At 41.3% G+C, this 144,179-nt stretch overlaps 1 protein-coding gene across 1 annotated transcript; it reads right to left on the bottom strand.

Annotated features, from left to right (window-relative positions):
- Window positions 1-52,450: 52,450 nt before the first annotated feature.
- Window positions 52,451-137,715, bottom strand: ACSL3 (acyl-CoA synthetase long chain family member 3). The gene is made up of 16 exons (XM_062192847.1): window positions 137,613-137,715; window positions 109,303-109,360; window positions 88,867-89,280; window positions 80,476-80,653; window positions 78,115-78,224; window positions 77,103-77,241; window positions 74,362-74,512; window positions 72,627-72,750; window positions 72,329-72,400; window positions 70,688-70,827; window positions 67,867-68,039; window positions 65,957-66,031; window positions 64,813-65,004; window positions 63,533-63,647; window positions 61,106-61,263; window positions 52,451-53,174 (listed from the first exon to the last, which is right to left on the bottom strand). Exons 3-16 carry the CDS (start codon window positions 89,242-89,244, stop codon window positions 53,017-53,019), a joined length of 2,163 nt encoding a protein of 720 aa, XP_062048831.1. The 5' UTR covers window positions 89,245-89,280; window positions 109,303-109,360; window positions 137,613-137,715; the 3' UTR covers window positions 52,451-53,016.
- Between the last annotated feature and the right edge of the window lie 6,464 nt (window positions 137,716-144,179).

The following is a 144,179-nucleotide window of genomic DNA, read 5'->3' as shown; positions in this document are numbered from 1 at the left end:
AATGCATACGTTGAGAGGCATCAGGCTATTGGCTCAAGCAGTTGAGTCCTTGCCACCCATAAGGGAGACCTGGATTGAGTTCCTAGCTCTTGCATCCAGTATGGTCCAGTCTCAGCTGTTGCAGGCATTTCAGGAATGAGTCAGCAGATGAGAGATCTCTCTCAGCCTATCTGTCTGTCTCTCTGTCTCTGTGTCTCTCTGGCTGTAAAATAAATGCATAAATAACTTTTTAAAAAGTGGATGGTATAAACATTCTGCTCAGTAAGACTAGGAATCACTGACGTCACAACATAAATAAAGTTAGTATATACTAACAAATGAGAATCCAGCCAGCCTCCCGACCTAAATCTCAGCTGCTGGTAGTATGAAGTACAACAAAACAGTCCTCACATGCCTGGGGCCTTCTGCTTTTCCTTATGAGCATGCCATCTGCAGGTTTAAAGATAGTAGGACTCATCTCAAGGAGGAGCCAGTTCTTTTCTGGCTGTTTCCTCCAAGACCCAGGAAATACATTGCTTCATTGTTCTTTTGCAGAATGAATGCTGGTTGCCAGGCCAAGAGCAAATCTCATGTCAACATCTCCAGACCAGCAATAGAATGGGTCTACATAAAGTCCAAAGAAAGAGTTGTCTTGCACCCAGAGTGAACCCTGAGAAATTCTCCTGACTGCCTTCACGCATAGAGCCCTCCTTCCGAGCCAGCCTTACACTATGAACCACAGACCCAGTCATCTACATATAAAGCCATCCAAGATGAACTGGGCTCTCCTGCAAATCATACCTCTAAAGCCTGGAAGGAAATTCTTAATTTTCATCTACTTGTAGCAACTTCAGAATAAAAAATGTGCTCCAACTGATCAAAATGAACTTTTGAAGGAAATACATGGACTAGGACAAGAAAGATTAGAACTGCTGCTATTCCCTGGAAACCACGAGGCAGATGATACTGACTGCAAAGCAAGAAAATCTTGCCATTTCTCTAGTTGCAGTGTGCTGCTGCCTGCCAGGAAGGGCCTCCTCCTCCCCACATGATGTCCACCTCCCTCAAGTTGACCTTACTCTCACCATGGAGAGCTATGATTTTCAGAGTTATAATTCTATCGCTTCTCAGCCCTTTGGCTAAGATTCAGTGTGGAATTATAATTCTAACCCAATATATAGATATGGGTGTGTGGTTTTTGCAAACCTAAAAGTGGGGTAAAGAAGAAAGCAAGACTATATTTTATTCGGTATTCCTAAAACTTTAAAATTCTGGAAAAATCTGTCTTCTAAAATGTATGTATGAATCATCTTTCAGAACTATATTTTCCTTGTATTTACTTTGACTTTATTTGCTTTTGAGACACATGTGTGAGGATGTTTCAAGAAAGCCTGCTATATGAGAACTGACTACTGAAAATGGAAGGTACAGGATGCTCAAAGAAAGAGGCGGACAAATCCAAGATCATACAGAGGCTTATGTCTGGAAGGCTTACCACAGAAGTGTGGTCTCCAACAGCCAGGAGACATCTGGATCTCCATGCTGTAAAGCAGGAGAGAAGGAGTTTTATAGACAAAGATGGTTCAAGGCTAACCAGAATGCACCTGGAATTTCTCAAGTGATATTAAAATTCACAGGAGACATTCCAAGTGTCAGATAAGAGAGGCAGGTTATCTCAGCTTTGTTTACCACATAGGGCTTTGGATGGCTGCAGTCATGTCAAGCTGAATATCTGGAAGTCCCTTTTCAAATGTTTATTATGTTCTCTCCATAGATAGAGAGATAAAAGAGATAGGTATAGATAGATGATAGAGATAATGACAAATATACATAAGAAAATGAATAGTTGAATCTTTTTCTAAAGATTTATTTGTTTATTTGAAAGGCAGAGAGTTAGAGAGAGAGAGAGAGAGAGAGAGAGAGAGAGTCTTCCATGTGCTGGTTCACTCTTCAAATGGCTGCAACAGCCAGAGCTGGGCCAATCCAAAGCCAGGAGCCAGGAGCTTCCTCCAGGTCTCCCACATGGGTACAGGGGCCCAAAGCCTTGGGCCATCTTTCACTGCTTTCCCAGTCCATAGAAGAGAGCTGGATCAGAAGTGGAGCATCTGGGACTTGTTCATATGTACCAATATGGGATGCCAACACTGCAGCTGGCAGCTTTACTCAACACACCACAGTGCCAGCCCCCATAGTTGAATCTTTAAAAAAAAATTTGAGCCCAAAATACAATGGCCTCAGGGTTTCCAAGAATTTGTTGCCACATAAGGACCTTTAGCAAGAATCTATCTCTGCATTTCTCAGGGGTAACCGCACAGGAATCAGAAACAACATACTGAGCCTGAGCAACTGAGCTCCTGGGTTCTCCCCACCCAATGTCTACTAGAAACGGGGTCCTCCTCCTCTGGGTCAGATCATCTAAAGGTTCTCGCTACTCAAAATGTGGTTCGTAGAACAGAAGCAGCAACCTCACTTGCACGCTTGTAAGAAATGCAGTCCCAGGCCCTTCCCAGAACTACCCAGCAGAATCCATACTTTTTTTTTTTTTTTGACATGCAGAGTTAGACAGTGAGAGAGATACAGAGACACAGAGAGAAAGGTCTTCCTTCCGTTGGTTCACCCACCAAATAGCCGCTACAGTCGGTGTGCTGGGCCCATCCAAAGCCAAGAGCCAGGTGCTTCCTCCTGGTCTCCCATGTGGGTGCAGGGCCCAAGCACTTGGACCATCCTCTACTGCCTTCCCATGCCACAGCAGAGAGCTAGACTGGAAGAGGAGAAACCGGGACAGAACTGTGCCCCAACCGGGACTAGAACCCAGAGTACTGGTGCCACAGGCGGAGGATTAGCCAAGTGAGCTGCGGTGCCAACTGAGCGTCTGTACTTTTTTAAGACTTCCAGAGTGATTCCTATGCACAGGAACATTTGAGAGATCCTGGTGTAGAATATACTATCCTACCTTCTCACTTCCACAGGAAGCACAGACCTGCGGGCCCGACATGCTCCTACTCACTACACACATAAACTAGACTTGGCAAATGCACTGTGAGTTTGTGAGTTTTCAGAATTGAGTGCTTTTTATAAATGTAATTAAATATTCCTCTTCTATTTCCATTGCTAGCTAACTTTTTTTTACCACTTACTGCCTACCACAGACTACGTTACGTTCTTAACAGATACTATCTTATGGAATCCTCTTAACGATCATGCGAGTAGGTTCTGTTACTACCTTCATTGTGCACAGTCATTAATTAGCTTGCTCAAGACCATACAGTTAGTAATGCACAATTCCCAGGCATAGGCACGTTTACTCCAGAGCCCTAGCTCTGATCCTCAACACCCATGCCACTGCTCCTATATGGGACAAAGGTAGGACCTTCATACACATCTGTATTCAGATGACCAAATTGTGGAATGACCAGCCAAAAAAGACGGTGATCAAAGTTCAAAGTTACAAGAAACCAGAGGCACCCATCAGTTTCAAAGAGAAGGCTATTGGTGCAATGTGGGGAGGGACATGCCCTCAGCCACACAGAAATGGCTCCAAGGATATGAGTAAGGTGGCCCGAGAGCCATGAAAAGCACTTTCACATTAAAACACTTTACTGAGAGCTGCTGTCCTCTTGGAAGGAGGAACTCAGATCCATTGGGATAAAACACACACACACACACACACACACAACGCTGTTTTCCCCCACCCCCATTTTGCACTAAGAGGAAGTTGGGCAGGGTCAAGTTCTTCACAGAGCAGGTAGAGGGTGAGGCAGGCAGAGGGACAAGGACTTGTGGTTGGAGCTCTATACAAGGGCAGCTGAAAAGACTGCAGCCACAGGAGCCAGAGACAGGCCTCCAGAGGAAGTGGTTTTCGGCCAGGCTTGTTAAGAGCAACAAAGGTTCTGGGAAAAACCCGGAGTGCCGTGGGAAGGTGGGTGACCCGGAAGTCATCACATGCATTTCTTGAGATCATAAGATGTCTACTCATGGTGACAGCTTCAAATGGGAACCCTGTTTAACAAGCTTCAGAATCTTACAAGCTCCATTTTAGTCCAAATGCAGCCTCACCCCCTTCAAGGTGATCTTACCACGTCTTCACCCTCCTGGGCTTCAAAGCACAGATGTCAAGCTTTCTAAACACACAAGTCTACCTTTAAGATTACAAGAAAAAGCAAGAACAGAAAGAAGTTAACAAAATTACGACACTTGGTCAATATGAGCTGCTTGTGTGAGTCACTGGGGTTGCATCAGTTCTGTGCCGTCCTCTGTGAAAAGCTAAATGTTTACACACAGGGCAAGAGGCTGAAGTGTCCTCCGCTGGACAAACAGGTGGCCCCTGGCTTCCTCAGTGGCCTCAGCGTCCCTGCAGAAACAGGACTTGAAAAGACGAGAGCTTTAGATGTAGTTCCATCTCAGATCCTCGGGTTCAAAGGTGTCGATGATGAAGTCAATGGAAAAAAACTTGCCCATTGCAAGGTTTTAATTTTATTTTATATGGGAAGTTCTCTTTAATCTTACAACAAAGAGATGTAAGTCTTCTAAAGATTCACTTAAATGAATATCAGAGCCACAGGACCAGAAATAAAAACAAGCGGCATTCAGGAAGCTACCACAGATTTATCATGTGTCTTCTCTTGTTTGGTCTTGTTTGTTTTGTTTTTTTCTCTCCCATTCTCATTTTGTTTGCAGGCCATTTTCATGTGTGATCTGTTTAGTAAAAGACCAAAGCAGCTAGGTTCTACAAACGAAGCTAAAAGCAGGTTCCTTTCCTCCAGCAGGATGTGCTCCACTCAGTGAACACACACTTGGCAGACGTAGGTGAGAATGAGGTGGGCTGTCTGGCCACCTCACCCTACCCTGAGGCATGTAGGGAAGCAGGTAAGTCTTAGGAAAAGAGCAAGGAAGACTGCCTCACTCACGCCTCCACACAGAGTCCAGGATATTCTTGGGAGCTGAGTTAGGATATGGATTAGATCTGGGCTGGAGATGTCCCCCGGAAGGCTTTGAATGCTGGAGAAGCCTCTTCAGCTATTCCCCAGGATAGCAATGTCTCATAAGGACCAGCTTTGCTCATCAGGGCAGTGTGGCAGTGGCTTCCAGTAGGGACACAAGCATGTACAGTAGCTGGAGAGTAGTTCTGTTGGGTCAGACTACCCCTTGGAGAGCCAGTAGGACACTCTTAATTTTTTGTCCAGTCTTCGTGAAGTATAATTGAAAAACAAAATTGTGTCCATTTAAGGAATATAAGAATGATGATTTGATGTGCATATGTATTGTCAAAGGATTACCACAATAAAGTGAACACATTTATGTGTGTACGACTGTGTGTGGTAAGGATGAACAAAATCAGTAGCTGGAAGAGATATCTGTACTCCCCTGTGTGTTGTAATGATACTCATCATGGTCAAGACATGGAAACATCCATTGGCAGATGAGTAGAAAAATTATGGTATGGAATATTACTCAGCCATAAAAAATTAAGGAATGCTGCCATTTGTGATGATGTGGATTAATGTAAGGAACATTTTTCTTATTGAAATAAGCCAGATAGAAAAAGAACAATACTTTGTGACCTCATTGATTTGTGAAATCTCAAAAGTTAAACAAGTAGCAATAGAGAATGGTGATAGCCAGGGTTGGGGATTGGAAGAAATGAGGAAATGTAGGTCAAAATTTACTGCTTTGAAAGAGTGAATCGGATGCAGAAGTTACAACAGATTAAGAGGTTACAACAGATTAAACTGCCTGTGCACAAACAACCCTCCAAACATCTCAAGTCTACTCACTAAAAAGCAATCACATTGTTTTGCTTAAAACATACCATTTGCTTCTAACTTCTTCACTACGACAAAATGATATCTTCTGGTTTCAGTTTTAAGGCCTAAAATCATCAGTGATTTATGGAGAAATCTGTCCCCAAGGAGGAAATCCTAATAACAAAGACCCAGACATGCAAGGGTGTGGGATCCAGTTCCCCAAGAGCAATTATCCATGCAGACACCTTGGGATAAAGCTAGACCTCCTTAGCACCATGAGGCCTGGCTTTCAGTGTGACTGTCCCACCAGGTGCAGTAAGTTGTTAGGCCAGTCTCTTACTCTCCCAGAAGCACAAGCTTCTTGTTTGTTCAACATCCAACAAGCACATCTTGAACCCTAAAGACTTTGTCCATGAAGTAAACTGAGATTGTTTGCACCCTATTTTGCTTCAAAAGACCATGTCTTAACACTAGAAAATTTCCAAAACCCTTTCATATGATCGTTATCATACTTTTCTTATTGCTTCACTTTTAAAATTGTCTAAATGGCAGAAAGCAATAGACTCAATGACACTTCTAATATGTGCATGTATATTTACCAGTCAGAAGAACACCAGGACAGATCACAAGAGTAGTAGTAGATACATATACATTCATACAGTATGAATGTCTGTGTGCACAGGCATGGCCAGTGACTCCTCACAGGAATTTAAAGGTCCCAGGAGCACAAGGCTCCATCTCTGCTCCACAGTGTCCAACCATTCAACAAACACCAGGACTCTGGACACTGTGATGTGGACATTGTCCTCTCGCAGAAAAACAACTTCCCCCAATGCTACAATACTATTGCAGTGAAAGGGTCATCTTGTTGGAAATTATTCTGGCTATACTTTAACCATTTCTATACTGTACTGGCTATACTTTAACCATCTCTGCCTGAGATAATCTCAAAAATCCTAATCCTCCCTAGAAATCCTCAAACCATCATGGTCAACACATTTGATGTTACAAAGGTTCTGTTATTCCCTTCTTCCCACTATTGCAGTTCTCATGCTCTTGAGACACTACTATCAGTTGAGAGTATCTGAAGCCACTTCAATTGAAAAGAACAAGCTACTGATAGACTTGGGTAGATTTCCAAGACATAATGTTGAGTGAAATAATTAAACACAAAAGAGTACACACTGGATGATTCCATTGATATGAAGTTCAAGAGTAAGCAGAGCTAACCTACGATGAGAAAGGTCAGAACGAAGGCTTCCCTTGTGGGGTACTGGCTGAGACAGTCATGCAGGGGCTCTTCTGGGGGCTGGAAATGCTCAAACCTTGATTTTAGTGTCAGTGATGCAGTATCCACAGAAGGAAAAACTCATCACCTATATCATTAAGAACTGTTTTAATGCAGGTTGAAGGGAAAGCAGTGGGGAATTAAATCATATAAATAGCTAAAACAGACAGGTGAGTTCAGAGAGAGAAGCAGAGAGTCTAGAAGCAAGCCCTGATGACTTCAGAACTTACTATTAGGGTGCAGCCACCAGCAAGGGAAACTGAGAAAGAGAATTCAGAGTAGAGGGAAGAAGTGGTATAGGAAGGGGCTGGAAGCCAGCTGAGGGTAGCTCTTAATGACTTGTAAATAAACGATGGACATAGGATGAATAGGGAAGTAAAACTGATATACACAGAAAAGCCACATGTTACAAGTTTTATTTTTTTTTGTATTTGAGCTTTTATTTAGTAAATATAAATTTCCAAAGTACAGTTGATGGATTACAATGGCTTTCCCCCCCATAACTTCCTTCCCACCTGCACCTCTCCCATCTCCCACTCCCTCTCCCATTCCATTCACATCAAGATTCATTTTCAATTCTCTTTATATATAGAAGATCGATTTAGTATATATTAAGTAAAGATTTCATCAGTTTGCACCCACACAGAACATAAAGTGTAAAATACTGTTTCAGTACTAGTTATAGCATTAATTCACATGGACAACACACTAAAGACAGAGATCCTACATGTGAAGTAAGTACACAGTGACTCCTGTTGTTGACTTAACAATTTGACACTCTTGTTTATGGCATCAGTAATCCCCCTAGGCTCTAGTCATGAGATGCCAAGGCTATGGAAGCCTTTTGAGTTTGCTGACTTCGATCTTACTCAGACAAGGTCATAGTCAAAGTGGAAGTTCTCTCCTCCTTTCAGAGAAAGGTACCTCCTTCTTTGAGGCCCATTCTTTCTACGGGGATCTCACTCGCAGAGATCTTTCATTAGGGTTTTGTTTTGGTATTTTTTTGGTGTTGCTTTTTGTGTGCTTTTTTTTTTCTTGCCAGAGTGTCTTGGCTTTCCATGCCTGAAATACTCTCATAGGCTCTTCAGCCAGATCCAAATGCCTTAAGGGCTGATTCTGAGGCCAGAGTGCTGTTTAGGACATCTGCCATTCTATGGGTCTGCTGTGTATCCTGCTTCCCATGTTGGATTGTTCTCTCCCTTTTTTATTCTATCAGTTAGTATTAGCAGACACTAGTCTTGTTTACGTGATTCCTTTGACTCTTACACCTATCACTATAATCAATTGTGATCTGAAATTGATCACTTGGACTAGTGAGATGGCATTGGTACATGCAAACTTGATGGGATTGTATTGGAATCCTCTGGCACATTTCTAACTCCACCATTTGGGGCAAGTCCAATTGAGGATGTCCCAAATTGTACATCTCCTCCCTCTCTTATTCCCACTCTTATATTTAACAGGGATCACTTTTCAGTTAAATTTAAACACTTAAGAATAATTGTGTGTTAATTAAAGAGTTCAACCAATAGTATTAAGTAGAACAAAAAAATGCTAAAAGGGATAAAGTATTAAATTGTACATCAACAGTCAGAACAAGGGCTGATAAAGTCAGTTTCTCATAGTGTCCATTTCACTTCAACAGGTTTCCGTTTTGGTGCTTGGTTAGTTGTCACTGATCAGGGAGAACATATGATATTTGTCCCTTTGGGACTGGCTTAATTCACTCAGCATAATGTTTTCCAGACTCCTCCATTTTATTGCAAATGACCAGATTTCATTGTTTTTGACTGCTGTATAGTATTCTATACAGTACATGTCCCATAATTTCTTTATCCAGTCTACTGTTGATGGGCATTTGGGTTGGTTCCAGGTCTTAGCTATTGTGAATTGAGCTGCAACAAACATTAATGTGCACATGGCTTTTTTATTAGCCAAATTAAGTTCCTTTGGGTAAATTCCAAGGAGTGGGATGGCTGGGTTGTATGGTAGGGTTATGTTCAGGTTTCTGAGGAATCTCCAGACTGACTTCCATAGTGGCTTAAACAGTTTGCATTCCCACCAACAGGGGGTTAGTGTCCCTTTTTCCCCACATCCTCTCCAGCATCTATTGTTGGTAGATTTCTGAATGTGAGCCATTCTCACCGGGGTGAGGTGAAACCTCATTGTGGTTTTGATTTGCATTTCCCTGATTACTAGTGATCCTGAACATTTTTTCATGTGTCTGTTGGCCATTTGGATTTCCTCTTTGGGAAAATGTCAGTTGAGGTCCTTGGCCCATCTCATAAGTGGGTTATTTGTTTTGATGTTGTTGAGTTTCTTGATCTCTTTGTAGATTCTGGTTATTAACCCTTTATCTGTTGCATAGTTGCAAATACTTTTTCCCATTCTGTCGGTTGCCTCTTCACTTTCCTGACTGTTTCTTTTGAAGTACAGAAACTTCTCAATTTGATGCAATCCCAAATGTTAATTTTGGCTTTAACTGCCTATGTTTCTGGGGTTTCTTCCAAGAAGTCTTTGCTGGTAACTATATCTTGCAGGGTTTCTCCAATGTTCTCTAATAATTTGATGGTGTCAGGTCATAGATATAAGTCTTCAATCCATGTTGAGTGGATTTTTGTGTAAGGTGTAAGGTAGGGGTCTTGCTTCAAGCTTCTGCAAGTGGAAATCCAATTTTCCCAGCACCATTTATTGAATAGACTGTCCTTATTCCAGGGATTGGTTTTGGAGCTTTGATCAAATATAAGTTGGCTGTAGATGTTTGGATTGATTTCTGGTGTTTCTATTCTGTTCCATTGGTCTATCCATCTGTTTCTGTACCGGTACCATGCTGTTTTGACTACAACTGCCCTGTAGTATGTCCTGAAATCTGGTATTGTGATGCCTCTGGCTTTGTTTTTGTTGTACAAGATTGCTTTAGCAATTTGAGGTCTCCTGTGTCTCCATATGAATTTCAGCATCATTTTTTCCAGATCTGAGAAGAATGCCTTTGGTATCTTGATTGGTATTGCACTGAATCTGTAAGTTGCTCTTGGGAGAATGGACATTTTGATGATATTGATTCTTCCAATCCATGAGCATGGCAGATTTTTCCCATTTTTTGGAATCCTCTTCTATTTCTTTCTTTAAGGTTTTGTAATTTTCATTGTAGAGATCTTTAATGTCCTTGGTTAAGTTTATTCCAAGGTATTTGATTGTTTCTGTGGCTATTGTGAATGGGATTGATCTTAGAAGTTCTTTCTCAGCCGTGGCATTGCCTGTGTATACAAAGGCTGTTGATTTTTTTTTTTAACTTTTATTTAATGAATATAAATTTCCAGTATACAGCTTATGGATTACAATGGCTTCCCCTTCCCATAATTTCCCTCCCACCCGAAACCCTCCCCTCTCCCGCTCCCTCTCCCCTTCCATTCACATTAAGATTCATTTTCAATTCTCTTTATATACAGAAGATCAATTTAGTATACATTAAGTAAAGATTTCAACAGTTTGCACCCACATAGAAACACAAAGTGAAACATACTGTTTGAGTACTAGTTATAGCATTAAATCAAAATGTACAGTACATTAAGGACAGAGATCCCACATCAGGAGCAAGCGCACAGTGGCTCCTGTTGTTGACCCAACAAATTGACACTCTAGTTTATGGCACCAGTAACCACCCTAGGCTGTCGTCATGAGTTGCCAAGGCTATGGAAGCCTTCCAAGTTCCCCGACTCTGATCATATTTAGACAAGGTCATAAAAGACAGGGTGAGGATAGTAACCAATGATCCTAAGAGTGGCATTTACCAGGTCTGAACAATTATACAGCATGAAGTGGGGAAGAGGACCATCAGTACACAGAGGTTGGGAGTAGAGCCATTGGTGGTAGAGTAGAGGTTATGATTACAAAGGAATGAGGCCCAAGTGCACTAGACAGGGTCTAGAACAAAGGACAGAGTCATTATTAGAGGAGCTAAGAAAGGTGCTGTCTAAGCTACAATTAAGTTTTCTGATTGAGAGGCAAATAGAACCTGATAGAAGGGGCTTGATAATAATCTGTTCAGCTTTAGGCCTTGTAAGTTAAGAGGCCCAGACCTATCTATCTCTTCCCATGGGGTATATCCTAAGGGAGGTGTGAACCTCCTAGGGGAAGGCACTCTGTTGACTTTCATTACTTGGCTGGCCTGGGAGGAGAGCTGGCCAGGTAAAGGCAGGTGGCATCTCTAACAAGAAATTTACAGTTCTGCCTGCAATGTTGCTGACCCTGCTTGGCCATACCCTCAGCTGCAGTGGTCACTTTGGAAGTTGGGCTGAGTGAAGGGCTTTTCAGCTTGGAGCCAATAAGATCTGTGGCTCTGACCTGGGCATCCTTCGACTCCAGGGCAGGTCCATTTTCAGTGATCCAACTCTTGGCAGAGCTGCCAGGGCTCTTCACAAGCTGACTTCTGCTGAAGCCCAGATTTACCACATTGAAAGCCACTGCAGTGGACTGGCCTGTTGAGTCTCCTTGAGGGCAGATCACCGTACAGATCAGCCATTAATAGGCCTGCCACCCATTGCTTCTGATGCCTAGCTTTCTTTTCCTCCTGGTTTGTGTTAAAGCAGACCAGACGATGCAAGTCAAGGGAGTGCCCATGCCCCATCTCGAATCTTCGGTGGCCTGAACTACAAGTCTATAGTCACAGGCATGTTCTGTAGTAGTTTTTCTAAGGTAGACAATGCCCATGAGGAAAATTATATTCTCACTTTAAAACTTTCTTTCCCTTTGGTCTGAAAGGGAGGTTTTTTTTTTTTTTCTACTTACTGTATACTTCGCTGATGGCGATGTGAATCTAGCTATGAGATTATTATTTAAGCTCTTATTTTGGCTATGCTATTACAGAAAAATGTTAGCCATCTCTTATAAGGTCTAAAGATTAAATTGTGCATCCTACAGATTCCTTCATAATAGAATTAGTTCCCTACCTTGAAGAGAATAGAGAAATGAAAGAACAAGTTGGGCTTAGAATAGAGAAATGAGGGAGCAAGTCCTAGATCACTTGCTGACAATAGCACTATTACATGAATACTTAGCAAACCGTTTCAACCCTTAGATAAGAACTTAATAAAACATTTACCAGAAGGTCCAATGCCTTCTATAAATTTTAAGAATCATGTATTTGAAAACACCTCTTAAATATCTAACATGGTATAGTTTGTTTAACCAGTAAACTTAAGCACAACCATTGTTACAAGGTGATTATTCAAGTCTTTGAAAATAAGCACATAGTTAAATAACCCATAGCTCTTAATAAAAATTCAGCTGTTTTTGAACAATTAGAATTTAACAGACATCAAGAGAACATAATAGATTACTTTAACACATTGCTCTAACAGTGCATCAGAGTTTAATTCTATGTCAAAGAGAAATTGAGCTTCCTGTGATCTTTTGCTGTGAGGTTTCCTTCCTTTACCTTCTTTCATATTGGTGACCATGTTTCTGTGTTTCTGTGTATAACACATCTTTAAGCATTTTTTGCAGGGCTGAATGAGTGGCAACAAATTCTTTCAGTTTCTGTTTGCTATGAAAAGTCTTAATTTCACCTTCATTCACAAATGAGAGCTTTGCAGGATATAATATTCTGGGCTGGCAGTTTTTCTCTCTTAGTACCTGGGCTATGTCTCGCCATTCCCTTCTAGCTTGTAGGGTTTCTGATGAGAAGTCTGCTGTGAGTCTAATTGGAGATCCTCTGAGAGTAATCTGACGATTCTCTCTTGCACCTTTTAGAATCTTTTCTTTATGTTTCACTGTGGTGAGTTTGATTATGACGTGTCGTGGTGAGGATCTCTTTTGGTCATGTTTATTAGGGGTTCTATAAGCTTCCTGTACTAAGATGCCTCTGTCCTTCTCCAAACCTGGGAAATTTTCTGCTAGTATCTCACTGAAAATGCCTTCTAATCCTTTCTCCCGCTCCATGCCTTCAGGAACTCCTAGAACCCGAATGTTAGATTTTTTAATAGTATCCTGTAGATTCCCGACAATATTTTTTAGATTTCTAATTTCTTCTTCTTTTCTTTGGTTTGCCTGTTTCCTTTCCTGTTCTCTGTCTTCTAAGTCTGATATTCTCTCTTCTGCTTCGCCCATTCTGTTTTTAAGGCTCTCTAATGTGTTTGTCATTTGATCTATTGAATTCTTCATTTCATTATGATTTCTCACCACTATCACCATTTCTTGTTCCACTAGTTGTTTCATTTCATTTTGATTCCTCCTTAATATTTCACTTTCACGAGAGAGGTTTTCTATCTTGTCCTTAAAGGATTTCTGTAGTTCAAGAATTTGTTTTTGAGAACTTCTTAATGTTCTTATCAATTTTTTGCTATCTGCTTCTTGCATTTCTTCTCTCTCATCATCTTCATAATCTTGAGTTGGGGTGTCTTTTTCATTTGGGGGCGTCATAGTGTCTTCCTTGTTCTTGTTACCTCGGTTTTTGCGTTTGTTGTTTGGCATGTTGGAGATATTTGGTTTCTTCACTGTGGTGTTTTTTTTTTTCTTGTTATACTATGACTCTAGATTAAGTGGACTGTCTGCTTTTGGTGGAGCCTTAGAGGCTTGAGATGGGTGTGGACTGAGAGCTGTGTTTGGTTCCTCAGGGTTGAGGGTGTGTCAAGATGACACTCCCAGGTTAGGTGTGGTAAATGTCTCTTTCTTTTGTTGATTCAAAAGGGAAGTAATTCCGCACAGCTGAATGTAATTGGAGGTAGTTAGCAGGCAAATGATATACCCACAGGAGCCAGAGATTGGAAGCTCTTTCCCAAGGACCACACAGGGAATCTCTGCTGCCCTCGGTGTGGGCTCCAATTCTCCTGCAGTCTCCCACTGGGTTGCCAAGTTAGATGCTAATCTCCAGTTATTTCACCCCTCCCCCCAGAGTCCGGTTTTTCTGCTAGGCTCAGGGCCGGTGCAGACCTGAGGTCGCCCTGCTTATGACGTATGTCCAAAATGGCGCCTGCTCTTTGTCTGCTCGCCCTTGAGGGGTGAGCGGAGAGAGAGAAACTTGTGTCCGTATCGGTCACTTTTTTTTTTTCCCTCTCTCTCTTCTAGTTAGCCTGGTGAACTTTTCCCCACGGAGTTTCAAGCCTCGTTCCCTCTAGCCTCCTCTTTCCGCTTGCCCGCTGGTGTCTCGGGCTATGGAGGTTCGGCTCACCTCGCGTTCCAGCGCTGGTGCGTTGAGTCTGCTGCTGGTGTCCCGAGCTTGGGCTCCCACGCTCTCCACGCAGGTCCACTGTGAATCACTAGTTCCGGAAGAGTTTCCTCTGCTGTTTCTTCCCCTACTCTTCCTTGACCCTGCAGTATCTCCACTTTTATTAACCTGTGTCTTGCTGAAGAATATAAATGTGCTCCCTTCCTATTCCGCCATCTTGGATTTTCTCGGCTGTTGATTTTTGTGCATTGATTTTATATCCTGCTACTTTGCCAAACTCTTCTATGAGTTCCAATAGTCTGTTGTTAGTAGAGTTCTTTGGATCCCCTAAATAAAGAACCATATCATCTGCAAAGAGGGATAGTTTGAGTTCTTCCTTCCCAATTTGTACCCCTTTAATTTCTTTTTCTTGCCTAATAGCTCTGGCTAAAACTTCCAGAACTATATTGAATAGCAGTGGTGAGAGTGGGCATCCCTGTCTGGTACCAGATCTCAGTGGAAATGCTTCCAACTTTTGCCCATTCAATAGGATGCTGGCTGTGGGGAAAGGATGGTTTCTTCAACAAATGGTGTTAGAAAAATTGGATCTACACATCTAAAGCATGAAACAAGACCCCCACCTTACACCTTAGACAAAAATCAATTCAAAATGGATCAAGAATCCAAATCTATGATCTGATATGATCAAATTTCTAGAGGATAACATTGGGGAAACTCTGCAAGACATTGGGATAGGCAAAGACTTCTTGGAAAAGACCCCAGAAGCACTGGCAATCAAATTCAAAATAGACAAATGGGATCACATTAAGCTGAAAAGCTTCTTCACTGCAAAGGAAACACTCAACAAAGTGAAGATGCAAACTATGAGACTGATAAAGGGTTAATGTCCAGATATTTAAAGAGCTCAAGAAACTCAACAACAAAACAAACAACAGAGTTAAGAAATGAGCAAAAGACTTGAACAGACATTTTTCAAAAGAGGAAATTCAAATGGGCAATAGACACATGAAAAAATGCTTAGGATCACTAGCCATCAGGGAAATGCAAATCAAAACCACAATGAGGTTTCACTTCACCCTAGTTAGGATGGCTTTCATACAGAAATAAACAAACAACAAATGCTAGTGAGGATGTGGGGGGGAAAGGTTCCCTAATTCACTGTTGGTGGGAATGGAAGACAGTATGGAGATAACTCAGAAAGCTGAAAATAGATATACCATATGATCCAGAAACCCCACCCCTGGGAATTTACCCAAGGGAAATGAAATCAGCATATTAAAGAGTTGTCTGTATTCCCATGTTCATTGCAGCTCAATTCACAGTAGCTAAGATATGGAATCAACCCTGATGTCCATCAACTGATGACTGAATAAAGAAATTATTATATGTGTATATAAGTATGTATGTATGCATATATATGTGTGTGTGTGTGTGTAATGGAATACTATTCAGCCATATAAAGGATGAAATCCTGTCTTTCGCAACAAAATGCATGCAACTGGAAACCGTTATAGTTAATGAAATAAGCCAATCCCAAAAAGACAAATTCCATGTTTTCTCTGACCTGTGGTAACTACTAGAGTACCAAAAATGTAATGTATAGGAGTGAAATTGACATTTTTGAGCTTTGATGATTGTTTACAGCCCTTGTCTTTACTGTTGAGGAACAGTGTTTTTTTCTTCTTACTATTTGTTGAACTCTTTACTTATGTAGGGTTAATCTTATGAGTATAAAGTAAACTGTAAGTATATCATTATAACAATTAAAAGAGGGAATAAGAGAGGAAGGAGAAGGAAGGGTAGGAGGGTGGGTGAGAAGGAGGGCATGGTGAGAAGTATCACTATGTTCTTAAATCTGTATACATGAAATACGTGAAATTTATTTACCTTAAATTTTTTAAAAAGGAAAAAAAAAAAACTTGCCAGATAAACATCAAGTCTCTATTCAAGGGAACTTGAATGTCATGTCCAGGCACTGCAGTCAGAATTCAGAGTGAACTGAGAAGCCATTTTCCAAGGTCCGTTAGAAACAGCCACCAATGGCCTGGAGAGGGAAGGCTCACCACCTAACCAAGACAATGGGGTGACCTTTAGGAGCACCAAGCCAAATAAGAAGAAAGGGCTGAGTGAAGCATCAGCAATGCTGAAAAAGACCTATCATTAAGTGAAACCACTCAAGTTTTTCAACATATGTTCACCTCTGGGGAAAAAATTAGAATCAGGTCGGGTTTGGGTTTAACCATGCATTAACTGCCAAGCTGGAGAAGAGTTTTCAAAGAAGGAAACTTCTGAAATGTATGTGAAGACAGTACTTTAAGAAAACATCTTTACCTTTGTTTATTTACTTCTTTTCAGCTTTATTTGAAAAGGCAGAGAGGCAGACAGAGGATTTCCATCCACTAGTTCACTCACCAGATGTTCACAATAATCAGGTCTGGGCCAGACCAAAGCCAGGAAACAGAAACTCAACCCAGGTCTCCCACGTGGGGGTGTCAGGGACCCAAATACTTGAGTCATGATCTGCTGCCTCCCAAGGTGCACATTAGCAGGAAGCTGTATCGGATGCAGAGCCAAACTAGGCACTCTGATACAGAACTCAGGCATCCCAAATGGGGTCTTAACTGCTGTGCCAAACATTGTTCCTGAAAATATCATTTCCTTCTCTTCATTTTTTTTCATTTCCATGAAAACTCTTTCTTAAAACATCTATTACATCCTTTCTTAAATTGCGGTGATTTAAATAGCTTTTTTGCCTCCCATATTAGATTGTAAACACCCTACTGGAGATTTTTATCTTGTCCACATTCACTCCTCAGAGGCAGCACATGGTGGGAACTCACTAAATGCAGTATGCATCAGTTGTGCCCAGGGCACGGACTGAGCCTCTGCCATCAGGCAAGACTTTGAAGGATGGGGTCCAACTGAACCGAAACACACCATCTTGAGCCTGAGGCAAAGCTGCTTTTCTGAGAGAGGAAAAAACAAATTGTTTAAAATTCAAGAAGACGTTTCAGAGAACAGAGACTGGATGAAGACAGCCCTTGTGGCAATAAATAGCAGACAGTGCAGGACGGAGACAGAGTTCTGAGCCGGAAGACAAGGTCGCCTTGCCCTTGGGTCTCAGTAGTGGAAATAACACTTACAGGAAAGCAGTAACTTTAAAGATAGTTAGAAGTTTCCTGAGTGATCATGAAATTGCTGGTGGCAGTATGAGGTTTTCAAAATACACAGAGCATGCCCGCAAAGAGCAACTCGGTTGGCAATTAGGACAGCAAGGGTCATAGAGCTCTTCCTCCCATCTTGAGCTGTGAGTCACAAGCCTTTCATTAAGAAGTCTGTGGCATGTTGGGGGCTTGATGTTACCGAATGGGCTAAATCCCTTCTTGATGATGGCTAATAATATTGGTGCATTCAGGATTTAATCTTCCACTTGGTTTCCTGGGGTTATCACATGATGAACAGTGAGATGGTTTATTTTATTATTTAATAGATCTTTTCTATAAGGATATGGGTAACTCAGTAAGGCAAGAGGAATCAAGAATTTCTCCTCTTGCATGCCCCCCTCCACTCTGCCCCATAAGAGCCATGAGGAAGCAAGCAGTCTTCATATACAGGTGCATGTTCTTGGCAAGACATGTCAGAACCCAGAAAAGCCAGACCCCATGTGGACCCATGTCCTTCTTGTGCAATAATCATACCAAACGCTCAGGTGTTTGTCCTGGTTTGACTCTTAAATCTGTCCCCTTATCAGCCTCAAGAAAACTTCTGAGCTCAGTTTTACTCACCTATAAAATGGTGATAATAACAGCATATACCTCATATGGTGTTGAGAAAATTAAACGAGATAAGGCATGTAAGAGGCCTCAGGTAATGTCTACTTCCCTATGAACTGCTAACAGAAATCAGCTAACATTAGGAATGCTTTTATTTGCCTCTGAAAGTGTCTTATGATTTAGCTCTCTTCCTGACAGAGCATGAACCACTCTGCAGTTGCTACACCATCCAGAGAAAGAAGGGATCCCTGCTGACGCAGGAGACCACAGAGGAGCTGGCCACATGTACAGGTGTCTGCCTTCCCGCTGAGAAGACAACTCTTTGATCAAGGCTAGTGAGGACCTGGCATCAAGCTGTTAAAATCCCACAGAGGAGATTTCCCTGAAATATCCCAGAGCATCGTAAGCTTCCGGTTCCAAAGCAAGCCGAGATCTTTGAAGAGTGGTGTCAATTAGTCTTGTTCTTTCCACCAAAGGAGAAGGATCTTATGGTGGGTGCTACAATGCTACTATAAAAACAGGGGTGATGAGAATTAATGGCAAAACTTGTCTTCAAACTGTACTTTATACTTTGTATGCCTGTGTGGGTACAAACTGTTGAAATCTCTACTTAGTATAGAGTTGGTCTTCTGTATATAAAGTCAATTTAAATGAATCTTAATGAAGAATGGAACGGGAGAGAGAATAGGAGGTGGGATGGAAATGGGGGTAAGGAGGGCAGGAATGGGGGGGAAGAACCACTATATTCCTAAAAGCTGTACATATAAAATTTGTATTCATTAAATAAAAACCTTCTAAAAAAGGGGAGGGGTGGAAGACACAGAACAGTCAACCCCTGGGTCTCCATGATTATTAATAACAAAGGGATGGAGCAGCAGTGACCATTTATTGGGAAACACGTGCCTTATTCCATTGCTGATGAGTAAAGTTATCCAGGTTTGCTTGCCAGGGACACTCTGAAGCAGATACTATGCGAGATGGACATTTCTTCCAGGCTAAGAGACCATAAAGAGGGAAGGCGTGAAGGGATGATCACTCCAAGGGAGTGGCAGGTGCACAATGATGACCACATCGGGGGAGTGGCAGGTGCACATCAATATCCAGAAACACCTTTGGCAAACAGAGTCTCAGTCACTGGTTCAGACCCTATCTCCAGAGTCATCTGCAAAGTAATCAGGAACTGGGTGATGGTGTTTACTCCCAAGGCAGAGTGGAAAAAAAGAGAAAGGGAGAAATTTGCCACATGCTCCACACACATCTGCTTAAGATAAAAAGTCAAAAATTTATTGTCCTCAACTACCTGTCTGCTCAAATATTACCAATTACATTTACATACTAAACTATTGACTACAAATATATATATATATATATATATACAATAGATATAGATGATAGATTGATGATAGATAGATAGATGATAGATAGATAGATAGATAGATAGATAGATAGATAGATATAAAACTCAGGTTCACCAGGTTACAAAACTTTGTCCTTGCATTACACTTGTAACCCTTTGATTTCCATGAAAATTGGACAAATGATTCACAAATGGCCATGTGCATCACAGGTCCAGAATCTCTAGGGGTGAGTCCTGCCTTTTTTAGCATCCTTGGTGGCTGTGATGGTCAACCAGCTTTAGGAGCCCCTGCAACAATCCATTACACCCAGTTTGTAGGGTTTGCATCTGAAAGTTAGTCACTGGTTAAGTTTTCTCCTTGAAACTCACCATAAGGGGGTTGCCCAGCAAGTTCCAAGAAGACAATGCGATGCCAGGAGCCAGTCCAATCTATTCATCCAGGATGTTCTGTTCTTTTACTCAGTCAAGTCCCTGCCTCCTTCCAAAGTCCTAATACTTTCCACTTTCACATCTCCCTCAAAGTGGAATGCAACTTACTTCTCACCCAAAGACTTTATCTATTGAAATTCTTTTATTTGCAACGTGAGTTTGTCCTCTGGACATATGGGCAAAAGTCCAGAACAAGAACCACTGGGGCCGGCGGTGTGGCTCACTTGGCTAATCCTCTGCCTGTGGCACCAGCATCCCATATGGGCGCCAGGTTCTAGTCCTGGTTGCTCCTCTTCCAGCCCAGCTCTCTGCTGTGGCCCGGGAAGGCAATGAAGGATGGCCCAAGTCCTTGGGCCCCTGTACCCGCATGGAAGACCAGGAAGAAGCACCTGGCTCCTGGCTTCAGATCGGTGCAGCACCTGCCATAGCAGCCATTTTGGGGGGTGAACCATTGGAAGGAAGACCTTTCTCTCTGTCTCTCTCACTGTCTATAACTCTACCTGTCAAATTTAAAAAAAAAAAAAAAAAAGAACCACCAAGGGGCCCGCGTGTGGTGCAGCAGGTTAAATTGCCACTTGCAATGCCTGCATCCCACTTTGGGGTGCTGGTTTGAGCTCCAAGCTGTTCCACTTCTGAACTAGATCCCTGCTAATGTGTCTGTCTAAGCAGCAAAAGATGGCCTGAGTACGTGGGCCCTGAGTTCCTGGCTACTGGCTTCAGCTTGGACCAGCCATGGCCATTGTGGCTATTTGAGGAGCAAACAGAGAATGGAAGCTCTTCCTCGCTGTCTCTGTAACTCTGTCTTTCAAATAAATAACGAATTTTATAAATCACAGAAGGAGTCAGCACTGTGACGTAACAGGTTAAGTCTGTCTGCAGTGCCAGCATCGCATACAGGCACTGACTTGATTCCTGGCTGCTCCACTTCTGATCCAGTTCTCTGCTTAAGGCCTGGGAAAGCATAGAATGATGGCCCAAGTGCTTGGGCCCCTGCATCCGCATGGGAGACCCAGAAGAAGCTCTTGGCTCCTGGCTCAGATCCACCCGGCTCTGGCTGTTGTGGCTATTGGGGAGTGAACCAGAGGATGGCAGACTCTCTCTTTCTCTCCGTCTCTCCGTCTATAATGCTGCCTCTCAAATAATTAAATAAATCTTTTTTTTTAAATCACAGAAAAGCAATTACTCCAACAAGTATTCAATAAAGCCTGCTAGTGGGCCGGCGCCACGGTTCACTAAGCTAATCCTCCACCTGAGGCACCGGCACACCGGGTTCTAGTCCCGGTTGGGGCGCCGGATTCTGTCCCTGTTTTTGCTCCTTTTCCAGGCCAGCTCTCTGCTGTGGCCCGGGAGTACAGTGGAGGATGGCCCAAGTCTTTGGGCCCTGCACCTGCATGGGAGACCAGGAGGAAGCACCTGGCTCCAGGCTTTGGACCAGCACAGCACGCCGGCTGTAGCAGCCATTTGGGGAGTGAACCAATGGAAAAGGAAGACCTTTCTCTCAGTCTCTCTCTCTCTCTGTCTAACTCTGCCTGTCAAAAAATAAATAAATAAATAAAGCCTCCCAGTGTAGCTGTTTGCAAAAGATGTCGAATTTCACCACCACTTGTGTTTGTGTGTGTGTGTGTGTGAGTGTGTTGAAAGGAAAGAGATTTTTAAATCAAATTTAAGGAAAGCAATAAATTCATTTTATATTCCAATGGGGAGAAAAGCAATCAGATCTTGTATCTGGAAACTTGGCGGAAGACAAGTTTCTTATATTCCACTTTGGAAAGCTGCCGGAGGCTGGGAGGTGGGAGAGGTGAGGAGGGCACAGGAGCAGTTTTTCTTCTTGAATTATGATTGGTCCGTGGTAGAACATGTGTTATCATGCCTCCATCTCCTTACCTTACATTCTAGAGGAAAAGCCACTTGCGCTCCAGTCTTCCTTTGTGGGGAGGATGGATGTCATGGAAACCATGTCCGTGCCTGAAGCAAGAGATCCTGGAGCTGATAGAACTGTTTCCATGGCCCCGAAAGGAAACCCTGGTCTCTACACTGACAACTGTGTCAGGAATCCGGGATGTTTCCCTGGCTGAGCTGCCCTCTGCACACCATTCCAGGTACCCTGTCAATGTCCCCCTGGCCTTTCCAGCCAACTGCAGGGTGCCGGCCGGTCCAGGAGAACTTCCTCCCCCAGAACTTGAGATCCCCAGTGCTGGGGTTAAGGCTGTGCCTCACGGTCAGCAAGCAAACAGGGGCTGCTAAAAATGCTGCGGTGTGCAGGATACGTCCTGACAACCACAGCGCAGCCAGCCCCAGTCATGGGCCAGGCTAAGGTGCAGAAACCAGTGGAGAGGGATCCGAGCGCTTGCCTGGGAGCAGCAGCAGACAACACAGCCGACCTCACGCTCCTGTGGCCTTCTCTTTCCCTGCTCCCAGGACACCTCACTCTTTGGGACTCACTGGTCTCCCCTCCTCGGTCCCCTGTGCTGGCCTCTCCTCACCTGTCCAACGTCTAAATGCTGGGATGCATCCAGGCTCAGTCCTGGGACTTCAGCTCTTGTCTCTCCATTCTCACTGCAGGCTATGCCTTTAAATACCATCTACAGACCTGCTCGCCCAAAGGCACATCTCAGCCTGCACCCTAACCCTGAGCTCCAGGTTCTTAGATCCACCTTTCCACGTGGATGCCCCGAACTCAGCATATCCAAAACTTTCCCCAAAAAACCTGCTCCTCCAGTTCATCCCAGTTAATGGCAACCCCATCTGCCCAGTTGCTTAGGGAAATAATCTTGGGGTCATCCTTGACCTTGCCCTCCCTCTTAAATAGTCACGCGATCTATCATCAAATCTACGAATGCAAAAGTGACTCAAAACGTGACCACAGTTCTCCATTCCAGCTGCTGTCGCAGTGGCTTCCAGCCACCCCCAACCTTCACCTGGAACATGGCAGACTTCTCCTGATATTTCCCCGCTCCTGCTTTTAGCTGCTTCTCAATACTGGAGCCAGCATGAACCTTACCAAGGAAGTCAGATCTCGCCACTCTTCTTTTCAGAACAGTGTTTTTCCATCAATGTCAAAGTAAACCCATAGTTTTATGGTGCCCTGTAAGTTTTACGTGATCCATCTGCTTCCAAACCCCTGCTCTGCCCTCAACCATGTCACTCTGCCTCACAGCGCCTGCCCGGCCTCCCTGACCTTGCACACGACCTCTTCCCTTCCATGTTGGCCTCCTGGACCTTCCTGGAGTCTGCCAGGCATCTTCCCACATCAGGACCTTAGCCAAGACTCCCCATGGTTCGCCCCACAATCCTTCAGGTCTCTGACACGCTGTTTTAAAGTCTCGCCTTCCACCTCCATTTGCAGGCTTTAATACTTTCCCCGTGGTGCGCCACCACCCGGCACACTACTGATTTCTCCTATGGAATCTGCCCCTGTGCTTCTCTCCACAGGGTGCAAGGTCTCAGCACTGGGACTTTCGGTATCACTTTCCCCCCAGCATCCAGACCAGTGGTGTCCGCAGGAAGTGCCCACTGTGATGAGTGACCCAATCCCCAGTTGGCTTCAAGTTCTCCAGAAACAGGAGGCGATTGCATAATATCTCGCTCAGTTCTCCTGCAGCTCCCTGTCGGACAATGACCTCCTGCACAGATTGCCCAGGCAACCACGCGGCTGAGTTTTGTACACATTTGTCATTTCATTTAGCTTACTGGGAATGCGATACATTTTTAATTGAATAGTCAATCAAAATGCTTAAAATCTCAAAGGTATAATCACCACAGTGAAGGCTTCATCCTGCCCGCAAAACCAGCTTACCAATTTACTGCACCAGGGATCTGGCAAAAGCAGCAAACCGTGAGAGGCGTTTTCAGCGAAGGACCAGCTGTGGGCGGCGTATCTGCACCATCTTGTGGACAACCTGGGAACTACACCCACTGAAAAGGGACGCCCTCCAGGGTCCCAGCAACTGCGTGAAACGCCTGTTTAAGACGTCTCATTCCCGCCCCAAAAGGAATCCCTTACAGCCTCTCCTCACCAGCCCTCGACTTTCCAAATGTCCCAAGTGCTTTTCAGGTAGCAGTGTTGTAGGTTGCTCATTCTCAAGGGGAGAACTGAAGGCTGCCTAAGGTCCTGATCCCCTAGCAGCAGCGTCCAGTTTGGCTCCCTACCCCAGGAAAGCCGAGGGGGAGGTTGGCCTTCCACACCGGAGGTGGCTGTTGTCCCAGCAGTGCTGTTTCAGGGCCACCCTGGGAGGCTGCCCTTCCCTGGCTTCAAACCCCAACGCCCACCAGCCTGTGGGGAGCTCCGAAAGGTGTCTTTTATCCCACATCAGAATTCAGGCTTTAGATTTAAATACACCTGGGAGAGGTAACAGCTGGATTTCTAGCCCTAATGACCCAGGGAGGTGTTGGAAGGAGAGGGCAGAGGAGAAAGGCGCCTGCTCACCTGAAATGGGAAGTGTAGGGGTGGACACAGGGGCAGACCTGCAACAAAGAAAGGCCATCGGCCTCCAGTCACCTGCACTCAGCTTGCCACACTGCCACACTGCACCTGCCCACGCACGATGTCCCTCCCTAACTCCATCCCACAGAGTTGCACTGAGGAGAGGTAAGGGCCAGGTCAAGCATTTGTGAAAAGTCTTCAATACAATAATTTTTAAAAAATTATTATTTATTACATATTATAATTATTAACAACTTACAAAGCAGTGCCATCACTCTCAAGACCTTCAGACTCCAGGACCTGCAGCCACCAGAGGCTGCCTGAGCATTGCGTGTAGGCTGAGAAGCATGATTTGTTTTTTTTCTACCTCTTCTTTTTTTTTTAAACTTTTATTTAGTAAATATAAATTTCCAAAGTACAGCTTATGGGTTACAATGGCTTTCCCCCCCATAACTTCCCTCCCACCCGCACTCCTCCCATCTCCCACTCCCTCTCCCATTCCATTCACATCAAGATTCATTTTCAATTCTCTTTGTATACAGAAGATCAATTTAGTATATATTAAGTAAAGACTTCATCAGTTTGCACCCACACAGAACATAAAGTGTAAAATACTGTTTCAGTACTAGTTATAGCATTACTTCACATTGGACAACACATTAAGGACAGAGATCCTACATGAGGAGTAAGTGCACAGTGACTCCTGTTGCTGACTTAACAATTTGACACTCTTGTTTATGGTGTCAGTAATCTCCCCAGGCTCTAGTCATGAGTTGCCAAGGCTATGGAAGCCTTTTGAGTTCGCTGACTGCTGACTTCCATCTTATTTAGACAAGGTCATAGTCAAAGTGGAAGTTCTCTCCTCCCTTCAGAGAAAGGTACTTTCTTCTTTGATGGCCCTTCTTTCTACTGGGATCTCACTCGCAGAGATCTTTCATTTAGGTCCTTTTTTTTTTTTTTTTTTTTTTTTTTTTTTTTTTTTTTTTTGCCAGGGTATCTTGGCTTTCCATGCCTAAAATACTCTCATGGGCTCTTCAGCCAGATCTGAATGCCTTAAGGGGTGATTCTGAGGCCAGAGTGCTGTTTAGGACACCTGCCATTCTATGGGTCTGCTGCGTATCCCAGAGAAGGATGATTTGTAATCAGCCCAAGAATTACTGGAAAGTACCAGGTGCTTCATAGAGATGGGAAGGTTCTGGATTCACTTTGGCCAGGATTAGGAGAACTGCTTACTTTTAGAAACCTATAAAGGAAATGAAAGTGTGGGAATCTAAAGTAAATTTCAGCTTTAGGTCAATACGTCTGAATTACCACCAGAAAGGGAAAGAGAATTAGCACTAATTGAAAGCCTGCTTATGGAAAGCACTGTCCAGTCACATCATGCACTCTTCTAACTTCAGTAGCTCCCCTCAGAGGCCCCCTCTGTGACCCGGGCCTGGCAGCTTTTCTCATTTGTAAATTGGTGTACCGATGCTGTGGAGAAGCGTGCCATGGTTCCTCAAAAAGATAAGCACAGGATTATCATATGGCCCAGCAATTTCACTTCTGGATATAGAATGAAAGAAAGAGAGCCAGAAGCTCAAAGGAATGATTTTACACTAATGTTCAGAAAGCATTGTTCACTCTTGACATGAATGGAAGGGGAGAGGCAGCGGGAAAGGGGAGGGTTGCAGGTGGGAGGGAAGTTATGGGGGGGTGGGGAAAGCCATTGTAATCCATAAGCTGTACTTTGGAAATTTATATTCATTAAATAAAAGTTTTTTTTAAAAAAAAGCATTGTTCACAATAACCATGACGTAGAAACTATCTAAATGCCTATCAGCAGGTTAATGAATAAATGTAAATTGTATACAACAGACCACCATTATGTTTTAAAAAAGGAATGAATTTCTAATACATGCCACAATATGGTTGGACCTTTTCTTACCTTTATGTATGTATTTATTTCATAAGAGGAGATACAGAGAGATACAGAGACAGAAAACGATCTCTCATCCACTAGTTCACTCCTTAAATGCCTACAATGCCCAGGGCTGGGCCAAGCTGAAGCTATGCAGAAAGAACCCAATTCGGATGTCTCACATGGGTGGCAGGAACCCAACTAACTAACGAGCCACCACTTGCTGGCCCCAAAGGGAGCGCATAACAGGAAGCTAGAGTCAGGGCTGGAGCCAGGATTCAAACCCAGCAACTCTGACGTGAGATTCTCATAACTGAGTATTCGGGGAGGGGAGTCTTACTGCTGCGCCCCACCCCTGGAGGAAGCTCGAAAACACTTGTGCTAAGTGAAACAAGCCAGATACAAAAAGACAATTGTTGATTTGGTGGAGGCACCTAGAATAGGCAAAATCAAAGAGACAAAAAGTAGAATGGAGCTTCTAAGAGCTATGGGGAGGGAGGGTTGGGAGCTGGTATTTAATGGGTATGGAGTTTCCAGTTGGGAAAGATGAAGACTGGGGAAGTGGATAATGGGAATGATTGAATAAGGCTATGAATGTACACAATACCACTGAATTATATACTTTAAAAGGATTTAAATGATAAATTGTAATGCTTTTACCACAAGAATAAATTGATAGATATAAAATGGTACTTACTATTCAAAGTCATTGTCATGTCTTTCTTAGTCACAAAGAACAAGGTTCCTTGTACCATGCTGCCTAATTCTAAGTGTTTTGAATTGTGTTCAGTCTTGCTATCCATGGCGGATTAGATTCAAGAACCCTCCCCACGGATACCAAAATCCACAAACGCTCACGTCCTTGATGGAAAACAGTGCAGTCTCTGCATACAACCTAAGTACCCACTGATGACATTTTACATCATCCCCAGATTACTTATAACACCTAACACAATGCAAATGCTATGCAAATGGTTATAGAGCATTGTGTAGATCATAATAGTGAGAAAACAGTCTGTGCATGCTGGTACAGATGCAACGTTTTCAACATTTTCAATCTACAATCAGCGATTTCATTGTTGCAGAAACCACAGATAACAAGATCTGACTGTAGGTGTCAAGTTTTACTGTTAAAAGAGGTATTGAAGCCGGCGTCGCGGCTCACTAGGCTAATCCTTCACCTGCGGCGCTGGCATACCGGGTTCTAGTCCTGGTCGGGGCGCCGGATTCTGTCCCGGTTGCTCCTCTTCCAGTCCAGCTCTCTGCTGTGGCCCGGGAGTGCAGTGGAGGATGGCCCAAGTGCTTGGGCCCTGCACCCCACGGGAGACCAGGAGAAGCACCTGGCTGCTGCCATCGGATCAGCGCGGTGCGCCGGCCGCGGCGGCCATTGGAGAGTGAACCAACGGCAAAGGAAGACCTTTTTCTCTGTCTCTCGGTCTCTCACTGTCCACTCTGCCTGTCAAAAAAAAAAAAAAAAAAGAGGTATTGAATAAATGTCGTGAACTAATTGGAGTAGTTGTATTGATTACGGAATCACAAAAAAGGGAAAACACGACAATGAATTTTTCCAAGCACACAGCCATACGGCAGGAAGGAATTCCACGCCTCGTCTTGACCTGATTCCATCCTGGAGTAGCCCCGGCAGGGCCGACAATTTCTCTTTTTCTGCAGTTCAACAAGAAAGGTCTCCTCAATCGGCTCTTTTTTTTTTTTTTTTTTTCTCATTTACAGTGTAAGAAACTGTTTTTCCTTCCATTTTAATTGAGGTACAGAAGAAAGCGCCACGCCTTAGATAAAGGGTAAGTTGTCCCTCATGGGGACGACAGAGGAGGCAGCCATTTAACAAGAAATGTGGCCTAGGGGACTGAAGGACCGCATCAGGCTGCTCCACCTGGTGGTTTGGTTTGGATGAGCAGAGATCACTAACCTGGTCTTCTTTGGAAAAGGAAAATGCCCCACGTATACTAGGGTAGGCAGGTTTGAGAGGGCGTGATGCATGCAAGTGTGCGCTTTCACATGTTTACGACCACGGGGAAGGAATGAAAGAATGCTCATTCAGTTCACTCAGAGAACTCTGCACATCACACAAGGAAATAACCCAGGAGACAACAGAAAGCAGGGGAAAAGGGATCGTAAAATGCCCAGGGTGTGTCTTTCTTTGGAAGGGAAGTCAGCCAGAGGATCACAACTTTGAAGACACAGTACAGAATATGAATCTCACAAAGGGCATTGGCTGTTTTCTCATCTCAGGCAAATCCTGGCAGAAGTGCACAGTAAAGACTAAAAATATTAAAAGGTTTAAAAGGGAGATCCCAATGGCTCTCCTGGTGTGGGACTCCACTCTAGGAGAAGTCACACTTGTGAGGACACTGAGATGTGAAACAAAGAGGAAAGTGATGGAACTTCAAGGACAAAGCTAACTCAGCTGATTAACATCAACCGGGCACCTGCTGCAGCAAAGACATGGGCCTAGTCTCCCCAAAATAAGCAAAGAATAAAACAGTATCTTCTCTTTTCTGAATACAATCCAGCTCTGCATGTGTTAAAAACCTAGCTCCATAAACAGAAAGCTATCCTGAACAGTTATCAAATTTTATAAAAAGTGAGAAATCCTGCTCTAAATGGAAAGTTGAATGTGTGGATTTAACTCGCTCTCACCTGACTTCCCATTAAAATGTTAGCAAGAAAATTTAAAGGGATATAAATTCCTAACAATAAATAAAATAAAGGGATAGAGGGGCTGTCCCTGGCTGAAAATTTAGCAAACAATTATAGGACAGAGGATGGATGCAAACAAGGTAAAATAAAGATCAAAAGACACCATAACCCTTCTGCACGGAAGGGAAGGCATTGCAGGAAAAAGCCCATCTACCTCGCCAAACCCTGATGAGGCTCAGCACCAAGAAACAGAATGAAAACAAAAGTAGTGAAAGGAGTTGAGAACTTCGGCTGCTTTTCCCCTGCTGAATTCCCTCCGAACACCTGGAAGCCACACATCTTGCCACCTTACTGTGCAGTCTATCATCATATTGTGTGCCTCAACACAAATCCGATGGCCTCACAGGAAGCATTTCTCCATTCTTGCATTTAAGATGTCTTCAATCTACCAGGGACAAAGCCAACTAGCTGACGGGCCCTGTCCATATGAACAGACATTTTATTGCTTCACAGGTTAACTTGACTGGACAACAAGGATGATCCATCATTTCAGAATACAGACATTTTTTAAATGACTCCAAGCAATATAAAGATAAATTTGGCTATAGAATGGAAAAAAGCTATAATTAGTAATTTTACCCATAAAACTAAAATAAGATGCTATGTCAAGAGGAAAAATTAGAGCCATCCCCCCAAGCAAAAAAAAAAAAAGAGCTATTGGGAATTTTTTAATGACTGCAAGCAGAGGGATATTTACTACAAGGACTGGAAAATAAATCCAGATGACTTCTCAAAAAATAAGAGAAAGAAAAGATGCTAGGAAAATTAAAAGACCAACCTATGGATACAATATCAGACCAACAGAACTTCTAAGGGAGAAAAATTGCAAAATAGTGGAGAAAGAAATTATCAGAGACATTAGTATAAGATAGTGAGAATCCAAAGGTGGCTCTGATCACTTTAGGGTTCCGGCATTAAGGAAACTCAGCACAATGGAGGGGAGTTTTCATCCCAGCCCTGAAGGATGTGCAGGATTCTGGCCAATGGGAATAAGCAGGAATTTCAGGCACAAAGCCCAGCAAGCAAAGTCTACCAGGGCATGGTTCACGTTCCTAGAAACTTCATAGACTCAGATTCAGCTACCATTTCCCTGGCAGAGGTATCTCCACACAGTGGTCTAATTCCCTCTATGCTGTATCCAACAGAATCCTCACAACCATTTACAAAGTTCATGTATGGATCAGGACATTGAGCCTGGAGACAGAAGTGATGTATCAGTGATCACAAAGGCGCTGGGTCCCAGAGCAGAATTCACTCCTATGATGTCCTCAGACTCTAAGTCCCTCCCTGTCTCAAATCTCCGTGGCTGAGTGTCTTCCTAAGGGAAAATAAGACGCAGTGACCAGACAGGAAAGTTGAAGCTAGATTCTCAGAGGCCTCCAGTACTTGGTCAAGGAGTTTTAACTGCATAATTAAAGCAATGAAAGCCATAATTGAAAAGTGAATGACCTGGTGAAGACTAAGCTGGCAGCTGTTGTTGACGTGGAAGTGGTTTGGAAAACAAAGGGACCTCTGAAGCTGTCACCACAGCTGGTGATAAAGAAAGAACTGGGTCAGCACCTGAGCGGTGGCGGTGGAATGAAAGAATGAGGAAGCCAAGTGTTTTTCGGTAGGGCTGGGGAGCAGGCAATAGCTCATCCACAGGTATCCTCCAACCATAGTACACAACTTGGAAAGGGGAAATGGACATCATGCCCCTCACCTTGGGTCCCTTTTCACTGTTTTTGTGTAGCCCCATGTTTCCTGTGCTTTTGTTTCCAGCAGCCAGCACCTGCAGCTCTTCTTCAGAGACTGACCCTGGGGCCCCTGGGCCGGGCTTGGGCACAGGTGCAAGGATCATAAACTGAGAATCCCTGTACTCCCCATCCCTGTAGGGCCTTAACCAACAATGGATGGGGACAGCAATATAATGCACATTCTAGCATCCTCTGCAGGACCTGGTGGAAACTTCCTTCTAGGGTGGACACTGTCTAGTTCACAGCCCACACTTGCCTTCTGTGCCTCTGTTTTTCCTCCTGCTCTCTCCTGGGGATCTGGGAGCATGTCTTCCATCTGTCACTTGCACAGGCATCCTCATCTCAAGGTCTGCATACAAGGATCTCAACCTCAGACCAGGGGAAAAGAGGGAACAGCAAGTGGGAAACAGGAGATACAGAAGGAATCGGAGGAGAGAGCAGCAATCAAGTCCCCTGTGTGTCACGAGGCAGAGCGTTTTTCCTTAGGGCCCACAGCAGCCACCGCAGGATGTGCCTCCAGCCATTGAGGCAGCTTCTTGATGAGACTCAAAATGGCGTGCTGCTCCCAACAGTCTGCAAATGTTCTTCCAGGCTGCAAGAGGTCTGGGAAGCCACCTTCCACACCACCATTCCCTGGGCTCCTCAGAAAAGATGGTACCATTGCTCCAAAAGTGACCTACCTTGAAAAGGTTTCCTGTCCAGGAGTTTAGAAAGCTGGAAGGAGGAAGTTTCAGAGTTCGGAAGGTAGCTAGACCTTGCTCCTACTGCGCTAGATGCAGCTCCTCCTTAGTCCCTAAAATACACTGGGGGAGGAAGGATGTTTCTTTTAAAAATCCCCTTGTGTCATGATTTAGCAAGGGAGACAAGCTCAGATGACATTCTGATCTAATTAAATTAGATCCCCAGGGGCAGGGATCAGACAGAAGTTCCTGGAGGTGTCCTATCTCAAAACCCAGCCACGGGATCCTGACCTTTAGAAAACACATCTTTGAACCATGGAGTGCTGAGCTAAGTAGCAGATCCCAGGGTTTCCTCGTTCCATGGGAAACAATATTCTCATCCCTGGTGAGCTCATTTTCTGATAAGCTTCATGAGTTCATCCGCTGTTGAGAAATTCTGCTAAACTCCTAGTGAGCTCTTTGGGAAGGCTGTGCTATTTTGTTAACATCTGTGTCATCATAATGAGCAATCTTAATAACCATTGGGCTGATCTGTATTTCCACGACATAACAATCAGAAAGCCCTTAGCTAAAGTGGATACTGCTTCATATTTAATCATAAAGTTGGGGATGGTGACATTTTCAACCGTTCACTAGTCAAACATGCATTGAGTTACACAGGCCAGGCACTGTGTAGATGCCGGAGACATAAAGGTGAGGCATGGCAGAAACAAATATGGCTGGGATCATGGCAACAGTAAGAGAGAAGAGTGTTACATTAAAAATTACAAACAGACCTTTCTCTCTGTCTCTCTCTCTCTCTCTCTCACTATCCACTCTGCCTGTCAAAAATAAAAAAAATAATAATAATAATAATAATAATAAAAGGCCGGCGCCGCGGCTCAATAGGCTAATCCTCCGCCTAGCGGCGCCAGCACACAAGGTTCTAGTCCCGGTCGGGGCGCCGGACTCTGTCCCGGTTGCCCCTCTTCCAGGCCAGCTCTCTGCTATGGCCCGGGAGTGCAGTGGAGGATGGCCCAAGTGCTTGGGCCCTGCACCCCATGGGAGACCAGGAGAAGCACCTGGCTCCTGGCTTCGGATCAGCGCAGTGCGCGGGCCGCAGCAGCCATTGGAGGGTGAACCAACGGCAAAGGAAGACCTTTCTCTCTGTCTCTCTCTCTCACTGTCCACTCTGCCTGTCAAAAATTAAAAAAAAAAAAAAATTACAAACAGGTGGTAAAGTTGTAACTGACAAGGGCTCCAAAGGAGTACCACATGGTGTAAGAGTGTAAGAAAATGATGGAATCAGAGGGCTTTGCAAAGACTTCCCTGAGGAAGTGACAAGCAAGCTGGATGTGGGGACCTCTAGAGCCAACAAAGTAGGCAAGGAAGAGTGGATGGGGTTCTGCAGAGTTCTCCGGTCCTACAGCTCAATGAAGAGCAGAGCCCAGACAGCCCACAGTGGCCACATTCCTGAGGTGTGGAGAGGAATGCTGGCAAGGTGAGTGGAGTCAGACGTCAAGGAAACACACCAAGGAATGAGGGAATGAATCATATTATGAACAAAATGCAAAGATTTCAATTTTCATCAAAATCCACTTCTTTTAATTCCATTTTCCATGAACTATTTTTATATTATTTATTTAATTGGGGGTGGGGAGAGAAATAGAGTTCCCATTTACTGATTAGCTCCCCTGATGCTCACCAGGTCTCCCACAAAGTGTTTTAGGGACCCAAATACTGGAGCCATCATTGGCTGCATCCCAGGCTGTGAATCAGTAGGAGGCTAGATCAGAAGCAGAAGCAAGACTCAGTTCCAGATACTCTAATTTGGGATGCAGGCATACCAGTTAGTGGATTAACCCACTGTACCACAATGCTCACCTCACCATTAACCTGTTTGAAGTCCCTTCATATAATCAAATAATTCCATGTCTAGGAAGATACCTAAGAGAAATGAAAACACAGCTACACACAAAAATGTGCATATACAAATGTTCATGGTAGCAGCCAACGTGACAGCCAAAAAGTGAAAATAGCCCAAATATCTATCGAGTGATTAATGGATAAACAAAATGTGATATAGTCATACAATCAAATACTATTGAGTCAATTAAAAATGAATGAGGGAAAAATAAAATGCTACAACATATATGAACTTCAAAAGTATACTAAGCGGAAAAAAGCCAGACACCAAAGACAGTAGACTGCATTTTATGGATGAAACACCCAGAACCAGCAGATCCATAGCGACAGAAATCAGGTCAACTCCCTGGGGCAGGAGTTATGGGTGAACTGGAGGTAGCTGTTAATGGGCAGAGGGTTTCTTGGGGGCTAACCAAAATCTTAAAATCAGATTGTGGTGGTGTTTGTACCTACTCAAATATCCTAAAATATGAATTTTCCACTTGAACTGAATTATGTGGTATGTGGATTATATCTCATGAAACAGTTTTGTTTTGTTTTTTTTTTTTGACAGGCAGAGTTAGTGAGAGAGAGACAAAGGTCTTCCTTCCGTTGGTTCACCCCTCAAATGGCCGCTACGGCCGGCGCATTGCGCCAATCCGAAGCCAGGAGCCAGGTGCTTCCTCCTGGTCTCCCATGCGGGTGCAGGGCCCACTGCCCTCCCGGGCCACAGCAGAGAGCTGGACTGGAAGAGGAGCAACTGGGACAGAATCCGGCACCCTAACTTGGACTAGAACCCGGGGTACTGGCACCGCAGGCGGAGGATTAGCCTAGTGAGCCACATCACCGGCGAAATATTTTTAAAGCATAATAAAATTTATTTTGGGGGCCGGCTCTGTGGCGTGGCATGTGAAGCCACCGCCTGCAGTGCCAGCATCCCAAATGGGCACCGGATCAAGTCCCAGCCGCTCCACTTCTGATCCAGCTCTCTGCTATGGCCTGAGAAAGCAGTAGAAGACGGCCCAAGTCCTTGGGCCCCTGTACCCACATGGGAGACCTAGGAGAAACTCCTGGCTCCTGGCTTCGGATCAACACAGCTCCAGCCATTGTGGCCAATTGGGGAGTGAACAAGCAGATGGAAGACCTCTCTCTATCTCTCTCTCTGCCTCTCCTTCTCTCTCTGTGTAACTGACTTTCAAGTAAATAAATAAATCTTAAAAAGAAATTAGTTTGGAAAAATCAGCCTGGCAGTAGCATGCAGAAAATAATTAGTGTGAAAACGAATGCTGAAAGCCCAGTAAAGAGGTTCCTCTCACCACCGAGGGGATTGTTGATCGCAGATCAGACCACAGGGGTGGTGGTGAAGGCACAGAGGAGAGAACCACTTGGGAGGCATTCAGAAGATGCCATATACAGGAGTCAGAGCCTGGTCAAGTACAGGTGTGGGCCAAGCAGGGGTCTAGCATGCGTCTCAGGCTAAAGATTGGTGAATGGCTGTACTCACCCAACAGCACAGAGCAGGAGGATCGAGCTTGTTAGCTTGGAGGTGCATGTGAGACTTCCTAGTGGAGTTGTTCGGCAGAGATACTGGGTTGGCTCTGTGAAAAGATTGCTGCGACAGAGTGTGTAGGCTCCCTGCATGTGTGGCAAGGAAGCTTTGGGCATGGGTGGATCGCCTGGGAAGGGAGGAGCAGGCTTAGGGCTGAGCCTGAAGAACTCTGCTTCAGGCTGGCTAGCGGACATCAAGTCCAAACAGGGGAAGCCAAAGAAAATCCAAGAAATATAAGAGCAAAGCTTGGGAAGGGCCCCAGAGAAAAGCTGTGCTTCAACAAGCGTGAGTCCCTGGCATCAAATAGGGCTGTGACATCAAGGAAGACAGAACGAAGCAGTGTGCGTGGATTTAGAGACAGCATCATTGGGGAAGGGGTGGGGGCGCGGCTTCTGCAAGAGCTGTTTCCTTAGAGTAGTGGGGTCAAAGGCCAGACTGTCAAGGGCTGCAGACAGAATTAAGGGTGAAGAAATGGAGGTCAGGTGTCTTGAGATGCAAAGTGTGGGGTAAGCACTCAAGTGCAAGTGACTGATCAAAATGCCCCAAGAAAATACCAATCAGGAGAGGGAAAGCAGAAAGGGGAAGAAGCCAACAGAGGTACAATCCCAGGTGAAGTCCCCTGGAAGGTTCATACCTACAGGGGAACTCGGGTGTGTCGTTACAGCTCAGAGTTGTCCCAACCTAAGGCAAGAGAGTGTGCCTTTCACACATTCCCCTTGTTAGTCATCCAATGCTAGGAACTTATAAAATTTACTGGGATTCCCTAGAGTAAACCTCAGGCCCTTCTGGAACTGAACAGAATAGAAGTGGAAGTAAAGCAGTTCCAATCACCCAAGGGCAGTCCTCGTGGAGCCACCAAGTTGGGCAAAGGCTTGCTAAGGGGAGGCAGGCACTCAAATCAAGCAGGCAGCCAAGGACCCGCATAGACAACCAGCACTGATCCACCAGGCTAGAAAGGTTTATTCTGAACAGTTAGACTCTGAAGGATAGGAGAAGATAGAATGGTAGCTGGAGGGGCCAAGGGATGGGTTTGATTTTATGGGAACAACTTGGGCATATTTAAAGTCAATGTCAATGGTCAAGGTGAGAGAGAAAGGTTGATTATTCAAGAGAAGAAAGGATAATTGATTATCGAAGATTTGGGGAAGCAGCAAAGGATGGGTGCAAAGCACACTTTATTGACCTTCCATCAAAACTTATAAAGGATACTCAAATACCAAGCTTATCCAAACGTCACAACAATCATAGGGGAAATATTGTAAGTGCAGACAATGCATGGCCTTTTATAAAAATGAACTGTTTCATCTAATCCTGATAACTCGGCGAGGCAGAATTGTATGACCACTACACAGATGAGAAATGGGTACTTTTAGAATTATGATTGACTGCATGTGATTGGAAATACCAAACGATAGTAACAAGTTTATTTTTTAATCTCATCTAAAAATGTCCAGGGACCAGCATTATAGCACAGATTATGTTGCTGCTTTCAACACTGGCACCCATGTTGGAGTGTCCGTTTGAATCCCAGCTGCTCTGCTTCTGATCCAGCTTTCTGTTAATACACCTGGGAAGGCAGCAGCAGACGGCCCAACCACTTTGCTGCTGCCACCCACATGGAAGATAGAGTTCCTGGCTCCTGGTTTTAGCCTGGCCCACCCCTGGCTGTTACAGCCATTTGGGGAGTGAACCAGTGGAAGGAAATCTCATTCTCATTGTGTGTGTGTGTGAGTGTGTGTGTCTTGCCCTGTCACTCTGCTTTTAAAATTAATAAGTAGATCTTTAAAAAAAAAATTCCGGTGGCTAGCAGTCTAGGCAGGTCAGGGGTGCCTTGATACCAGGAACGCAGGTTCATTCTGCGCTGCTAATGCAGAGGCATGGCTCTCGCTCTCAGAGACATCTGAGGCCTCAAATGGTATCTAGAGTTTCAACCATTACATCCAAACTCCAAGCGTAAAAAAGACAAGATAGAAAAGTTCCAAAGAACCACCTAACAGTTCCAGTTATTTCTCTTGTACGAAAACTTAGTCTCATTGCCACAACCAGGTGAAGTAAGATCCTGAATGCAGTCTTGCAGCAGAACATACTGCTGTCTGAATAAATTTCCCACCCCTTGAAGGAACAGGAAAGTGGGACAGGCAACCAGCACCCCGAGGCAATGAGTATTTTGTTGAAAGTTATCCATACTATCTCTACTACTATTCAACACTGTATATTTTTTTAAAGATTTATTTATTTATTTGAAAGTCAGAGTTACACAGAGAGAGGAGAGGCAGAGAGAGAGAGAGAGAGAGAGAGAGAGAGAGAGAGAGAGGTGTTCCATCCAATGGTTTACTCCCCAGGTGGCCACAACGGCCAGAGCTGTGCAGATCTGAAGCCAGGAGCCAGGAGTGTCTTCCCAGTCTCCCATGCAACACTGTGTATTTTAGGAAGTACAACTTTTTAGTCAATAAAACATCTTAGTACAGCTAGACAGAAGAAACAAGGTACAGTTATAAGAATTTCCAAAGCAGTAAAACTATTGCTATTTGCAGCTCACATGCTAAAACAACTGAAAAATCTTAAAAATCAATGATAAAACCAAACCAAAAGATTCAACGAGGAAGCAAGACATAAAATTAATGTAAAAATGGTGGAGAGATTTCTGTGATAAAGTATTTTGTGAGAGCAGGGACTCTACATTGCATTCCACATGGCTCAGTTCTAGGAACCCAAACCCTGGTGCCAGGATTTCAGTTCAGTACGAATCAATGAGATCTGCTTTGGCATATTTTGCAAACCAAAAATCAACAAAGGAGCCTAGGGAGCTTAGGGATATGTCCTGCTATCCTTGGACTCATCTCCTGGGGGAGGTGGAGGTGCGGTTCTCACCAGCAATTTGATGAGCCACAGGACTTGAGTCACTGAACCCTGGGGTAGGATCAGGGAAACAGCACCACGGCCTCTTAAGACAGAGCAGGCTGGGAAGCAGCAATTTCCCCAGATCAGGGGTGGGCAGAAAAGGCTACAAGTGGCAGCAAAGGGCATGCCAGCTCTCTTTTCTCCTCCACATCTCCCTTTTTCAGGTGAGAAGGACCCAAAGAAAGGCTTGGGTGGGAATCTAGCCAGGGCTACACTGAGTATCTGGGTCCCCATAGGGTTTCCTCTACCTGGAGCCGCTGGGGAAGTCACTGGTGAGAAGCTGTGGGTGTCTGAGTAAGGAACCAGCAGAAGTCATCCAGTTGAGAGACCAACTTTAGGGCTATTAGCACTGATGCCAGACTCCACTCAGGAATATGCACAAATGGAGATAAAAAAAGAAGGACCAGAGGACCCACAGTGAAATTATTAAAAGTCCAGGGCAGAGGCCGGCGCCGTGACTTAACAGGCTAATCCTCCACCTTGCGGCGCCGGCACACCGGGTTCTAGTCCCTTTTAGGGCACCAGATTCTGTCCCGGTTGCCCCTCTTCCAGGCCAGCTCTCTGCTATGGCCCGGGAAGGCAGTGGAGGATGGCCCAAGTCCTTGGGCCCTGCACCCGCATGGGAGACCAGGAGAAGCACCTGGCTCCTGGCTTCGGATCAGCGAGATGCGCCGGCCGTAGCGGCCATTGGAGGGTGAACCAACGGCAAAAAGGAAGACCTTTCTCTCTCTCTCTCTCTCTCACTGTCCACTCTGCCTGTCAAAAAAAAAAAGTCCAGGGCAGAAGGCAAAGGTAGCAAAAGAAGCCACAAAGTGTCAGTAAACAGGAATGGGGTTAGGACAATGTTCCAAAGCCGGATGATGGTGTTGCTTGCTTGACCCTAAATTTACTAAAAATATGACCAATGTTGTCCACAGCAGATGAAACTACCACTTGCAATGCCAACATCCCAGACCGGAGCACCAGTTCAAGTCTTGTGTACTCTGCTTCCTATCCAACTCCCTGCTAATGCATCTGGAATAGCAGCACAAGATGGTCTAAGAATTTGGGGCCCTGCCACCCATGTGGAAGACATAGATGGAGTTCCTGGCCCCAGCCTGGGCCAGATCTGGCTGTTTTGACATTTGGAGAATGAACGAGCGATGGAAGGAAGATTCTCTCTCTCTTTCTCTCACTCACATTGTGTGTGTGTGATTATACATACATATATATACATACATATACCTATTCATATATACACACATACTCTGCCTTTATTTTTAAAGATTTTTATTTACTTATTTGAGAGGTAGAGTTACAGATCTAGAGAGGGAGAGACAGAGAGAAAGGTCTTCCATCTGGATCACTACCCAAATGGCAGCAATGGCTGGAGCTGAGCCAGTTTGAAGCCAGGAACCAAGAGCCTCCTCTGGGTCTCCCACGCAGGTGCAGGGGCCCAAGCACTTGGGCCATCTTCTACTGCTTTCCCAGGCCATAGCAGAGAGCTGGATTGGAAGAGGAGCAGCTGGGACTTGAACTGGTGCCTAAATGGGATGCCAGCACTGCAGGCAGAGGCTTAACTTACTACATCAATCTTTAAAAATAAAATAAATTTCCTAGGGCCAACACCGTGGTGTGGAAGGTAAAGCCTCTGCCTGCAGTGTTGGCATCTCATATGGGCACAGGTTCAAGTCCTGACTGCTCCACATCTGATCCAGCTCCCTGCTAATGTGCCTGGGAAAGCAGCAAAGGACAGCCCAAGTACTTGGGCTCCTGTATCCGTGTGGTAGATCCAGAAGAAACTCCTGGATTCTGGCTTTGGCCTGACCTAGCCCTTACCATTGCAGCCATTTTGGGAGTAAATCAACAGATGCAAGATATCTCTCTCTCCCACTGCCTCTTTCTTCCTCTTCCTCTCCTTCTCTGTAACTCTTGCAAATAAATAATTTTTTTTAAAAAAATAAATTTACTAAAATTTTCTGAATTATATACTTTAAATGGGGAAATATTATAGTATGTTAATTATACTTCAGTAACATTGGTTTCTAAAAAAAAGTAAAAGATGAGTGGGAAAAAAAAAAAAAAAGAGTGGGCATTGTGTTGGTGGGTTAAGCTCCTACCTGGGAAGCCCATATCAGAGTGCTGGTCCCAACTGCTCTGCTTTCAACCCAGCTTCCTGCTAATGTACCTGAGAAGGCACTGGAAGATGTCTCAGATGTTTAGGCCTCTGCCACCCATGTGTTTAGACCCAGATTGAGTTCTGAGCTCCTGGTTTCATTCTGCAGCCCAGCTGTTGCAGTTATTTGGAGAGTGAACCAGTGAATGGAGGACCTTCTCTCTCTCTTGCTCTAGCTCTGTCATCTAAGTGGATGGAAAATGAGTATATAAACATTTTTTAAAAGTAAAAGAAAACCCTCGGGCAGAAAATTTAAGTGGGAACTATTACCTGAGTTTTACTATGCAAACCAAACTTGAAATAGCCAGGACTCTTGAAGTCTCAAGAACAGGACAATTATGTTGCCTGCTCTGTGCCAAAGTTAACAAAACTCTGTTCTAAGAATACAGCAGTCTGCACGCTGCACAAATCCAACGTGTTCATTATTCCTGGGTCCTACCAAAAGTACTGGCATGCAGCCAGCCATCAGCTGAGGGCTATTTTAGGTGTTCAGGGCAGATGGTCAGTGCCATGTGTGGACGGACACCAGGGTTGGTTCAAAGAAGCAAGGACTGAAGAAAAACAAGGTGGACAGCATACAGCAAGCCCCATGGGTCGGCAAGACACTAAGGCAGGGATGAGGGGTTTGGAGTTAGTCAATGAACTAGCTCAGGAAGGCCTGGCAGCATTTACCTGCAAGGGCCGAGCCTGAGAGAGCAGAGCCCACCAAACTGGCTTGCAGCATGCTTCTGGCTGCCTGGGTTCCAGCCCAGCTCTGCCACTCACTGAGCCACTGTGAGCCCCCACTTCCCAGGCCATTAAGAAGAGTATACACAACCCAGAGGACTAACCACTATGTGATCACAGCAAGCTACCGGGAACCTAAGAAGGGGTACACATGCACACATTTATGTGGCACTGTCATGAGAATTTACAGAACATGCATCAGATACATGGCAAACCGTCAGTGTAGACTGTTGAAATCCTTATTACAGAACTCACAAGAATGAGGACCGTGTCTGGCAGAGCAGGGCCCCTCAATGGGTTTTGCCAATCTTAGGTGAAGCCATCTTTCCGTATCTTTGAACAAATAGAAAAAAAGAGGAAGGAATTTAGAGACCAACAGGAAGCTGCCAAACATAAAATTTAAAAAGCAATTCTTGTTTGGGTATCATGGTTGAAAAACTGTCCTTTGTCAGATAAAATGCAGCTCTGGTCATCGTTCCATGTCATGGGCACACAGGTGCCAGGCAATGGCCTGTGTTCTTCATGCTCCACACGTGGGAGGATGGCTCTGCCTGCTACAGTACACTCCCACCGCTCTGTGGCTGTGGCACTTTGGGAACACAGGAACTGCAGGCAGACAGGCACGAAGTCCAGTGATTCACAGAGCAGGGGGTGGCAGTCAGAGAGAGCAACACGAGTTATCCCACACAGCCCCACGACTTCCTGTAAATGCGTGGAGGCAGGGAGGCGAATGCATAAACAGGCTGGCTTCGGATTTCACGTCCAATTCCTGCATGATCCCGTTTGATTCGTGGTACTAGCCTCATTTTTATTCTATTCACTATCAGTGTATTTCTGGGAAAGAGTAGAACAACTCCTCAAATGACTCAGAGGACATAAGAGATTACTCTCATTGAATAATCACAGAGGGAAGAAAGGGAAGAGGAGTGGGAGGGAAGTCAGGAGGGACGGAAGGTGGGGCATGGGGAAAGAAGGCAGGAGGAGGAAGGAGAGAGGGCGGTCAGATGTGACCAACAGACCTAATAACAGGGTCCACAAGGGCTCAGAGGGATGGGACACTACACACCACCTTTCCCCTTGCTTCCTGCATGTTGGCCTGTATTAAAGGCTACTTGGTGAAAATGATATTACAGTCAATACTCATTCCGAATCTCCTAAAACACAGACATGATGCTGGACTCGGAGGACGTGAACGGACCACTGAAACACCCACGTCCTCAGGACTGAAAACTAATGTGCATGATGCACACAACTTCTAAGGTTTGAGCCAGCCATTCCACTGCTAAGAGGCGGTCCTGTAGATAAGTTCCCAGTGTGGGCGAAGGCTGTGTGTGCTCACTGATTCCAACAGTAAACCTGGAGTAACCCAAATGCCCAGCAATGAGGAAACGGTTAAAGTTATCATAAAGCCTTTCAGAGGACTACTATCTACCTGGTCAAAACTGGCATAGAAGATGTCCCTGGTGTACTCTCAATGAAAAAGCAGATTGCAGCATCTATGTTATGGTCTAATTCTATACTAGTTTGCTAGGACTTCCATAACCAGCACCACAGACTGGGTAAGCTCAAGCAACATGAATCTACTTTCTTCTGGTTCTCCAGGCTGCAGGTGTGGGATCAAGGTGTTGGCAGGGTTGGTTTCTTCTCAGACCTCTCTCCTCTCTGTCCTAATCTCTTCCTATAAGGACAGCAGTCATATTGGATTGGAGCTCACCCTAATGCTTGCCTTTGAAGACCCTGTCTCCAAATACAGTCCAGTCTGAGCCATCAGGGGTTAGGACTTCTCCATATGAACCTGGGGGAAGGGGAGACACAATTCTGCCCCTCACATATTCTTCAAAAACCCTGCATGGGGGACTTTCAGATTTAGCCTATATTTATGAATCACTTGGAATTGCATAATATGTAATTTTTTACAAAACAAATATGGGATTTTTATAAATTTTGTGTGTCTAAAATCATTTCCAAATAAAAGTTTTTTTTAAAAAAATAAAGTACAGTAGCGTGGAGCCTCGGGCTCGGTCTGCCAAAGATATCAGGTGTAATCATCCCACAGGCAGGCTCAACACCGATGCCAGGAGCAGAACCAAGTAAGCCAGAAACAGCCACTGGAGAGCAAAGGAGAAGGAAACAGGAGAGGGCAAGTCCCTCGATTTCCCACCTCTGTGAGAGCTCTTTAGATCAGCAAATTACCTTCTTCTCTTTAATGGATGGCCTGAAGATGCAGCACCTGATACTGATTTTGATGACATTTTACATGGAAAGGAGGAGGGGAAAGACCATAGCGAATGCACTGGCCATGCATGAAGATTCTGGAAAAGAAGTGTTTGGGGACCAAGGTCCCATAGAACGCAGTTATGGAAAAATTCAAACAGAGCAATATAGCAGTAAGAAAAGCAAAACATGCTTAAGAACATGAAAACTGGGTTTCAGGAAGTATCCCTCTGGTTCAGACTGAGCCAAGGGCGGCACTGGCAGAATCAGCCCACTGGGTACAAGTACTGAGACATTTGCTGGAGTTACTACTGGAACTGGAGTTGTGATGATGGACGTGTGGAGATTCTAGAGGTTACCATGCAGAGTGGGGCTACCTGAGGACAAACCCAAAACAGAGGGCAAAGAACCATGGCAAAAAAGACCAGGTCCTCCTGACATTCACTGCAGCCCTGGATCACACCATACCTGAAGACCTCCCACCAGGGTTCTCAGTTCCATGAACCAATAGAATCTTATTTAGTGAAGTTTGAATTGGAACGTTCTGTCACCTGCAGCTCAAAGAGTTCTCATTGATATCAGAGTTAACAAAGAAACAGAGGCCTGGGCACCTGCAAAGGCTTCTAGAGGGTCATTCAGTCACAGTAAGGTCTCAAGAAATAGGGCACAACTGAAAAAAGCAATGAGAAAAGTAAGTATTTTGATGCAGCATTAAGGCACCACTTGGGGTGCCTATATCCCGTACCAGAGTGCCTGGACTGGAGACCTGGTTCCACTTCCCATTCCAGCTTTCTTCTAATGTGTACCCTGGGTGGAAGAAGATAATGACTCAAGCACTTGGATCCCTGCTGCCCATGTCGGAGACTTGGATGGAGTTCCCGGCTCCTGGCTTCAGTCTGGCTGTTGCAGGCATTTGGGAAGTGAACCAAGAGATGGGGGATCAGTCTCTGTCTCTATCGCTCTGCTTTGCAAATAAATAATTAAATTTCTAAAAGAACATGAAAATAAAGACATGTAAAGCATGAAAGCAATTATTAGAGAATTTTTTTTAAAGATTATTTATTTGAAAGGCAGAGTTAGAGAGAGGTCTTCCATCGCTGGTTCACTTCCCAAATGCCTGCAACAGCCAGAGCTGGAGAGATCCGAAGCCAGGAGCCAGGAGCTTCTTCCAGGTCTCCCACGCAGGCGCAGGGGCCATAGGTCTTGGGCCATCTTCTACTGCTTTCCCAGGCCATAGCAGAGAGCTGGATTGGAAGAGGAGCAGCCAGAACCAGAGTCCAGGTGGGATGCCGGCACTCTGCAGGGGGTGGCTTTACACACTATGCCACAGCACCAGCCCTTATCAGAGAGTTTTTAAAAAATGAAATACAGAAGCCGGACACAAATACCCTCATGTTATAAACACAGACAAAATAGAACAAGATTGAGCAAGAGTGTAGTTGAGGTTTCTATGTATATATAAATAATAATTCATATTTAAAAGTAAAAGGGTTCTGGTTACTTCACTGTTAGAACATGAAATTGTTCTCATATTATTAAGAATTTTACTAGAAAAAAAAGATAACACTTGTAATCCGTATTTTGAGACTATTCTTTATGTAAGCTTGTATTTTTACTGTAGGAGTAAGTAAAATCATTTTTAAGAATTTAAAAACAGGGGCTGATGCTGTGGTGTAGTGGGCTAAAGCCCCACCTGTGGCACCAGCATCCTGTATGCATTTGGAATTCGAGTCTCAGCTGTTGCTCTTCTGATCTGGCTCTCTGCTATGGCCTGGGAAAGCAGTAGAAGATGGCCTAAGTCCTCGGGCCCCTACACCCACGAGGGAGACCTGGAAGAAGCTCCTGGCTCCTGGCCACTGTGGCCATTTGGAGAGTGAACCAGCGGATGAAACACCTCTCAATCTGTGTCTCCCTCTCTTTGTCTTTAACTCAAAATAAATAAATAAATAAATAGCTAAAAATAAATAAATAAAATATTTTTAAAAAATAATTTAAAAACAAAAGTGTGAAAAGAAAAGCATCAATCCCAAGTCCTGCTGACACGCTAACACCTCCTCTTCCAGGCTTTTCTCTGTCAAACACATTGCATCACCTCAAAGAACCCACTGAATTCTGATTCCCAGCTTCCTCTCCCCAAATCATCCATCGCATGAAATAGTTCTCACAATAAAACAAGCTATCCAGATACTTTTTTTTTCTTGCCTAAATAATCAAGTGAATACTCTATAGTATACAGCTGTTATCTCACTCAAGGGTGCTTAAATTGTACCCGGTTGATTAAACAAGATCTTTTAGCCCTGTGCAAGTAATCTCAACCTGCATCTCTTGGGTATTTCCTGAAGGCAGATTCCCAGAAGCAGGACTGCGAACAGGGAACATTTTCAGCCCCTGGTGCACCTTACGCTCCCAAAGTGAGCTGTTGATTCATAGCCAAGTTTCACAATCAAACAAATCCTGCAGGCTACTCTTAACCATGGCAACAGAATGGCCAAAATGCTTTCCTTGTTTAATTTTCAGAGATCTTGTCCCAGCGCTCAGACAGCAATCAAACCCAGAGCACGGTCGGCAACAACAGCATCAGCACTGAAGCTGAGCCGGCAGATGTCATACAGGCAGGCGGAGCACCTGGCAAATACCGGACGGTGTCCTGGGCTCACAGGAGCAGAGCGGGAGTGTGGCCTCTCTGTGGGCTTGAGAGCCTGGTGGACCACGAGGCCCCTGAGCAAGACACAGTGACCTCCAAGGCAGCATTGGTTTGTTTGTTTGTTTGTTTTTGACAGGCAGAGTGGACAGTGAGAGAGAGACAGAGAGAAAGGTCTTCCTTTTGCTGTTGGTTCACCCTCCAATGGCCACTGCGGCCGGCACGCTGCGGCCGGCGCACCGCGCTGATCCCAAGGCAGGAGCCAGGTGCTTCTCCTGGTCTCCCATGGGGTGCAGGACCCAAGCACTTGGGCCATCCTCCTCTGCACTCCCTGGCACAGCAGAGAGTTGGCCTGGAAGAGGGGCAACCGGGACAGGATCCGGTGCCCCGACCGGGACTAGAACCCGGTGTGCCGGCGCCGCAAGGCGGAGGATTAGCCTATTGAGCTGCGGCGCCGGCCAAGCATTGGGTTTTTAGAGCTGAGAGTTCTGTACAACATACCTTCTCCCTCCCCTTTCTTTCCCATACAGCCAGAAGCCCCATACACCTAGGCCTCCTGTTTAAGCCATTCTTGGACTTCATTAATTATCATTAAGGAATATCAAAGTGAATAATTTGAAAATTCATGGCTCAGGGCAAACTCCTTAAAAGGAAAAAAGCCGATGATATTTTAAATACCAGTAGATATGAGGAAGACACTGTGATGCAACAGGTTGAGCCACTGCCCGGGACACTCCCATCCCACATTAGCATGCCTGGTACAAGTCCTGGCTACCCCATGTCTGATCCAGCTTCCTTCTGCTGCACTTGGGAGGCAGCAGATGATGACCCAAATACTTGGGTTTCTACCATCCACACGCGTGGGATGGAGTTCCTGGTCCAGGCCCAACTATTGCGGGCATTTGTGGAGTGAACCAGAGATGGAAGCACTCTCACTCACTGTCACTCTTCCAAGTAAATGAAAATATACACATTATAGATTAGATTGGAGATATACATATATATAAATATATAAACATATATAGATCTATATTATATGAGAGAGAGATGGGTTGGTGTTGTGGCACAACAGGTTAAGCTGCTGCTTGCAGCTCATATAGATGATAGTTCAGGTCCCAGTGGCTCCACTTCTGATCCAGCTCTTCAGCTCCCTGCTAATGCACCTGGGAAAGCAGTGGGAAATTGCTCAAGCCCTTGCTTCCCTGCCACTGATGTGGGAGACCCAGACGCTCCAGGCTCTTGGCTTTGACCTGCCCTAGCCCTGGCCATTGCAGCCATTTAAGGAGTGAACTAGCAGATGGAAGATCTATGTGTCCATCTGTCTGTTTCTAACTCTGCCCTTCAAATAAAACTATCTTTATTTAAAAAATGTATACATCAATGCATGTAAGCCACATAAGTAAAAGCTTTCTGATGTCCTCCATTCGTCAATAATTTATTTCAGAGTGCAAAAATGTGAGACCAAAAAGTGGGACCAGAAGTCTTCATCAGTATTAGAAAAACCATGTCAGAAATGCTAAGATCTTAAAGTTTTTAAGTCAGTATTATATATATTTATATATATATAAATATATATTATACTTATATATACACACATCCCAAGTTCTGCATATCCCACCAAGAAAGAAAATGCTGCTGTTCGCTCTCTGACTGTAAACTGCATCCCATGAGTCAGAGACAGCGGCAGCAGGAGTCAGGAGGGTGACATCCAGATGAGCAAGGGAGACAGTGGCAGGGGGACAAAAAAACCAATGAAATGTTCCTTGATCTTAAAGTTTTGATAAAATATCAAACCCCTAAGACTCCCTCCCCGATTCAACATGTGAAAGTTCATACAAGTTTTTTTTAAAAAACTACGAATGTGAGGAAAGTGGGGAAATATTTAGCCATAACATCCTTAACAGCAAAGAATCCACACTGAAGAAACTCTACAAGTAAGGACAATATGGAGCAATCTTCACCTGCAGCCTACCCTTGGCTAAACATAAAAGAACTCACAGGCAGAAGAACCCTCCTACGAAGGAGCATAGGATAAGAAAACCTACAGCTATAGCTCTTCCATCTCTCTGCAGAAGACACATGTCAGACAGGAAACCTGCAAATGCACTAAGCATGGAAAAACTTCCAGCGACAGGAACTACCAGAAAGAAACCGTGTTTCTTTAGACACAACTGGGAAGAAAAGGCTTCACACTGAGATCCCACCTTACTGGATAACAAAACCCCACACAGAATGGGACTCTTCACAAAGACCTGAGGACTAACCCAAAGAGGAATCAGAGTGGGAAAAGCTGCCTCTAAATGAATCCCACCAAAGGCAACGTTTCTCAAAGGTGTCAACAAATAAGGAGATTGATGGGGATTTTCTATCCAATGTGAATTAATGCTATAACTAGTAATGAAACAGTATTTTTACACTTTATGTTCTGTGTGGGTGCAAACTGATGAAATCTTTACTTAATATATACTAAATCGATCTTCTGTATATAAAGAGAATTGAAAATGAATCTTGATGTGAATGGAATGGGAGAGGGAGCGGGAGATGGGACGGGTGCAAGTGGGAAGGAAGTTATTGGGGGAGAAGCCAATTTAATCCATAAACTATACTTTGGAAATTTATATTTACTAAATAAAAGTTAAAAAAAAAAACTGAACTAGAAAAAAGGCATCCAAGTATCTATGTGTATTGTCATTATAACTTTTTTTTTTTTTTTTTGAGAAGCAAAGACAAATACAGAGTGGAGCTCCCATCTGCCTGTTCACTCCTCAAATGCCCACAATGGCTAGGGCTGAAAGGCGGCCCAAGCTGGAAGCTGGGAATTCAATCCAGGAATTCCACGTGGGTGACTGCAGTCATTATTGGAGTCATCACCATGGCCTCCCAGGGTCTGCCATTGGCAGGCAGCTGGAATTAGGAGCCATAGATAGATACTGAACCCAGGCATTCCACATGGAATGTGGGTGTCTTAACTGCTAGGCCAAACACCAACTTTAACACTTTAATGTACTCGGAAATAATTGCTAAACACTTGCTCTGGGGCCAGGCACCATGCTGTGGCACTGGGTTCAGTGCCACGTCTGAAATGGACAGGCATTGGCAAATTACAGGCCTGTATGCAGATTGATTAAAGAATCAGAGCACTTTTTTAAAAATCAGAAGATAAACAGATTTTTACAACTTAAACCAGGCTATTTATCTGCACATAGTCTGCTACTTTGGTATGCCTCATCATAAAACCTGTAGGTAGTGTGGTAGAAATCTTAAGCAATTAGTGTTAAAAAACAAAATCCAAGAAAATTTAATTAAGAGAAACAAGGCATAACCGTCTTAAGTTAATGCAAAAAACAAAACATATGTTAGTTGCCAGAGGCTCATATATAAATTGAGTGTTATAAGATTACACAGAAAGATGGACTGTTATTTTAAAGTTTTAGTATAAAGTCACACATACCCCACAGATCCTGGCTGGCAGTCCATGGAGGGAGGGGCTGGCTTCTGATCTACCATAGCACAGCACTCTTCCTCTCACAACCACAGGATTGAAACAAATTATTTTATTGCTCCCAATCTGCTTCTAGCCCATGAATTTCTTTTTGTTGTTATTGTTGTTTTTTTTTTCATTTATTAAACTTTTATTTAATGAATATAAATTTCCAAAGTACAGCTTATGGGTTACAATGGCTTCCCCTCTCCCATAACTTCCCTCCCGCCCACAACCCTCCCCTTTCCCGCTCCCTCTCCCCTTCCATTCACATCAAGATTCATTTTCAATTCTCTTTATATACAGAAGATCAGTTTAGTATATATTAGGTAAAGATTTCAACAGTTTGCCCCATATAGCAACATAAAGTGAAAAAACTACCATTGGAGTACTAATTACAGCATTAAATAACAATGTACAGCACATTAAAGACAGAGATCCTACATAATATTTTTTTAAAATTAATTAATTTTCTATGCCATTTCCAATTTAACACCAGGTTGTTTTTTTTCATTTCCAATTCTCTTTATATACAGAAGATCAATTCAGTATATAATTAACCTCATCAGTTTGTACCCACACAGAAACACAAAGTATAAAAATACTGTTTCAGTACTAGTTATAGCATCACTTCACATTAGACAACACATTAAGGACAGATCCCACATGGGGTGTAAGTACACAGTGACTCCTGTTGCTGACTTAACAATTTGACACTCTTGTTTATGGCGTCAGTAATCTCCCTAGGCTCTAGTCATGAGTTGCCAGGGCTATGGAAGCCTTTAGAGTTCGCTGACTTTGATCTTATTCCGATAGGGTCATAGTCAGAGTGGAAGTTCTCTCCTCCCTTCGGAGAAAGGTACCTCCTTCTTTGATGGCCCCGTTCTTTCCACTGGGATCTCACTCACAGAGATCTTTCATTTAGGTCTTTTTTTTTTTTTTTCCATGATATCTTGGCTTTCCATGCCTACTATACTCTCATGGGCTCTTCAGCCAGATCCGAATGCCTTGAGGGTCTAGCCCATGAATTTCAATGTCAAACTTTAATTTACCAACCTACTGAAGACTTCATGCTATGTGAATATTGTAAGTGTAGACAACATTTTGTAAACACTGGCTTTAAAACACTAACAGCATACCTTCTGTGCAGTTAAAACCAAGAAAGGAATGGAAAGGCCCACAGCTAGGGTTAGAGCAAAGCCAGAACACAAGAACACTAGGAAACAAAGTGGATCAGAACTTCCAGAATAAGACATTTCTCTTTGAATGGATTTTGAGGCCAGGAAAGAAAATCCCCCAAATTCCCTTTTCCAACAAGAATCTTGGGAATGTCAAAATCTTTAGTGTGGGAGAACTTCCGCTTTGAGAAAAAATATTTATTAAGAATTTTAATATCAGAAACTTTAATTTTTACATCTCTTTATTCTTCAAACTTCGGGTCAAGTTACAAATAAATAGTCCATACCATGTAGCCATGTAGCTTCTTTCTGATACACACTTCTTCAGGCAGAAAACAGCAATAACCCAGAACCCACTGGAAATAAGCTCACAGGAAACCACGAATTGTAAGCATAGAAAGGAGGCATTACACTGCAAGTGTGACCCAGTACACAGTGAAATGTGGACAGCCCTCTTACACATCACAGATATACACAATTCTTGCAGTAAAAGAAGGTACCCACATATTAGAGTGTTTTTTTTTTTTTTTAATTTTACAACTTGTATCCCAGGGACTAATTGTTTAAAAACTCTAAAATTTTGAGTCTTGTAGCAGCAAATAATTATCTCAAGTTACTCTATTTTTAAACATTGCCCCCAAAATTGCAAGTTTTACAGATCATGAATATAACTCTACTACTTAAAAAATAAAGTAGCATTTAGAAAGTAGATACTACTTTCAGTTTTGTTCTGTTCTTAGTTAAAAACTTAATGAAATTTCAGGTAAAATACATCAGCAAGGGTGAGTAAGAGTAGAGTAGAAGTGGCCACCAGTCTCCATGTATAAAATGCTTATGGTTCTGTAACAGGAAATGTTTAAGGAGTCTTCACATGGTTCATTTCTGGAAGATAACAGTTCTGTAGCACCTATATTCCATTCCCAAATATGTGTATTACATTTAGCAATTTACTGTGAAATTCCTTAAAATTTTCCTACCCAAATATTTTCTGGTATTTATTCCAGTATTTATTACAATTATAATGCTTGGAGTTTTTTTTAATTGACCAAATTATTATTTTTCAAGTCACTAAGGATGATTTGGATAAGAGAAAAATTTGTTTGAAAGTGATTCTATCTATTTAATCTCATGTTCTGCTGTGGCATTTCAAATCCAGCATCTGATATCTTGAGACTGAAAAAAATTATAAACATTACCACATGAGAAAACAAATGGAATCAGATGCAAACTAAACTAGCCTTACACTAGATGTTTCTGAAGACATAAACTACAAAATCCTCTGACACTGTTTCAAGTCACAACTACCAGTTATCTTTCCTTTGAAGCTTTGAGTCTTTTTCCTAAATACCTCTTTTTAAAAATAATTTGAAAGCAAACATTATTTTAAAGACAAAGCATCAAAACTAATTCTCTCACCCACTCTGATTTGACTTTCAGATCACAGCATTCTAACATAGAGAAGTTCCATTCGCTTTCTCTCAGCTGAACTTTTTGGCAGTTTTCCCCAACATAATTAAAATTCAAACAATGACAAAAACAAAAGAATTCAAGACATAATACAAATACACAGCAATACAAAAAAAACTGAAAACAAAACAAAACACTGAATTGAAACGTCCAGATACAGCACTTGTGATGTGACCAAAACTACACAGTCCTGGCTCTTCATGAGACTCCTGCTACCTTACTCTCATCTGTGCACATACACACATACACATACATAATGCTCATTTTTCTTTCTAAAGTAACTGAGAAAAAGCGACTAGTTTGGTATGAAAACTGTGGTTCCTACAATTCTTGAGTTCTGATTTGAACACATCTTAATCGGTGTAATATTACTCCTGAAATAACAACAAACAATACATATGGAAAGACTATGTATATACAAGCAATGTTTTATGAATCACAAATAACTTCTACATTGACATACAGCCTATCAATCTTATCTCCTTATAAAGTTAAATTCTCATGTATCTTAGTGAGAATGCTATTATCAAATGCATTCTAAATTATTTCATTTTCTAGTATGGACAAATTATGGCAGAAAGAGAGGATAACGTGCTTTTTAATAAACTACAACCACTGACCCTCTCACACAGACACCAGTGCAAAATATCAAAAAAAAATTGCAACTGTGAAATGAGACATGTGATTAATACCTAGACTAAAACTAGAATAAGAGTTTGGAATAGAATAATTTCCCATGAATAATTTGTTCATATACAGAGACAACTCAATATACATATGGTCAATGACATTAAAAAAAATCTATCCTTAAAAAAAAACATTCTACCCTGTCCTTCAGATTGCTCCCATTTAAGTTTGGACATTTTCCTAGTCTCAACAGTAAAGAGAAGACACTAATTTGATAGTAAGCTACTGGAGGCTAACAACTGATGCCACAGTTGCTGTATTAAATCATTTGCCATTACACCATGACTGTCCTGCAACTTCAACCAAACTTTTTTTTCTAATAAAAAATAAATATATAAAGAAGACACTGTCAGGCATATATTCACAAGCTCTCAATTTCTTAAAACATAAGTATGGGTATATTTATTTTTCTCAAATGCATACAAGACAATAATTACACAGCAACAAATCTTTTGTTCAACAATGATTTGATTCATAAGCATTTGAAATTTACATAATTTCACATCAATACCCTTGCATTTTTAAATACAGTTAAGTAAAAAACCCCAAATAACCAATTCTTATATTTCCTATTTATCCCTCTATACATCCAAACTTTAAAAAGTTACAAACTGAACATTATACAGAACATACAAATCATGTTTAAAAACTTGAGGTTTTAAAATCACCGTTTCCCCAATATGATTCAGAAAAATTCTCATACTGACAAGTACAGTCATAGGTGGTAAACTGGAGTAGGGAAAAACAAAGAAGAGACAGACACAAGTTTTCTGTCTTAATATTTTACTAATCCTGTCAGTTAGAAATGGTGATGTCATGAGAATAACAGTTTCAGTTTAATACGAGGAATGGAGTTTGTCTCACGGTTTGAGACATGCATTTCAAGTATTTTCCTATTTGATCTGAGCTCACCGTAGCAAACTGATGTCAAAAGAGAATAATTACTTTCTCCCATACATTCGCTCAATGTCCGCCTGGTAGTGTGTTTTAAGTTCCTTGCGTTTCAGCTTGAAGGCATCTGTCACCAGACCAGTTTCAGGGGTCCATGGTTCAGGACTCAAACGAATTTTTACTGGAATTTCAAACTTTTCCAAACTTGCTGAGGTGTTTAAAAGAGAAAAAAGGAAAAGCAAAGGAATTTTAAAATGTGCGATTAAAATTCTAAGCTAATAGAATAGCTTCCTCATTCTTTGAGTGTTCACCAAAATGCACAACCAACAAATGACCCATAAATCTCATGTCTAAGAAATCTGTCCCTCAAAAATACAAGTATAAATAAAAAATGGACACATGATAATTACTGTAGTGAAAAACTAATTACATATTCTCATGAACCGAAGGAGTTAAATAAATTGTGATTCAGCCATAAAATAGGATACAATTTTGTCATAAAATGAATTTCACTTATAGGTTAAAAAAAAGAAAAAATGGCAAGTGGCAGCATAGGCAGGGGAAACTTGCACCCAGATGTGTGGACAAGGATACCACTAGGGGCTGGTATCCAGAAGAAGGACATTTTCACATGTTCCTTTACATACATTTGTTTTCCTTGAATTGATTACAAAGAACACGATGACTTCAGATGCTAAAAAATAATAAAGCTTAGAGAGAATCTTGTCATTGAATCAGGATATTCACTATAAGCTATGAAGACAGAATGCTTGGTCACTATTACATTCCTAATACTGATACAGCAGATTGGTGACAGCTGATAAATGGAAGGAGGGAGGGAGGGAGAGGAAAAGACCACATCTGAGGGAGGTGAAGAAGGAGATGCAGTTTTAAAGTTTTAAAATGCAATTTTAAAATTAAAGAAACTTAATTTTAAAGAAAATTAAAGTCCTTAACATTGCTGACTTTTGTTTCATTCTTTCACAAGTATTTGAGAATTTATTATATGTATAGTATTTTAATAAACAGTCTTTAAAACATATAAAAATGAATAGGTACTATTTTCAAGTGTTCTGCAATCCAACGGGGGATTGGATGTTTCTAGCAAACATCAAACCATAATAATACATAAAACAGGTGTGAGGGAGCAGTGATGTCAGTAAAATGACAGAACAGACTTAGCCGTCGTCCCCTCACCCCCGCCCGAGACATGGACTGAACACTAATCCTGTGTATTCCTGTGTGAGGAACCTGAAACCAGCTGAGAGGCCCCTACACACCAGGCAAAAATGAAAACAGCAACAAAGCCTGACACAGAGAACACATGGCATTCACCTGCCAGAACCCATCCTTCTCACAGTGCAAAGCCACAGAGGATACCCCCAACTGCCAACTTGTTCCTGGAGGGGATGTGCATCTAGCATTCTGACTTTGGGTTCTGTCTTGCCTGAATCTAAGTGCTAACAGGTAGAAAGTGCCAGTTCTAGGGGTTGCCAAGAACAAAGGTAACCCCCAAGTACCAGAGGCTGCAGTATCACACAAAGACACAGGTGGAGCTCCTGAATAGAAACCAGCAAATCAGAGGGGATACACCTCAGGAAACAACTTGGGCCCGCTGGAAAATCTCTAGCAGAGCTGAATGAAGAAAATCCTCCCGGGACAAAACAAGACACAAAGACTGAGATCAGTAGCCAATTTTACAAATGCCAAAGTTCAAACAAAACATAGTAAGACATACCAAAATGAGAGAGAGAGGCACAAGGCCCATCAAAAAGACCAAACTAAATTTCCAGAAATCAAACTCAAAGAAAAATTGTGAATTATCAAATGAAGAATGCAAATAATAATAATAATAATAATACAGTAAGGACACTCAAGAAGAGAACACAGATGACCAAAAAAATCAGGAAAATAATTTATGAGACTATAAACGAAAAGATTAATAATAATGACCTAAAACCCACTAAGAAGTAGAACCAAGCACATTCTAGAAATGAGTAAAATAAACAAATTGAAAAATTCATTGGAGGATATCAACAAGAAATCTGATCAGAAAAAAATTAGCAAACTCAACAGAGGGCTTTTGAAATTACAAAGTAGAAGAGCAAAAAAAAGGAAAAAACAAAAAACATGAAAGGAACCTAAAAAATCTATGGGACATCATCACACGGAAAAACATACATTATGGGAATCACAGGAGGAAAAAAGGAGAAAGCGCCAGAGATCCTATTTAAAGAAATAATGGCTCCCAATTCCCTACATCTAAGAATAACGGGCACACAAATTCAAGAAGTTCAAAGAACTCCCTAGGATAAATCTAAAGAGAACTACACTCAGAAATATTACGATCAAAGTGTCAAAAACTACAAAGAATAAAACTACAAAAATAAAAAAGTGACTCATCACGTACAAGGGAGCTTTCATTAGAATATCGGACTTTTCAGGTGAAAGACTGAAGGCTAAAAAGGAATAGGATGTTATATTCCAAATACTAGAAGGAAAAAAAAAAAAACAAAAAACTGCCAACCAAGAAACTTATACCTGGCAGAGCTGTCCTTTAAAAGTGAAGGACAAGGGGGCTGTTGCTGTGGTGTAGCGGGTAAAGCTGCCACCTGCAGTGCCGGCATCCCATATGGGCGCCCAAGTCCCAGCTGCTCCAGTTCCAATCCAGCTCTCTGCTGTGGCCTGGGAAAGCAGTGGAAAATGGCCCAAGTGCTTCAGCCCTGCACCCACATGGAAGACCCGGAATAAACTCCTGGCTCCTGGCTTCAGATCGGCGCAGCTCCAACCATTGTGGCCATTTGGGGAATGAACCAGCAGATGGAAAACTTCTCTCTCTCTGCCTCTCCTTTTCTCTCTGTGTAACTCTGACTTTTAAGTAAATAAATAAATCTTTAAAAAAAAAATGAAGGAAAATGGTGCCAGCATTCTATCTTATTGGGTAAAGCCACTGCCACCTGTGATGCCAGCATCTCACATGGACACTGGTTTGTGTCCCAACAGCTCCACTTAAGATCCAGCTCCCTACTAATGCACCTAGAAGATGGTCCAAGTGCTTGGGCCCCTGTACCTACATGGGAGACCTAGATGAAGCTCCTGGCTCCTAGCTTCTGCCTGGCTCAGCCCTGGCTATTACAGCCACCTGGAGGGTGAACCAGCAGATGGAAGATCTCTCTCTCTCTCTCTAGCGCTTTTAAATAAATAAATAAATAAATCTATCTTAGAAAAATGAAGGAAAATTAAAATCTATCTTAGGAAAATGAAAGAAAATTAAAATTTTCCCTATAAGTAAAAGCTGAAATCATTCATAACCATTACATCTACTCTATGAGAAATGATGACAGTCCTTTAAGGACAAAAAATAGTAATACAAAAATCACATGAAAATATAAAATTCTGCAGCAAATACACAGAGAAATACAGAATTCTACAGGAGTGTATGTACATAAATCACTTGTAAATCCAGTACAAAAGTCCGTTCCACTCGTGTGTGAGGAGACAGTGAGGCAGAGACACAGAGAGAGCTCACACCTACTGGTTCAATCCCCAAATGCCTGTGATGGCAGGGGCTGGGCTAAGGCTAAAGTCAGGTGCCAGGAACTTCATTCAACTCTCCCACTTGAGCCATCACTACTGCCTCCCAGGGTCTGTCTGCACTGGAAGGAAGCAGGAGTCGGTAGCTGGAGCCAGCTACTCCAGTGTGGCATATAAACATCTTAGGAACAGGTTTGCTAGGCTAAATGCACTCCCCTAGCATAGAATTTCAAAAACAAAGCCATACAAAGTAATTATAAATCTAAGATGGTGGATACATAATTTAAAAGGAGGTGTCTGGTGTCATCAATAATATCAATGGAGGAGAAAGACGGAAAGGAGTATGATTTTTATATAAAATTATAGTTAAGCTATTAGATTTTATAACTAGCTTTTTATGTAATTGCACTGATAACCACAAAGAAAATATCTATGGAATACAGACAGATATGCAGAGGGGATCAAAACTGTCACTATACGCAAGAAAGTAAATAGGAAAAAATAAATATAACAACAGCAACAAGGCATGACAATACCCTTGGAAGAAGCCACATAATTCCATGACATAACAGGGGAGTTAGGACTTTGGGACCAGTAGGAGGGCTAAAGGAAAATGAGAGCTCATGAGGGCTGGGAAAGGAGCAGATGCGGAATAACAACAGAGAGGTGGTGAAAGAAACGTTATTATTCTTAGAGAGGCACACCAGGTCACACCAACCGGTCAACTGATCAGAGAGTGAGGATACAGGGGCAAATGCCATTAAGGGGAGCAGAAGCAGAGCACATAAGCAAACGCTGAGGGGATTTCCCTGGTGCATTTGAAGGTCACTAAGCCAGTCAGGGGAGGGCAAGAAGGTGAACTATTGACATAGACCAGCCTTATCACAATGGTACACCTGGTCACTTGGGTAGGGTACTACAGTCTGCAGGATGATGAGGAGACATTAGGAAAATGTGAAGTTGTAAAAAAATTTATAAAATAGTTGTAATGGAAAATTTGACCAATTGTTTTAAAAACCAAATTAACAGCAATCCTCCTCAAATTCTCCCAATTAGAGAGGAAATACCAAACTCATCCTATAAAGTCAGCCATATTCTGATATCAAAACCAGAAAAAAGTGTAAGAAAACTACAGACCTGATGAATATTGATGTAAAAATGCCCCTAAAATACTCTCAAAATCAAACTAAATAGTACATCAACACCAGGTGAGATTTACACTTGAAAGGCAAAGCAGCTTCAACATATGGAAAAATCAGTCACACCAAATTTAAAAAGGAAGTTGATTTAAAAAAATCATACGATCCTCTCAAAGCAGAAAAAGCATGACAAGATTCAGTACCTTTTCAAAATCAAAACACTCAATGAAGTAGAAATAAAAAAAATCGCTTCAAAAAAAGCAAAGGTATACATGAAAAGCCTACTGCAAACATCATATGCAATAGCAAAGGAATGAAAGCTTCCTCTCTAATATCAAAAACAAGACAAGGATCTTCCCACCTGCCACTGCTACTCAACATAATACTGGAAGTACTGGCCAGAGCAACCTGACAAGAAACAAATAAATGGGCATCCAAATTGTAAAGAAGTACAACTGATCTGTTTGCAGATCACATGATCCTAATATGTATAAAAATACAACAACAAAGATTTCAGCAAAGTTTAAGGATACAAAATCAACAAGCAAAAGTCAGTTGTATTTCTATATACTAACAATAACCATTGTGGGGGGAAAAAATTGGGGACAAACCTAACCAAAGAGGTGAACATATACACTGTAAACTAAAAAAGGCTTAAAGAAATTAAAGATACAAGCAATGGAAAGATATCTTGTACTGTTGTATTGGAAGAGTCAATATCTTTAAAATTTCCACACTAGAAGCTGGTGCTGTGGTGCAGCAGGTTATAGGCAGCAAAATTATTAAGGCCTGCAACACCAGCATTCCATATGGGCACCGGTTCGAATCCCAGCTGCTCCACTTCTGATCCAGCTCCTTGTTGGGAAAAGCAGCTGAAGATGGCCCAATGGGAAACCTGGTTGAAACTCTTGGCTCTTGGTTTTGGCTTGGCTCAGCCCCAATCGTTGCGGCTAATTGGGAAGTGAACCAGCAGATGAAAGATCTCTGTCTCCCTCTCTTTCCATAACTCCTTTCAAATAAGTAAATAAATCTTAAAAAAAAAATTTCCACACTACTGCCCAAAGCAACTGGCAGATTTGTCACAATCCTTACCAAAATTCTGATGGTATTTTGTGGAAGAAATAGACAAACAAATCTTCTAAAATTTATATGGAATCTCAAGGAACTATGAATGGCCAAAATTACTTCTTTTAATTCTGTCTTTCTATAAACCTGCTGAAATCCCCTTACACACACAACAGAGTAATATATAGGCTTTAAAAAGAAGGAAATCTTGTCACATGCTACAACATGGATGAACTGTGAGGGTATGACAAAGCAAGCCAGTCACTAAAGGACAAGTACTATGATCCACTCTTAATGAAATAATTCAAGTCAAATTACAGAAACAGAAAGTAGGAAGGTGACTGTCAAAAGCAAGAAAAAGGGAATCAGAGCCTAGCAGGCACAGTGCTTCAGTTTTGGAAGACCAAGTCCTAGAACTCTACAGCCACTAATATAAATAAACACTACTACACTTGTATACATCAAAATGGTTAGGGTGGTAAATTGAATGCTATGGTTTTGTTTTTTAATTACACTAAAAGAAAGGAAATGTACCAAATTAAAGGTATAAGTTGCCTCAGGAGCAAAAAAAGATACATTAACTTGAATTCATAAACAAAAACACTGAGGGTTTGAGCCTTCAAGATTAGGTGTCACCAGAGAGGTCTTCAAAGGCAGCAAAATCATTAAGGCAGGTAACAAAGAAGTGACTTACAAATGGAGTAGAGTCTGACACTATATTTCTTATTATTATTTCAAACTGCACAGCACAGTACTCTATGATGACTCAAAATTATCTTTTCTTTAAAAAAAAATTTATTTATTTATTTGAACGGCAGAGTTACAGAGAGGCAGAGGCAGAGAAAGAAGTCTTCCATTCACTGGTTCACTCTCTAAATGGCCGCAACGGCTGGAGCTGGGCCAATCCAAAGCCAGAAGCCAAGAGCTTCTTCTGGGTCTCCCACACAGGTGTAGGGGCCCAAGCACTTGGGCCATCTTCCACTGCTTTCCCAGGCCATAGCAGAGAGCTGGATAGGAAGTGGAGCAGCTGGGACTTGAATCAGTGTCCATATGGGATGCAGGCAGCAGCTTTACCAGCTACTCCACAGTGCCGGCCCAAAATTATCCTTTTTTGTGATAATATCATCTAAACCCATGCTTCAGGAAACTAAGCACAGCATAACCAGTTGGAGCTATGAGCACTCTAACAGTCATGAGTACTAACTATGTCAAAGATATGCTTGCGTTTATTGTGTTTTTCTTATTTTCTGATAGTCATAAGATGGATTAGTAACAGTAAACTTTGTATCACAGTACTTAGGTTATAGGCCATCGAAGGAAACAGAGTTAAAATCACCCAAGGAGTTTGTGTCTCTGGGGAAAGGGTGGTGTATTTTCAACTGTATACAAAATGACTGTTGTCAAAGCTGGGCAGAAGTCTAACTTTGGAACTGTCTGTATATGGAATTAACTATGATTAATGTGTGTAAATGTCATTTATAAGAAGTAGGCCAGTGAAGTCAATTTTATGTGTCCAGAAGTACAGGCTCCTACTTAAATACTAATGTAGATGTTGATGTGAAGGTATTTTGTACATACTAGCTAAACTTAGTGGGGCTGATTCAATCAATTGAAAGACCTTAAAGCAGAAAGAGGGTTTCCAAAGACAAATTCTGCACATGGGCAGGAGTTTCAGCTCTTATCTGAGGGTCTAGCCCTTCTGACAGTTTGCCCTGAAAATTTTGTATACTGCTATTCAGACCCCAGTCACTTAAGCCAATTTCTTGCAGTAACACTCTCTCGCTCTCTCTCTCCTCCCCCAACATACATACATACACACACACACATTTGTATCTTAAAATATATAACCTAATATATACTGATTGTGTATCTCTTGCATAATTCTTCCCAATATAGATATTACTTAATGAAACTACTTCCTTTTCACACCACATAGGAAATCTAACTTAAAATTAATTAAAAGGCTACATGTAAGACCTAAAACTAGGCAAATCTTAGAAGTTTTATGTCTTTGAGCTATGTCTTTGTGACTTGGATTAGGCAGAGGATTGTTAGATTGTACTTTAAAAGATTTAATATAAAGTTGACAAATGATCCATTAATTCCACTCCTAGGTATCCACCAAATAAACCAAAATCAGCAACTTGGGAATCTCTAGAGCATGTGCAAACACATGGAGACTGAACAACATGCCCCTGCATGGACAGTGGGTCACAGAAGAAAAAAAAAAAAACTTTCTGGAAGCAAATGAAGATAACAACACAACATATCAAACCTTATGGAATACAGCAAAAGCAGTGGTAAGAGGAGAGAGTTTATAGCAATAGGTGCCTACATAAAGAAATTAGAAAGGCACAAAATGAATGAGCTATCAATGCATCTCATGGATCCAGAAACTCACCTGAAATAGCAGCTTCAGAAAGCACTTTGAGTACTTCATTTTCCATTTCACAACTGTTACACAGCTCCTCCCAAGTCCCTTTAAGTCCTTTCTTTCGAGCTAATTCTGTTAGTTCCTTTTGATTTGGCACAACAAATCCAATGACATAAGAATGATAACTGAAATATAAAGGATAACTTAGTTAAACGAACAAAACAGCTGCAGTTACTAATTACACTGACATTTAGAAACTGTCTACCATTTTTTTTAAATGTACATACCATATTTACTATGGCGAACTTACTTCAAGCAATGGTATTCTTGCTTGAGTTTTAATAAGTTTCCAAGCTTTGAAAGAGTTCACTGCTAAATAAACTTTAATCTGACATCTCATGATAAATTTCAAGTGTTCCTAACTATTATAAATTGTGCCATACATACATCTTTAAGCAAAAACTATAAATATTAAAAATTGTGACACTTTTTTTTGGTTATCATGAGAATTTATGTTGAAAGATGAACTCTGAGCATACAAACACTTTTGTTGAAGATCATAAAACAGTAACCTGAAGAAACAAGATAGTTATGCTATCACATTAAAATCTAGAACTGTGGCATCACTAAGGTAAATACTAAATGGCTAATTAAAGGGTAGAATCATTTATAAATCAATTTAGTTCACCTTTTTAAAATTTGTTATTATTTATTTATTTTAGAGGCAGAGATAGAGACAGACAGAGAGCTCTCATATACTGGTTTACTCTCTAAATGCCCTCAACAGAAAGGGCCACAGCCTGGAACTGGGAACACAATGCAGGTCTCCCATGTGGGTAGCAGGAATCTAATCACTTGAGCTATCACCACTACCTCCCAGGGTGTGCACTGCCAAAAAGCTGGGGTCAAAAGTCACAGCTGGGAATAAAATCAAGGTATCTGATATGGAACATAGGCTTCTTAACCACCAGGCTAAACCCCTGCCCCAATGTAGTACGTCTTTAATTTGGGCCATACCGCAAAGTCTATTTCTAAATTGTTTTTTCTGACACTTGACTCAATTCTCCCGTAATAAATGTCAACTGCTATAGATGGGTTCCTAGGCTCATCCACAAAATGTCTGATTGTTCTCTCTCCCTCTCTATAACTCTTGACTTTCAAAATAAACAAATAAATCTTAAAAAAAAAAAAAAAAAAAAAAAAAAAGGAGGGAGGGTTTGGCACTGTAGCATATCAGGTAACTCAGCCACCTGTGAAGCTGGTGAGCCCAGCATCCCGTGTGGGTGCTGGTTCATGTCCTAGTTGTTCCACTTCCAATCCAGCTCCCTACTAATAGCCTGCGAAAAGCAGCAAAAGATGGCCCAAGTGTTTGGGTCCCTGACACCTACATGGGAGGCCTGGATGAAGACTCTGTCTTTGGCCTGGTTCAGAGGGCATCTGAGAAGTGAACCAGCAGATGGAAAGTCTCTCCCTCTCTCTCTGAATAATTAACCACTTGCAATACTTTTATAGAAAAATGTTATCACAGTTTCAATCTGATATTGCAACACATTTCTCTTAAACATAATTTTGGAATTTTTTAACTTAAAACTCTCTAGCCCCACTTTCTTTGTATCTCATGAGCTAGGAATGCTACATGGTAAGCTTTCACTTGACATGCTTTAAGGTGGGAGTTCCCAGACCTGCCCAGAAGCTAACCCGGCTCTAGCTGCGAGTAGAGCGATTCAGCACTGAACAGTGGACTGTTTGCTGATACTTCTTCATTTCCCTTTCCTCCAGAGTCATCCTGTGAAACATCCTTGTACAAAAGACCAGATAGCTGGGAGTACATTAAGGTATCAGGAAGGAGGATTTTATTTTCTTCCATTCCCTACCACACAGGACACCACAGTGAGATGAAAAATAGAAAAGACAAACAGGAAGATGAGGAGGGGAAAGCATTGCAAGGAGAGAAATCAGCTAATGAGGGGTTGTTCCCAGAGATAACAGGCAGGAAGGAAAGTTCCTATAAAAATTCTACAAAGAGGCCGGTGCCGTGGCTTAACAGGCTAATCCTCCGCCTTGCGGCGCTGGCACACCAGGTTCTAGTCCCAGTTGGGGCACCGGATTCTATCCCAGTTGCCCCTCTTCCAGGCCAGCTCTCTGCTATGGCCCGGGAAGGCAGTGGAGGATGGCCCAAGTGCTTGGGCCCTGCACCCGCATGGGAGACCAGGAGAAGCACCTGGCTCCTGCCTTCAGATCAGCGAGATGCGCCAGCCGCAGCGGCCACTGGAGGGTGAACCAATGGCAAAAAGGAAGACCTTTCTCTCTGTCTCTCTCTCTCTCTCACCATCCACTCTGTCAAAAAAAAAAAAAAACAAAAAAATTCTACAAAGAAGGTATAACATACACAGAAAATGCCTATAGCACACCAAATATTTTAAGTAAAAGTAGTAGGAATTCTACTTTTCTTACCTGTTTGCATATGCGCAAATGTTATCTATTAGTGGAAGATTCTTCAAAGCTGCCTCAACTTTTCCAAGGGAAACATATTCTCCTGCCTGGAGTTTTACAAGGTCCTTTTTACGATCTGTACAAAAAGCAAGGAGGGGGAAGCACCGAGGAGAATGACATTGATCAGACCTTTAATACAAATAAATACTTGCCATTCCCCAAATAATGTGTTATCAAATTACTTAATGTTTGTTACATTAGATATTAATGGCTATGCTAAAAGTAAAATATATATATATATATAAAATTGGGCTCTAATTTTTGTACGATTAAGTACAGCTCAGGCTGAGACTTAAGGGGAAAGTGGATAAAGCCTAGTAAAAATCACTAGCAAAGGCCAGAGACTATGTCAGCTCCAATTACTGTACAGCATAAAGCAGGAGGGAAACAAGTGAAGATGCAGGTAAATGGGTGAACAATGGTCATGTGACAGATACCCTGAACTGAGCTTCTAGGAGCCATTAAAACATGTGCAGAAGAAAGCAATCTGTAAGGTCAGTGTTGAGTAATGACACAGTGGCATGAGAAGGTGTTTTTAAGGGGATCCAAGAATGGAAATAAAGAGTAATTTTTTGCAATAGGATGCTAGACAGTGCAGGCCTGGCCTCCAATCCTGGTAAGAAGGGCAAAGAAAGTAATAAGAGTATGACTTTGAAGCACATTCCATAGGATCAATCAATGGGATGGAACAGGCATCAGGAACTGACTGCAGAGTCTGCCAGCTCCTCTCAGATTTCTAGTTAGAATGACTGGGACAGGAATACCATTAACTGGAAAAAACAAATTAACAGAGGAAGTAGGCACAGGTACTTTTTGTCCAATATGGGTCACAGTACTTGAGCTGCCGTGCTTTCCTTTGTTCTCTTGAGCAAGCCAAAGACACAGTGTACTGGAAGTCTCATCCAATAACCTCTAATGTCAAAGAATTCACAAAAACGAGTATTCCTTACACAAGGAGGAAAGAATGACCAACAGTTATCTCCTAATAATTCAAAGATCACTGCTATTATGAATTTTGGGAACTTCTAAATAGCAAGCTTCTAATTATCTATTTAAGCAAGGAAAGTAAAGTGCAGATCTATCAAAAACTTTCATATTCCAGGGATGATTCAATAGTCTATGCCAACATTACATAAAAATATACTCTGAAATTATTAAACAGCTTTCCTAAATATGCAGTATCTTTTATGCAAAACTATTTCATAAACAGTCATTAACCAAAAAACTACTAGATGGCTCACCAATTATCTTTAAACAACCATCAGGGTCAAATTCTCCAATATCTCCAGTACACAGCCACCTCTGTCCATTTTCATCTTCAAAGAAATCAGCCTTTGTTTTTGCTTCATTTTTATAGTATCCCATTGTCACATTTTGGCCACCAATAACAATTTCACCCCTTGGATGTGGTTTATCAGTATTAAAGTATCCACCTAATAAACAAAATAATTTAAGAATTCAGTATTTTTATCCCTATATGTAATGTGAAAATTTGAAACTACTGGTTTCAATGAATAGATAATATTCATCAATATGAAACTAGGCACAAAATTTCAGTTGCTTAACCACAGGCAAGTATGCTTTTAAGCCACTATTCAAAAAAGAAAAGAATACTATATTCTAAAATCCAGTATCACCCACCTACCATATAAAATAATTATAAACACTATACAGGTAAGCAGTTCTAAGATTCTGTAGAGTCTTAAATATCACACTAGCATAAAAATAAAAGTACTAAGTCATACATTTAATAAGAGAACAAGTCTATAAAATCCAATAATATATATTTATGATATATTCTTATAATTTCAGAAGGACAGCAAGTTTAAATTTATTGAACATTTCCATAAATTCTGCTAAAGACAGCTGAAAAATGACCTCTGTGCCTTAGGGTCATTCTTTGCAGAGAAGGTGCATCGCAATAAATCACAGAAAACTTTCACTAAATTTTAACGGGATCAACTAACGTTTTTTAAATGGTATATGCAATAAACATTTATAGAATTAGAGTGGAATCCTTCTGATAATTCTACACTGAAGCTCCTACAGAAAAAAGCATGAAAAAAAATCCCATTTGATGGAATAAATTTTATGATTTTGCCTCTACAAAATAAAAACATTATCCATTTAGCACATTACATAAGTTTATGCCATAATTCTTAGTTACATTTAATAAAATAAAAACAAATTCTTCAGAACCATCTTTGAAACATGGTAACTAAATGTATTACCAAAGCCCTAGATAGAATTATAACTATTTTACAAAGGACAAAAATAAGCTCTGGTAGTTGTTATTCTAAAATAAGGAAGAAAATGAAGCACAATTCTAATTTTCAACCTTAATGTTATAAAAATTAATGCTCTATGGTTAAAGTAGGATATTACCTTCCTCCCAGTTCTTTAATTTGATTTCACAGCAAACTAATGGTGCTCCTACTCTTCCAGTATTATAGTCCCACACTGAGAGACATAAGGAAAAAAAAAAGCATTTGAGAAGAGTAGTTAACAATTTCATTTTTCTAAATTACCAACATAATGATTTATTCCAAAGCTTAAATATCTTCAAAATCATAAACTGCAAACTGGTGAACCACAGGCTGCAGTCTGCACAGGCATACTGTTATATTGAGTTTTCCTAAAACCTGAATTAGCTATTACCATTTTTAAAAATCATGGATTTGGGGGCCAGCACTGTGGCGCAGCGGGTTAACACCCTGGCCTGAAGCGCCCGCATCCCATATGGGTGCTGGTTCGAGACCTAGCTGCTCCACTTCCCATCCAGCTCTCTGCTATGGCCTGGGAAAGCAGAAGATGGCTCAAGTGCTTGGGCCCCTGCACCCACGTGGGAGACCCGGAAGAAGCTCCTGGCTCCTGGTTTCAGCATAGCTCTGGCTGTTGCGGTCAATTGGGGAGTAAATCATCAGATGAAAGACCTCTCTCTCTTTGCCTCTCCTCTCTCTCTGTAACTCTTTCAAAGAAAATAAATAAATCTTTTTTAAAAAATCATGGAATTTCACAGATAAGTGTGGAATTTCCAGTGAGGACAGACCCACATTAAAGATATAGCAACAGTCAACAGCCTCAGTCCCCCTAGAATTTTTTCCCATCACATTTCCTCAAGTCAGGACCCACTGCATTCATTAAGTGGCTGCTCTGTACCCCTGGCTTAAAGACTAATGGACAAGCCGTTTACACTTTTCTGTTTCCTTATCAGGCCCCACAGCATTGCAGCACAAATAACTCTGGTCTTCCATGTGTCACTATTATAGTCTCCCTCACCTTACCTTATGATAGCAAGCCCTATCTGAAATTCCTACAGTATCTCAGAAGCAGGCCACAGAGTAAGACTGCTGGAATCTTCTGCTATCATGAATTACAACTATATTATGTTTGTTCTTTAAAGAGTATTCAAATATCAGAAATGAAAGGCTGATATTTAACACTTGAAAGACTTTGACTTATAATACAAACTGTTATTGATAACCCCATACTCAATCTAAATCTTAAATTTGCATGTTTTTAAGACTGCTTATTTCCTGCTAAATAAATCTAAAATTAGCTTCCAAATTATGTAAAGAGAACTCAACTGAAAGGCAAGAAAACACAGAATGTAAGAAAAACCTGGCATATGAATGGTAAACAGAAGCACTCAAGATAAACATGGAAAATGAGCAGTTAAAAAACTTAGTACCTATCAATATCTACGACATATAAAGTAGGAGCACAGTTCTCTAGCACTGGGAAGCAAAATAACTCTCTCCTATAAGGGACACATGAGGCACTATCTATGGGACTCATCTGGGAAACAACCACCATTTAGGCAGTGATTTCCTCCTCAATGCCTCATCATGATGAAGTCTGGTAATTATACTCACTAGACTCAAATCTGGTTCCTCTCCACACTTAGAAAGATCTCCATAGACATTTCTGAACTTGAGCACTCAACTAGACAAAAACACCTACATTTTTCTACAAGAAATCTAGTAACTGATTTTAGAAGATAAATATATACAACACAGTCAATGCTGGTCACAAAAGCTTCTTTCCAGAATGCTAAATACCTGAATAGTTTAATATGAAAAGCCTCTCTAGATGAATTATTGACTACAGATGCATCCAATACATTCTAAAAACTGGTATCAATAATACCACCTCGATTTTAACCACTCATCTACTAGACAAAAACCTCTACTACTCATCTCCAATATATTTGCAGAAAATAACCCATACCAAAAAAATACCTGGAGTTGTACTTAAGTCTCAGATGGACACTTCATTTCAGGAACAACACTAACCTTCTGTAATTGTTCCAGCGCCAGTAGATTCAGTAAGTCCATATCCCTGGCCAACAGGACAGCAAAAACAGATATTCATGAACCGCTGTGTAGCTGCAGAAAGTGGAGCACCACCACACAAAAGAAGTCGAATATTTCCTCCTAGCAAACTTCGAACTTTCCGGAAAACAAAGCTAAAAAAAGGAATTAATCAGAGTCACAGGATTTTAAAGCTGAAAGATTTCCAAATCATTTTCTAATCTCCCAATTATGATATGAGATTTTTTTAATTAAGTGACTTATCTAAAGTCACACAGCCAATTGGGGAGATTCTCTTGACCTGCTATTTAAATCTTAGCTCCTAATAGTTTAACAAGGTAAAGAATACATGACTTCCTCATAAGAAATTTTCAAGTAATATCTAAATTCAAAATCATAAGGAGGCTGGCACTATGGTAAAGCCACTGCATGTAGTACTGGCACCCCATATGGGCACCGGTTTGAGTCCTGGCTGCTCTGCTTCTGATCCAGCTCCCTCCTCATGTACCTGGGATAGAAACGGAAGACGGCCCAAGTGCTTGGGCCCCGGCAACCCATGTAGGAGACCTGAAAGTAGCTCCTGGTTCCTGATCAGCCCAGCTCCAGCCATGGCAGCCATCTGGGGAGTGAACCAGTGGATAGAAGATCTCTTTCTCTGTCTCTCCTTCTCTCTGTAACTCTGCCTTTCAAATAAATAAATCTTCAAAAGAATTATTATACAATTTAATTTTGTGTAATAATGGAAAATCCCTTAAATCATAGTAACTAGTTTTATATAATATATATTATTGTATTATATCTACATGAAATTAAAAGCAAATTAGGTTTTTGCTTACTTCATTAGAAATGTGCACATATTTATACAAAGCAACACAGCTCTTTTTTGTTGTTGAGAGAGATACGGTGTGTTCCCATTTGCTGGGTCACTCCCCAATGCCCGCAAGGTCCAGGACTGGGCGGTGTCAAAGCCAGGAACCAAGAATTCAACTTTTCCCACATGGGTGACAGATACCAACTACTTAAGCCATCACCACTGCCTCCCAGGGTGTGCATCAGCAGGAAGCTGACTTGGGAGTTGGGAGCTGAGTCAGGCATTGCGCCCAAGCATTCTGATACAGGATTAAGTGTCTAAATAGGTTAAATAACCACCTCCAGGGCTGGTTCTGTGGCATAATGGGCTAAGCCTCCACTGAGGTGCCGGCATCCCATATGGGCACCAGTTTGAGTCCTAGCCACTCCTCTTCCAATCCAGCTCTCTGCTATGGCCTGGTAAAGCAGTAGCAATGACTCAAGTGCTTGGGCCTCTGCATCCACATGAGAGACCCCGAAGTTGTTCCTAGCTCCTGGATTCAGATCAGCAAAAGCTCTGGCCGTTACCGCCATTTGGGGATTGAACCCACAGATGGAAGACTTGTCTCTTTGTCTCTCCCTTTCTTTGTCTATAACTCTATCTCTGAAATAAATAAATATTAAAAATAAATACCCACCTCCTAGCTATTTTTAATATTTCACTAATTGAAGTTTTATTGTTTAAAAGAAAACTGGTAAATCATCTATGAGGAATTAAAAAAAGAAAATAATTCATCATCTAATTGATATGTTTCTAATAATATTTTAATAAATTAAGATTACTCACTACTTCAATCCAAAAGGGGAAGAAGATTTAAAATAAATTTTTTAAATAACTTTGAAAAATCAAATTAACAAACTTTCCAAAGCAATGTATATATATCTTGCTAAAGAGATAATAAGGCAGGGTAAAAAGCTTATAGAGTTTTAAATAAAAAGAAGTACCTGAAAACTAATTTTGTCATAAAAATTTGAATGCCATACTTTAATTTCCAATTACTAAGCTATTTTATCATAAAATCATAAATCTATTTAACATAGATATCTGGGATAAATTGGTCATTTAAAATTTTGAATACAAAACATTTAATCATATTTAGTCTTCATTTTATATTCATACTGAAATTTTATACTGATGCCAATATAAATTTCAAATCAAAGAGAAATTTTCTCAAAATAAGTCCCTTAAGTGTCCACAGAAAATATAAGTACAACATTAAATACAGCAAAATTCTAAATGAAAAATATTTTCAAAAGATACTGCAGGTTTTTTTCAAGACTTATTTTTATTGATTTGAAAAGCAGAGTTAGAGAGAGAGAGAGAGAGAGAGGCACATCAGAAAGAGAAATCTTCCATTCGCTGGTTCATTATCCAAATGACCTCAACTGCAAGGCTGGACCAGGCTGAAGCCTGCAGTTAGGAGCCTGGAGCTTCTTCAGGTCTCCTGTATGGGTCCTGGAACCTAAATACTTCGGTCGTTCTCAACTGCTTTTCCAGGCACATTAGCAGGGAGCTGAATGGGAAGTGGTGCAGCTAGAACTCAAACTGATGCCCCTATGAGATATTAACGTTGCAGGCAGTGGTTTAACCTACTATATCACAACACCAGCTCTTACAGGTTATTTTTAAATACCTCATATTCTTTTTTTATTATATCTTTTATGTTTTATTGATTTTATTTATCTGTAGACAGAGTTACAGAGAGAAGTAGAGACAGAGAGAGAGGTCTTCCATCCACTGGTTCACTCCCCAGATGGCTGCTACAGCCGGAGCTGCGCCAGTAATAAGCCAGCACCCATATAGGATGCCAACACTGCAGGAAGTGGATTAACCTGCTTCGTTACAATGCTGCCCTCCCCCAATATTACTTATCTCTATCTCAATTAACTGGTTAATTAACGTGAATTAAATGATTAAATTATCAAGAGGAAAAAAAGGAGGGTCCTTATTTACCTGTCACACAGTGGGGTACTACGTCCTTTTGAAATTTGTTCCATTTTGTAATTATAGGCCAGAATAAACAGATTGCGTTGAAAACTACTCATTTCATTCACTTTATTCATGACATTTTTGTAGATCCGATCCATAATTTCCTGCATATATAAAAATGAACATATAGTACATAAACACATATGTATATAAATATATTTGTAGGCATAAACATATTTTATGTATAATTGTTTATATTTTATAAATGTATATTTATAACATAATACATATATAAATATACAAAAATGAATATATAATGCAGTTAATGATTAGCAGCTGCCTTAAATATTCAAATCTGAAAACCTGATTTGTATTTCTATTTAAGGCTTTATAAATTTTCATTAAGGCATTGTAAAAGATATATTCTATCAGGACGAAACTTTTAAAATACAGCCACAATTAATTTAAAAATGAGATTTCTGAAGAAATAATTTTTAACAGAAATACACCTAGATACTCTTGATAATAACACAAAAAGGGGGAAACATAAAGACTTAGGGCAGGAATACATCATTATTGATTCTTTATATTTCTTTATCTCACTTACTCTGAATCAAACACTAAACTCACAAAATAATTAACATCTATATGATATTTATTTTTATAATCTAACTTTATTTTTTTAAAGATTTATTTATTTGAAAGATAGAGTTACAGAGAGAGGGAGAGAGACACGGAGATCTTCCATCCACTGGTATACCCCCAAAATGGCCACAACAGCCAGAGCCAAGCCAATCCAAAGCCAGGAGTCAGAAGCTTCTTCTGAGTCTCCCACATGGGTGCAGGGGCCCAAGCACTTGGGCCATCCTCTGCTGCTTTCCCAAGAGCATCAGCAGAGAGCTGGATCAGAAGTGGAACAGCTGGGACTCGAACCAGCACCCATATGGAATGCCAGCGCTGCAGGCCAGGGCTTTAACCTGCTGTGCCATAGCACCAACTCCTCCAACTTCATATTATATAGATGTAGCATACTGTTTGCTCACAAAAGGGCCTAGGTTTCCTTTGTTTATTGATTTGTTTGTCTTTTAATATCATTGCCACGAAAACTTTCCTTGTCTGCACTGTGCTTGCCAAGTCTCATTACCGAAAAGTATACGTTAATGATTTATAATAATTTTTTCTCCACAGTTTTAAGTTATAATTAGTTTTGAACAAATTAAGAATTTAAAGCAGGGTACTACTAGGAAACTATAATCACACTTAAAGAAACTCCAAACTACTGACCATTTACATTTGACTTTGAAATAACTACATAAATACACTTGATATAAGCGCAAGTAATTCCCAACACTTTTAAGCAAAATCAGAAAGCCATAATAGGAGAAGCCAGAAAACTGCTGTGGGTCCTTTTTCTATAACTTTTTCCATTTAAGTAAAGAATCTGATGATAATATATGGAAGCTGAAGCCAGGCTGAGTGCTCAGTAAACACAAAAATTAAAGCTAAAAAAGTAAGAATAAATCCTGTAGAGCTTAATGCTCTAAAACAACATGGAGTAAATGCTGCATCAACTACCATGTCAGTGCTACCTTTTTCACACACATTACTGCTCTGCAGCAGATCGTACATCTTCAGTGCTAAATTTCAATACTGCTCAAGCCTTACCGGAACAGCTGCCATCAGGGTTGGCTTCAACATGGATGTATCCCCTTTGCTTCCTTTTTTTATTTTTGAAGACTATAAAAAAAGAAAAAAATGATCCATATAAAGTGGTCCTCACTTTGAATACCCAAGGAAACCTCAAATCAAAAAAGCATATTATAAATTCATCATTTTAATGTACTTATAAACTACAAAACACTTTAGAAGCAAAGAGTTTATTTCAAAATGACTTACTGTCATCCTTACAATATACTGTCATACTGAAAAGTCCATTATTTCAAGTCACAGACATTTAAGTTACCTGGTCTGCTAAAGTCTGTGGTGAAGAGTAGCCAATGCGGCATCCGTGAGAGAGACAAACGAGCTCAGCACTTAACTCTAGGACATGGGCCAGAGGCAAATATCCAATGTAAACATCTTCCTCTCTAAGACAAAGGAGACAGAAGAAAGGTCAGCTGTGCTCTATGCTCAAAGTGACTGCAAAAGGGGAGGAACAGATGGATACTAGTGGGGATGTTAGGGTGAAAAACCACAGCTGAAGCTAAACCGAAACTGAGGCAACAGACAAGGAGAGATGCTGCTTCCCACCCACAAATGTCTGCCAGATATTTTACAAAACAGATTCTGCTGTGGGAGTTGGGACTAAATCGCAAATAACAAATTATATGCTAATATACCACAAATATTACATATATATATATATATATATATATATATGCATATATATTTCAACAATTGCCCCATCCCCAAAATACCAAGTACAACTCAGGCAAACCTATAAGGAAATTGTTATTCCTAATTTGTTTTCTGTAACGTACAAATACATAAAAGAAATTTCATTCTCTATCCCCCAAACTCAATCCCACAGTAACTACGTGTGTACATATGTGTGTGGTTTCAGTACAAAAAGGCATTAAAAATAGCCACTGCTTCAGATCAGTCACAGGAATACTGATTCCACCTCTGGGAATGTTTCCTTTACCACTCCTCAGATGTCATCTGCTTTCCTCCATTATCTCTTTCCCACTCCATTATACCCATCCTGCTATCACTGGAGTTTGTCTTAAAAATAAAAATCAGGGGCAGCCATTTGGTCTAGTGGTTAACACGCTGGTTGGAATGCCTGCATCCCGTACTGCAGTGCCCAGTTCCATTCTCAATTCCAGGTTCCTGCTAATGTGAACCCTTACTGCCTAGTAGGCAGCAGGTAATGGCTCAAGTAGTCGGGCCCTTGGGAGACCCAGATTAAGTTCTAAGCTCAAGCCACTACAGAGGCATTTCAGGAGGGAACCAGACAATGAGGACTCACTCTGTCCATTTCTTTCTTTCCCTCTGCCTCTCAATGAATAACAAATTAAAAATTAAATAATCAGAGACTGTGAACACAGCTCATATTTACTGAGTAAATATTTACAAGTTATCTGTTTACCTAAACAGTATTTTGATATAAAAATGACTAAAGAAGCAACAGTATCAACTAGTTAAAAAAAATTAAGGGATTTATATACTATAACTCATTTGAAATTTAAAATTATTAAAAAGTTAAACCTTATAACTATTTCATAATTAATTTTAGTGTCCAATTTTTAGAAAATATTCAGTATATTGGGGCCAGCGCTGTAGCAGTGCGAGAATGCCATGTGGGTGCTGGTTCAAGTCCCAGCTGCTCTACTTCCGATCCAGCTCTCTGCTATGGCCTGGGAAAGCAGTAGAAGACAGCCTAAGCCCTTGGGCCCCTGTACCCACGTGGGAGATATGGAAGAAGCTCCTGACTCCTGACTTCAGATTAGCCCAGCTCCAGCCATTGCAGCCATGTAAGAGAGCCAGCAGATGGGAAGACTTCTCTCTCTGCCTCTGCCTCTATATTACTCTGCTTTTCAAATAAATAAATAAATCTTTAAATTAAAAAAAAAAAATCCAGTGTAAATAGCTTTTGAAGGAGCAATTTAACCATACATTACTAAAGACATATCTGTTAATAACAACATACATATGAAAACATTCCCTTTTTTTTATTTTTTTTTACTATGACATACCCCAGTCTTGGAATCCTTTTTGCCATCCCAGTTATACCAGCAATGATGTTACTATGTGAAATCATGACTCCCTTTGGAATTCCTGTGGATCCACTTGTGTACATGATTACTGCAATATCTGAGGGCAATGGTTTGCTATGAGGTTTGTTCTCTGTATTGAAGGAAAAATAACACACTTCTGAGAAATTCAATCATATCACCGATTTTTTAATAATTATTCTAACTCAATTCAACTAAAATATACATGTTTTACACATTAAGAACTTAAAATCTACTGAGACAAAAAAAATCTATAATGGAATAACAGCTATGAAGAAACACAAAGCAAGACAAGGCAACGAGATGAAGCAGATGCTACTTAGATACAAGTATCAGGGAAAGCCTCTCTGCAGCAATTTTAAGTGAAAATCTAAATAGGGTGAGGAAGAGAGCCATGAAAACCCTGGGATTGGGAGAATATTCAAAGGATAATAAGCAGGTGCAAAGGTCCTGAGGTACGAATGTGCTTGGCATCCATAAAGACGGTCAAGGACTACAGTGGGAGTGCAGTGGACACACACAGACAGCCGGAGAATTTTGGTGAAGTGGCAGACAAGACCACATATGTGGGGTCCTAAAGGCCTTGCTAAAGACTTTGGACTTCACTCCAGATAGAAAGCAATGTTGTTCTCAACAGAGGCATAATCATCACCTGTGACAAGAATTACTTGGCTGCTGTATGCTTAACTAACTGTAGAAAGAAAAGAAAGGAATTAAGGAAACAAAAGGCTATTTTACCAATTCAACTTAGAAATAAGTGTGGCTTGGAATCCTGGACTGAAAAACACTGTCAGGGTCAGCGTTGTGGCATAGCGGGTAAAGCAGCCACCTGCAGTGCCAGCATCCCATATGGGCGCTGGTTTGAGCTCCAGTAGCTCCACTTCCGATCCAGCTCTCTGCTATGGCCTGGGAAAGCAGTACAAGATGGCCCAAGTCCTTGGGCCCCTGCACCCGCGTGGGAGACATGGAAGAAGCTCCTGGCTCCTGGCTTTGAATTGGCTTAGTTCTAGCCATTCAGATCATCTGGGGAGTGAACCAGCAGATGGAAGACCCTTCCCTCTGTCTCTCCCTCTCACTGTAACTCTACCTCTCAAATAAATAAATTGATAAAAAAAAAAAAAAAAAAAAAAAACACTGTCCGGGCCAGTGCTGTGGTGTAGCGGGTAAAGCCACACCTACAGTGCCGGCATCCCATATGGGCACCTGTTCAAGTCCCAGCTGCTCCACTTCCGATCCAGCTCTCTGCTATAGCCTGGGAAAGCAGAAGATGGCCCAAGTCCTTGGACCCCTGCACCTATGTGGGAGACCTGGAAGAAGCTCCTGGCTCCTGGCTTTGGACCAGCACAGCTCCAGCCATTGCGGCTATCTGGGGAGTTAACCAGCAGATGGAAGACCTCTACCTCTCTCTCTCTCTCTCTCTCTCTCTGCCTCTGCCTCTCTGTAACTCAGCCTTTCAAATAAATAATCTTTAAAAAAAAAAAAAAAAAAAAAAAAAAAACACTGTCAACCATTTGTAATGACAACCCTAAGGAATAGAGATGACAAAGCAAAAAGAGAGAAATGAGTCATGGATGAAACTGCTAACATACCTGAATAAAATAACCCTTGACATGGATTTCTAAATAAATGTGGAAAGTCTTTATACATGTTCCCAAAGAAAATCTCCCTTCTCTATTACTCACCCAGATGTGTCTCTTGGAAAGTAATTCAGTCGAGTCTTTGCTTCTGCACCTGCCATTCATTCCTTTGCAACCCATACCACCATTCTCTACCTCTATCACATCTTGGGCACTGCCCTCTTTAAGACAACATTTGCCAAGTCTGGTAGTGCTTTTGCAACCCTTGTGTCACCCTCTCTGTACACCTGGTCCTATTGACGACTTGTCCAAATCTCCTTCCCTTGGCTTCACCAGCCACATACTCCTAACGTGGTTTTCTCCCTTTCTCTTCGAGTAGTCCTCAGGGGCCTTCAGTGACACCTTTCCCTGTGGGTGGCCTCACCTTTTCCCATAGTTCTAATGAATACCCAACTATTACTAGCTTCTAAATCTCTTAATTCCAAACTCAAGTAGACCATGTATGTACCTGTGAATGTCCTATCAGCACCTAAAACACATGCCCAAAATTCATGTCAGCACAGCCCTATTCCTGAGCTGAGTGAATGCTCACACTGAAGCACTGTTTCCTACTACAGAGGAAGTAAAGTACACCCTAACATTTTTTTACATTTATTTATGAGTAAAAACTTCTAGGCACCATGCCTAGGTGTACTAACTGAAGATACAAAGATGTCACCTCCAGAGAGGGAAGAGTTGGAGCAGAGTGTAAAAGGAGGGCTCCAGGTCGAGTCACTCCATCTGTTAACACATGCAAGCAATTCACATGGACAAGCTTAATGGCATACTTACAAAATCAACTTTAAACTATCCCAAAATGATAAGAAAAGGGAGATGGGAAGGTTTATTGGAAAAACTTATATTATCAAATATATTTCTTTTAAATTACTCCTATTACTTTTAGAACATTAATAATGTATTTTTCTTTAAACTTTTCTTTATGGGTTAGATGAAAGGATACCTAGAGAGAACCACTTCTCCCAATCATGGTCTAGATCTGATCTAACCATAGAGTCAAATCTCTGGAGTAATCCTGGAGAAGTGCCCGCAGAAAGCACTCATCAAGAATGAGTAAAGGGAACATACCCAGGCTCCCCTTTGCTCCCAGTGCTTGCACTGCAGCCATGGTGTGCACGATGACACCTTTGGGGAATTCAGACCAGGTTGGTGGCTTCCCATCAACAGTGATGATATGCCTCAGGCGTGGGACCAAGGAAACTATGTCCTGGAAAAATGCCAACATTTACCAAGTTCTTTGTTATTCCTTGAAACAGTTTAGCAAATAGTTCAAGATACAAGAAAAGAGGTTTACCATATTAAACAACTATTTAAGAAATTTCTTATCTCAAAAGAAAGGGGGGGAGTTGCAATGGCATAAATATCACTTTGAGATTGAGAAATATTGCACTAAATTGAACTTAACTCTTTTACAGCATGTACCCCATGTTCTTTAGTAAAATCTTAATCAATGAAGCCACTGCCTTGCCAAGTGGGCACATACACACAGGTGACATGAGCCCCAGGGAAACCAGAGTCAATCACTCAAGTTTTTAAGAGGGGAAATAAAAAACACATGAGATAAAGTGGGGAGTAAGGATTTCACTTGTAAATTTGTAAAGCATAAATAAACCAATGAATGAATGGTCCAGATATTTCTATTTTTATAGAAAACTGTCTAGAAACTAAAAAAGCCCCATTTTCTATAATTTTCCAAGTCTCCAATTTTAACTTTTACAACATTCTGAAGTCATTATTATACAATAATTCAGGAGCAACATGAATTACCAGTTTAAAGTATAACCCTTAGAAATTACAAATTTATTAAAAAGACTAGAAAATATGTGAGTACAATAAAAATTGTGACCCCTTTTATTTAGACATAAGAACATTAATAATTTATAATATAACCCTGGACTATCTGAATTTGTATATATATGAAACCCACTTTTTATTTCCTCAAGAAAAATAACAGGGTATGATATTCATAAAAGCTTACAAAAACAGTAAGGATGTAAGAAACCATAAATTAAGTATCTTAACAGGTCTCATCACACTGCAAATTCTAAAGTGTCAGTCACAAAGCAACTGCAGAATTCACCTTCAACTTTGTCTGCAGGAGTTCTTTACTAGTGATGATGTTGGTCACCTCTGTCTCATTTAATCCATGAACAATGGCCGGGCCTCCTAGAGTAGCATATAACGTAACAACTACAAGGAAAAGAAGAGCAAATCAAGCATACACACATTTTATAAACTACCGGGTGCAAATAAAGCCTCACAGTGGATGTATATCATAACCAAGCATTCTAAACTGTGAAATCCATAGTCCATTAGAAAGTGCTTTTTTTAAAATTATTCTAACATAATTTGTTGACATCATACCTATTCACCCTCACCTAGTAGCCCCAGTTTCCAATATTTTTAAATGAACAGCTTTATTCTTTTAAAGATTTTTTTTTTTTTATTTGAAGTCAGAGTTACACAGAGAGAGAAGGAGAGGCAGAGAGAGAGAGAGAGGTCTTCCATCCGCTGGTTCACTCCCCAGTTTGCTGCAAAGATCAAATCTGAGCTGATCCAAGCCAGGAGCCAGGAGCTTCCTCTGGGTCTCCCATGTGGGAATAGGGGCCTAAGGTCTTGAGCCATCTTCTACTGCTTTTCCAGGCTACAGAAGAGAGCTGGATCAGAAATGGAGCTGGGCTCATACCAGTGTCCATATGGGATGCTGGCACTGTAGGCGGCAGCTTTACCCACTACGTCACAGCACTGGCCCCCAAATGAACAGTTCTAAATTTTAGTTGGTTTCACCTACAGATGTTACTCTGGGGCTATCACTCTGGAAAGGAACTGTAACTGATTACTGATTTTTAAAATTTCAAAACCTAACTCTTGGGGCCAGTACTGTGGTGTAGAGGGTAAAGCCATCGCCTGCAGTGCCAGCATCCTATATGGGCCACAGTTCGTGTCCCGGCTGCTCCACTTCCTATCCAGCTCTCTGCTATGGCCTGGGAAAGCAGTACAAGATGGCCCAAGTCCTTGGGCCCCTGCACTGACAGGGGAGACCTGTAAGGGGCTCCTGGCTTCAGATCAGCACAGTTCCATCGTTGCAACCAATTAGGGAGTGAACCAGAGGATGGAAGACCTCTCTATCTCTCTGCCTCTCCTTCTCTCTCTGTGTAACTCTTTCAAATAAATAAATAAATAAATAGATCTTCTTAAAAAAAATACTTAATTGTTGACTACTTGGTATTAAAATGTAAAAAAGAACATATACCAATAACATGATTAATGAAATGTCAGACTTAAGGCATAACATGTCAAGAAAATACCATGAGCAAGTGACAGTATGATTTATTCTAAGGCAGAAAAATCTAAAGAAAAATCTTAGAAAATGTCAAAATTACAGAATATAAATAATAATGTGGAATCTTACCTTCTGCTTAACTAAATAAAGTTGGACACAAAATGACTTGGAAAATAGGTTTCTTTTGAGAAGCTTTAGAAGAATTCTTAACATGAGCTGGGCATTTTTTCTATCAGTTGGGATGCACATGTCTCATATCAGGCGGTTGGGGTTCAATTCCTGGCTCTAGCTCCTGAATCCAATTTCCTGCTAATGCATACCCTTGAGGTAGCAGTGATGATTCAAGTGACTGGGTCCCTGCCATTCACATGGACTACATTCCTGGCACCTTGCTCCAGGCCCAGAACAGCCCCAACAGTTGTGGGCATTTGGGGAGTGAAACTGCACAGTATGCGTGCACTCATTCTCCTTGTGTCTAAGAATGTGTGTGTGTGTGCGCACGCACAGTTGTCTCATTCATTAAAAAAACACATAATGAATAGAAGAAAAAGTGCAAATACATACAGCAAGAAACCTAGTTAAAGTATCTTTTCAGTCTCATCTGAAATAGGAGACAACATCTACACCTGACATTTTGGTACCACCATCTCTTAACCAAGCATTCAGTAATATCCCACAGACTGAGCCATCTCACTCACCACTGAAGCAATTACAACATTAAAATACTCCATCATTTAACCTGGCACCTTGAAGTTTACCGTGTTCAAGTATGGAAGTGTCTTAGAGGTCAACTGTTGCCACTGGGAGATGTGGCATTAACACAAGAACAGTAACTTCAAAAGCGGATTCCTGAGAGACGATAATGGAGCAAGGATCCCTAAGTAAGCGTAGGTCTGTTTCCTTAGACCCAGAAAATCCCCTGCTAATAGGCTAAGCCTCTTCACTACATTGACTGGGACAATTTGTTCCACAACTGGTTCTTTTTTCAGAAACAGACCAAAAATTACAAGTCACAACTAAGAATTCTCCACTAATTGGATGCCCCATGAAAATTAACCTAACCTTTCACCCTCTTGAGAGTGAAATATTATAATATTTAAGTATCATCTCTTTTAAAATAGTAAGTCCACTCTTCAGAGAGTAAGAGAGCCCACATACGCTGAAAATTGTACATGAAACACGCCTGTGCAGCAATCATCCACTCGGCCCTGGTCTCACAGAAGATGGCGATGTTGGTCTTTGGTTTCTGACCCAACATGTGTAAGCCACTTCCAAAATTAAGGGCTCGAACGAAGACATCTTCATAGGAGAGCCAATTATAGTGTCCAAGAATAACCTGATGAAACAAAAAATACAAATAGCTTTTAATATAGCCAAAATATTACCTTACAAAAGAAATTAAAATATTCCAAATTCTGAGCAACAAGAACGTTATACTTGCATAAAACTTTTTTTCCAATAAAAAGCTAGTAATTGAATTTTAAGTGAAGAACTATTTTTAAAATTAGTTATAATATCTTGTATGACAACTCAAATCCTATTCTAAATCTTTAACTGTAACTTCTTTATTTAAATCTTAGTTTCCAAAAATATTCAGAGTTTGGTGGGATCTTAAAGGTCAACTTCCTGGCTAGATAGTCACATACTATCAATCAACTTACAGATTTCATTTACCTAAGTGATTTAGATGTTAATTTAAAAGGTATCAAGTACTACTGACACCAAAATTTCCTCTTCCTCTACTTAGAAATTCCTGGATTTAACATGGGATGGTACAACATGACCCACAAACAGAAACAAGTCCTACCTAAGCTAATAGAAATATTTAAGACTTCAATTTAAATTGCTTTATCTAACTCTCAATAGCAAAGTAAGCAAGTTTCTATTTATGCAACCATCTAGAAACTGGTTGTATTATTCATCAGAGCCCCTCTGTTCAAGCATGAAATGGTCACTGGCACTCCCCAGGCTTTTAACATCTTATCTGTGTTTATCAAAAGTACTGGTAACAGGGCCAGCGCTGTGGCATACTAGGCTAAGCCTCTGCTTGTCTGTAACTCTACCTTTCAAATAAATACATAAAATCTTTATTTAAAAAAATACTGGTAGCATCAGGTTTACCTTATTAATAACCCCCCCCCCTTTAAAGCTGGTTAACAATTTTTGTTGTTAAGGATATTCTTCAACTTCAGTAAGGCCATATATCCCCAACTACACACAGATTAGATAAAAATCTCTCTGCAAACATGCAGATGGTTCCCAAAGATAGTTATGTAATTAATGTATGTCTCAAGCATTTCAAAACCATCTGAGCATATCCACTTTTAAAAATGCAAACAACATTGAAGAGATTTCTAGAAACAAGAGGTTGGATAAAGATTTCTAAAAATTTTAAAAGGATAAATGCCGCCCTCTAGTGTTTAATTCAGTGATAAGATTTAAAATGGAAACACTATTTTGATGGAGAAGCCAACTGTATTTAAGATACTTATTTACTTTTGGTCCCAAACTCTCACCTTGCTCTGCACCCCCACGAAAGGCTCAGCACTCCCAGGGAGCTCCAATGACTTCAAAAGGAGCTCTGTGGGGGTGAGAAGACAGATGAAAATTTGGCCAACATGTGAACTAGATTACAATTATTAAAAATTTTAAGCTCAAAAGAAGCTAAATGATGGGCTTTATAAATTTCAAAGACTACATGTGTTCTTGGGAGGGAATTATATCTGTGAAGTAAGAAATCTGCTCTCTTTATATTAATAAAAAAGAGTATGTGTGTTCTGAAAAGGCATTTGATATATGATCCAAATATGTAAACTCATGCTGTGATATCACCATGTGACGATCAAGTGTAAGGTTTCTTCAGATATATCAAAACAAAGATCTGAATTTTGTTACTTTAATTATTAAAATATTTAGTCATCTAGCACTTATAAAAATCACATTTAGAGAACTCTACTCTCTACCCATAATTTTATGTGATTTTTGCTAGAAAAAACTCATAATCCTCAATTCGTCACTATGTTTAGCTCAATCCCACACTAAACTCATTTATTTATTCCCTGACAATATAGTCAGGGAATGAATTGACTATATATATATGTATATATATATATATATATACTATATATATATAGTCAGTATATATATATATATATATATATATGTATGTATGTATATTTCCTGACTATAACACTACTGCAAAATAATTCACTCCTATCATCCTAGTTCATTTCTCTCCTGAACTCACACCAACTGGCCAAATTGCTTCCACTCTTATTTTCTCATAACCCACCACATCTCTTGCTTGCATTAACACTATGCAGGGTTTTCTCTTTCAGGAACAATGAAGTCCAAAAACCTCACCCTGGCTTAACCAGCTCTAGGAGATCTAGAAGCTGCAAGCCTCTCTGTGGCCAAACTCCTCCCCCTGACTCACTCTAAACACAACTTTGTCCTTCATGTCCTTCAAACAGCTGAGCTAGGGCAAGACAGACACTAGGACACAAATCTAGGGAGGAACTCCTCTCAGGACCAGAATGCCTTCTTACACTTTTCATCCTGTGAACTTCAACAGCTGGGCTCCTGTCTTACAATCACTGCATTATCCTGTGCCACAGCCTGGAAATTCCTTCACACACATCAGGGTAAAGTTGGACAGTTATTGGTCAGGCCTCAGCTTAACTAAAACCTACTCAGAGAGGCTTTCCTTGATCACTAATCTGCTTTATCTCTGCATACTAGTTACTGTATTTTTCAACTTGCTTATTGTCTTTGTTCCTCCCATACAAGATCCATGATAAAATAACTCATGTGTCCTATTCATCACTGTCTACTTAGTGCCTAGACGAGTTCCAGGCACTCAGCAATTATTTGCATAAATGGTATAATTCAACATAACTTCAATAGTCTTTTCATCTCATGCTCTCCTCCACAGCCTCCTTTTAAAAGACTGGTTCACAATTGATGACTCTGATAGGTCTAAGAGTCAAAGGGATCACACAAACAAGACTAGTGTCTGCTAATACTAACTGATAGAATAAAAAAGGGAGAGAACATGGGAAGGGGGAGATACAGCAGACTCATAGAATGGCAGATGTCCTAAACAGCACTCTGGCCTCAGAATCAGCCCTTAAGGCACTCGGATCTGGCTGAAGAGCCCATGAGAGTATTGTAGGCATGGAAAGCCAAGACACTCCAGAAAAAAAAAAAAAAAAAAAAAGAAGAAGAAGAAGAAAAAGAAGACCTAAATGAAAGATATCTGTGAGTGAGATCCCAGTGGAAAGAACAGGGCCATCAAAGATGGAGGTACCTTTCTCTGAAGGGAGGAGAGAACTTCCACTTTGACTATGACCCTATCGGAATAAGATCAAAGTCAGCGAACTCTAAAGGCTTCCATAGCCTTGGCAACTCATGACTAGAGCCTAGGGAGATCACTGACGCCATAAACAAGAGTCAAATTGTTAAGTCAGCAACAGGAGTCACTGTGTACTTACATCCCATGTGGGTTCTATCCTTAATGTGTTGTCTAATGTGAAGTGATGCTATAACTAGTACTGAAACAGTATTTTTACACTTTGTGTTTCTGTGTGGGTGCAAACTGATGAAATCTTTACTAAGTATATACAGAATCAATCTTCTGTATATAAAGATAATTGAAAATGAAAAAAAAAAAACCTGGTGTTAAATTGGAAATTGCATAGAAAATTAATCAATTTTTTAAAAATATCATGTAGAATCTCTGTCTTTAATGTGCTGTACACTGTTATTTAATGCTATACCTAGTACTCCAACAGTATTTTTTCACTTTGTGTTGCTATGTGGGGGCAAACTGTTGAAATCTTTACTTAATATATACTAAACTGATCTTCTGTATATAAACAGAATTGAAAATGAATCTTGATGTGAATGGAAGGGGAGAGGGAGTGGGAAAGGGGAGGGTTGCGGGTGGGAGGGAAGTTATGGGGGGGGGAAGCCATTGTAATCCATAAGCTGTACTTTGGAAATTTATATTCATTAAATAAAAGTTTTTTTAAAAAAAAAAGACTGGTTTAAATAAAAGTCCAGGTCCACCTAAACATTTGATTCCCACAGCTACTTTTGTTCTGATCTCTGTTCAATCACCTACTACATCATTTGTCTATTACCTTTGAAATGTTTTACCAGTGACCCACATATAAAATGTTCATTTGCCTTCAATGTGGCTATTTGAAAGATTATCATGGAGCCTTTGAACAGTCTCCTCATTCATAAATTCAGGGGAAGGGTTACCATGATTCTTAAGACCATTTTCCATTCTCACAACTGACTACATTGCTTTTCTATGACAGGTGTTAGACACACATGTAAATATCAATGTTTTCAGTCAGACTATAACTGCCTGGGACACAGGAAATTAATAATTTACTTTGCTCAGGAACTGATGAAATTACATGCTCAAATTACCTCAAAGGTAAGCTATTAAAAAAAGTAAAAAAATAGAGAGAATACAGACTATCCCATAAAGCAGAAGCACAAATACTTAACCATTCAAGTCCCTGACAGGTCACACCGTCAAACAAAGATCAAGTTTTCAACAGTCAGGAGTTTAACAAATTTAAACCCGAGGATTATTTCTGCTTTCACTATTTGGAACAGAAGTACCTCAAATCAAAAGGATACCTGGCTTAATATCTCCCTCCCTCCCTCCCTCCCTCCCCTCCCCCTCTCCCTCTCTCTCTCTCTCTGCAACCGAAGATTATTATGAACAAATTACTGTGAGGGAGCCAGAGAGAATAAAAATATTACAGAGACCGGGGTAGTTGATAACAATCCTGATGATGGTAATGATGAAGGCAGCTAACATTTACTACTATCTACTACATGCTAAGTCATTCCAAGTATTAACATATTAAATTCTCACAGTAACTAAAAGAGACAATTACCACAATTATCCCCTATTTTACAGATAAGAATCCTGAGGCCCAGATAAAGTAGAAGCATACTTCAAAAAGTTAATGGAATGGAATAAAAGGGTAAATTTTGGTGCAAACATTTTGAAATCCATGCATAAAAGCAGACTTCAAAGTTTATGGAAGATTAAATTACACATGCACTTCAAAATTTCATCCACCACAATAAACTTTTCTGAATTCCATTTTCCCTTAACACTTGCTCAGAATCACATAACTAGTAAGTGGTATGACCAGAATACAAACTTAGGAAAACTCATCCAGAGTTCTAAGTACTCTAGAAAGGAGCCAGTCTCCTATAAAGCCTTAAGAGTAAGGTGGTCTGAGATATAATTGCAAAAGATCATTTTAATTGCTGTGTGGGGTGAATTCCAGTAGAAGCAAGAGTGCAAGCAGGAAGACGTTTAAAAAAAAAAAAAAAGAGGGGCAGGGGGAGCAACGATTGTAAGGGAAATAAATCAGAGATTCATGGTTTTGGGGCTTGAGCAATTTTGTGTATGGTGGGGCCTTTAACAAATGGAACAGCAAGGAGAGGAACAAGTTTGGAAGAGAAAATCAAAGAGAGATAATATTAATAACCAAGCAACATATACTGACCAAGAGATTGGTCACTACTTTTGATATTAATTATGATTCAAATGTCTTTAAAAATCAGTAAACATATATCATACATATAAGCAAACAGTAAAAAATGTAAAGTAACTTAGGAATAAGCATTAAGAAACAGAAAAAGAAAACTAAGTCAATTTGCAAGGTCAAAAATGAATATTTTGTCTTTCTGGATTGATTTAAAAAGGTCACAGCAAAACTTCTCCATGCATGAAAATTATATTATCTTTTTTTAATTTTTAATTTACCTTTTAATTTTTTAATTTTTTAAATTTTTTCTTTAAAAAAATTAGCTGAAATAGCTGTTTTTAGTGAACAACTTTTTCTGTTTATAGTACATTTTTTAAAAAAAAGATTTATTTATTTGTTTGAAAGAGTTACAGAGGGAGAGATAGAGAAATCTTCCATCCCTTGCTTTATTTCCCAAATGCCTACAATGCCTGGAGCTGTGCCAATAGCCAGGAGCTTATTCTGGATCTCCCATGTGGGTGCAGGGGCCCAAGCACTTGGGCCATCTGCTGCTGTTTTTCCAGGTGCATTAGCAGGGAGCTGGATTAGAACAGGAGCAGCCAAGATTCGAACCAGTGCCCATATATGATGCCAGTGCTGCAGGTGGAGGCTTTACCCTTACACCACAGTACTGGCCTCTATAATACATTTTTACAGGAGGTTTTAGATTTACATATGTCAGAAGATCTGCTTGCTATTAGTATTAGTCATTAAATTGGCATTTAGGTTCATTAAGCCTTGTTCAGAAGGTATAGAAAGATGAGAAACATGTATTTTTCCTGTCTAAAGTTAGGTTCATTGGGAAAGTAGAATTGATTTTTAGGGTTCACGTATAGTAAATGAAGCAAGTATTTTCCAATAGCCTTACTGAGGAAGAATGTGTGTGGTGCTGCAGGCTAACTTAGTTTCTGTGGGTCCTGAGCTGTAGCTTTGGCAGTGGCATGCTGCCTGGCTAGGGTGCAAACTGTTGAAATCTTTACTTAATATATAATAAGTTGATCTTCTGTATATAAAAAAAAACGCTCAAAATAAAGAATGACTATTAAATTTAAAAAAAAAAAAGATTATTTATTTGAAAGGCAGAGTTAAGAGAGGAGAGGCAGAAAGTGAAAGTGAGCGAGTGGAGAGAGAGAATCTTCCATCAGCCGGTTTACTCCCCAAATGGCTGCAATGGCCAGAATTAGGCCAGGCTGGAGTCAGGAGTCAGGACTTTAATCTGGGTCTCCTACATGGGTGTAGGGGCCCAAGTATTTAAGCCATCCTCCACTGCTCTTCCAGGAACATTACCAGGGAGCTGGATTGGAAGTAGAGTACCTGGGACAGTCAGCCATGTAGGATGCCAACACTGCAGGCAGTGGCTTAACACACTGTGCCACAGCACTGGCCCCTAACTTTTCTATATGAATTCAAATATTTCATATTTTGTTGAATTATCAATGAATACAAAGGCACTGAGGCAGGCAGGAGAGAAGCACTCACAAAGCTCCTACTTTCTCAGGAACAGTGACTGAACATAACTCTAAGTTGGACTGATCTATTCCAAGCCCCTCCAATCAGAACTTACCTCTCCAGTGTTTTAAACATCAGCTCCCTCCTACCTACTCCAAAAAGCTTCACTCAAATCTGACTCAAGGATGTAGATTTGAATCATTTCTTCTGCCCTTTATTGATCAGTAATAAAGCCTTTGTCCTCTCAGAAGGCTGGCAGCATAGAGCATGATGGGAGCATCATGGCAGTGAGTCCACCTCTTTCTGTCTTTATCTTCAATAGTACTTGCTACATACAGTTAAGGAGTGTGAGTTATGAAGTCAGAAGGCCTGGGTTCGAGTCCCAGTTTCAGCACTTGCTAACTGTAGTATCCTTGGGTAAATTACCTAACCCATCTGTGCCCAATGCTGCCATCTGTAAAGTAGGGATGACCGTAACTCATAGAGCTAAATAAACTGATAAATGAGGAACTCATGAAATAGCTTGACTTATGATAAATACTAGTGAATCATGATCATCATCTTCATGTTTCAGATAAAGAAAATGAGGCAAGCTTGTTAAATAACTTCTCTAAGGTCATAATGTCAGTAAATGGGCAAGCTACAATTGAAATCTACAGTCTGTGTCTGGAGTCCAGGCTCTTTTTTTTTTTGGACAGGCAGAGTGGATAATGAGAGAGACAGAGAGAAAGGTCTTCCTTTTTGCCGTTGGTTCACCCTCCAATGGCCGCTGCGGCCAGCACACCACGCTGATCCAAAGGCAGGAGCCAGGTGCTTCTCCTGGTCTCCCATGGGGTGCAGGGCCCAAGCACTTGGGCCATCTTCCACTGCCTTCCCGGGCCATAGCAGAGAGCTGGCCTGGAAGAGGGGCAACCGGGATAGAATCCAGCGCCCCAACCGGGACTAGAACCTGGTGTGCCGGCGCCGCAAGGCGGAGGATTAGCCTGTTGAGCCACGGCGCTAGCCGAGTCCAGGCTCTAAAGCACTCTGTTACACTGCCTCTGAGACACCTTGCCCTCTATTTCAAATCAACAGTGGCCAGTTCCTCTGTGATTGTAAAAAGAAATTTTTAAAACCATGCAATTGCCACAAGCCAAGTACCAGGACATTAAGCACACACTGCAATCCCCCAGGAAATCTGAAACTTTAGTTTACACCCCTCAAAAGCCTTTTAAACATCCAAATGCTTCTGGAAGACAGGGAATATGGTTTCATCCCCAAATCCACCCTTGACATTCTATTCTAAACCATGGTGGACACAAGGATCAGAAGAACCCCATACCAGTGTACATTTTCAATATCTTTCTGAAAATTCAGAACAAATCATGCAAGTAAGCACAGGCTGAGATGAGAGCACAGTCTCATCGCCTTTCTATCCTGTTTCTCCTGCAAGATCAGCACGTTCCCATAGAAGTAGGCTGTGCATGTCTCGTGCCACCATTTCTAAGAGTTCATTTTATTCAAGGGACTGAAAGGCAATGAAACATCACTTTACCTTTTTAAAAATTTTTCCATTTGGTTGTACTTCATCTTCCTCATTTAAAACTTCACGTGTTCCCAAAAGTCTTTTGTCCTTAAACTTGTTTTTGGCATACATAAAAACTTTATCTAATGTATCGCATCCAGGGTACAACACTGAAACCAGACCATCCAAACTATTAACAGATCTGTATGCAGACTCAGGACTTGAATTTACAGGCTTTGCTTTAATTTGGTTTGATTTTTCTTGTCTTGACTCAGACAAAAAATAAAATGGAATGTATGTTAAAATTGTATAGAGTGATATTATAAAATGTATGAAATATAAAAGGATGGGGTTGATGGTCTGTTTCAGCTTCATGGTAGACGGTTTTGAAGATATGAGGTTATTCATGTGTTCCAAAGTAGAATTACAGATTCCAGCAAGAATCTATGAGGAAGAAACAGAAAGGCATTAGTTAAAAATTTTTAAATTTTAAAGAAAAATTCCTCACATTAGATAGGAAAACAAGGATTTTTCTTTCAGTTGGGAAGAAGCTGGCACACTGACCCCTGCAACGTCCTGATAATTCCAAGAGACTGGTTTCTACCCTATTTATCAAAATAAATTACACAAAAATCTCCACAGCATACTGTAAACAGGTGGTCTTTCTGATCTAACCCCAAGCATCCACAAACATTTCCCAGTACTAAAGAGGAACCAAACCAGAAGAAAAAAAAAAAGAATAGAGAACAAAAAATTTACCCACTTGCTGCTCTTTACTATCTCATGGCACTAGAGATTCCACATCCTCCTTTCATAAGGCCATAGCAGCCTTTGCCAGATAATCAATGAGTTCTTTCCCAGGTAATCCCATTCTCACTTTAGGCAGTAACAAGCAACTGGAGCTGGGAAACTCACAATTGCATTTTGCATACTAGTTCTAGACATTTTTCAATTTATACAGGCTAAACTGAAGAAGAAAAAAGTTAACTTTGCCTTCATTAGGGCTTTGCATTCATAAGGGAATCCAGAGAATACAACAGTGAACAAAACAGCCTAAGTCCCTGCTTTCATGGAACCTAAACACACCCTCTGGGAGACGTAAATAAGCAAGTACATATGTAGGTATACATGCATGCCTGGAACTGATAAATGCTACAGAGAAAAACAAACCCAGGAAAAGGAAATACAGAGTTGGAGAGGACCTACCACCTGGGTAGTAGTCAAGAAAAGTCTCTGGGGAGCGCTGCTCTAAGAGACTTTCAAAGAGAGAGAGCATTGTGTGCCTAACCTAACACAAAACTGAAGCAAACTACTAAATAGTACCTTGCCCAGAACTATGATTTATCACCAGGAGGGGCAAGCAGCCAGCTACTCCCACATTTGTAGAAACTCTATTCCAGGCAGGATAGCCAAGAGATTTGAGAACTCCTTCCTTCACCCAGTTGCCGTTCATAGGGCACAAATTTTCCCCCAGGCAGAGCAGGCTGAGAATACTGGGCACAAATTATCCTTACATCTGTTCACTTACAAGGAAGGTAGAGGTTTCACGCAGGCAGAAAAGCTCCAAACCAAGAAGACTAGTGGCTACAGCCACGGCCTAGCTGACTTCTCACAGAGCAGACTAACTCCAAGAAAATCGGGACAGCATTGTGATCCAGCTCCCTACTAATGTGCACATGAAAAAGCAGCAGAAGATGGTCCAAGTACTTGGGCTCCTACCACCCACATAGGAAACCGAGATGGAGTTCTAGGTTCCTGGCCCAGCTGTAGCTGTTGTGGTTATTTGGGGAACAAACCAGCAGATGAAAAATCTCTTTCTCTGCTTTACAAATAATCTTTAAAGAGAGAGAGAAAAGCAAAAGAAACGGAGGAAGGCAGGGAAGGAGAGAGAGGGAAGCAGGAAGAAAGAGAAAGAGAGAAAAACAGAAAGACGGGAGGGAAGGGAAAAGGGAAAAGAAAACCAAGCCATTCCCCCTGGCCCCAGCTCCAGAGCAATGACAGAGATTCAGCACAGGCTAGAGAAGTAAGCTGTAAGAACGAGGAATGCCTCAGCACTTTCTAGGAATCATGCCTTTATTTGGAACAGGGCACACAGAAGTTCATATCCAATGGCACTGTAAAAAATTTCAAGCCTTTTTGGGGAACAATTAAGATGAAGCTGATAGCTCTGTAACTGTGCCAAGCAAACATAATCCCCAAAGACAACGCTGAAATTCATAATCCCAAATAGCGAAATCCCAAAAGATCAAAATCCCTAAAATCTAAAGAAAATCCCTGAAATCTGAAATCCTGAAAATCACAATATTTAAATCCTGGAAGCCAAAATCCCCAACGCCACAATTACCATTTAAAAGCTAGGGGACAGGGATGCTATTTAAGAAGGGTAAAAATTTCAAATTCTGGTGAAAGATTGGCCACAGAATATGACAAGTTTGAAAACTTCAACTTAAAAATGTGTTAAGTGTCTACATTGGCATTCCTTCCAGATGATGAAATTCCAGGAGGTTTCCATGAATGAAAGCCACATTTGGATTAAGAAGCTAACAAAGTTACTGACTTGTTCAAGGATAATCATGTGCATGGTAGAATAGGAAAATCACAGAACCATGCTGCTGCCGGCCATCAGCGTTGTTTCTGCCAAATCTGTCATCTGTATACAAACGTGTGTATAATAGATTCCCGTGTACCCAAAATACCACAGGGCACAAAAAATGAGACAATAGAGAATATTTCAGCGTAAATGGAATCACAGAATTTCAGAAATAGTGTAACACAAAAAAGGAATGTGAGTGCATTCTCTGAGAGGAGCCGTGTCCCTCCCCTCAAGAAAGCTGCTACTCATGGAGAAGGGCCTCAGCACACAGTGCATGATGGGACAGGTGGCCAGCTCTTAGAGACCACCCCATGCAACTGCTTATCACTTATTCTATAATGTACTTTTTCATGTCAAATTTTCTGTTTTTAGGGTTCCCCCTTCACTATATTAAATTGTCAGCTACAATTCAATATGCCACATATTTTATAACATCATTTTCATTACTGCAGGTATAAATTGTAAAAAAGTTTTATAGAGAGTTCTGATTTAGTTTGCTTTTTACAAATCCATCTCCTCTAGAGAAGTGCATTACCACGACATTCAGTTTATGTGTAAGCACCATTGTTCATGTATGTAAAAACTTGGAAACTTAATAAATGAAAAGATATCCCTGTGTTTAACTGCTATACCCATATGACTGATGCTAGGATACCTGAATGTTTATGCTTAATAAAAATGTGAGGTTATTATTGTCGACTTTTATTGTATAAAGTGGCCTAGTAAGTGTTCTAAATGTCTTTAAGCTTCTTAAATAAATCTCCTTTTTAAAAAGTAAAAAATGTCTTATAAAGATCTTTTGAAATATTTTGCCCAAATTATTGTTTTCAGTATTTTAGACTTTAAGGATTTTGATCTTTCAGGATTATAAGGTTTGAGATTGTCTTTTGAGATTATGGCCGAACCTCTCCATGACAGAAACAAAAGAATAAACAAGTCTAACAGAGAATCAGGGAAAGGGACACCTAAGAACCCTCCTAGACTCATGACAAGCCCCTGACACTGGTCTGAAACACAACTTCTAAAAAGGGCATCAAGTTTCACTGGCTCACACTTTAGAGCAACTTATGGCTGCCTTGAGCTCTGTCTTAGCTAGTAAAAGACAACTGCTGAGTATAATACCAACACAGGAAGACACAGGCAATGTGGGAGAGAAAACAGGTTGCAGAAAACTATTCTTAAGAAGGCCTAGATACTGGACTTAGTAGACAAGACATAAAAGCAACTATTATAAATTTATCCAAAGAACTAAGAGGAAAAAAAAAATGCTTTAAAAAAAATCAAAAATCGAGGGGCCAGTGCTGTGGTGCAGAAGGTTATGTCGCTGTTTACAGTGCCAGCATCCTATATGGGCACTGGTTCAAGTCCCAACTGCTCCACTTCCGATCCAGCTCCCTGCTGATGCACCTGGTAAAGCAGTAGAAGATGGCCCAATTCCTTGGGCCCCTGCACCAATCTGGGAGACCCAGAGGAAGCTCCTGGCTCCTGCATGGCCCAGCTCTAAACACTGCAGTCATTTGGGGAGTGAATCAGTGGATAAAAGATTCTCTTTGTGACCCTGCTCAGCAGGTTCACAATCAGTACTTGCAATGCCAGCATCCCAAATCAGAGCGCCTGTTCAAGTCCCAGCTGCTCTGCTGCCAATCTAGCTTCACTATTAATGTGCCTGTGAAAGCAGTGGAAGATGGCCAAACTGTCTAGGCCTCTGGCCCAGCCTGCGGCCTTGCAACCATTTGGGGGAGCAAACCCGAGGATGGAAGATTTTTTTTTTCTCTTTTTCTTCCTCTCTTTCTTTTCTTTCTCTTTCTCTTTCTTTTCTTTCTCTTTCCTTCTCTCTCTCTTCCTATCTTTCTTTCTTTCTCTTGCTGCCTCTGTTCTGCTTTTCAAATAAATAAATAAATCTTTTTAAAAAAAATCAAACTCTCAATCCTACAACATGTGGAGCATCCACTAATTTGTTTATGAACACCTGATAAGAAGCCAGGCCTCCCAACTGAGCCCTAAGCTCTATTCACCATTCCAAGCTGTTTTCTTTGGAAATGAATTACAAAGTGTTCTGGAGACCATTCCAGAGAACTTGGACTTTTGTCATAACGGTGAGGAAAGCCACCAAACATTTCTGTACAGGAAAATGACACAATGACAACAAATGTTCTTGCTACTTCCAGGAAATGGTAGTTGCAAAGAATAATCATCATTATCTAATTAAGTATTCTTTCAAAAATTTAATTTTGCTTTTTTTTTTTTTTTTGCAATTATGTTTTATTTCAGAGAAAGACCAAGAGTGAGAACACTCCATGCATTGTTTCATTCCCCAACATGCCTGCAACCATGGGGATCAAAGCCAGTGTAATAGGACTAAAACTGGGCTGGTCAACACTACACAGTCAACACAACAGTTGATGTAAGCAGACAGACACTGGCCACTGGGAAGAAAGCCGATTCTATGATCCCAAAGACGCGTTTCCTCCAGGGTCTTTTAAAGGGGAAAAGGGGAACTGGGGAAAGTAGTTAAACAAATTTCAGAGAATTCTTTGACATGAAATCAGGTGGAAACTCAGTGCTGTGACACAAATTCTTCTTATCTGAAATCTCTTGTTTGGTCATCTCCCTGTAGCCACCACTTATGATGTTGATATCCCATACTAGAGTACCAGTTACTCTGCTTCCAGTCCAGCTTCCTATTACTGCACCTGGGAAGGCAGTGGATGATGACCCAAGCACTTGGGCCCCTGCATCCATGTAGAAGACCAGAATGGACTTCTTGCCTCCTATTGCAGCCATTTAGTGAGGGAAGCAACAGATATAAGATCTCTGTGTCTTTCTCTGCCTTCCAAATAAATAAATCTCTTCTTAAAAAATTAGTTATCTTGATTTAAAAAGGCATATTCACAAATGATATAATCATGTATACAGAGGAATCTATTAAGATGCTACTAGAATAAGATCAAAGTCAGCGAACTCTAAAGGCTTCCATAGCCTTGGCAACTCATGACTAGAGCCTAGGGAGATCACTGACACCATAAACAAGAGTGTCAAATTGTTAAGTCAGCAACAGGAGTCACTGTGTACTTACATCCCATGTGGGTTCTATCCTTAATGTGTTGTCTAATGTGAAGTGATGCTATAACTAGGACTGAAACAGTATTTTTACACTTTGTGTTTCTGTGTGGGTGCAAACTGATGAAATCTTTACTTAGTATATACTGAATCAATCTTCTGTATATAAAGATAATTGAAAATGAAAAAAAAAAAACCTGGTGTTAAATTGGAAATGGCATAGAAAATTAATTAATTTTAAAAAAATAACATGTAGGATCTCTGTCTTTAATGTGCTGTACACTGTTATTTAATGCTATACCTAGTACTCCAACAGTATTTTTTCACTTTGTGTTGCTATGTGGGGGCAAACTGTTGAAATCTTTACTTAATATATACTAAACTGATCTTCTGTATATAAAGAGAATTGAAAATGAATCTTGATGTGAATGGAAGGGGAGAGGGAGCTCATTCTGAGGCCAGAGTGCTATTTGGGGCATTTGTCATTCTGTGAGTCTGCTGTGTGGCCAGCTTCCCATGTTGGACTGTTCTCTCCTTTTTAATTCTATTATTATTAGCAGACTTGGTCTTATTTATGTGAACCCTTTGACACTTAATCCTATTTTTATGATCAGTTATGAGCTTAAACTAATCACTTTAACTAGTAAGATGGCATTGGTACCTGCCAACTTAATGGGATTTGGAGTCCCATGGAAAGTTTTTACCTTTACTCTTAGGGGTAAGTCTGAGGGAACATGTGCCTAATTGTATATCTCCTCCTTCTCTTATTCCCACTCTCATATTTAACAGAGATCACTTTTCAATTGGATTTAAACACCTCAAGAATAATTCTGTGTTAAATAAAGACTTCAACCAATGGTATTAAGTAGAACAAAAAAAAAAAATACTAAAAGGAATAAAGTAGTAAGCTATTCCTTGACAGTCAGGACAAGGGCTGATCAAGTCATTGCTTCTCATAGTGTCATTTTCACTTCTACAGGTTTCCTTTTAGGTGCTCAGTTAGCTGTCACCAACCAGGGAGAACATATGATATTTGTCCCTTTGGGACTGGCTTATTTCACTCAGCATGATGTTTTCCAGATTCCTCCATTTTGTTGCAAATCACAGGATTCTCTTTTTTTTTTATATAACTGCTGTGTGGTATTCCATAGAGTATATACCCCATAGTTTCTTTATCCAGTCTTCTGTTGATGGACGCTGAGATTGATTCCATGTCTTAACTATTTTGAATAGAGCTGCAATAAACATGGAGGTGCAGATAGCTCTTTTATTTGCCAAATTAATTTCCCTTGGGTAAATTCTGAGAAGTGGCATGGCTGGATCATATGGTAGGGCTATATTCTGAGATATCTCCAAACTGTCTTCCATAGTGGCTTTACCAGTTTGCATTCCCACCAACAGTGGATTAGTGTGCATTTTCCCTCACATCCCCACCAACATCCACTATTTGTTGATTTCTGTATGAAGCCAATCTAACCAGGATGAGGTGAAACCTCATTGTGATTCTGATTTGAATTTCCCTGATGGCTAACAATCTTGAACATTTTTTCATGTGTCTGTTGGCCATTTGGACCTCCTCTTTTGAAAAACGTCTGTTTAGGTCCTTGGTCCATTACTTAAGTGGATTGTTTGTTTTATTGTGGTGGAGTTTCTTGATCTCTTTGTAGATTCTGGTTATTAATACTTTATCAGCTGCATAATTTGCAAATATTTTCTCCCATTCTCTCAGTTGCCTCTTCACTTTCCTGTTTCTTTTGCAGTACAGAAATTTCTCAATTTGATGTAATCCCAGTTGTTAATTTTGGCTTTGACTGTCTGTACCTCTAGGGTCATTTCCAAGAATTCTTTGCCTGTGCCAATATCTTGCAGGGTTTCTCTGATGGTCTCTAATAATTTCATGGTGTCAGGTCACAGACTTAGGTCTTTAATCCATGTTGAGTGGATGTTTGTGTAAGGTGTGAGGTAAGGGTCTTGCTTCATATTTCTGCATGTGGAAATCCAGTTTTCCTGACACCATTTGTTGAACAGACTGTCCTTGTTCCAGGAATTGGTTTTAGCTCCTTGATCAAATATAAGTTGGTTATAGATGTTTGGATTGATTTCTGGTGTTTCTATTCTGTTCCACTGTTTTTGTACCAGTACCAGGCTGTTTTGATTATAACTGCCCGGTAATATGTCTTGAAAGCTGGTATTGCGATGCTTCTGGCTCTATTTTTGTTGTATAAGACTGCTTGAGCTATTCAAGGTCTCCTGTGCCTCCATATGAATTTCAGCATCATTTTCTTTCCAGACCTGTAATAAATGTCTTTGGTGATTTTTTGGTACTGCATTGAATCTGTAAATTGCTTTAGGAAGAATGGGCATTTTGATGATATTGATTCTTCCAATCTATGAACATTGAAGATTTTTCCTTTTTTTGTATCTTCTTCTATTTCTTTATGTTTTGTAATTCTCATTATAGAGACCTTTGACAACTTTAAGTTTAATCAAAGCTACCGTGGTTTTTTTACAGCTATTATGAATGGGACTGACTTTAGAAGTTCTTTCTCAGCTATGGCATTGTCTGTGTGTACAAAGGCTGTTGATTTTTGTGTACTAACTTTATATCCTGTTACTTTACCAAACTCTTCTATGAGATTCAATAGTCTCTTAGTGCAGCTTTTGATCCCCTAAATAAAGAATCGTATCATCTGCAAAAAGGGATAGTTTGACTTCTTCCGTCCCAATTTGTATTCCTTTGATTTCTTTTACTTGCCTAATGGCTCTGGCTAAAACTTCTAGTACTATATTGAATAGCAACAGTGAGAGCAGACATCCCTGTCTGGTACCAGATCTCAGTGGAAATGCTTCCAACTTTTCCCCATTCAATATGATGCTGACCGTGGGTTTGTCATAAATTGCCTTGATTGTGTTGAGGAATGTTCCTTCTATACCCAATTTGCTTAGGGTTTTCATCATGAAAAGGTGCTGTATTTTATCTCTGCATCTATTGAGATAATCATATAGTTTTTCTTTTATAGTTTGTTAATGCAGTGCATCACACTGATTTCGAATGTTGAACCATCCCTGCATACTAGGGATAAATCCCACTTGGTATGGGTGGATGATCTTTCTGATGTGTTGTTGTATTTTATTGGCTAGAATTTTATTGAGGATTTTTGCATCTATGTTCTTCATGGAAATTGGTCTGTAATTCTATTTCTCTGCTGCATCTTTTTCAGGTTTAGGAATTAAGGTGATGATGGCTTTGTAGAAAGAATTTGGGAGGATTTCCTCTCTTTCAATTGTGTTGGATAGCTTGAGAAGAATCGGAGTTAGTTCTTCTTTAAATGTCTGGTAGAATACAGCAGTGAATCCATTCAGTCCTGGGATTTTCTTTGTTGGGAGGGCCTTTAATACTGCTTCAATTTCTGTCTAGATTATGGGTCTGATTAGGTTTTCTTTGTCTTCATGGTTCAATTTAGGTAGGTTGTATGTGTCCATTAATCTATCCATTTCTGCTAGATTTCCCAGACTGTTGGCACACAACTCTTTTTAGTAATTTCTTTTTATTTCTGTGGTGTCTGTTACATTCCTTTTTTCATCCCTAACTTTATTGATTGGGTCTTCTCTCCTCTTTTTGTTAGTTGGGCTAATGGTGTGTCAATTTTGTTTATTTTTTCAAAAAAAAAAAAAAAGCTCTTCGTTTGGCTACTCTTTTATAATATATTTTGGATTCAATTTTGCTAATTTCTTCTCTAATTTTAATTATTTCTTTCCTCCTACTAGTTTTGGGTCTGGTTTGCTGTAGTTTCTCTAAATCCTTGAGAGGCAATCATAGCTCATTTATTGGGTGCCTTTCCAATTTCTGTATATTGGCACCTATTGTATAAACTTTCCTATTAACAGTGCTTTTGCTGTATCCCCTAAGTTTTGATATGTTGTGTTGTTATCTTCATTTACTTCCAGAAAGTTTTTGATTTCTCTTTTGATTTCTTCTGTGACCAACTGTTCGTTCGGGGGCATGCTATTCAGTCTCCATGTGTTTGCACATGCTCTAGAGATTTCCAAGTTGCTGATTTCCAGCTTCATTCCATTGTGGTACAAGAAGATGCATGGTATGATTTCTACTTTTTTAATTTGCTGAGACTTGCTTTAAGGCCCAGTATGTGGTCAATCCTAGAGGAAGTTCCATGCACTGCTGAGAAGAATGTGTATTTTGCAACTGCAGGATGAAAAGCTCTGTAGATATCTTTTGGTCTATACTGTCAATTAAATCTGCTGTTTCCTTGTTGATTTTCTGTCTGGTTGATATGTCCATTGCTGAAAGTGGAGTATTGAAGTCCCCCAGTACTATTATGTTGGAATCTAAGTCTCCCTTTAAGTACCTTAATATTTCTTTCAAATAGCTAGGTGCCCTGTAATTAGGTGCATATATGTTTATGATAGTTCTATCTTCCTGTTGAATTGATCCCTTGATCATTATATAGTGCCCTACTTTGTCTCTTTTAACAATTTTTGTGTTAAAGCTGATTCTTGTAAGCAGCAAATAGATGGGTTTTGTTTTTTAATCCAATCAGCTAGTCTGTGCCTTTTAACTAGGGAGTTGAGGCCATTTACATTCAATGTGACTATTGATAAGGAATGACTTTCCCCTGCCATTTTTCCAAAGATATTCCTAATTTATACTTTGAACTTCCTTTAACCTTTTACTGAGAGAATTTCTTCCTATACCTTCTTTCTTATTGATGACCACATTCCTGTGTTTTGTGTAACACTTCCTTAAGCAGCTTTTGCAGAGCTGGACGGGTGGTGACACATTCTTTCAATTTCTATTTGTTATAAAAGGTCTTTATATCACCTTCATTCACAAATGAGAGCTTTGCAGCATGTAACATTCTGGGATGACAGTTTCTTTCTCTGATGACTTGGGCTATATCTTGCCATTCTCTCCTAGCCTGCATGGTTTCTGATTAGACGTCTGCTGTGAGTCTAATTGGAGGTCCTCTGAAAGTAATCTGGCCTTTCTCTCTTGCACATTTTAGAATCTTTTCTTTATGTTTCACTATGGTGAATCTGATTACAATGTGTCGTGGCAAGGCTCTTTTCTGGTCATGTCTATTGAGAGTTCTGTGTGCTTCCTGTACTTGGACATCCCTTTCTTTTTCCAAACCCGGGAAGTTTTCCGCTAGTATTTCACTAAAAGGCACTTCTAGTCCTTTTTCTCTCTCCATGCTTTCAGGTACTCCTAGAACCCAAATGTTGGGGCATTTGTTTATAGTGTCCTGTACATTCCCAACAGTGTTTTTTAGATTTTTAATTTCCTCTTCTTGTCTTTGGTTTGAATGTATACTTTACTGTGCTTTGTCTTCTAAGTCCAATATTCTCTCTTCTGCCTCACTGATTCTGTTTTTTAGGCTCTCCACTGCATTTTTATTTGTTCTATTGAATTCTTCATTTCATTTTGATTTATCTTTAATATCTCAATTTCATGTTCTGTTGAATTCTTCACTTTGATTCCTACTTAAGATTTCAATTTCATGGAAGAGATTTTCTTTCATATCCTGCATGAATTTCAGTAGTTCCTGCGTTTGCTTTTGATTACTTCTATGTAATCTTATGAACAATTTTTTGAGTTCAATTTCTTGCATTTCTTCTATATCATCATCTTCATAATCTAGTATTGAGGTGTCAAGTTCTTTTTGGAGCATTGTGTTGTCTTCCTTATTCTTGTTTCTTGAATTTTTGCATTTATTGTTTGGCATTTGTGGAGATACTAGTTGGTTTCTTCTCTTCCCCCTAACCCGCACCCCCTGCTTGGCGGCTTTTATCGTTGTACTATGACTCTAGATAAGTGGACTGTCCGTTTTCAGTGAGTCTCTAGAGGTTTGTAGTGGATATGGCCAGAGAGCTCTGTTCAGTTCTCCAGGGTTAAGGGTGTGCCTAAGGTGACACACCCAGGTTTGGTGTGGCAAATCTTCTCTCTTTTGTAATCAGAAGGGAAATATATTCTGCTCAGCTGATCTCTCTGATGGAGAGCAGTGCCTGAGCACTATCCCCAGTGGGTTTAATATTCATATGCTCTGTCCCAAGGACCACACAAAGGATCTGTGTAGTCCTCAATGTAAGTTCAGATTCCCCAGCAATGTCTCTTACCAGGTAACCAGTAACCCCCAAGTTTGTGGCTTCTACCACTGAGACTGCTCTAAATCCTAGCCACACCATGAGTTCTGCCACACACCCTGTTCCCCCCACGCCCCCCCCCAATCCTGGTTCAGAAGCATCACACAGTCACAAGCTCCTAGTCCCCTGTTATTTATCCGCACCAGAGTCAGGAGTCTCCGCTTGGGTGATTGCCGGGCATAGACACAAGCTGACACTGCTGTTACATTTCTCCAAAATGGTGCCCACTCTTTTGGCTTATACGCCTTTGTGAGGTGATTGGGGAGAGAGAAACATGTCCATACCATCCTTTTGTTTTGTTTTGTTTTGTTTTTTCCTCTCCTCTAGTTTGGCTGGTACAGTTTCCCCCACTGGGCTCCAAGCCTCTTTCCCTCTAGGCTCTTCCTGTGGCTTTTTTGCCAGTGGCTTGGGCTACTACGGTCTTGTCTCCCCTCACTTTCTAGCACGGGTACGCAGGCTCTCCACTGTTGGAGTCCCAAGCCATGGGTGCCCATGCCCTCCATGTATGTCCACCATGTCCCTCTCATTTCAGTGGAGTTTCCTCCGCCGTTTTTACCCTACCTCTTCCCTGAGACTACACTATCTCCATATTTTTTAAACTATCTTCTCTTGGACTAGAGCAGTAAGCTCCCTTGCTACTCCATCATCTTGAAACCCCTCAAGCACTGGATTTCACAATGTGAAGGTCCCTGATGACTTTGAAAAGAGCTGTGTTAAGACCAAAGCTCAATTGGTTTAACAAGAAATAGGAAGAGAGAAAGTAAACAGGGAAATGGGTTAATAGGATACGACGAAGGAAATTCTTGTTTTAAACACACAGAATAGCTTGTTTGCATACTGACGGCTAAGACCTAGGGGAAGAAAGAAGAGAGGTAGAGAAATACCAACTTTATTATGTATCCATTAAAAACAAATTAGATATACATGCACTGACCTGGAGGGACTCCAAGAAGAGAATGGAGGAGTACAAGAGAAAATGTATATGTGGCTCCGTGTCCAACCACAGAAAAAAGCAGGGATACTGCAAGGTTTTTAGGCAATTTATTACTACATATTTAAATGCTGGTAAAGGTATATTTACCATGAAAAATGTAACAACTCCCAACTTCACTATACTCTCAAAACTGCTAATTAAAATGATTCAAGTTTAACAGTATTACATGGAAATGACCTATTATTTATAGAAGTACAGATGAGCAAATATTAAATCCTAAAATATGAAACTATGTAGTAATGAGTAGCTAGATTCAAGCACTTGAAATGTGTTTTTAAAATGTTCAATATAAGGGGCTGGCACAATGGTACAGCAGATAAAGCTACCGCCTGTAATACTGGCATTACATATGGGCAATGGTTAAAGTCCCAGCAGCTCCACTTCCAATTCAGCTCCCTAATGGCCTGGAAAAAGCAGCCAAAGATGGCCCTACCACCCATGTAGGAGACCTGGAATAAGCTCTTGGCGCCTGACTTCAGCCTGGCCAAACCCGGACCATTGTGGCAATCTGAGGAGTAAACTAGCAGATGAAGATCTCTCCCCTCCTCCCTGTATAACTCAGATTTTCAAATAAATAAATCTTTAAAAAAAAAAGTTCAATATAAATGATCCATCGCATTACATCAAAGTTATTACATTTTATCATTTTAATTAGCATTTGCTTTCAATCAAGTAGAAGAAAGATCCTTCCCTTGTATGATCTCTATTATTTGAGAAAGAACACAGAAGACTTGGAGAGAATGGAGGAGGAAGAAAAGTATAGGATTTTGTGTCACTGTCACAAAGCTGAGGAAAGATTTTAGGGTTATGAAAACTGTACACAAAGTAACAGACATTTATTCTCACCTACAAAATCACTCTCAACTGATACATTTCGACAGTAAAGAAAACTGATACTAAAATGAAATTTTATGCTAAATTGATACTGAGGTTAAATACTGTAGTCTTAGAAGGGTATATTACCTTCTCATTTTAACATAAAATGGCCTAAATCCTCCCCATATAAAAAGCTTTCAACAGAAACAAGTGTTACATAACAGAAAAACAGGGAGAGGGAGAAGGCTGCCACAAGGATCACATTCATCGTAATGTATTAAATGACTATACCTGCTTAGATCTGGTTGCAGTAATCCGCAAGTAAACATTTCAAGAACTTCTTAGGCTCAGGAGAGATGCAGCATAGTACCTCAATCCAAAACTGGTAGACCTAAGAAGTTAACTCTCACAAAGCTGGTGACTTGAATAATGGGGTCACCCTCAGAATCTAAGACATTTGCATAGAAGGGAAGTGGTCAATAAAGCCGTTATATGCACACCCTACTAACACAGCAAGCTAATCTTTCACCTCCCCACATCCACTCCCTCAAGACAAGAAAACTGCAAGCTCAACTTCCTGAGCAGGGAAGGAATCCTATTACTGAATTCTCCTACAAACTCAGAGGGGAGCAGAGGGAAGATGTCAGGGAGGGGACTGAGGAAAAAATGCTCCAGAAGGGGCATCTGATAACAATTTTTTCCTGGTTACTTTGCCTAATACTCTGATTTTCTCCTCTGTATTTTTCTTTCAGCCTACAACAACCAAGCATGCATCAATACTACAGAACTGTTCATATCTGCAGAAAAAGTACAGCTTATCACTTTCTCTCTATTGAAACATAAATAAGAGATGAGTATCAAGGAATCTATATTTGCAAATGTGAAATGTGCCCAGAATTTTTCACAAAGCTTGCAATAAATGGGAAACAACACTGAGTATCAACCAAGAAAACACTATGCAGGGAAGTTTTGAGAATATCTCATTTAATTCTCACAAAAACAGACTCTTCAAACAGATCATGCCAAACACACAATTAACAGATCAGGTGGGACTTCAACCTACATGTTGATATGAGACAAGTTATAAGATGTCCTAAATCTAGTTACAAGAGTAGGAGTTATGGAACAAGGACATAAATCCTAGCCATTCTCACTCATTGCCCAAAAGATAAGCATTAGAATTTATTCCTTGCCCTTGGATCTCAATTGGGTCTCACATCCTATTGCCTTTGCACCCCCACATTCTTTCCCAGGTTCCCAAGGCCCTACAAGGACACCTGAAAGAATAGTTCCAGGAATTCACCTCTGCCTGCTGCCCCCTACCCCCACCCTCCATCCCTAGCCCTCCTAAAATAGATTCCTATACTGCCTCCTCTCTATTCTGTGCCTCTTTCCTAACAAGGAGAAGGATTTGGGGAGTGCTGAGGAGTATGAAAGACCTTTGTACATTCCTGAATATATATTAAAACCTTAACTCAAATGCCATCAACAGCCCTGGGTGTCAGGGCATCATGATCACAACCCCAACAACTCAGAAGCAACAATGACTTCTTATGGACTACCTCCTACTCCTAAGCTCTCCTCCCTATGCCATCTTGCCCTTCTTATCTACAAATAAGACAGGTTCAATGTAACCAACTCATGCCTTTCTTCCGCAAATTTTAGTTATTAAAAAATGCTCTGAGCTATAGTCCAATGTACATTTTCCAACTGCTACTGGTGCAAGCTGTGGTAAGTTGTCACAAGACCTAAGCCTTTCCTTTGGGACATGTAATAACTCCATAAACCCTTTTATTTCAGAAATTCCTGGGCCTCAAGAGTTCTAGTTTAACAATCTCTCTCCAAAGCACATCCAACTTCTTAAACTTCCACACACTCCCAAAGTAAATTCTACGGTTAATATTTGTCAGTCAAAAAAAAAAAAGGGGGGGGGGGGGAGTTAAACAACCCCTTACTATACTCCTTTTGAATCTCCTTTCCACAAAAGTAAAAATCACATATGATAATGGTCTACAGAAACTGAAAGGGTCCTAGATTAATGATTTAAATCATTGATATTGAAATGAGAAACTGGAGTCAAAAAAGCTAGACAGAACTATTTCCTTCCCAGAACCAGCCTTCCAGAGCTGTAATGGAAAATGTAACCAGCAACTTTTATTTGCTATCAGGAAGTTTCTTTAGAGGGGGACCCTAGCTCTGCTGAACATATTTGCTTCTCTGCTTCCCAAGGCTAAAAGCATAATAAAAAATACATATGGCTTTAAAATATTCACTGACTGTATACCCTGCTGTCCGTCTGCCAAAAAAAACACCCTCCACTATAGGAAAGTTGTAAAGTCTTAATACACAGATGAATTATGTTGTCTCAGTGTTACATAACAGAGTGGTTCTTCATTGACGAGGAGACAAAGTATTTTTCCTTTCTAAATCTCCAAATATTAACACAATGCTCCAACAACTTTGAAGATTTCAACTCTGATCCTAAAACTGTTTTTGCTATATGATATTGCAATGATTCTAGGGCTGCAAAACAAAATCATTAACCTATGCAAATACTTCTATAACACAACTAATAAAATGGTTAAATTCTGGACAGGAAAGTCAATTTAATACACTATGAGACAATTTAGTTGTGTTTCCATTTGTATTAGAGAAGTTTTAATTTCTAAGAAGCTTTATGAAGAAATAATAATTTGGTATTTCTTTTTAAGAACACTACTAAGCTCATATTTATTCTAACCTCCAAAACTGAAATACTGGCTCTGAAGACATATATTGGATGAAACAGAGGGGGGAATGAGGGAGAGATACTGAATTTCTTTCCTATGAGTATATTTAAATTAAAAAGCAGTTCAAAAGAGCCAACTAACCTTTTTAAATTACTAGTTATCTACTGTAATTTTTAAACTTTTTCAGTCCTTTTACTTCAACAGTTAAAAGTATAGGATTCTTCATAATCTCCGTGAAACACAAAAGTGGTCCTATGACTTTCCAAAACCTGCTGAGAGAAACATTAGAAAACTACTTTTATTCCATCTTCCTCTTCTAGTTAAAAATCAGCTCTGCCACCAGTTACTATGACTCAGTTGCTAAAAATCTAACTTTGCTCACCACTAATACTGATGGAATTCAACTGGGTCAATTTAAAAACTGTATTCTACTGACATCTAGCTCTCCCAAAATTGATTTAGGAGTACTATCAGCCATAAAACAATGATGATATAAGTAACCTGAAGGATTCTGTCTCCTAGTACAAAATACTTCCCCTTTTGGAAAAAACTCCCTTGCTTTAAAAATAGTTCTTGAACTATGTTGAATATACCATCTTAACAACATCAAAAAATACCTTTAACATACAGTCTAAAGACCATATGGGTGTTCCATGAAAATGTGCCGGTTTGATAGACTGAGCCAGCAAAGATGAAACAGACTCAGACCTGACTTAATTTTCCAGTCAAGTAAGAGAACCAAATACTTCAAACCACCACCCCTAGCCCTCCCATACATGAGTACACACAAACACCCAGGCACTGGGCAAAATCTGGTTTCATATTCATTCCAATCTCTTGCCATCTGTCTGCCCCAGAAAAGGGCAGACAGTGCTTCCCTTAAATGTATGAGACAAATGGCCAGCCAAAAAAGCTAAGTGGATTTTTTATAAACTGGAATGTCCCTTCCCTCCTTAAGAGTTGCCAGATTTAACAAATTTAAATTCAAATTTAACTGGGTGCCTGTATCACACAAGTATGGCAACCTTGTTCCCATCCCCAATTACCACAAAGTGCTATAATTAATTAGGGTGACCAGCCATCCTACTAGTTTGCTTGGAACTGCAGCATTTCTCCCAGGACACAGCACTTTCAATGCTAAACACCAAGAAAGTCCCCAGCATACTGAGATAAGCAGGCTGCTCTACAATGAAACATTTCATGGAATCAGCAAACTAAATGTAGCCTAGATCTACTAATAGTTAAAGTTTAATCTTTTTTTACTAAATAATTTTTGCATATTTTTCAGTATTTGTCATCATCATCTAATGCACAAAATTAAATAATAAAACATGAAATGCAATAGATACAAAGGGCTTTGAGAAAATGTAAAAGCACTACAAGAGCTAGTTATTACAACAGAAGTATGAGGGGTCAGACAGGTCAATAGGCAGCCAGGTTGGTCAGGGTAGGAAATGAGGAAAAGAAAGTCCCCCTTAGAAAGTGCCAAATCCCAATGCATGTTTCTCCCCAAAAGTTGCCTTCAGCAAGACAGAAGTGCCCATCCCACCCTTCTGAGTTTCTAGTTTTATCTTGTGAATAGAAAGAAGTTACCTATCCCACCCTACTTTGTTTTATCATGAGCAAGCCAGACAAGGCAAATCAGATCACAAATCAGTTATTTTGATGGGTGTTGTCCCTGCCTTGTAACTGACTGTTGTCCCTGCCTTATAACTGACTATAAGCTGATTTTTTTCCCCAAAATTGTGCTTAAAAACCACACCTGCCACCAGCCCCTTCAGGTTTTGCCTCTCTTGGTGCCCCATTCCTGGCCACTTGGCCAGGAGGTCCCTGACTTAAATAAACATAGAAATTCTTCTTTAATATAAGACAAAGAACAGAGATCATCTCTTTGCTGCTACCACCACTTCACCAGTAACAGGAGGATTGGGTACAAAGTTGCTTCATGTAGCATTTCAAAGTAGACAGGTACTTATTTAGATACTTCATATGATCAACAGTTTTATTACTTGCAGGAGTAGTTTGGAGATATATATATAGTGTTCAACAGACTCCCTATTTTTAGAAACACGGGAATAAGCTCTGAGTTAGATGCCAGCCTCCTATTGGATCACTGTGTAACATGAAACAAGTCCCTTAACATTCTCAGGTCTCAAGTTCAGTTGAAAAACTGAGATAATAACAATAAGTATCTCAAAAAACTCCCATTAGGAACAAAGCAAGTAGGTTAAATTATTGTACAGAAACTAAAAAATACAATCCATGTATTTATACTGCTTTAAATTATGAGAAAAATATATATATACAATACAAATATTCCATAACATATAATACAAAATAAATATTGGCACATATATTCTTTAATCTTGATTATCATTTCTTAGACCTTGTTGATTTGGGGCAAAATTATGTCAGAGGCAAAAATCATGACTATGTTCCTGGTGTCCTTCTGCCTCCTCCCTCAAGTGTCCTAAATGCCCTACATGAGGCAACAGAAATTGTCCTAAAGCAACAAAACTACTTTTCCATCCACCCCAAAGGTAATTATAATCATTTCTACAAATGCATTACCATTTAATAATTATTATTTAATATACTGTAAATTATAAATTTCATTTTAATCTAACTCTCTTGAAGCAGTCCAAGCTAGGAATTCGAAGTCTGGGGTTCCTATAACCCACTAGCCACTAAAAGCAGTCTGTAGCAGTTTTGTACCATGTTCTAATGTGTTTAGTTGCTTCAAAGCACTCTTCATCTGGCCATATACAGTCCTCAAAGAGATATGGGCAAGGAAATGTCTAACATAAAATGAAGGCACACCAACGAGCAAAGTAGACTGCTTTTTCCACAATGCCTCCTTTGTTAGATAGAAATCTGGGGTGTACACAGCACAGGTCTAGAAGGACTTAGTCCATATTGTACAAGGATAATCACTGTAGAAATAAAGAGGGAAACAGGAAAGCTTCCTGTTTTCTTACACTCTCTTACCACTGACAGTTTTTAGCAATAGGTACAATAAACACACTAAAATCACTCAAAAATGTAAAGAGTAGTAAATTCAAGTGATATGGACAAAGACACTGAAAAGACCTTCAGAAGATGCATGTCAACAATAGTGTTTCTACTGGATAAAATGCTAATTGTTCATATGTACTCAAAGCACGTTACCAACATGGACTACTCCTTGTAACAGTCCTATCCAATTTTACTCTCATTTCTCAGAATAATACATACCTTCAGGTCACTTGATCCTTAAATTTTTTACCCCAAAATTTTTCAAAATCTATTTACTTCAGAAGCCACAGTAGGGGAAGAACGAAATTGTGCTGTATTTTTATGCCCCATAACAACTGTGATTATCATGCTGAATTTTCTATGGGCTTAAAAAAAAAAAAAAAAAAACTCTGCTGTTTCCTGACCTCAAAGCTACAATTTCTATTAAAATGTCCACTTAGAAGCCGGCACCGTGGCTTAACAGGCTAATCCTCCGCCTTGCAGCGCCGGCACACTGGATTCTAGTCCCAGTTGGGGCGCTGGATTCTATCCCGGTTGCCCCTCTTCCAGGCCAGCTCTCTATGGCCTGGGAAGGCAGTGGAGGATGGCCCAAGTCCTTGGGCCCTGCACCCACATGGGAGACCAGGAGAAGCACCTGGCTCCTGGCTTCGCATCAGTGCGATGCGCTGGCTGCAGCGACCATTGGAGGGTGAACCAATGGCAAAAAGGAAGACCTTTCTCTCTGTCTCTCTCTCACTATCCACTCTGCCTGTCAAAAAAAAAAAAAAAAAAGTCCACTTAGAAATTTACCAAAAAAAACCCACAAATTTTAAAGAGCTACTGAGTTTAAATTCTTTGCACAGATACTTAATGGAATTCAAACTGAAGAAAGGAGGGGAGACAGTATAACTGAACAGCATGGTTTAATGTCTCATTGATTTTGTACAGGATTAAAATAAGTACAAAATTATCTCCTCATAACTTTCATAGTAATTCTGTAATCACAAAATGGGAAGAATTTCTAATTTTTTCCTTTTGTCAGTTTAACTATAATTGGTTTTAACTTAAAACATTTCAAGCTTAATGAAATATTTCATAATAAAAAATTAAATTTTTACCAGTTGACAATGGTAGGAGGTACTAGTGCCTTCAAGATAGCTGCCTTTGTGTCAATACCTGTCAAAACAAACAAAGAGACAAATATTATTCATAATTTAGTTAATCAAAGCCAAATATCAACTTTGCTCAGGAAAAAGTTACTTCCTAACCTCTCATGAAGAAAATTTCTAGTGAGCTTTTCTGGAAACATTATAAATCTCACCAGTAAATGATATCTTATTATGTAACATTTCTCCAAAAAAGATAGTATATATGCTATTCCCCTACAGAATAGCCAAAATCCAAACACCAAACACCGGCAAGGATGTGGAGTAAAAGGAACTCTCAGTCACTGTTGGTGGGAATGCAAAATGAGAAAGCTACTTGGGTGGACAGTTTCACAGTGTCATAAAAAACTAAACCTACACTTACCCTAGGAACCTAACAATCACACTTCTTGATATTCACCTCAAAGAGTTAAAAACATGTTCACACAAAAACTTGGACATGGCTATTTATACCAGCTTCATTATTAATTGCCAAGAGTTGGAAGCACCCAAGATGTCCCTTAATAAGTGAATGGATAAACAAACTGTGGTACATCTAAACAATGAAATATTATTCATTGCTTGAAAGAAAAGAGCTATAAAGTCATAAAAAGACATGGAGGAATGATTTAAATATCTTAAATAAAATTCATGCATAGTTTTTCCATAATAACATTCTTCACAAACTCTTTGAAGACTCATTATTCATAGATTTAAAAATTGTTCAGACTAAAATAAACTTACGTCTTAATGTTCCACATTTTGAAGTTTAACATTAAAGAAAGTTTAATCCTAGTATTAATCGGAAATTCACAGAAGAAAATCCCTTGTGTCCATATAACTACGAAAACACTATCATTTCCCTCATCTTTATTTTTTTTTTTTAAGTGAAAAGAAAATCACAATTGTTGGTAAGTAAACAGGAAACAGAATAGCTCTTGGCACCTTGGGGAAAGTATATTGTTTGAATAACAATTTGACAACATCTAGAAAAAGCTGGAAATGTAAATTCCTGTGATCCAGCAAATCTCTTTTGACTTTGGCACATGTGCATACTGATTTTGCCCTGGTTTGTTTTGTTAATTAAACGGCCCAACGTGACAGGTCCTAGTCCAATGTGACTGGCCCTCAGTGAATGTTAAGAATCTCTCCAACAAGTACTTAATAAACCCATACTTGGCTCCAGACCTTATGCTTCTCATTTTGCAAATGAGCTCAAAAAGTTCCTAGTCCCAAGGTAAGGCCTGACAAAACAAATTGTTTTAAGAGGCAAAAACTATTCGACAAGTACACAAGCTGGTGCAGTGGCATAGCAGGTTAAGCCACTGCCTGCCGTGCCAGCATCCTAAATCGAGGCTGCTACACTTCCAATTCAGATCCCTGCTAATATGCCTGGGAAAAGCAGCAGAGGATGGCCCAAATCCTTGGGCCCCAACACTCACAATGGAAACCTGGATGAAGCTCCTGGCTTCAGCCTGGCCCAGCCCTGGCTATTAGGGCCACTTGGGGAGTGAACCAGTGGATGGAAGATCGATCTCTCTCTCTCTCTCTCTCTCCCTCCCTATCTCCCTCTCTCTGTAATTCTGACTTTGAAATAAATAAATCAATCTTACAGAAAGAAAAGGAAAGAGAAAGAAAGAGAGAGAGGAAGGAAGGAAAGAATGGAAGAAGGGAAGGAGAGAGGGAGGGAACGAAAACAGACAGGCAAATGCAGTCCTCTGTACAGCCAGGAAGTCACTACAAGCTGAGTTGATGGGTATATTTTTGTCCAAGTAGATAACAACTGCAGGGAGTAACAACAGTATTTGCAAAAGTACAAAGATGTGCCAGCGCCATGACTTAACAGGCTAATCCTCCGCCTTCCGGCGCCGGCACACCGGGTTCTAGTCCCGGTTGGGGCGCCAGATTCTATCCCGGTTGCCCCTCTTCCAGGCCAGCTCTCTGCTATGGCCCGGGAGTGCAGTGGAGGATGGCCCAAGTCCTTGGGCCCTGCACCCACATGGGAGACCAGGAGAAGCACCTGGCTCCAAGCTTCGGATCAGCGCGATGCGCCAGCCGCAGCGGCCATTGGAGGGTGAACCAATGGCAAAAAGGAAGACCTTTCTCTCTGTCTCTCTCTCTCACTATCCACTCTGCCTGTCAAAAAATAAATAAAAATTAAAAAAAAAAAAAGTACAAAGATGTTACACAATGAAAGATAACTTTCAGAAAAGTCTAAGTACTTATTTTTTTTCTTTTTACAATTACTTTTTTTTAATTTAATGAATATAAATTTCCAAAGTACAGCTTATGAATTACAAAGGCTTCCCCCCCACGCAACTTCCCCCCCACCCGCAACCCTCCCCTGTCCCACTTGCTCTCCCCTTCCATTCACATCAAGATTCATTTTCAATTCTCTTTATTTATATACAGAAAATCAGTTTAGTATATATAAAGATTTCAACAGTTTGCCCTCGCATAACAACACAAAGTGAAAAAATACTGTTGGATTACTAGTTATAGCAAGAAAAGTCTAAGTACTTATAGCAAGCTGAACAAATGAGCTCCGCTGTTGTGGCCACCTGGGGAGTGAACCAGCAGATGGAAGATTTCTCTCTCTGTCTCTACCTCTCTCTGTAAGTCTGTCTTTCAAATAAATAAAATAAATCTTTTTTAAAAAAATGTAATTTGGGAAAGGCTATGTGGTACAACAGGTTAAGCTACAACTTGAGCAGCCCACAACCCATGAGTTTCTTGGGACTGAGTCACCTCTGCTTCTGATACAGCTTCCGGCTAATGAGCACGCTGGGAAGCAGGTAATGACTCGAGTACTTGAGTCCTGCCACCCATGTGGGAGATCAGGATGAAATTCCTGGCTCCTGGCTTCAGCCTGGTCCAGCCCTGGCTATTGTGGGCACCAGGGCAGTGAATTAGCAAATAGAAGAATCTCAAGAGTCACTGTCTGTCTGTCTCTCTCTCTCTCTCTGTTTTTCTACCTTTCAAACAAATGAAAATAAATATTTGAAAAATTAGGAAAAAGTGTAACTTGGGATGTTCCAGACAAATCAGGAATGTATGGTCACTCTTCCTATAAGGGAATGATAATCTACTGGCATCAGATATCTCAGGAATACAGGTAGCTATAAACAAAGCGTTAAAGTTTTATGGAAAATTAATTTTAACCTCAAATTCTAGTCCCAACTAAATTTCCAATCAGTTGAAGCTGAATAAAGAAAGTATCAGACATGCAACGACTCATTAAATTTACATTCCATAAATACCCTTTGCTAAGAAATTACATTAAAAAGTCCTCAACTGTGTGTACATAATCCTGTGACAAAAGTTTTAAAAGACAATTTTTAGGCCAAAATTAATCTAAAGTTTTGTAATCTATTTTACAAGAGCTAGTACAATACTGACTCAAAAACCTGACATACCAAATAGGACAATCTCTCTAGTGAATATTAACAAAAAAAAATTCTAAAATATCAGCACATCTAATCTAACAGAGGTAAAAATAATCTACCACAACCTAGCAAGACCTAGTGAGACCTAGCGTGGTTTGTTTACTGTATAAATACAAAGATGTTTCATATTATCATTCTCTACATTAACATGGTAAGTGGAAAGGGCAAGTTGTGACATGCATTTTTTTAAGAAAAGTCAATATCAACTTTTAACTTTAAAATATTGTCTTATTAAGAAAAAACAAGCTTCTTTAACTTAAAAAAAAAAAAAGTATATTTATTGGGGCCAGCGCTGTGGCATAGCGAGTAAAGCTATCGCCTACAGTGCCAGCATCCCATATGGGCATCAGTTCGAGTCCCAGCTATTTCACTTCCAATCAAGCTCTCTGCTATGGCCTGGGAAAGCAGCAGCAGATAGTCCAAGTACTTGGGCCCCTGTACCCGCGTGGGCATGGGAGACCTGAAGGAAGTCCTGGCTCTTGGCTTCTGGCTTCAGATTAGCCCAGCTCCTGCCATTGCAGCCATCTGAGGAGTGAACCAGTAGATAGAAGACCTTTCTCTCTCTCTCTCTCTCTCTCTCTCTCACCAGTAGATAGAAGACCTTTCTCTCTCTCTCTCTCTCTCTCTCTCTCTCTCTCTCTCTCTCTGCCTCTCTGTAACTCTGCCTTTCAAATAAACACACAAATCTTTAAAAAAAAAAAAACAAAAAAAAAAAAAACAAAAAATGAAAATTTATTTTTAAAAAAAGTATATTTATGAAAAACCAGCAGTAAACATCATACTTCACAGTGATTTCCATTACAACACAGAACAAGACAAGGAGGTCAAGTATGGCCATAAATATGGAACACTGAGAAGGCTCTGGCCACATATCCAATGTGATAACCACTAACCAAAACTGCTACTGAGCACTTGATATGTGGCTACTGCAAAATGAAATGTATTCCAAATGTAAAATACACACGGGATTCCAAAGACTCAGTATGAAAAAAGGAAAGCAAAATAGCTCATTAATTATTTTTATACAATGACAAACACAAACAGTATTTTGGATATACTGCATTAAATAAAAAACATCAGAAGTAATTTTCCCTGTTTACTCTTATTGTAATATGCATACTAGAAATTTAAAATCAGATATATGACTGACATCTATGGCTTTCATTGCATTTCCTTTGAATAGCACTGCAATTCAGCCACTGTAATCACAAAATGGAATGAGTATGACAAATTCATGCTGTTTGCAGACAAATGGCTGTTGAAAAGAAAACGCAAAGAATCATTTGAAAAATATCCAATCAGTGGGAGAATTCCCTAATATATCTAAATATGAAGTAAATAATAAAAAGTGATAGCTTTTCAAATACCAAACAGAAAATAAAATGCAAAAAGATCTTAGTCACAATAGCAAAGCAACATTAAAATACCTCACATAATAATATATGTAAAATGCTATACTTAGGCACTAAAAAAACCTGAATATTTGTTAAAATAGACTTGTTCCTTAGTGGGAAAAGATAAACATAATTCTGCCAAAACTAAGCTATATCAAATGCAATCCCAAATCAAAGTCTTTTGGGGGGCGAGGGGGAGCTGGCATTGTGGCATAGCAGGTAAAGCTGCCACTTGCAACACTGGCATCTCATATGGTAGCCGGTTTATGTTCTGCGTGCTCCACTTCCAATCCAGCTCCCCTGCTGATGGCCTGGGGAAAGCAGTGGAGGATAGCTCAAATGCTTGGGATCCTGCCACCCACAAGGGAGACCCAGGTAAAGCTCCTGGCTCTTGGCCTCAGCCTGGCCCAGCCCTGGCCATTGCAGCTATTCAGGGAGTGAACTAGCAGATGAAAGATCTCTCTCTCTCTCTCTCTCTCTCTGAATCTTCCTCTCTCTAATTCTTTCAAATAAATAAATCTTTTGTTTTGTATGGTCACTTAATATGTTAATTCTAAAATTTTTTTGGAAGAAAAATTTGTAAGATTAGCTAATGAAATGCAAGAAAAGGGACATTTAATGTGTTATGTCTAATTAGATGGAAAAAGAACACTAACTGCTCTGGTATAATATTTAAAAACCAAAAAAGGAAACTTTGACCACAGTACACTTCAGACCAGTGGGTAAAAAAGTATTCAATAAATTGCAAGAGTATGAAAGAAAAATCAGAACTGAAATAATGGTTTATTTATGTCCAGGACAGACAAGCCGTCAACTAATAACCTTTCACAATTCCACATCCCCAAATTGGCATGCTATCACTTTTTTTCCTGATTCTGAAACCATCACCCGTGATGTCAGCCTTAGCTTGCATAGCCCATATGCCTGGCCTACTTCTGTTCTGGGGTAGGAAGCACTGGTTCTGTATGAACTACATGATGCCACTTTACTCTCATCTCCACCCAGACGACTGTGACAAATGTAGGGATTCACAGGCATCTAGGAGCCCATAACCAGTGAGGCCTATATCAAAATCATGTATGTGTTGATCCAATCATATTCTTCTCTCCAGAACTTTGAATCTGGGATATGGAATAGCACAGAAAAGAAGCAAAGAATACTGCCAAAGCAAATTCAGCCTTCAAAATTCAGTTAAACCCTCATTATGAGGGTCAGTCCTCCTATGGACTCACACAGATCTGAATCAGTCAGTCTGGGTGAGAGACCTTCTTCCCCTCATGCTTAACACACAGAGGCATAAATGAACACAGAATGAGGAGTCCCAAGGGCTATCACTGTGGAGCAGTAAGTTAGGCTGTCACTTGACATGTCAGCATCCTATACGGGAGTGCTGGTTAAAGTCCCAGGTGCTCTACTTCTGATCCAGCATGTCTGTTGATGCAACTGAGAAGAAAGAGAGCAGGATGGAGTTCCTGGTTACTGGCTTTGGCCTGGCTTAGCCCGGCTGTTCCAATCAACTGAGGAGTAAATTAGTTGATGGAAGATCTCTCTTGCTTGCTCTTGCTCTCCCATCCCTTCCCCACTCTGATGTTCTACCTTTCAAATAAATCTTTAAAAAAGAAATAAAAGAATCTCAAGTAGGCTGAGATACACAGAACACAGGAAATACCAGAGGGTTGGAGGGGGTATTGATAATGTTCCAGATAGAATGAGAATACTTTTTAAGTAAGGCATTTGGTCAAATTTGTTTTTGCATAATGGTGACTTGGGTCATCATATAGAAACAAAGCAGAAAGGATTCCAGGCATGTGGTTATTACAATAGCCCAAAGGGTAAGAGCTAAGAGAACTTAAGGCAGTAGATACAGAAGAAATAGAACCAACTGTAAAGACTTCACAGAAGTAAAATTAATAGCACTTGTCAGCTGAAATGTAGACAGCAAGGGCTTTGAAGATTAACATTTCTTATGTGGAGGAATAAAGAGATGGCCTGTGACAGACATAAGGGATATTGAAGGAAGAAGAAATACATGTATGAGAGCACTGAATTAAAGGATGGAAGGAACTGAAGGATTAGATATGAATACAGTATTAGAAATACAGTGTTGGAGCTCCAGACACAGCCAATAGCATAGGTTTTAGTCTGATCTGATTGTATTCAAAGACCATGGAATCCTTAGGGAGCAGTATATTTAGTTGTATTTAGCTTATATTTAATTGTCCTTAACAGATTAAGGACAATCACTAGAAGAGCCAGTAACACAGGTAAAGGAACCAAGAGCTAGTGCCCTAGAAGCCAAAAGAAGGCAAAATGAAGGTTGGTAAGGGCATCGTCAGGAGTGTCAAAAGCTATAAAAAGGGGCCAGTGCTGTGGTGTAGCAGGTAAAGCTGCTATCCTTTTCTTGCCTTTTTAATCACACAATTTTTAAAGCTATATTTGTATATATTACTTAGCCAGCTAGCTATTCAAATACATATTTATTGACAGTAACTCCATTCTTTCAACTCAGAGCACCACTAACAAGAAGTATATACTGGTCATTTTTGATGTGAGATTGCTGGCCTTCCAAAATTTTCCTGATATTATGCTTAAACCTTTCAACTCAATTTAATAAATGTTTGCTCAGTGTCTCATGTCCACTTTTGCTCTAGGTGGCAGAGATGCAGACATTGATTTATTCAACAAATAGGAGTGTCTCCTAGATGTCAGACACTGGGGATACAGCAGTGAATAAAACACAATCATGCCTCCCCTCACAGAGTACTCCTTCTAGCGAAAGGTCAAACAAACCTACTCTCTCTCAAAGAGATCAAAGGAAATATATGATATTTCTAACTTACCTAAAAAACAGAAAATACCATTATTCATACTTGTATTTGAAATTAATAATAAGAAACAAAAACTGGAATCACCTATAGCTAATATGCCTGTCCTCTGGCATCACATAACATAAATAAACCTTATTAACACAAACACGCATACAGTCAGCTCCTAATTATCTGTGGGCAAATTATCCAGGCATCAAGGACAATTCTCTGATAGTGATTCATGTTTCTGGGTGGTATTCCATCCAATTTTGACCATGTAATTCTCTAACACTTGATATGACAATATGTAATGTGAGAATATATCTAGTGTGACAATAAGTAGTTTAAGACCATAAAGTAACTGAAGTCATTACTATGTCCACCACTTTGCAAATGAATTTACAGAAACTAACTCCCTAAATTCAATACCCTTCAATTCATTTCCCACAGCCAACAAACTCAGCACTTTTACCCACCCCAAACTCCACTCATCTCTAGAGTTGCCCCAATCTAATAAGCATGGGCTGACCTTTTATCCACTAGGTCAAGACCTCTAAACCAAGGATCACAACAGCACCCTTTGGAAAAAAAAAAAAAATTGCCATTCCAAGTGTGTACTTTTAATATTATGTCCTTGCATACTATAAACATTATAAATCATGTATATAAAATATATAAACTGTTTTTAAGTAAGAGAATTTCCACCAGTTTCTTCCAGTGCCAGCAACTGATTGCATGTACATGCCAGAGCATCATGTCCCCTGCAAGGCAGACATCATCCCTATTTTAAAGAAACAGAATTATAAAATGTGGTCCCCATGCTCAAGCTCTTCATTACTCCTGTCTACCACTTTAGTCTCTTCAGTAATACGTGAGGTGCTCTGATCTCCCACCTTACGCCAGTTAGTACCCCCACAATACCCACTTTAAGATACTGTCAGATAGGAGGCCGGTGCTTTGGTGTAGCAGGTAAAGCTACAGTGCCAACATCCCATATGGACGCTGGTTCAAGTCCCAGCTGCTCCACTTCCGATCCAGCTCTCTGCTATGTCCTGGGAAAGCAATACAAGATGGCCCAAGTCCTTGGGCCCCTGCACCCACGTGGGAGACCTGGAAGAAGCTCCTGGCTCCTAGCTTTGGATCAGCACAGTTTCAGCCGTTGCGGCCAACTGGGGAGTGAACCAGCAGATGGAAGACCTCTCTCTCTCTGCCTCTCCTTCTCTCTCTATGTAACACAAATAAATCAACCTTTAAAAAAAAAATACTGTTGGATAGAGCAGGTATTTTTTATATGCCTCAGAAACTGCTATACAAAATTAAACATTTGTATTTTCTAAGGAGAGTGCTGCAGTCTAAGCAAGCATCAGTCTACTTGTCTGTCAGGCCTAGTTTCAGAGCAAATGATGCATACAAATCTAGAATCTAACACACTGGCAATATGATAAGCTATAACACAATGATTAAATGACTTGGGAAAATACTAACTGTGAGCATGTAAAAAATACTAATGCCACATATTATGATCCATGTGGTGTAATTTCAATTACTTTGCGCACATTAATTCCATTCAAGTGCAGTTCTAAGATAATTCATTCTGCTTCATTCTGGATTTCTATAAAACCCTGCGCCACTGCACACTTGGCTAATCCTCGACCTCGGCGCTGGCACCCAGGGTTCTAATCCCGGTTAGGGCGCCGGATTCTGTCCTGGTTGCTCCTCTTCCTCTCCAGCTCTCTGCTGTGGCCCGGGAAGGCAGTGGAGGATGGCCCAAGTGCTTGGGCCCTGCACCCGCACGGGAGACCAGGAGGAAGTACCTGGCTCCTGGCTTCAGATCAGCACAGCGCGTCGGCCATAGAGGCCATTTGGAGGGGTGAACCAACGGAAGGAAGACCTTTGTCTCTCTAACTCTGCTTGTCACAAAAAAAAAAAAAGAAAAAAAACCTCAAATAAAGGACTTGTTTCATCTTAGAAATGTTTCAACTACCCTCCCACCACTTCCCCCAAACAGTAACTATCAAATCAGCCTCCAACAAGAAGAGAAGGGGTCTGTGACTGTTAAGCATTACCATAAAAAGTCAGTGTCAAGGTTCAGAATGAGTATCACTGCAATCCCAACAATAGTAAAAATAAGAACTTTTGTGGTTGAAAGAGAAACTTCTCATAATTTTGTCCAAAATGATACCGAATATTCTAAAACCCAGAAATATCCAAGCAGAAAACAAAAACTTGTCATAAGCCTACAAACTCATTTTACATAACATCCAAAAGGGTAACAAGTGTGTAAGTAGCAGTCAGTGTAGTTATCTAATGAAACAAGTGCCAATACAGATTTGTTTCTCACCAAAAAATAAATCTACATGTGTGCTCTGTTTTTCAATAGTAAAAGGTTCTGATTTCAAGAACAGATCCTGAGTACTCAATAGGCCCTATTCTCAATGAACTTTCCCTCTAGACCACTTAGCATTTTTCATTCCAAGGAATATCACAAGTCTGACTTTTTAAAAACACCCTCTAAACAAAGTACACCCCAAAAGTACGAATTATTAGCCCCTAAGGTATAATCTCCTAAGTACAATCTCTTAAGCACTATTGATCTCAAGTACAATCTCTGAAGTACAATTAATTTCTTAAGCACAGAACATTGAACCTATGCTCTTATAACCAGTCTTATTCCACCAGCTGTGTCACTACAGTCCTTCTGTGAACTCATCTAGATCAATCCCTTTGACCTTCCCAAACTACTAGACCTCTGCAGCCCAATGTCCTCCCTTCCTAATTCTCCTAACTCCCCAGACCCTATATGTCCTTCCACTGCCATGATCACAGTGTCCTAAGCCAGACTAGTATTTATTTTGCATCTAGTCAGCTCTTCTGCCGCATACCTCAGTGGACTCCTACAAAACTTTCCTCCCAATCTCCTCCACCCCATTTCTACTTCCAACACCTCTGGGAAGGTAAACCTTCATGATGTTGCATCACCATAACTTTAATGGTAGCCCAAGTTATTCCTTCTCCCTCACTCAAGTCATTCTCCCCCAGAGAATTACCAGTGATTTTTCTACAAGGCAAATAAAGTCAGTTCATTCCCCCACTTCCAAGCTTTCACTGGGGCTCCTCAATGTCCTTGTTTTCTGCTATCACTGGCCTCAACTACCAGCTCTGTCTTCCATCTTCAATCTATGTACTGATCTATTTAGTTATCTTCATTTCCTTATACTCACCATGTAACCTACCCTCTCAGTACCCCTAAACATTCCATGTATTTTACTGTCCCCATGTCATTTTACTTGTATTCCCAATGGGTTCCATCTCCAACCTTCTCTTGACTAACCCATCCATTTGACTGAATTCCATCTATTTTCACCTCTTTTCTCTTCTCTCCTCCACCAAGGTTGTGCTAAACATCCTTCTCCTCAGTTTCTAAAGCACTTTAGGCAAACCATTAACTAAGTTATTACAGCTGCATTTTAACTTTTCTGTCTCCCCCAATAACTTTCAAGCATCTTAAAATATGTTCATTTTTATCTCCACTTTCCTGAAATCTAGCTAATTATGCAGTACATATAAATAAAATCACACTCTTAGAGACACTGGCATGGCTCAGTTGTTGAAACATCACTAGGGACACCTGCTTCCTATATTGGAGTGCCCAGTTTGTCTGGCTCCACTTCCAATCCAATTTCCTGCTAATGTGCACCCTGGAAAGTAACAGTGATGGCTCAAGCACTTGTGTCCCTAACACCCAAGGGGGAGACCCACTAGTTCACTCCCAAAATGGACACAACCGCCAGGGCTGAGCCAGGCTGAAGTCAGGAGCCAGGGACTCCATCCTGGTCTCCCACATACGAGTGGTAGGAGCCAAAGTATTGGGGCCACTTTCCACTGCCTTCCCAGCCACATTAGCAGGAAGTTAGATTGAAAGCAACATAGCTGTGACTCAACAAAGCACTCCAATATGGGTTGCCAGCATCACAAGCAGCAGCTTATTTCACTATGCACAATGCCGGCCTTAATCCCAGTACTTCTAAACTGGCCAAATAGTTCAGACTCCAGTTCAAGTGCTACCTCTATTATGAAGTCTTTTAATGTCTGCTCAACCAATCAACCCAAAACACTTTGAATAAATCTCTGAATCAGCACTTGTTACTATGGATATGTCTGCTGTTTTATTCTCTACTTCAAACTGGTAAACACATGATTCATCTTTAAAATATCTATCCCAAGAAACCTAGGAAAGACTGCCTAGTATATGTTCAGTAATTTTTTAAGGAAGGTAAACAAGTAGAAACATCAGAGAAAACAAGCTAAGGAACTGTATGTTGGTGCTTCTGAAACTGGTGAGATAATACAAAGGTAGAAAGAGCTGGAGACTACTGAGTTGGTTGTTTATCATCAGCCCACGGACCACCAAGTTAATAGTTAAGAGCAACGGCAATCACGGAGGCCACCTAGAGCCTAGCTCTGATCATTCCTTTACTATGATGTGGAACAATTAAAGGACAAGAAATACATATGGAACATTATTTGTAAAATCCATACGTTAGGGGCAAGCATTTGGCACAGCAGGTAAGATGTTGCTTGGAATGCCCACCTCCCATATTGGAGTGCCTGGGTTTGAGTCATGATTCCACTTTGGATCCAGTTTCCTGCTGATGCGTATCCAAGGAGGCAGCAGTGATGGCTCAAGTACTAGAGTCCCTGCCACCATATAGGTAATTCAGATGGAATTCTCACTCTGGGCCTTGGCATGGTCCAACCCTAGCTGTTGGGGGCATCAGGGGAGTAAACTGGTGAAAGAAGATCTCTCCTTCTGCCTTTCAAGTAATTTTTTTTTAATTTTTAAAATCACTATGAAAGCTGAGTAAATATAAGGTCAAATTTACAGAAATTCTTCCAGTCGTTTTCCAGATCAGAAAGATTATTAAGTAGTATATAAATAAAACAGTGAAAAACCAAGCTATATTTTATTGAATAAAAATTCAAATTTCAACTGATCTTGTAGAGAGTGTTACTCTGATCTGAATCATGACTAAGTGATATGAGAGATTCCTCCCTCTACCCCACTACTTTTTTATTGAAAGCAAATTCCATCCCCTCCCCTCAACCATCCTGTTTGAATCAGCCATAGGAGCAACAGAAACTGAGGGACACTGTGTTATCTGAGATAATTCTCAAGACACCTAACATAGGGGCCGGCTCTGTGGCATAGTGGGTAAAGCAGCCACCTGCAGGGCCGGCATCCCATATGGACGCTGGTTCAAGTCCCAGCTGCTCCACTTCCAATCCAACTCTCTGCTATGGCCTGAGAAAGCAGTGCAAGATGGTCCAAGTCCTTGGACCCCTGACCTGTATGGGAGACCCAGAAGAAGCTCCTGGCTCCTGCCTTCAGATCAGCATAGCTCTGGCCATTGCGGCCAATTGGGGAGTGAACCAGTGGATGGAAGACCTCTCTCTGCCTCCCTTTCTCTCTCTGTGTAACTCTGACTTTCAAATAAATAAATAAATCTTAAAAAAAAAAAAAGGACACCTGAAGGGAGAAATTTTTAGAGTAAAAATCATAATAGGTATATTTATTGATGATGTCAGCGTTCACCATTAACAGGTTATGTAGAACATCGAGAAAGGTCAATAAAAAGCCATCTTTTCATGATTATTCCCAACTTTACTTATTCAAATTTCACATAAATGAAAAATTTATATCTTCCATATTAATTTTTAATTTAATTTTTAATTATTAATTCCATGTTAATTTTTACTGTAATATCTTTAAATAAAAACCTAAATCTAGACATTTTCTATTATTCAAATCTTTTAGCAAGACACAGTTAATGAACAAAAGCATTGTTTATTATTTAATCATACCTAGATTAAGACTCACTTAATCTTGGGGCTGGCATTGTGGTATAATGGGTAAAATTGCTGCCTGCAACACTGGCATCCCATATGGGCTGCCACCTGCTCCACTTCAGATCCAGCTCCCTGTTAATGCAACTAGGAAAAGCAAAGGAACACAGCCCAAGTGCTTCAGCCCCTGCCCCATGTGAGAGACCCAGAAGAAACTCTTGGCTCCTGGCTTCGGCCATTGTGACCATCTAGGGAGTGAACCAGAGGATTAAGATTCTCTCTCTGTCTCTCCCTCTAACTCTAGAATTTCAATTAATAAATCTTTAAAAAAAATACTGGTTCAACCAAAATAAACATACAGATTGCTAGGAAATCTTTTTAAAAATTACACAAAATGTAAGAATTTTTTTTACAAATGTGAAATATCATCTTTCTCCTGTTTTTCAATATATAAATGTAAGCATAGGTGCTCTGTAAACGTCTCACAAACAGCTAGAGGGCACATAAATAAGCACAACTTCTCCAAAAAGCACGTTTGTAATTTTTTCATACCTTTTGACCCAACAAATCCACTTCTCTAAATATTTAATGAAGAAAATAAATGTGCTTGACAGTTCCATTGGGTACTTTTTTTTTTTTTTAAATTTTTGACAGGCAGAGTGGATAGTGAGAGAGAGACAGAGAGAAAGGTCTTCCTTTGCCATTGGTTCACCCTCCAATGGCCGCCGCGGCTGGTGCACTGCGCTGAGCTGAAGGCAGGAGCCAGGTGCTTCTCCTGGTCTCCCATGGGGTGCAGGGCCCAAGCACTTGGGCCATCCTCCACTGCACTCCCGGGCCACGGCAGAGAGCTGGCCTGGAAGAGGGGCAACCGGGACAGAATCCGGTGCCCCGACCAGGACTAGAACCCGGTGTGCCGGCGCCGCAAGGTGGAGGATTAGCCTATTGAGCCATGGCGCCGGACTCCATTGGTTACTTATAATGGGGCAGAGGAGGGACAAATATCCAATAATTGAGAAATGGCCAAATATATTATGATGTATACAACAGACTCATACAACATTAAAGATATTTTCAGGAGTTGGTGTGTGGCGCAGCAAGTGAAGCCAACTACAGAGCCAGCATCTCATTTGGGTCCAGTTCAAGTTCCAGCTACTCCGCTCTGGATCAGCTCCTTGCTAATGCACCTGGGAAAGCAGCAGAGGAGGTCCCAGGTGCTTAGGCCCCTATACCTACATGGCAGACCTGGAAGAAGCTTCTGGCTCCCTGTTTTGGCTAGGCTTAGCCCCAGCTCTTGCATCCATTTGGGGAGAAAACCAGTAGATGGAATATCTCTTTCCTGCTGTCTCTCCCTCTCTCTGTAACTCTGCCTTTCAAATAAAATAAAATAAATCTTTAAAAAAGTTTATTTTCAAAGCACATTCAGTATAGGAAAATTGTTCAAGATACAATGAGATGGGCTGGCACTGTGGCATAGCAAGTAAAGCCACTGTCTACAATGCCAACATCCCATTTGGGCACTGGTTCAAGATTCGGATGCTCCACTTCCAATCCAGCTCTCTGCTATGGCCTGGGAGAGCAGTAGAAGATAGCCCAAGTCCTGAACCTGCATGGGAGTCCTGGAAGAAGCTCCTGGATCCTGGCTTCAGATCGGCCCAATTCCAGCTGTTGCAGCCATTTGGGGAAGTGAACAAGCAGATGGAAGTGCATGTTCTCTCTCTCTGTAACTCTGCCTTTTTTTTTTTTTTTTTAAGATTTATTTATTTATTTGAAAGTCAGAGTTACACAGATAGAGAAGGAGAGGCAGAGAGAGAGAGAGAGGGAGAGAGGGGGGGGGGGGGTCTTCCATCCACTGGTTGATTCCCCAATTGGCCTCAACAGCCAGGGCTGGGCTGATCTGAAGCCAGGAGCTAAGGGCTTCTGGGTGTCCCACACGGGTGCAGAGAGGCCCAAGGACTCAGGCCATCTTCTACTGCTTTCCCAAGCCATAGCAGAGAGCTGGATCAGAAGTGGAGCAGTCGAGACTCAAACAGGCGCCCATATGGGAAGCCGGCACAGCAGGCAGCAGCTTTATCTGCTATGCCACAGCACCAGCCCTGTCTGGCTTTCAAATAAATAAATTTAAAAAAATACGAGAAATGAGGAAAAGGAGATTAAATATATATATTTAAAAGTTATATTAAATATAACTTTTGTTAACACATATATTTAAAAGTTATATTAAATATAACTTTTGTTAACACACACAAATAGGTGCCAAAACTAAAAGTGTCCAAATTTACAACTGGAATGTAGGATTAGCTGTGATTTTTATTTTCTTCTTTATGCTTTCACGTATTTTCCAAATTTTCTCTTTGAACATGTATTGTCATACTTAAGAAAAACTTTAAGCAAATATTCAAATGCATTATAATGTCTACAAATATATGCAAACAATACTAAAATACCTGAAAGAGCAGGCCAGTTTATTTTTAAACAAGAAACTGAGCAAAATTCAGAATAGACATTAAACTTAAAATCTTTTCATTCAAAACACATAACAATAGAATTATGAATTATCTCATCTAACAAGTTTTTCATTGGCCTTAACTAAATATGTATCCATATCAAAACCTACACAATAAATTATAATTAGGCAAGTTGTTGTGTTTACAGATGCTTTAATACTGCTAAAGATCATTTTTGCTTTTTTTTATACATTTTTTTTATTTATTTATTTGACAGAGTTAGACAGTGAGAGAGAGAGAGAGAGAAAGGTCTTCCTTCCATTGGTTCACTCCCCAAATGGCCTCTAGGCCGGAGCTACGCCAATCCAAAGCCAGGAGCCAGGCGCTTCTTCCTGGTCTCCCATACTGGTGCAGGCGCCCAAGCACTTGGGCCATCCTCCACTGCCTTCCCGGGCCACAGCACAGAGCTGGACTGGAAGAGGAGCAGCTGGGACTAGAACTGGTGCCTATATGGGATGCTGGCGCCGCAGGCGGAGGATTAACCAAGTAAGCCACGGCGCCAGCCCCATTTTTTGCTTATTTCTAACACTCCTAACTATACAACTCAAACTACAAAAGGGAAAAAGCTACTTCCAAATTTTGTGGTAATAAATTTAGACTTCTTTTTGTAGTAACTGAGGGACCAAAGCAGCCTATTGACTTGATATAGGTATTACTAGCTACTTGGCACAGCTGAACCTCCAAATTCCCTAATCTTCCCTCCCTACTCTCAACAGATGGCTCTTAAGAGACCAGAAGGCTTCATTTTACCTTCTGTCTTATGCATGCTGTGGGCCCTCAAATGAGTCGGATTTACTCTCAGATTATCTCTGCATAAAACTCCTGACCCTCTAGCCTTCATGTAGATTTTCCCCAGTGCTAAGTGTCTATCCCACGTTCAGAATGCTTTAAGACTATGCCTACAAAGCTGCCTATTCACCCCACCTCATCCCCCATGACTTGGTTCAGTTCAGTGGCACTTCCTCAGAGAAGCATCCTAGGGAAGCCTATGTTACCACTCTCTCAGTACCCCATTTTGTCTTCACAGCATCTACTGCAGTTGTAATTAAACAATTTGTGAGAGTGCTTACTGTCCACTTTCCTACTCCATGCACCAGGGAAGGGACACATCTGTCTTATTCATCTCTCTATTCTCAATGTCCATCGGTGGGAGCTCATCAATTGCATGGATGGTTTGTAGCTGTTAGTAATAATGATTTGGGGCCAGAGCTGTGGCACAGCAGGTTAAAGCCCCAGCCTGCAGCACTGACATCCCATGTGGGCACCAGTTCAAGTCCTGGCTGCTCCATTTCCAATCTAGCTCCCTACTAAAGTGCCTGGGAAAGCAGAAGATGGCCCAAGCATCCATGTGGGAGACCCAAAGAAGCTCGTGGCTTTGGCTTGGCTCAGCCCCAGTTGTTGTGGCCATCTGGGGAGTGAACCAGCAGATAGAAGACCTCTCTCTCTTTCTCTCTCTGTAACTCTGCCTTTCAAATAAATAAAAAAATGATGTAGGGGCCGGCAGTGCCAGCATCCCAGATGTGCACTGCTTCCAGTCCCAGCTGCTCCACTTCTGATCTAGTTCCTGAGAAATAGTAGAGGACAGCCCCAGAGCTTGGGTCCCTGCCACACACATGGGAAACCTGGGTGTAGTTCCTGGTTCTTGGCTTTGGCTGGCCCACGCCTGGCTGTTGCAGTCATTTGGGGACCAAACCAGCAGATGGAAGATCTCTCCCTGTTTCTCTCTCTCTCTCTCTGTAACTCCGCCTTTCAAATAAATAAGTAAAAAGGCATCTAAGAAAGAACTGTGGCACAGGTAACAAAAATACTGAGGCAAGTATGGGCGCCAGTTTGAGTCCTGGCTGCTCCACTTCTGATCCAGCTCTCTGCTATGGCCTGGGAAAGCAGTACAAGATGGCCCTTGGGTCCCTGTACCCGTATAGGAAGACCCAGAGGAGGCTCTTGGCTCCTGGCTTCAGATCAGCACAGCTCTGGCCATTGTGGCCAATTGGGAAGTGAACCATCAGATAAAACCGCTCTCTCTCTCTGCCTCTCCTTCTCTCTCTGTAACTCCGACTTTCAAATAAATAAATAAATCTTTAAAAAAAAAAGTTAGCCTGCTATTGATTTATTGAATTTCAAGTCCCGCCTACAGTTTCATTTTCAGGGACAAACCAAAAGATTTCATGGGCCTTATATAGTCTACCAGCCAGATGTTCCTCAGTCCTGCTTTAATTCATCCAACAATTACTTTCTGAACTGAATCAATCAATCATTGTTTTTGTCCTCTAAGTCTGTTCCTTGCTGCCCCATGGGATATGATTTATCCCTGCAGCTTCTTTGGTCCGCCTAAGTAGTTGATGGCTCAATTTTATATGTCAATTTGCTCTTTCAAATTCCACTGCCCTTGGACTCAATTTGAATACCTTCCTCAAACTCAACCCTTTTTTCAAATCCAACATAGGTCTCCTTTTGAGCAGGACCAAATCCAACCTCTTAGTCCTCTGTACTGCTCATATTAGATTTACCACATCTTGTTCTGCACCTTCATACAGTTTGGAAGCTCTTGTCCTTCAGGAATTAATACCTCCTAGACCTCTATAAATGACATATGCTTTTATTCATATAATGGATTCCCGAACATGCTGGATTCAGAGCACTGTGCTGTTTATCAAAAAAAACCACTTCTGAAGGACAAAGGAGGGAGAAGAAACATAGAATGGAGAAGAGGGAAAACAGAATAAAAGGCAACTAAGAGACAACAGAGGGACCAGCGCTGTGGCGAAGCAGATAAAGCCATCACCTGCTTCTCAGTCTTTTGGCTAAGATCAAGTGAAGCTGTCACCTGCAGTGCTGGCATCCCACTGAGTGCCAGTCCAAGTCTCAGCTGCTAAAGTTCCAATCAGCTCCCTGCTAATGTGTCTGGGAAAGCAGCAGAGGATGGCCCAGATGCTTGGGCTCCTACAGCCATGTGGGAAAACTGGAAGACCCCTCTGGCTCCTGGCTTCAGCCTGGCCTGCCCTGGCCATTGCAGCCATTTGGGGAGTAAACCAGCCGATGTAGATTCTCTCTCCTCTCTTCCCCCCCCTCCCCCCTCCCTCCCCCCTCTCTCCTCCCCTCCCCCCTCTCTCCCCCCTCTCTCCCCCCATCCCCTCTCTCCCCTCTCTCTCCTCTCTCCTCCCTCTCCCCCCCCCTTGGCTGCCCAGTAGCTTTGCCTTTCAAATAAATAAATAAATCTTAAAAAAAAGAGAGAGACAGAGACGTAACAGAGGCATAAATGGAGGAAGTAATTAACATAAGGAGTCAGCTATGTGCCCTGAACTACCTACGGTCTCGCTCACCTCTCATAATATAGCCCTTTAAAATCTTCATGTTATAGAAATTGAAAAGGAAAGCTGAGAAAGGGTAAATAACTAGTTCAAATTTATATATCAAGTTTTATACACATGTGTGGCAATGGTTCCTTCTCTACCCAACAAAACAAGGTTGATAGGGTCAGTGCTATAGCACAGCAGGTAAAGCCACTGCCTGCAGTGCTGCCATCCCATATGCTCCACTTCTGATCCAGCTCTCTGCTATGGCCTGGGAAAGCAGTGCAAGATGGCCCAAGTCTTTGGGCCCCAGCACCCATGTGGGAGACCCGGAAGAAGCTCCTGGCTCCTGGTTTTGGATGGAGTCCAGCTCCAGCCTTTGCAGCCATTTGGGGAGTGAACCAGAGGATGGAAAACTCTTCTCTCTCTGCTTTTGCCTCTTTGTAACTATGTCTTTCAAATAAATAACATTGATAATATAGGATAATACACAAAGGAGTTCAAAAAGTTTATAGAAACTTAAATTAAAAGGTATATTCTCCATGAACTTTTTAAAGCTCCCTCTATTTAGAAATGCTACCTGAATCATTATCAGGATCACAGTATAGAAGGTACTTAAAAATCACAAGAGTAAACTCTTGCTATTTATATAAATGAAAGTACACCATGTCAACCTTTTTCAATGAGCTGTACATGTAATTATAAGAAATAAAAGCACAAGATAAACCCTAAATTACTGATGTTAAGATATAAAAAATATAGTTAATGATGTACCACAATTTATAGTTTTCCACTGTTTATAAGCTCCCTATTCCCAACCTCCATTAACAAGAGGTTATGTATGATACACTCAACATGTCCTTGAGGTATATTTCTCTATGTGAAGATAACACTTCTTTAAAAAGACAGCAAAACAAAGTGAGTAAGACTTAGAAAATACTGCACACTGTAAAAATAAATAAAAATAGTTCATATTTAAGTGCTGACTATACAAATACTTATATAAATACAACAATCTTCATGTACATTCTATTATCATCTCTATTTTCAGATGAAGAAACTGAAGCACCATAGTTAAATAAACTGCCCAAGGTCACAGAGCTAATAAGAGATAGATATAGACCCAAGATTCCAATTCAAGTCATCTTAACTCCAAGCACAGCTCCTTTACATACAAACACACACACACACACACACGGCAATGGAGAAAGATATAATGTCATAGAGGAAAATTCTTAAAAGGAAATAAGCACATAAATACAGAACTGGGTAAAACAAAAAAACATTAACAAAGAAAAACTGCCTGAGAGAAAGGGTACATATGAATTACCCTTATAGTCAGTTATGGAACTAAAAGTAAATAATATTAGATCCTTATAAAATTGCTACTTTTAAAAAAAAGTAAAATATGGTTAATTAAAATAAATGTTATTAAGAAAGCCTTAAGGAAAAATGTCCATTGTAGTTTTGTGCTATAAAGTACCTTGACTCAAATAATGAAAAGACTAGAGCAAAGCCAATGTAAAAATGTAAAGAAAAAAAAAAAAGCATAGGGAAACTATAGTATCAAAAATGGAATTAGGAAAAGACTCATATTCAATAATAGTTAGAGTAATAGTACTTGTAATCATACCTCCCCACAGATATGGAAACAACCTAAACTCTGCCAACAAAGAGGAAATAAATGAGGTACACCCAGCCTAAAAAGGAATACATTTTCCACAGTAAAACTAAATGAACTAAACTAGGTTCGATCATTGATAGAACTCAAAGGATGAAGCCACACAGATATTGCATAACAATACACACAGAATCATCTATATAAAGTTAACAATATACAAAACAATATCATACAATGGTATACAATTATGTGAACTAAAACTGCAGAAAAATGCTTAAGAATAATAAACAGCAAATTCTAGGCAATGATTAACTGAAGATTTAGAGGACAAGAGTGAGTTTTTTCAATTATATTAAATGTTATTAAACAGTTTTGAGACATACATAAAATGACAACTGGAGTTAACAGATTAAGGCTTTTCAAATTCCTTTAAATTCTGATCCAAAGGAGAAATCTAAAGGAGTAATAACACTAGTTCATATTAAGCAATAGTAAAGGACAATGTATCCTGAAATATTTATGTTCAAGGTCAAGAAGAAAATTCTACTGGAACTCCCACAATTTAGTTTGTTTTACCTTTCATTTTTCCCACTCATTAAAAAAAAACAATAACAACAAAGAGGTGGGATTTATTTGGAGTAATAACTGTAATTAAAACAGATCCAGGCTCCACAGTTTAGCTGGTTAAAGCACCTGTGTGGTAAAACAGATCTAAACACTGCCCCTAAATGTTGAAACAGCTCCTTTCCAGATACAACCGTACCTTCAGAAGTTTAAACAAACCTCAAACCAAACTGTCATGGTAAGAGAGAAGATACAGTGCCAAACTGCCTGGGACAAAATCCACCACAAACTCAAACAAGTCACCTATGCTATCCTGTGCCTCATCTATGAATAAGGATGATGAAAGAACCTATCACACAAGACTAAGAAAATTAGAACAGTACCTGACCATAGGATACTATAAAGGCATTACCCTCATCCCAAAAGCCTTAGAAAAAGAAAAACCATTTTGTTTGTTTTTTTTTCCAGAAAAATATACTTCAGTGCAGCACTGAAACCAAAAAGTTGACTACAATTAAACAGGGGATAACAGGAAACTATTCATCTCTTGAGCAGTGTTAGGATAGCAAGAGTTTCGTTACTTTTTGCTTTCATTTTTCTAAAAATATTATTCAACACTGTTATAACCTCTTCAGTGTGTATATATCTCTGTATGTGTTCCATACACACACACCTGGTCCAAAAATCAAGGTAATACAATCTATTTCCTGGCTCTCTTGTTCAACTGGCAAAGAACCAATTTCTCTTGGGAAACCTGCCTCAGCCACCACCTCCTCTGCAAAGCTCCCCATCCCAATTTCCTCCCCTGCCCTGGGCCTGCTTCACACTTGTATTTCCTAGCAGCTTCCACTGCTGTGCTGATTACACCAAACTGTAAAGTATCTGCTCATATGCCTTCTTCCGTTACACCATACTGTAATGTTTATTCATATACTTCCTTCCTTTTCTGAACTGTGAGTTCTTTGGGAGCAGTAACTATCTCTCAATCATTTCCAGATTCTCAGTGCCTTGCAAAATAGATACCAAATACATGAATGATTCATTGTCCCTGTAGGAGTATATCCTTATAACAGATATCATCACAAACAATTATATAACTATATGAGGGGATTTCAACTTATCCAAAAGGTTATTTAAGGATCTTCAACTCAGCACATTGATTTAATCCACTGAATAAGCATTCAAAGAAGGAAACTTAGTAGTATCTAAGTAAACATACTGCAATAATAATAGAAACTAAAACTTCAAGAATTATTTAAAACAAGGAAAACAAAAGTAACCTGGAAAATCATTCTTATGAAACCAAAAATAAGCATGTAGTGAAATAATCACAAAATTCAACATTTACAAGGCCTTTTTCAGAAGAGAAATAAATCATCAAAAGTCAAATGAAGGTATAGACTCTATTGAGTTGGATGAAATCAAAGGTAAGTCACACATTAAATCAATTTCACAAGCTGTTTCTGTAGTGAAGTCTCCTGAAAGACTGTCACAACTTAGCTAAACTTGGGTGCTTTTTAGGAATTTAACAATCTTTGGCAATTTTATGGAATTTGCTTAAGGCCCCACAGTAAACAAAGTACTTACTGATTTATACAGGTTATAAGCCTGTACTCTGTGGTACTCCTTCCAGCAGAGGCACAAGTCTCATTTTGCCTTGAATCTCATCCACCCTCATCCTTTCAGGAAATCTGCCCAAGTGACTATACTCTTTTCTTGTCTATATTCAACCCCTCCCTCTCAATCAACCCTTGCCAACAGTATGTAAATATGCTGAAATCAAAACTCTTGGAAGCAGTTTCCCAAGCTTGCTATGTCTCATTTTTCCTTGCCTCCCACTTGCTCTGCCATCCCACCCCTATCAGCAGATCAGCATTTCTTGCAAAGGTCATCAAAAGACCTCCATGTTGCTGATTCCAATGAATGATTCTCAATTCTCTCACAGGAGCTTGCCACAGTAGTGACCACCTGACCTGCAGGGATGCCCACAGCATCTGTCCTCTTATTTTCCTAGCTACCACCCTGGTCTCTTTTGCAAGCTCAGCCTCCTCTACCCGCTGTCATCCCAGTCATCCTCCTTTTAGCCTTGTTCTATAGTTTCTCTAGACAATCTTCACCTGCACCCACTGTTTCACCTTTCTCTCTACCTTGAGGGTTCTAAAACAGTAAAAATCCACCCCAGTTTTGAGTACTAACCCAGGAAGTCAAAAGAGGTCTCAAGGAAGCTCTAACCGAACATTTCTAAATCTGAAGTCACACTGTCTCAGATTCAAAACAAAGTTTTATCCCAGTAAGTCCCAGCTCAGTGAATAGCACACACATGCCTTCAGTTTCATTAGTATGAAGTCTAGTAATCACTTGACACCTCCTTCTCATACCCCATATACTATTTTTTTTAAAGATGTATTTATTTATTTGAAAGTCTGAGTTACACAGAGAGCGGAGAGGTGGAGAGGCAGGGAGAGAGGCAGGGAGGGAGGGAAGGAGGGAAAGAGAGAGAGAGAGAGAGAGGTCTTCCTTCTGCTGGTTCACTCCCCAATTGACTGCAACAGCCAGAGCTGTGCTGATCCGAATCCAGGAGCTTCTTCTGGGTCTCCCACGTGGGTGCAGGGGCCCAAAGACTTGAGCCATCATCTACTGCTTTCCCAGGCCATGGCAGAGAGCTAGATCGGAAGTGGAGCAGCTGGGACTCGTACCGATGCCCATGTGGGATGCTGGCACTGCAATCGGCAGCTTTACCTGCTTTGACACAGCGCCAGCCCCACCCCATATACTATTTATCACCATGACCTGACAATTTTATGCTTAAAAATCTCCATTTTCTTAATACTTCTCCTTATCCTATAAAGCTCGTAAAAGCCAACATACAACAGTACTTCAAAAAAAAAAAAAAAAAAAAGAGGGGCTGCTATTGTGGTATAGCAGGTTAAATGCTGCATACAGCCCCAACATCCCATATGGGCACTGGTTTGAGTCCCAGTTCAAGTCCTGGCTGCCCTGTTTCCGACAGAGCTACCTGCCAAGGTACCTGGGAAAGCAGAGGAAGATGGGTCAAGTCCCTGGAAGAAGCTCCTGGTTCCTGGCTTCGGCTTAGCTCAGCCCCAGGTTGTTGCAGCCATTTGGGGAGTGAACCAGTGAATGAAAGACCTCTCTGTCTCTCCCTCTCAGTAACTGTTCATTTCAAATATATAAATCTTCAAATAGGAAGTAAGGAAGGGAGAGAGGGAGGGAGGGAGGAAGAAAACCTTAACTCTGAGTATTAGTGCTAATTGAACTCTTCAAAGTAAGGACTTTGTCAAGTTCATCTTATTTATTCCACAGTACACCTAAAGACAATACTATGTATGCAGATGGCATTTAATGTACTGCAATGAACATAGTGGCTTCAAACAAGTTCAACTGAAATATTTATATATTTAACAGTTTTATTTCCCAATCTGCACCATTAGGGTTTTTAGTTTTGGGGTTTTTTTTGTTTGTTTCTTTTTTTTTGTTTTTTTTTTTTTTTTTTTTGCTTCCAAAGAGGCAAAAACTTTATTTTTTTAATAATTTATAATTTCATTTGAAAGGCAGAGTGACAGAGAACGGGAAGAGACAGACATATCAATCGCCCATCTGCTGATTCATTCTCCAAAAGCCAGCAACAGCTGACGCTAAGCCAGGTGGAAGCTAGGAGCCTGGAACTCCATCTGGTTCTCCCATATGGGTGGCAGGGGCTCAACATTTGAGCCATCATCTGCTGCCTCCTAGGCGCTTAGCAAGAAACTAGATGGGAAGCACAAAATATCCAGGACTAAAGGATGCCAAGTATCTGAAGCAGTGGCTTAGAATGACCACACCTTCTTGCTTCCTAAGATGTGAGAATTTTAAGTTAAATCATCCTGTAAAGTGTAAACAACAATGGGTACTTTTCATAATTATGGCACTGCTTATCTAAAATTAGAAAAGATTGTCATTTTTAGTCTAGCTTTCCTGAAAAAAAAAAAAATTGAAATCTTATGCAAATCCAAATCTCACATAAAAGATTCTTGTTCTCTAACTGTTCATCTCCAGAGGAGGAAAAAGTATTAGAGGGGATGTTTAAGTTTTTAAGTACCTTGAAGACAGACATTCAAAATGACTGCTGGAGGCCGGCACCGTGGCTCACTTGGCTAATCCTCCGCCTGCAGCACCGGCAACCCATATGGGCGCCGGGTTCTAGTCCTGGTTGCTCCTCTTCCAGGCCAGCTCTCTGCTGTGGCCTAGGAAGGCAGTGGAGGATGGCCCAAGCACTTGGGTGCCTGCACCCGCGTGGGAGACCAGGAAGAAGCACCTGGCTCCTGGCTCCTGGCTTTGGATCGGCGCAGCGCCAGCCGTAGCGGCCATTTGGGGGGTGAACCAACGGAAAGACGACCTTTCTGTCTCTCGTCTCTCTCACTGTCCATCTCTATCTGCCAAAAAAAAAGACTGCTGGAAAAGTTCCCTATTCATTTACCTAACTTGCAATGTGAGCTGGAGAGACACTCTGGATAGGAATAGATACTGAGGAATGAAAAGACGTATTCTTACTGAAAATTTCCCCAAATATTTTATTATATACACTTAATGGCAGCCTCAAGATCAAGGTGGGGGCAGGTGTTTGGCCTAGCAGTTGAGATGCCCATTAGGATGCAGGGCTGGACTCTGGCTGTGGCTCTTGATTCCACCCTCCTGCTATCGCCTCCTGAGAAGCAGTGGGAACAGCTCAGGTAGTTGGGTTATCGCCCACGCAGGAGACCCGGATTGAGTTCCTGGGCATTCAGGATGGATGAAAGCATCCCTGTTCCCTCTCTTCCTCACTCTTTTTCTCTCAGGAAAAAAAAAAAAAAACTAAATTAAAAAAAAAAGTGAAAGGCTGCCATTTAATAAAATTTCACCATATCAATTCAAAGATGCTTCCTAGACTAGATCTCCACCTATGTCATAATCCTGATTAGAATCTTCATTAACACAATACTTTCCCTTCATTGCACATTATTGTAACATGTAATTATGTATTTATCTGTGTGATCATTTGCTTCCTGTTTGCTCCCTAAGGGCAGGGATCTCATCGATTCTGTTCACTGCAGCTCTCATATTCCTAGCACCTAACACGGTGCCTGAACTACAGAAGCGTTAAAAGGCTCCAACTGAGCAACTGTGGAACAAGGGATGAACCAGTCACCAGAAAGCAAGAAGGCACATAAGCAACTGATGTTGATCTTAAGGCTTTAAGATGGGATACCCACCCCAAACCCAGCAGAGTGATTTTCTCCCAACCTCCCTTTCTACCTTCAAGGAGGACACTTTAGACTCAGAATGTATTTGAGCTTTAAGTCATCCAGATGTCTTACAGATCCAGTAACGGAGACCCAAAGACACAAGGTGACTTGGCATTTCGACTCAGGTCCCATGACCACTCTGCCCTACACCCAAGATGCATCTCCTATAGTAGCAACACTCTGCATAGATGAGAGAAACCAAAGTCCTCTATAAAGACAAAAACACATGCCAGAGTGACAGAGAAGCTTCACTCATCCCTAAGTGTGAGAACTGCACATGGTAAGAGAAGAGAAAGTCTGCAGCCGACCCGGAGTCACAGCGAGTCTTCCCACAGGACACCCTCAGGAGCAACTCAGCTGCACCCTTCAACTCTCGGAACTCACCTAGAGACACAAAACAGGCTGTGAGGACCATGATGGAAGGTGCCGCCAATCTACAAGCGCCCCTGCGCTCCCAGACTCCGTTCCACCGTGGCAACTATTCAGACAGCGAAGGAGCAGAGGTAAGAGCTCTGGACTTTGGCAGGCCTTCCTGATCCCAGCTTCTCTCCTCACTAGCCAGGATCTGCGGCAAGTGAACGTGGGGTAAACCTCCGTTTCCCCCGCTGTAAAATGGGAATAATTACACCGCCCTGGAGGGCTGTCCAAAGACACTGGACATAAAGCTGTTAGGGCGGTGCGTGGCGTACAACAAAGGCTCAATAAATGTCAGCTGTCATCTGCTTCGGCAATAACCGCTTTCACAAAGCCCCTATTTCCCTTTCTGCTTCTCCATATAAATTTAAAGATGTTGTTCTTTCTAAGTTCCTTTCTATGGATCGAGGGGCCTTCTATAAAATAGCTTCGACCACACTGTATTAAAAACCAGACGGTCTGGGCGAACCAGTCCAATCTGTGCCTCGAGGATCCTCATATGCGAAACGGACCGAAGCGCGTCCCCTCCACCGGGCGGCAGCGAGCGAGCGCTCCCTTCAAAGTGTCACACGCCCCATGACGTACCAGTGTGTAATTACAACGCACTCGGGAAAAGTAAACCTACAACTCCCAACCCCAAACACCAGTCCTCCTCGCAGCCCCGCCGCCGCCGCCAACGTCCCCAACCGATGCCCGAGGCCGACCCTGCCCACGCTGGTTCCTCCTCAGCTCCGCGGCCGCCGCCGGTCCCGGCGCGAGGCTGCGCTGCCTCGCACCCACGCTGCGAGAACGCCCCTCACTCACCCAAGTGGCCGCCCCCGGCCCCTGGGCGCCGCGGCACCCTCGCTCCCCGGGACGCCCCGCAGGCTGCGGCTGCTCGGCTCACGTGGGCCCCTCCGGCCCGAGCCTCACGTCAGCCGGACCCCGCGCCGAAGCCTCCCCCAACGCCGCGGGTCGCCGGCGTGCACACACCGCCCCCCGGGGCCACCGCGGCGACCTGAGGCCCGCGGGGCCCCCGGGCTCCTCAGGCCCGGACGCCCCCTCCGGCCCGGCCCTGGCGCACGCGGAGGCCGCGCCACCAAACGGCCCCCGCCGCTCCCACAACGGGCGCCGCACTCACCGCAACGCCGGGGCCCCGCTTCCCCGGGCCTCGGGCCCACGCAGGCCCGGCTGCGCCCCAGAGCATTCACGCCTCGCGCCGCCGCCTGGGGCCCCGGCCGCGGCCGCACTGCGCGGGGACGACCGGCCGCTGTGGGGCCCGCCGCCGCCTCGTCCCTACCCCGGCCACGGGGACAACCGCAGCGTCGCTCTCGGGCGCGGGCACCAGCGTCTGTGGAGCCGAACCGCCCAAGACGCGCAGCCCCGGCCGGCGCTCGTTGCATAGGCACGGAGGCCGCCGCCCATTGGCCCGCGGGCGGTGGCGCGTGCGGGGATGGACCTATCGAATCCCGGCCGGGGAGCGCGGCGCAGGCGGCCCGGGGCGGGGCGGGGTTACTAAGGGTCATTCTGCGGAGCCGCCGGGGAGCGGGGCTGGCCGCGGGCGGCGCGGGGCGGGGACCGGGCGGCGGGGGGCGGGGGGCGGGGGGCGGGCCGGGGCTGCGGCCGGCGGAGGAGGGGCGCGGGGGCTCGCGGCCGAGACCGAGGAGGAGCGGCCGGCCGGGCAGTGTCGGGAGCACACGGGGGCCCTAGGGAGGAAAGCCCACCCGTGTCCACCCGCCCGGGGGAACGACGAAACGTCCTAGTCTAGCTGAGACGGACGAACCTCCACACGATATAGGCTATGAAGTACTACGCATGGTGCTTTTCGTTCCCAACCGGCTTACATTAGTTATCCCGGTCCTGCACAAATGTATGCCGAGCTTTGCAAAACGCGGTGGCTCTTGGAAATACGTGGAACAGGAAAAGACAAAACCTCGGTGCACGTCCGCGATTATTGCTCTTGCCTTGGCATCTCTCAGCCCAGCGTATAATTCGTTTTCCTGTAAATGCACCGGCTGTACAAGTTTGGTGTTTGTCTCCAAAAGGTAGAGTTGACTCCAAATTATTGCTTCTTCCTAGGTCTCTAAAGGTGTATTTAAGTGTGCCCACCCTAGGGAAGGAGGAAAAAGGTAGACTGCCTGCCTGCCGCCAAACGAAGAACAAAGCGCACACACACAAACCAAAACACAAGCGCCTGAAACAACAGCTGCAGTGTGCTGTAAGAAAGGAGACTTTCATGAACCTAGTAGCAGGGCGCTTTTTTTTTTTTTTAACCCAACATATTATTTAGTTGCTCTGTGAACTTTGGGTGAAAGGTGACATTCATGAATCAGCTTCAGGCTCACTTGCCAAAAGAATGGCAAAATCAGGGAGCCGCCAGAACTTGAAGGAGGGGGAGCTGATGCACAGGCGAAGGGAGACCTGGGCCAACTTAGCTTCCTAAAGGGATGGCCATCCGACTCAGGCAACCTGGCCCCCCACTGGAAAATAAGGCAGTTTCTTTATTCCTTGGTACCACAAAATGCTATCAAAAGTACACCCCGAAGATTAGGGGAACATAGAATTTTCTCATGTGAAAAGATGGCCACAGTTCTGCAGAGGAAAGCGTATTTTGTAAGGAATAGTTCCAGTTCCACCAAGAACCTCCATAAAAACCAAGTGAATTCTAAAGGAACAAAACTAATATTGGACTTTTTATTCCCCATCAGTAGTACAATTCCAGCAATATCTTTCTCTGTTATCTCTTTTTAGACAAAAATTACAGAACTTCAAGAAGTGCATGGAAAATGAAATTTAGTAGTTTTTCATAAATGCTTTTTCCATGAAATTTTTGAAGACTACTCTCTTATACTTGGATTTCAAAACTTTTTCCCAACAAAATAAGCTTACCTTTTCATTTCATTTTTCCACAAACATTTGGAAACACCATTGAATTGTATATTACACCAATATATTATGGGCATGTATTATATTTAAAGGAAAATAGTCCTTGGAGCTTAAATTCCAAATGTTGTATTGTTTGCAGTTTAACACTTAGACTAAACAGAAATGTAATATTTCTACTTTCTAGGTTTGTTGTTGTTGTTGTCTTTAATTTGAAAAAAGCATAGTTGCTTTTGTTTTAGACAAATTGCCGTCTGTTTCTACTAGGAGCTTTTGGGAGGTATAGAATTTGGCGACATTTCATTCTTTTTATAAAAATTCAATTCTGAAACTGTTATAGTCAGCTGAAGGAAAACCTCTACAGGAATACAGCATCTCCTTCAATCTTTTTGTTGTTTCTCCAAATTCCAGCAACATTGAGGGATAATGTCTTCATAATTTTCAGGACTATCTCATGATCCATCTCATATGGTGAGGATTCTTTTTGACATAACTTGGCTGTCTTGAACATACCGCCATCTTGCCTTTTAGATCACCGTAGAGGTCATCCCAACCTTTACCAGATAAGCAAGGTGGTTAAGATAACCTTAGCTCTTATTTCATGTTCTTACATGATGCCAGGAATTATCAATCCTGAAAAAGTCCAGGAGCAGTCTGATTAGCCTTGGGCCACATTGGTCTATAACACCTTTATCTGCAGCCTCATGGCATAGTAATCCATTGTCTTTCGGACACCTGGAACTGCATGTCTCTCTGTAAACTCACCCCAGGGAATTACACTTCGGGTAATTCTGGGTTTCGCCACCTCTTCCCTCTATCTCTACGCACTCTCCAACTTCAGTGGCTGTTACCGTACACTCGGTTTTCTAAAACTCATGTGGCGTCGCAGAAATAGTCTGTGTGATTGTATCATGGAATACAACTAACATCTTTCAAAACCATTATAATACAAGGTTACTTCAAAATGCTGGTGAAAAATGGAATTAAAAGATAAATATTGGGGGCCAGTGCTGAGGCAAAGTGGGTAAAAGCTGCAGCCTGCAATGCTGGTGGCAAATGTTTCAGTTAAGATGTCTCTGGCTTTAAGGAGCAAACACTCAACACAAAACTTTTTAAATCACATTTGTTTTCAGAAATAAAGGGAAGTTAAGAGACAGGGCAAGTCCAAGTTCAGTCCACAGATCCCATTTATCACCGAAGACCTGGGCTGTTCCAATCTTTCACTCTGTCAGTCTCATGTAGGTTTCTTCCTTAAGCCATCCACTCACAGTCATAGATGGCAACCACAGTTCCAGTGTCACATACAGACTCAGCAGCATCTGGCCAAAGAATAGCAGCATGTATCCTAAGCATCATTGTTTGTTAAGGAGAAATATCTTTCTCAGAAGGCTCATAATACACTGCTCCACAAATTTCAGTGGCCAGAATTGGGTCACATGTCCCTATCCTAGCTGCAAGGAAGGCTGGGAAAGTACCGAAGAGGTATTTTTGGACTCTAATGGAAAACAGGCACCATTAACATAGAGGAAGGCATGGGATGAAATAAATGGAGGAAAGCCTACCCAGCAAGGTCTGCCATGGATATCACCTGAAACTACCCACTAACAGTGGCACAGACAATAAAAACATCTGTTATCTTATGTAACAAAATGTTCCAAGGAAGGCAGTGCCATGATTGCTTCAAAGGTTCAATGGTGTCATCAAAGTCCCAGCTCCTTCCATCTCTTCACCATTCTCAGGGTCCACATTGGTTTACCAGATGACTGTAAGAGTTTCAAGCATTATCTTTACACACTAAATCCAAAGCCAGAAGAAAGAGCAGCTTCTCCTTACCTATCAGTATGTATTGAGAAGAGTTCCAACTTCCAAGATGCTTTTGGCCCACTTCTTTTAAACCAATCACCAACAAGTAAAATTCCCCTGATAAATTTAGCTCAATCATACATCAGTTACTAGGTATGGGAGTGAATACTCCAGCCACTAGGGACACAATATAATTTGACCTTAGGTTCAAAGTACATGCCACATTTTGAAGGATATGGCACTGCTCCAACAGAACCTCCCCCTGGCTGCCTTCTTTGCTAGGCTGTTAGAAGACCTTTAAGAGATTTATCAGGCAACATTTATTGATGAGGAAGTATATAGTAGGTATATCCCATAGGCATCCGCCCATTGTGAACTCCTCTACTGTGAAGTGGATTCCTTGGTTCTGGATCAGTGTCATACAGAATTCTATGGTGGCAAATCAGACACGCTGTGAGCCCTCAGAGTGTAGTGCTGGCAAGGCTCAGTGGGAAGGAACAGCTGTGTTGCTGCCCCAGCAAGAAAAAATCACTGCTCTAGACACTGGTAGAGGGAAAGACCTGGGGTGGAGAGCCACAGGTGTCGTCAGCACATTCTGAGCGTGAGAAGGGCAAGGGGATGTGTGCAGGGCACCCACAACATCTGCTACAGATGTGTCATCTGTCCTTTTGTTTAAAAACAAAACTGAGATATGTTTCAAGGAAGTTTCTGGTTACTGGATTTCGAAGAAAGAGTTAGGAGAGGAATTCTAGGAGGTCCTCTGTCTTTCTAGGTAGTCTTTTATAATCTGCTGTCAGCTTCAGGAGGGATGTGAGCATGGATGATCATGGGGTGAGACCTCACAGTGGGGCACTCTCTCATCCACTCTGGACTGTATGAAGATCTGTAGGGATCAAAGTCTCCTATGGCCTTGACTAACACTGGATTGCACAAGCACTCCACCAATAAACAGTTCCTTCCATTTAAGGTGATTTGATTTTGTTCTACATTAATTACTAAAACTGACCAGCCTCCTTTAAAAAAAAAAGATTGATCTATTGATTTGAAAGGCAGAGCTGCAAAAAGAGATTTAGAGGCCTGCACCGCAGCTCAATAGGCTAATCCTCCACCTGTGGCGCCAGCACACCGGGTTCTAGTCCCGGTCGGGGCACCGGATTCTGTCCTGGTTGCTCCTCTTCCTGTCCAGCTCTCTGCTATGGTCTGGGAGTGCAGTGGAGGATGGCCCAGGTCCTTGGGCCTTGCACCTGCATGGGAGACCAGGAGAAGCACCTGGCTCCTGGCTTCGGATCAGCAGTGCACCGGCTGCCGCGGCCATTGAGGGGTGAACCAATGGAAAAGGAAGACCTTTCTCTCTGTCTCTCACTCTCTCTCACTGTCCACTCTGCCTGTCAAAAAAAAAAAAGAGAGAGAGAGAGAGATTTAGAGACAGAAAGAGAGAGAGAAAATCTTCCACTGGTTCACTGGTTCACTCCCCAGATGGCCATTATAGCCAGGAATGGCCAACGCCAAAGACCAGGTGACAGGGCCTGAACCAGACAGGAGCCAGGAGCCAGAAACTCCATGCTGGTCTCCCATTTGGATGGCAGAGACCCAAGCACTTAGACCATCATCTGCTGCCTTCCCAGGTGCATTATCAGGGAGCAATTATGACTTGAACCAGAGCTCCAACATGGGTTGCCAGCATCAGAAAGGGCAGTTTAACCTACTACAACGTAACACAGGCCCCCAATGTCCTCTTAATAGTATTTCACAGGGCTGGTGCCATGGCTCACTTGGTTAATCCTCTGCCTGCGGCACCAGCATCCCATATGGGTGCCTGGTTCTAGTCCCAGTTGCTCCTCTTCCAGTCCAGCTCTCTGCTGTGGCCCGGGAAGGCAGTGGAGGATGGCCCAAGTGCTTGGACCCTGCACCTGCATGGGAGACCAGGGAGAAGCACCTGGCTCCTGGCTTCGGATCATCAGTGCAGTGTGCCGGCTGTAGCGGCCATTTGGGGGGTGAGTCAACGGAAGGCAGACCTTTCTCTCTGTCTCTCTCACTGTCTAACTCTGTCAAATAAATAAATAAATAAATAAATATAGTACTTCACAAACAGCAATACTTGTAATTTGTAATTCCTCTTTACTTTTCTGTTTCTGAGATACAAATCTTTTCTTTTAAAACCTTTTTGCAAATTACCTATATTCTATCCCTTACTCATTTTTCTTCCTGTTTTCTTCTTTTTATCATTTAGAGGACAAAACAAGATACCTGAATTTTAAGAATGATCTCGGGGCCAGCGCTATGGCTTAGCAGGTAAAGCCACCTCCTGCAGCGCCAGCATCCCATATGGACACCGGTTGCACTGGCATGGGAGACCTGGAAGAAGCTCCTAGCTCCTGGCTTCAGATGGGCTCAGCTCTAGTTGTTGCAGCCATCTGGGGAGTGAACCAGCAGATGGAAGACCTCTCTCTCTCTCTCTCTCTCTCTGCTTCTCCTTCTCTCTCTATGTAACTCTGTAAAATAAATAAATCTAAAAAAGAAACACTTGAAGGATCTAACAATGGTAAAATATATTGAAAAGATCTGTTCTCAGCCTTTCCACATCAGAATTCCATTGAAGTAAGCTAAAATTACAAGGCTTTTTGAAGTAACACACATACTTCATTCCTGGTTTCCTGGTTCACCTTGATTGATACTAATTCCCAGTTAAGGCAGTGAACTTTTACTCTTAAATGTCTAAAAGTCTCTTCCAATCTGTTGTTGAGCTTGATCGTTGTTTAGTGTATAAGCCTCTGCATACACAATCTTCTATATTAACTTTTGAAATTTTTCCTGTAATTATCCACTCTTTTGAGTTTCCTTTCCATCTTTTTTTTTTTTTTTGAGATTTATTTATTTATTTGAAAGTCAGAGTTATAGAGAGACAGAGGCAGAGAGAGACATAGAGAGGTCTTCCACCTGCTGGTTCACTCCCTAAATGGCTGCAACAGTGAGCTGGGCCAATATGAAACCAGGAGCTAGGAGCTTCTTCCAGGTCTCCCAC

The sequence above is a fragment of the Lepus europaeus genome, chromosome 1 (genome assembly GCF_033115175.1).
Source record: "Lepus europaeus isolate LE1 chromosome 1, mLepTim1.pri, whole genome shotgun sequence".
NCBI lineage: Eukaryota > Metazoa > Chordata > Mammalia > Lagomorpha > Leporidae > Lepus > Lepus europaeus.
This window is presented reverse-complemented; position numbering and strand designations above follow the sequence as displayed.

What these genes read in the sequence shown, in the direction of transcription:
- ACSL3 (XM_062192847.1), bottom strand. Translation starts at nt 89,244, where the DNA reads ATGAATAACCTCATATCTTCAAAACCGTCTACCATGAAGCTGAAACAG. An exon ending in CACAGACTTTAGCAGACCAG is followed by an intron (nt 72,401 to 72,626) that starts GTAACTTAAATG and finishes CTTTTTTTATAG; the next exon opens with TCTTCAAAAATAAAAAAAGG. An exon ending in AGTACCCCACTGTGTGACAG is followed by an intron (nt 68,040 to 70,687) that starts GTAAATAAGGAC and finishes TCCTTTTTTTAG; the next exon opens with CTTTGTTTTCCGGAAAGTTC.